Below are 111765 nucleotides of genomic sequence, written 5' to 3'. Positions count from 1 at the left end.
ACCTTGTGTGTTTGTGTACAGAACTCATCCACCCTTTATTAACCTCCCTACACAGGAGTTTCTCTTACCCAATTGCCTATTGATTCCCCTTCATTTTCTCAGACAGGTCACGGGCTTCTCAGGGAATTGCTTTGCTCAATGTTCCATTTGAATTGTTTTCTTTATTCAAACGTTATAATCATCTGCTTTTAAACACTGTGATTAAATGCTGCAGCAGACTGTAGTGGCTGGCGAGTTTCCCATTACTGGTGTAGTTATAACAATGTCCCAACAAAGATTCCACCCCAGGCTCAGTCAGCTGGCTGGAGGGATGGAGAAACTCATTTTGATTACTTGTATTAAATCCAAGTAGACATTTGCAGTATTAAGACAAGATGTCCAGATGAAGCGTGCACAGCCATTTAATGAGTTTTTTTTCTCCTCTATTTTATGTATTAGTCATTAGTAAGGCTTACATTAACACTGCAATGAAGTTACTGTGAAATTCCCCTAGTCGCCACACTCCAGCACCTGTTGAGGTCAACGCAGCTAACCAGCACGTCTCTCAGACTGTGGGAGGAAACCGGAGCACCCGGAGGAAACCCACGCAGACACAAGGAGAATGTGCAACCTCCGCACAGACAGTGACCCAAGCTGGGAATCGAACCCTGGTCCTTGGCATTGTGAGGCAGCAGTGCTAACCACTGTGCCACCGTGCCACCCCTTCTCAAAAGGCACTGAGGAATCTCAGTTATTGCTGCCCTGCAACACCTTGAGTGGTAAGGTTCTGATATCAGATTCAGTATTATGTCAAGCAAGTGGAAGCCAAACATTTCTCCATTCAAAAGATTTACTCGGATGCTACTGGAACTTGATGGTTTCAGTTATAAGGAGAGGCTGGATAGACTGGGACTATTTTCCCTTGGAATGAAGGAGACTTAAGGGAGATCTTATAGAAGACTATAAAATAGTGAGGGGCATAGATCAGCTAGATAGTCAATATCTTTTCCCAAAGGTAGGGGAGTCTAAAACTAGAAGGCATAGGTTTAAGGAGAAAGGGGAGAGATATAAAAGGGTCCAGAGGGGCAATTATTTCACTCAGAAAGTGATGAGTGTCTGGAACGAGCTGCCAGAGGTAGTAGTAGAGGCAGGTGCAATTTTGCCTTTTGAAAAGCATTTAGATAGTTACATGGGTAAAATGGGAGTAGAGGGATATGGGCAATTGGGACTATCTTACTGGTTTAAAAGAGGGACAGCATGGGCAAGTTGGGCTGAAGGGCCTGTTTCTATGCAGTAAGCCTTTGTGACTCTATGTTAAGGAAAATTGGAAAATAAGTCACTTGGAGGCAATCTTTGCTGCTGGGGGGAATTGTGCATTTGAACCATCACTTCAGCCACTAAAGATCATCACTGAAAAATATTGATAAAATTCAGAGCGAGATCGTGGCAAAGTGGTAATGTTACTAGATTAGTAATCCACAGGTTAATCCTGCACTGGCAGCTGATACAATTTTAATTCAATTAATAATCTGGAATTGAAAAACTAATCCCAATAATGGTGACATGAATCTATCATCAACTGGTGAAAAAACTCATCAAGTTCACCAAAATGGAAGGAAATCTGCCATGAGGGTGGCATAGTGGTTGGCACTGCTGTCTCACAACGCCAGGGACCTGGGTTCAATTCCAACCTTAGGTCATTGTGTGGAGTTTGCAAGTTCTCCCCATGGCTGCGCATTTTCCCTCCAGGTGCTCCAGTTTCCTCCCATACTCCAAAGGTGTGTGGATTGGCCATGCTAAATTGTCCCTTGTGTCCAAACCTTGTGTAGGTTTGGTGGATTGGCCATGCTAAATTGTCCCTTGCGTCCAAACCTTGTGTAGGTTTGGTGGATTGGCCATGGTAAATGCACAAGGTTACAGGAGGTGGGCCTGGGTAAGAGGCTCTTTCGGAGAGTCAGTGCAGACTTGACGGGCCAAATGGCCTCTCCCTACACTGTAGATCTTAATGATCCTTACCTGGTCTGGCCTACATGTGACTCCAGAGCCATGGCAATGTGGCAGACTCTTAACTGCCCTCTGAAATAGCTTAGCAAGACACTCAGTTCAAAGGAAACGAGGGATGGGCAACAAATGCCAGTCGCGTTCATGAAAGAATAAAGAAAAAATGTAATTTTTAAAAGTTTCTTGCATTACCCTTCTCCTCCTGAAGATGGTGCCTTATTCTGGAGTACAACTCCTTCAGTGTCAGCAGCTTTCCAAATCCTCATTCTGAAGTGATTAGCCTTTGAAGGTGAGTTGGTGCAGACTCGATGGGCCGAAGGGTCTCTTCTGCACTGTATGATTCTATACAGTGAGTGTTTGCTGCACTATCTGAGGTGGAGATTTCTCTGTGAGCCCAATCCTACATTGACGATACGTGTAAGCTGTCCATCCTGATTTACTGGGCAGTGATATGGAACAGGAATCTTCATTTGATGATTTTGCCACTCCCTGGTTGGGTGATTGAGGACAATTATCATGTTACACATTGATGGAGATAGAGACTCTTCCCGCTCAGAAAGGACAGTAGGACTAGGGGGCACAGCCTCAAGATGAAGGGGGGGTGGTTTAGAACGGAGTTGAGGAGGAACTTCTTCACTCAAAGGGTGGTGAATCTCTGGAATTCTCTGCCCGTTGAGGTGGTGGAGGCTACCTCGCTAAATATTTTTAAGACGCGGGTTGATGGGTTTTTGATAAGCGAGGGGATTAAGGGTTATGGGGAGAGGGCGGGAAAGTGGAACAGAGCCACGACAGATCAGCCATGATCTTATTGAATGGCGGGGCAGGCTCGAAGGGCTAGATGGCCTACTCCTGCTCCTATTTCTAATGTTCTTATGTTCTAACTGAAGTTTGCCCTGATATGTGATTTCTGGAATTCTCTTCCTAAAACTCTTCACCACTCTACTTCTCTCATCTCCATCTCTGGAACTTACTTCATTTCTGCCTTAGTATCTCTTTAAGTATCATAGAATAGAATCCCCACGGTGCCATTTGGCCCGTTGAGTCTGCACCAACCACAATTCCACCCAGGCCCTACTCCTGTAACCCCACACACTTACTCTGCTAATCCCCTGACATTAGGGTCAACTTAGCATAGCCAATCAACCTAATCCACACACCTTTGGACTGTGGGACTCTGCCATGCTAAACTGACCCGAGTGCCAGGGGATTAACAGGATAAATATGTCGAGTTATGGGAACAGGGCCTGGGCGGGATTGTGCTTGGTGCAGACTTGACGGGCTGAATGGCCTCCTTCTGCACTGTAGGAACTCTATGTTCTATGAAACCAGAGCATGCAGAGGAAACCCACGCAGACACGGGGAGAACATGCAGACTCCACATGGACAGTGACCAAAGCCGGGAATTGAACCAGGACCCCTGGCGCTGTGAGGCAGCAGTGCCCGTACCACCATGCTGCCCGTATCAAATTGTATTGGATAGAGTTCCTGTGAAAGGGCTTGGGATATTTGTCTGCTATACAAACGTAAGCTTTTGTTGTGTGGTTCAATACCATTCCACTGCGTATATTTACCCAGGGTATATAATTACTTCCTGATATATAAAAAGGGTAGGATTGGGTACTGAACATTCCTGAATACAGAAAATAAATAAAAGGAGATGGGATGGCTGTATCAATTAAGGAGAATAGCACTGGAAAGAGAGGATGTCCTGCACAAGTCAAGGACTGAATCTGTATCGTTAGAGCTTAAGAAACAATACAGGCATCATTACACCACTGGGTGTATCAATAGGTCACCAACTAGTGGGAAATATAGAAGGTAACAAGCTTCCAAGGAAATTACAGAGAAGTCCAAACACTATAGAGTAGTTATAATGGTGATCTTAACATCCTAATATAAACTGGGATAATAATAATGTAAATAGGGTAGCAGAGTGGTCAGCACTGTTGCCTCATAGTGCCAGGGACCCATGTTCAATTCCAGCCTTGGGTGACTGCATAAGAAGCTCTTTTGGAGAGTTGGTACAGATTCGATGGCCCAACTTGGTCTTCTCTGTAGGGATTCTATGGCTCTAAAGTGTATATTAACTAAGGAAAGCCAGCACAGATGTGTTAAAATGACTGTCTTTAAGACAGAGATAGATAGGTTCTTGATTAATAAGGAGATTGGGGTTGTGGGGAAGAAGTCAGGAGAATGGGAATGAGAAAAATATCAGCCATGATTGAATGGTGGAGCAGACTCGATGGGCCGAGTGGCCTAATTCTGCTTCTCTGTCTTATGATCTTAAAGGCAAATGGTGCTGAACCAACTTGAAGAGAATTTTGATGAGGTAACAGAAAGAGTTTATGAGTGCTTTGTAGTCGATATGATGCATATGGATTTTCAAAAGAGGTTTGATAAAGTTTTGTATAATGGACTTGTCAACAAAATCAAAGTCTATAGAATAAAAGGGATAGCAGCAAGATGAATATGAAATTGGTTGAGTGATAGGAAATAGAGAATAGGGATAAATGGTTGTTGTTTGGAGTGGAGAATGGTACACAGTAGGGTCCCCTATTTGTTGACCAGGATCACTGCTTTTCTTGCTCTACGTTTAGGTGTAGATGATGCTGTAGCGGTAATGTACCAGTAATCCAGGGAACCAAACTAATGTTCTGGGATAAGACAGAAGCAGGGAAGTTGCTTCCGCTGGTGGGTGAAACCAGGACTAGGGAGCATGGCCTCAAAATAAGGGGGAGCAGATTTAGCACTGAGTTGAGGAGGAACTTCTTCGCCCAATCTGTGGAATTCCCTACCCAGTGAAGCAGTTGAGGTTACCTCATTGAATGTTTTTAAACCAAACATAGATGGATTTTTGAACATAAAGGAATTAAGGGTTATGGTGAGCGGGCAGATAAGTGGAGCTGAGTCCACAAAAAGATTAGCCATGATCTTATTGTAAGAAACCTCACAACACCAAGTTAAAGTCCAACAAGTTTATTTGGAATCATGAGCTTTTGGAGCGCTATTCCTTCATTAGGTGAGATCCACATCATGATCTTATTGAATAGCGGAGCAGGCTTGAGGGGCCAGATGGCCTACTCCTGCTCCTAATTCCTATGTTCTTATGATATGTTCTTAGTCAAATCCCAACATGGCAGCTGATGAAATTTGAATTCAATTAATAAATTGGGAATATAAAACTAGCCTCAGTAATGGTGACCGTGAAATTATCACTGATAGTGGTTAAAAACCCCATTTGGTTCACGAATGTCCTTTGGGAAAGGAAATCTGCCGTCCTTACCTGGTCTGGCCTACATGTGACTCCAGAGCCACCGCGGTGTGGTTGACTCTCAACTGCCCTATTACATGGACTAGTTCGCCACTCAGAAGGCAATTAGGGATGGGCAAGAATTGTTGGTCTTGCCAGTGACACCCACTCACATCCCATGAAAGAATGAAGGGAAAAAAGAATTTGGTGAGGGCACAATTTCAAAATTTGCTGATGATACCAAATTTGGCAGTGAACCGGGAGGAAGATGGACATTGATAAGGCATGGGCAGATTGGTGGAATGGCCATACTAGTGGCAGATGAAATTTAATAGACAGACATTCTAATTGATACTTTTTGGTAAGAAGAACGAGGGGAGGCAACATAAAATAATGGATACAATTATAAACAGGGTGCAGGGACAGAGGGTCATGGGGATATAAATGCAGAAGGGGAGTTGGAAGGGTCGCAGGCCACTGGATACAGATTTAAGCCGAATGGCAAAAGAACCAATGGGCAGAACAGCGGTTAGCACTGCTACTGCACAGCGCCAGGGTCCTGAGTTCAATTCCCAGCTTGGGTCACTGTCTGTGAAAAGTTTGCACATTCTCCCCATATCTGTGTGGGTTTCCTCCGGGTGCTCCTGTTTCCTGCCTCAGTCCAAAAGACGTGCTGGTTAGGTTGATTGGCCATGCAAAATTCACCCTCACGGGGATTAGCAGAGTAAATACATGGGGTGACGGGGATAGAGCCTGAGTGGGATTGTTGGTGCAGGCTTGATGGAACGAATGGCGTCCTTCCGCGCTGTAGGGATTTTCGGATTCTTCCCGGATTCTAGAATTCTATAAGGAAAAACATTTTTATTCAACGAGAGGCTTGAATGCACTGCCTGAGAACCTGGTGCAAGCAGATTCAATCATGACCTTCCAAAATGTATTGGATAATTATCTGAGGAGAATGTGGGCAGCACGGTGCTGGTTAGGTGGATTGGCCATGCTAAATTCTCCCTCAATGTCAGGAGAACTAGCAGGATAAATATGTGGGTTACGGAGATAGGGCCTGGGTGGGATTGTTGTCAGTGCAGACTTGATGGGCTGAATGGCCTCCTTCTGCATTGTAGGATTTCTATGATTTCTATGAAAATAATGTCAGGGCTATGGGGAAAAGGCAAGTGATTGGCGGGGGTGCTTGTTGAGATGCTCTGTTGGCAGAAGGCTAACTCAGACGTGATGGGCTGAATGGCCTATTGTGCTGTAGCCATTCTAGGGTTCTGGGTACATAGGCACAGCAGTTTGCTTTGTAAGTGCTCTGCTGTTGCAGTTGAAATTTTCAACTCTCAAAAGATTTTCAAAAGCATCATGAAAGATTGACAGACGCCCAAGTTCCGTCACCACTCCACCCCCTCAACACTCTTGCATAACAAAAATCTTACCCGAGTTCAGTTTTGAAATTTTTGATTTTAACCCTCAGCCGCAAAGGCATTTTTGAGGGAGAGAATTCCATATATCCTGATATACCGGACCTCAGATGATTCAGGGGTTCAGGTGAGGGTTAAAGGTCAGATTGGAGTTAGAGGTGGCGTTGTAAAGTAACTCCTCGCATGGCAGGCAGTTAGAGTGGGAGAGATTCCTGGTCAGTCATGGGATGGAGAGAATCCATAGCTCCCAGGTTACAACATGGAAAACTGTATGTTGTGACAGCAACTCAGACACTCTGGGCAGGATTTTCCAGCTGTACTCACCCCAACGTTGGAAAATCCCACCTGGAGTCAATGGACCTTTGTGTATGTAGTCCATGTCCTGCCTGCTAAGATTTCCCTGGTGGGTGGGATGGGAAAATATCACCCTCTGAATGAACTGAATCACACAACACCATGCCCTGACAAGAGAAATCCAGACTGGAAACATTCGGTCTATCTTCTCTCCACAGAAGCTGTCAGACCCGCTGAGAATTTTCCAGCATTTTCTGTTTTTGTTTCAGATTCCAGCATCTGCAGTAATTTGCTTCTGTCTTGTTATTTGGCTGGTGTGAGGGATGATTATTTAAATTAAAGCCCACCTTTTGTAAACAATGATTTGAACTGGTGCAAAATTTAAAACTTCTTAAATAAAGAATGGGCCTCTAACATTGGCAATGGTTTTACATTTCAATCCACCTGGTTGCTGCTTCCTATCTGATGCATCTAACCAGATATCCTCTTTCCCTCTCCACCTGTTACCTAGGGTGACACGGTAGCACAGTGGTTAGCATTGCTGCCTCACAGCTCCAGGGACCTGGGTTCGGTTCCCAGCTTGGGTCACAGTCTGTGTGGAGTTTGCATGTTTTTCCTGTGTCTGCGTGGGTTTCCTCCCACAGTCCAAAGATGTGTTGTTAGGTGCGTTGGCCATACTAAATTGCCCCTTAGTCTTAGGGTAAACACATGGGGTTATGGGACAGTAAGTAGTCTCACAACACCAGGTTAAAGTCCAACAGGTTTATTTGGTAGCACTAGCTTTTGGAGCACTGCCCCTTCATCAGTGATGATGCTCTGAAAGCTCGTGCTACCAAATAAACCTGTTGGACTTTAACCTGGTGTTCAAAGACTACTTATTGTGCCCACCCCTGTCCAAAGCCAGCATCTCCATATCTTGGGGCTATGGGGACAGGGCCTGGGTGGAATTGTGGTGGGTGCAACCATCGATGGGCCGAATAGCCCTGTAGGATTCTATCTTTTTGCACCTTCAGCATTTTCATAGCCTCCTCCCCGTTTTATTTTTTTGGGGGGGAAGTGGTTGTGGAGAAGGAGTGCAAGTTTTGTTTATTTTTAATTGTGGCAGAGATGCAGGTGGAGTAACCAGAGTCACTCACCTCCCTCTGTCCCCTGTTTCCTGGGGTCGGGACAAGAAAGAAAGAGAGAGACACACACACACACACAGGAGAGGCGGGGATGTCGCCACAGTGACTCAAGCATTGCTGTCCAGATTGTGTTCCCTCCCCATTTTCTGCCCGTCCCTCTCAGTGACGCAGCAGCTGAGTCGGAGGGAGAGTGGTTCAGTTCCTATCAGAGGGGGAAGCAGCAGCAACAGCAACAAAAAACGTGGAGTCAGACAGACGAGAGACAATAACATCGCCACCCCATCGATCCTAGGGACTTCCCATCGCTGTGCGGTCGGTGAGTCTGTGTGGGATACATTTTGTATCAATGTAGCCAGAATGGAATATTGAGGAGTGGATACATTGAATTGGATACATGTCCCCCCCCCTCCCCATTCATTGCAAATGTATCCATTTCCCCCCGTAGCAATCAAGAGACTAGTTGAATGGAAATACTTAGGCTTTTAATTTAAAGGCAAACCCTTGCACAGAAAGATGCTTTTGGCCCAGGATAGATGGAGCAATTTGTAGGGAGGGAGAGACGAGGCAAAGACAGCAACAGCTCCATCCAGGATCGCACCGACACACACTGTGTATTTTGCTCTCTCTGTGTGTTGCTGGGGGAGGACGGGGGTTTTGTCCAGAGGAAATGGATGGGGAGGGGGGGTTAGCATCTCAATGACTGAGTGGCTGATGAATTTCCCCCCTCCTTCAGTTGCACTCGTCCGCTTCTCAGTCGGAAATTAACAGCAGACGGGAGGGAGGAAATGGACACGCCAGCCCGGGGTAGAAAGCTGTAAGGAGGGCGGCTGGGCTCCAGAGCCTGCCCTGCAATGTTGTGCAGGCAGATCTTGGATGTGATTCAATCTTGTGTTGTAGCAGAGGCACGGCATAATGTTATTCTCCCCTCTCTCTCTCTCCTTCCACCTTTATCACAGTAGCTGAGATTACCAAGGACACTGACACCTAGTGTGTGCACAGTGACACTCTCCTGTCCTGTGATCACGCAGCTTCCTAAACTCCCGACCAGCTTCAAGGAGCTGTAAATTCTAGCCTCCTTACAGTAATAATTAGATCTGTACCAGAGTCCATCTCAGCACCTTGACCTTCTTCGGAGGACTCGCTGCTGAAGGATACAGTTGTCTTTGAGATGGTTAACAAGTTCCCCCCCGCTGTCTCGGGAGTGGTTGAGTATTTTTGCTCGTGAATGAGGAGCCGGTTGATGCTCTCGACAAATGTTGGAGAGGCGGGGGCTCTGTGACACAACAGTTGGTCAAGATAGCAGTGATAAAATAGAACCATGAGCACTTGGAGTGTCCTACAACATCTCGGCTGATGTTATTCCATGATCAGAGGAGGTTTACTAGGCTGATACCAGAGTTGAGGGGGTTGAGCTATGAGGAGAGGCTGAATAAACTAGGCTTGTACTCGTTAGAGTTTAGAAGAATGAGGGGAGATCTCATTGAGACGTATAAGATGATGAATGGGATGGATAGGATAGAGGTGGAGAGACTCTTCCCGCTCAAAAAAGACAGTAGGACTAGGGGGCACAGCCTTAAGATAAAGGGGGGGCGGTTTAGAACGGAGTTGAGGAGGAACTTCTTCACTCAAAGGGTGGTGAATCTCTGGAATTCTCTGCCCGTTGAAGTGGTGGAGGCTGCCTCGCTAAATATTTTTAAGACGTGGGTTGATGGGTTTTTGATAAGAAAGGGGATTAAGGGTTATGGGGAGAGGGCGGGAAAGTGGAACTGAGCCACGACAGATCAGCCATGATCTTATTGAATGGCGGGGCAGGCTCGAAGGGCTAGATGGCCTACTCCTGCTCCTATTATGTTCTTATGTTCTTATCAGGAATCAAGGTGGCACAATGGTTGGCACTGCCACCTCAGCACCAGGGACCCAGGTTCAATTCCCAACTTGGGTCACTGTCTGTGTGGACTCTGCATGTTCTTCCCGTTTCTGCATGGGTTTCCTCCAGTTGCACTGGTTTCCTCCCTCAGTTGAAAGATGTGCAGGTTAGGTGGATTGACCATTCTAAATTGCCCCTTAGTTAGTGTCTCAAGATATACAGGGTATTGCTGGGATAAATACATTGGGTTACGGGGATAGGGCCTGGGTGAGATACCCTGTCAGAGAGTCTGTGCAGACTTGATGGGCTGACTAGCCTCCTTCTGCAGTACATTTTTTGGGAGCAGATAAGTAACTACTTTTTCAATCTTGTGGTTTGCTCACTGACTTATAGAATCTTACAGTGCAGAAGGAGGCAATTTGACTCATCAAGTCTGTACCAACCACAAACCTACCCAAGCCCTAACCCTATAAGCCCATGCATTTACCCCAGCTAGTCCCCTTGACGCTGAGGGGCAATTTAGCAGGGTCAATCCACCTAACCCACATGTCTTTGGACTATGTGAGGAAATTGAAGCTTCCGGAGGAAACTCACACAGACACGGTGCAAATTCCACACAGATAGTGACCCGAGGTTGGAATCGAACCTGGGTTCCTGGCGCTGTGGGGCAGTAGTGCTAACCACTGTGCCACTATGTTGCCCTGTGTTGGCTCTTGGCCAGTCTATATCTTGATTTTAAAACTCTCATCCTTGTTTTGAAATCTTCCCACCCCTGCCCTCTCTCCTCCAGCCCCACAACGCCCCCCCCCCCCCCCCCCCCCCCCCAAGACTATCAATGCTTTGCTCATTCTGGTCTCTCGAGCATCCCTGATTTTTAATCCCTCTACTTCCAGAGCCCTAAGCTCTGGAATTCCTTCTCTTCACCTCCCTGCTATGCTGTCCTCCTGTAAAGCTCTCCTTAAACCCTCTCTTTGATCGAGTGTTTAGTACCTTAACCTAATATCTCCTCCCTGTGGCCCAGTGTTATTTGTTTTCTAACACCCCGAAAGGTGTAGTGTTGCGCCAAGGGTGCTATATGAACATAAGTTGTTGTTGTGATCAGGAGGCATTAACAGGGTGGGTGGGAGTGAACAGTAAGTACGATCTCCGGTTTATTGTATCATGTGACAAGTCGGTGATAGAGGAATTTTATTTAGTTATTCATAAAGGTATAATTAGATAAACGTCTAGGCATCACTTAATTACATACGCATCCGTGTTTTGTTCTTTGCCTCGGTGCTGCTGTTAACATTGTGTAGGGGCAGTCATCTTCAGCAGATTATGGGTCGCAAGGCAGAAATTTTTCTCCGGTTGGCAGCTACGAAAATAGCAGCGCACGTCTAAGAACACTCTCCCAGTCAACGTTGTTTACTTGATTTTTGCTTCGATGAAATGCAGTCTCGAGGCCAGGCTCAATGAGAGCGATGCATTATAAATTCAGTATCAATTCACGATAATGCTTCATACATTTTTAAAACCACACAAAAAACTCTTCCTCCCCCGCTCCCAGCCAGGGAGTAGCTCATGTTTCAGTTGTACCAAGTCTGGTTGCGCAATGATACAATGGATAGCACTGCTGCCTCACAGCACCAGGGACCCGGGTTCAATTCCAGCCTCAGGTCACTGTGTGGTGTTTGCACGTCCTCCGGGTGCTCTGGTTTCCTCTCGCAGCCTGAAGATGTACAGGTTAAGTGGATTGGCCGTGCTAAATTGCCCCTTAGCATAGGTTTGAGGGTTAGTTGGGTAAATGTGTGGGGTTATGGGATAAACCAGATTAAGAGTCAGTGCAGACTCAATGGGCCAAATGGCCTCTTTCTGCATTGTAGGGATTCTATGATGCTAATGAGTGCAGTCTCTCGTAACAAATTTCTATGATTTTATAATTTTTAAAGTCCTTTTTCATAGAATTCCTACAGTGCAGAAGGAGACCATTTGATCCATCAAGTCTGCACCAACAACAACCCCATCCAGGCCCTATCCCTGTAACACCTGATATTTAGACTGACGCTGAAGGGCAATTTAGCTTGGTCAATCAACCTAACCCACACATCTTTGGAGTGTGGGAGGAAACCGGACCACCCGGAGGTAACCCACAGAGACACAGGAAGAACGTGCAAACTCCACACCGTCACCTGAGGCTGGAATTGAACCTGGCTCCCTGGCGCTATGAGGCAGCAGTGCGAACCATGCTGCCCGTGGCAGAAACTGATAAAAAACACTAACATGGGCTGCTCCTGTAGGTGGGATACAGAAAAGGAGCTGAGAGCCATGGGCTGTGAGGGCCACTCCTGGAGAATTTGGCCCATAACAGGATTAGATGGACAGAATTTGTCCGTGGCCTATGCTCTTGTCAATGAGTGAATGGGCTGAGAAGAACAAAGAAAATTACAGCACTGGATCAGGCCCTTCAGCCCTCCAAGCCTGTACCGACCATGCTGCCTGACTGAACTAAAACCCCCAATCCTTCCGGGGATCACATTCCTCTATTCCCATCCTATTCATGTATTTGTCAAGATGCTCCTTAAAACTCACTATTGTATCTGCTTCCACTACCACCCCCAGCAGCGAGTTCCAGGCACCCACCACCCTCTATGTAAAAAAAAAACTCACTGTAAGAAGTCTCACAACACCATAGTAAACTATCAAATAAACCTGTTGGACTTTAACCTGGTGTTGTGAGACCACTCTGTTTCTTGATTTCCCTTGCCTTCTCAAAAGCTAACCCTGTGACCAGCCTTTTGGTCACCTGTCCAATTGTCTCCCTAATGTGTCTTTCTGTGAAATTTAGCTTGAAAGCAGTGTTGTGAAGTTTTACTTTACCATGGCGATCACAGTCTGGAGGAGGCCATTTGGCCCTTTGAGCCTGCTCCGCCATTCATCATGATCATGGCCGATTGTCCAACTCAGTCACCTAATCCTGTTTTCTCCCGATAACTTTTGATCCCATTCACCTCAAGTGCTATATCTAGCCGTCTTTTTGAATACATTCAATGTTTTGGCATCAACTACTTTCTGTGGTAATGAATTCCACAGGTTCATCACTCTTTGGGTGAAAAAAACGTCTCCTCATCTCCATCCTAAATGGTCTACCCTGAATCTTCAGACTGGGGCCCCTGGTTCTGGACTCCCCCATCATCAGGAATATCCTTCCTGCATCTACCCTGTCTAGTCCTGTTAGAATTTTTTACGTCTTAGATCCCCCCTCATTTGTTTGAACTCCAGTGAAAACAATCCTAACCTAGTCAACCTCTCCTCATACATCAGTCCCACCATCCCCGGAATCAGCCTGGTAAAACTTTGGTGCACTCCCTCGAGAGCAAAAACATCCTTCCTCAGAAAAGGAGACCAAAACTGCACACTGCTGTGATCAGAATTGAAACGCTGCGCCGTGGCAACCATCCACCCGATTACCAGAACACAGGTTTGGGCTTTAAACCTCAGTATGTATAGTCATTGCAGCTTTCAGATCCTTAGCTTATAGTGATCTTATTACCATAAGCTATCTTATGTCACAAACCTGATGACTGTCATAACTTTCCCCTCTCCCTGTATGTGCATCTTCTGCGTGGAGTGTCGCACACAAAGGGGCAGTCATCTCAAAGAATGCCATTGATGCAAACTTTAAGTTATGTTTATTTATTAGTCACAAGTAAGGCTTACATTAACACTGCAATGATGTCACTGCAAAATTCCTCTCGTCGCCACACTCCGGTTCAATGCACCTAAACCAGCATGTCTTTCAGACAGTGGGAGGAACGCGGAGCATCCAGAGGAAACCCATACAGACACAGGGAGAATGTGCAGACTGCACACAAACAGTGGCCCAAGCTGGGAATTGAACCTGGGTCCCTGGCACTGTGGGGCAGCGGTGCTAACCAGTGTGCCACCGTGCTCCCCAAAAAGTTTACACTGAACCAACAAGGAATTGAACCTGGAATCTTGTGATCTGTAGTCAGACGCATTGTTTGTTGCGCCACTAGCCCACGTTTAGGTACAAGGAACAACTCAATGGTAAATACGTCACCCTATTTATACAAAATAATAGTCAATGGCCATGTGCTGCTTTCATCTAAGTTTAGAAACCTAGGAACTGGAATCAGCCATCCAGCCCCACGAGCATGTTCTTTGACTCAGTGAGATCATGGTTGACCCATGACCTAACTCCACATTCCTGCCTTTGCCCCTTATCCCAGAATAACTCTGGTTAACAAAAATCTTTCAATCGATCTCCTTTTTAAAAGTAAAATTGACCTAGCACTAGTCCAAAGATATGCAGGTTAGGTGAATTCATCATGCTAAATTGTCCCTTTGATGTGGAGATTGGGTTGGATTTGGGGGGTAAATACATGGGATTGCAAGGATAGGGCCTGGGTAAGATGCCCTCTTGAAGAGTCAGTGCAGATTTGATGGAACGAATGGCCTCCTCCTGTACTCTTGGGATTTTATGATCAGTTGCCATTTGCAGAAGAGAGTTCCCAACGTGTACCAACCTTCCCGCATTTCTAACTTCATTCCTGAATGATCTGGATATAATTTTTAGATTATGACCCCTAGTCCTAAACTCCCCAACCAGCAGAAATCACGTTTCTCTATTTATCCTATCGATTTCCCTCAGTACGTTGAAAACGTGGGTCCAATCACTCCTTCACCTTCTCGAAAGTGTTGGAGGTTTACAAGCAGTTGTCAGTCTGGGAAGACATTCCCAGGAAGAGAAATATCCTCCAGTTGGCCCTCAGATGTACCCAAGAACAATTAGTTTTAATTAGCTAAAACATGTCCCTGCAGCAGAGAATTGTTGAAGCACCGAAGGAGGCCTTTTGGCCCGCTGTGTCTGTGCTGGCCCTCTGAAGGAGTAATCCACCTGTTGAAATTCTCCTGTCGCCCTGCAGAATTTTCCTTTGCAGATGATGATCTAATTGATTTGATGAAAGTGTCAGTTGACCCCTGTTCCCCAGCACCCTCAGGCAGTGTCTTCCAGATCTTAGCCATTCACTGTGTAAGAAGTTAATCTTGTGCTGCCATCGCTTCCTTTGTCAATCGTCTTAAATCAGTGTCCTCTGGGTCTTTGACCTTCCATCAGTGGGGCCATTTTCTTTCCACCTACTGTGTCGAAACCCCTCTTGATATTGAATACCTCCATCAAATCTCCTCTTAACCTTCCCTTCACCAAGGGAAAGAGACGCAACTTCTCCAAACTTTCGATAATTTGGCCTCATATGGATGTGAAGGAATCAACTTAACAAAATAATACATGATGCATTACAATAATCCTCTCCGCACAACACGGAATGATCTCTGATTTGCCACCAAGGACCTAGCAAATATATTAAAAGAAGAATATTGGCCATCCACTGTCTGGCCTAGTTTTGTAGCTGTCACTTTGTGGACAGCTGGCCAGCCGCTGAGAATGATGAGATATTCCTGCTCCGCTCAACCCGACTACAAAATAACCACGTTTGATTTGTTAGTGCTTCTAGTTTAAGGCTTTGGCCCTCACTGCCTCTGAAGGAAGCTACATGGATTGGCACGGTGGCACAGTGGTTAGCACTGCTGCCTCACAGCGCCAGGGACCCGGGTTCGATTCCCAGCTTGGGTCATTGTCTGTGCGCAGTCTGCACATTCTTCTCGTGTCTGCGTGGGTTTCCTCCCACAGTCCAAAGATGTGCAGGTTAGATTGAATGGCCGTGCTAAATTGACCCTAGTATCAGGGGGATTAACAGGGTAAATATGTGAGGTTACGGGAATAGGGCCTGGGTGGGATTGTGATAGGTGCAGACTTGATGGGCTGAATGGCTTCTTTCTGCACTGCAGAGATTCTGTGATGTTTATCTCCACCTTTCCTTTTAGAATTGCACAGAAACAGGCCAACAGGTCCCTGCTGGTGTTCGTGCTCCACACAAGTCTCCTTTCATTTTGCTCCATCTTATTCTATCATCAGATCCTTAAATTTTTTTGTCTTTCTTGTTGATATCTAGCTTTCCCTGAAATGCATCTGTGCTAATTATCTGATGGTGTGGATGATGCAGCGCTCTGAAAGCTTGTGCCCTGTGCTACCAAATAAACCTGTTGGTCTTTAACCTGGTGTTGTGAGACTTCTTACTAATTATCTGAGCCACTGCTGGTGGTATCAAGGTCCCATTCTCACTACTCTGTCTAAAGGAGTCTCTCCTGAATTCTCTATTGGATTTTTTACCATCTCTATGTTTCTGGCCTTTTGGACTCACAAACAAGGAGAAGCTTTTTCGCTATGTTGACCATACTGAAACCCTTCATGGTTTTAAACACCTTCCTTAACCTAAAGTTAAAAGGAGATGTGAGAGGCAGCTTTTTTTACACCGAGGGTAGCAAGTGCCTGGAATGCGCTGCCAGAGGAGGTGGTAGAGGTGGATATAAGAACAATGTTTAAGAGGCATCTTGACAGAGACATGAACAGGTCGAGAATAGAGGAGTACGGACTGCATAGAGGCAAAAGTCTTTGGTTTAGAAAGGTGTCAGTACAGGCTTGTAGGGCTGAAAGATCTGTTCCTGTGCTGTACTGTTCTTTGTTCTTCTGTATGTTTTGAACCAAGCCATTGACCCCTATCCTCCTCTAACACAGTGTTTCGTTTAATTATTCTCTTGTGACATTGGGACATTTTACAAAATTAAGGGCGCTTTATAAATGCAAGTCTTACATTTAGTCAGGGAATCTACGTTGCACCCCAGCCATATTTTTTAATATTCAGTCATGAGTCATGGACATCGCTGGCTGGCCAATATTTATTGCCCATCCCTAGTTGCCTTTGAGAAGGTAGCGGTGAGCCAGCTTCTTGAATCGCTGCAGTCCACGTGCTGTGGGTTGACCCGTTAGGGAGAGAATTCCAGGATTTTGATCCAGTGACAGTGAAGGAACAGCGATATATTTCCATGTCAGGATGGTGAGTGGCTTGGAGGGGAACTTGCAGGTGGTGGTGTTCCCATGTATCTGCTGCCCTTGTCCTTCTAGATGGAAGTGGTCGTGGGTTTGGGTGGTGCAGTCTAAGGATCTTTGGTGATTTGCTGCAGCGCATCTTGTAGATAGTACACACTGCTGCTACTGAGTGTTGTTGGTGGAGGGATTGAATGTGTGGTGCCAATCAAGTGGGCTGCTTTATCTTGGATGGTGTCGAGCTTCTTGAGTGTTGTTGGAGCTGCATCCATCCAGACTAGTGGGGAGTATTCCATCACACTCCTGAATTGTGTCTTGTAGATGATGGATAGGCTCTGGGGGTGAAATCATGATCATTTCTTCCTGGATTGGCCTTGCCCTGGCTGTGAGCTACCCTCTTGGACCTTACAGGCCTTACCTGCCTCCCTTCGCTAACTTTGATGTTTAATAGCGGGACCCTTGATATTTAGGTAATTCCCCAGGAACTAACTGACTCAAAGCGACCACTGATATTTGGAAGCTTGATATTTTCTGATTGGATACAAGCCGACTGATGGAGAGAGCTATCGAATCTCAGGCATTTCTGAAGCATTGACACTTCTGTATGTGATGATAGAAGGTGAGAATTTCTATTTGAACGGTATTGTAAAGATGGGAGGGAGGCAGCTTGTTAACAGCACACACCCCAGGGAGCAAGTTATAAAAATGAGAAAGGAACTGTCACTGACAATGAGTTAAAATAACGTCAGGCTGAATGGTTCCCTTCTGTATTAACATCAGTTGTATGTGTATATATATCAGCTGGTTGCCGTCTCCTTTTGTGAACATATACACAGACTGTATTATCGACTCAGGTCACTGACTCCCTCCTTCGGAATACCCAATTTTATATATGACATCATTGTGTTCTGCACCTTGTCCAAAACAGTAAGAAGCCTCACAACACCAGGTTAAAGTACAACGGGTTTATTTGGTAGTACGAGCTTTTGGAGCATTGTTCCTTCATCAGGTGCGTGATGAAGACTCACCTGATGAAGCAGCAGCACACTGAAAGCTCATGATACCAAATAAACCTGTTGGACTTTAACCTGGTGTTGTCAGACTTCTTACTGTGCCCACCCCAGTCCAATGCCGGCATCTCCACATCTTATCCAGAAGAGCAGCGAGGGAGATAGTCTTATAAACTTGCTTAATTTCACATTATGCCTGGAAACGCATTGTGTCCTAGCTTTGAACATGTAATGCTCTTTTTTTCATTCATTTGTGGGACATGGGCATCACTGGCTGGCCAGCATTTATTGCCCATCTCTAGTTGCCCCAGGGCAGTTGAGAGTCAACCACATTGCTGTGGCTCTGGAGTCACATGAAGGCCAGACCGGGGTAAGGACAGCAGATTTCCTTCCCTAAGGGACAACAGTGAACAGACGAGTTTTTCCGACAATCAACAATGGTTTCATGGTCATCAGTAGATTCTTAATTCCAGATATTTTTTATTGAATTCGGGTTCCACCATCTGCTGTGGTGGGATTCAAACTTGGGTCCCTAGAACATTAGCTGAGCTTCTGGATTAATAGTCCAGCGACAACACCACTAGGCTCGCACCTTCCCTTAAACATCAACAGAGGGATATTGAGTGTGTGAGAGAGAGAGATGGAGAAATTAATTAGGTATGAAACTTTGTGTGTTCTGACAAGTGGAAGGGGGACATGTCAAAATATGGAGTGTTATTAACCTTCAGAGAGAGAGAGGTGGAAAGAATTCCCTCCCTAACGGCATTGACAATCAGAGGGGTAGGGAAAGATGGCAATAAGTTTAATTTCTATAGTATCTTTCAGTACCTCAGAACATCCTAAAGAGCTTTGTGACCAACAGCATAGTTTTGACATGTCATCACCTCTGATTCCCCTTTGCTGAATAAGGCTTGCTGGTTATTCTGCAGGGTCCCTTAAGATAATTCCATGGCCCCGCACGCTTGTACCTTAAAGGGTACATTGGTTGTCCGTGGCCTGTTTTTCACCGCGCCTTGGATTGTTGGGCAGCCATAGAAACCAGAAGCAGGAGAAGGCCATTCAACCCTTTGTGCCTGCTCTGCCCTTCGTTGTGATCATGGCTGATCATCCGACTCAATAGCCTGATTCCTGCCACACACCGCTCCCCCCCCCCCCCGCCCACATATCCCTTAGAATCATATAATCCCTGTTGTGCAGAAGGAGGCCATTTGGCCCAACAAGCCTGAGCAGCAACAGTCCCACCCAGACCCTATCCCCATAGCCCCAAATATTTACCCTAGCTAGTCCCTTTGACGCTGAGTGTCAATTTAACAGGGCCAATCCACCTAATCCGCACATCCTTGGACTGTGGGAGGAAACTGGTGTACCCAAAGGAAACCCACACAGATGGGGGAACCTTTCATAAGAACATAAGAAATAGGAGCAGGAGTCGGCCATCTAGCCCTTCGAGCCTGCCCCACCATTCAATAAGATCATGGCTGATCTGTCATGGCTCAGTTCCACATTCCCGCCCTCTCCCCATAACTCTTAATCCCCTCGCTTATCAAAAACCCATCAACCCGCGTCTTAAAAATATTTAGCGAGGCAGCCTCCACCACTTCAACGGGCAGAGAATTCCAGAGATTCACCACCCTTTGAGTGAAGAAGTTCCTCCTCAACTCCGTTCTAAACCGCCCCCCCCCCCCCCCTTTATCTTGAGGCTGTGCCCCCTAGTCTTACTGTCCTTTCTGAGCGGGAAGAGTCTCTCCACCTCTATCCTATCCATCCCATTCATCATCTTATACGTCTCAATGAGATCTCCCCTCATTCTTCTAAACTCTAACGAGTACAAGCCTAGTTTATTCAGCCTCTCCTCATAGCTCAACCCCCTCAACTCCGGTATCAGCCTAGTAAACCTCCTCTGCACTCCCTCCAAGGCCAAAATATCCTTGCGTAAGTGCGGCGACCATAGAATCCCAACAGTGCGGAAGGAGGCCATTTGGCCAATTGAGCCTGCACTGATGACAATCCCACCCAGGTCCTGTCCTATCCCTGTAACCCCACATATTTACCCTGCTAGTCCCTCTTAGGGGCAATTTCTCATGGCCAATCAACCTAATCAGCACATCTTTGGACTGTGGGAGGTAACTGGAGCACCTGGAGGAAACCCACACAGACGTGGGGAGAACATGCAAACTCCACACAGACAGTGACCCAAGCTGGGAATTGAACCTAGATCCCTGGTGTTGAGAGGCAGCAGTGCTAACCACTGTGCCACCATGCCCGCCCCTTTATACGTAATACCTTTTTGATTGCTGTCATGGAATAGTTTTTTTTGGAAGGGATTACCCATTGATGTCACCAATCCTTTTGCCCAGAGAAATGTGTTCTTAATAGTGAAACATCGTTTGACCTTGTATGAATTAATTGCATAAAGGATAGATGTGTGGTTAATCCCGGATCACCTTGTGTACCAAACAACTGGAATCAAAATAAATAAAAGGTGTGGATCTATGTGATTGCAGGTTATTTTATCTAGTGAGTAAATGTAAAAGAAGGAGGATTTAATAAGTTTGTTCCAAAACATTTCAGAATGCAAATGACACCCAGTAGACCCTCTGTAATTCTGAACTTCAGCCCTAGAGTAGGTTTTAAGGATGTATGTAATAAAGATCCCAAATCACAGAATCATCATCGAATCATTGAATCCTACAGTGCAGAAGGAAGTCATTCAGCCTATTGAGTCTGCCACAATCCCAATCCCAATAACCCCATTAATTTCCCCTATCTAGTCCCCCTGACACTAAGGGGCAATTTAGCAGGGCCAATCCGCCGAACCAACGTGCCTTTTGGACTGGCAGGAAACCGGAGCACCTGGAGGAAACCCATGCAGATACAGGGAGAATGTGCAGACTCTGCACAGACAGTGACCCAAAGCCGGAATTGAACCTGAATCCCTGGTGCTGTGAGGCAGCAGTGCCACTGTATCGGCAAATGTTTCCCCGATGTAAAAGTGACCATATTTTTATACGTTGATGTGAAATTTCCGTCTCACAGAAACTGTTGTGAAAAATTGAATGAGTCAGGCCTTCTGTGGGTGAAGACTGTTGAAGGGAATGTGGGGAAGTATTTTATCAAAGAATTCCAGTTTGTTCTCATTTAAAAAACATCATGTCTTTTCAGTGGCATTCTGCTGGGATCAGGGTTTTAGTAATTTGCAACTGGAATAACCAATTACAAAATCTAATCCTCAATTTGTAATATATGGAAATGACTTGGAAGAAAGTGTAGCTGGTCTGATTAGCAAGCTTGTTGATAATACTAAGATTCCTGGAGGTGCGGATAGTCAGAGAATACAGCAGGATATAGATAGACTGGAGAATTGGGTGGAGAAATGGCAGATGGAATTTAATCCGGGCAAATGCGAGGTGATGCATTTTGGTAGATCCAATTTAGGTGGGAGCTACAAAATAAATGGCAGAACCATCAGGAGTACAGACACTGGGTGTGCAGGTCCATGGATCCTTAAAAGTGGTAGTACAGGTGGAAAAGGTGGTGAAGAAAGCATATGGCATGCTTGCCTTTATTGGATGGGCATCAAGTATAAAAGTTGGCAACTTATGTTACAGTTGTATAAAATGTTGGTCAGGCTACATTTGGAATACTGAGTCTAATTCTGATGACCACACTGCCAGGAGGCTTTGGAGAGAGTACAGAAAAGGTTTACCAGAATGTTGCCTGATATGGAGGGTATTAACTATGAGGAGAGATTGAATAAACTGGGATTGTTCTCCTTGAAAAGACAGAGGCTGCGGGGCTGATAGAAGTTTATAAAATTATATGGGGCATGGATATGGGGAACAGTTGGAAGCTTTTTCCCAGAGCAGAAATGACAATCACAGGGGGGCACTAGTTCAAGGTAAGGGGTTCAGTGGAGGTGTGCAGAGGAAGGTTTTTTACACAGAGGGTGGTGGGGGCCTGGAATGCACTGCCAAGTGAGGTGGTTGAGGCAGACACATTAGTGATATTTAAGACTTATCTGGATAGACACATGAACAGATGGGGAAGGGAGGGTTACAGGTGGTCGGTCTAGATAGGACAACATGGTCGGCACAGGCTTGGAGGGCCGAAGGGCCTGTTCCTGTGCTGTACTGTTCCTTGTTCTTTGTTTATTTTGTTGCCGAATTCAGTCCTTCACTTGGAAGGAAATGGATGGAAAAATTTAGTGTCAGAGTGATGATGTTCTCACGTCTCTGTAGGGGATGGATTTTGTAAGGTTTGTTCTGCTGGGAACAGGTGCGTGTTTATCCAACAGTGAATGGAGAACATTTCCGTTTACCACAGGAACAAACGAGAGTTGCCGTGCCCCGATGGTGTTAGATACCAAGAACATCTACCAGTCTTCAGAGTACTAGCCTTGGTCCCTGGATTACTAGTCCAGTGACCTTACCACAGCACCACTATCTCTTGTTTCATGACCCTCATGTGCTTCTAAACCAAATAAATATCTTTGACATGTAGTCACTGTTGTAATGTAGGAAAGAGGGCAGCCAATTTACGCACAGCAAGTTCCCACAAATAGTAGCATTGAGATAATACTCCAGTGTGGCACTGTGGCACAGTGTTTAGCAGTGCAGTCTCACAGTGCCAGGGACCCCGGTTCATTTCCCAGTTTGGAGTGTAGAGTTTGCGCATTCTCTTCGCATCTGCGTGGGTTTCCTCCCACAGTCCAAAGATGAGCGGGTTAGGTGCGTTGGCCATGCTAAATTGCTCCTTAGTGTCGGGGGACTAACTAGGGTAAATGTGTGGGGTTATGGGCTGGGATTGTGATCGGTGCAGACTCAATGGGCCGAATGGCCACCTCCTGCACTGTAGAGACTCTATGAGAATGACCAGATAATTTACTCCGTTGATCTTGGGAAAGACTCAGTTCATCTCAAGTCCCTGATGTTTTGAGTCCTTTATAATAACAGATTTGTGATCGCAATCAGAAACCATTACTGGGCCTCTTGGGCTGGGGATCCAACATGGGGATAATCCTCCCCATTTCAGGCATTGAAAGCATACGGCTAGTGGGTGCACCTCGCAATGCCCGCTCTTTGTGCCATCCTTTACTTCACACAATATTGGCATTTTGAAACCTTGCTGAATCTTGTGCATTTGCTGCTGATGACCTGTGATACACTATGCACCATCTGAACTAATTACTGCCCTTAACACAGTAAAACATTCCCAGCTCCTTCGCAAGGACAATTATCAAAACCACTTTCACAGCATTCTACGTATGGAGATATTAGGACAGCTGACCAGAGTATCGTATTTAATGGAGAGAAGAGTTGAGATGAGGTGGAGAGGTTCGGGGAAGGAATTCCAGAGTTTAGGGCTTGAGTAACAGAAGGCCTGGCCACCAATTCTGGAACAATGATAATTGTTATACCAAGAACTTCTACCAGTTTCCAGAGTAATAGCCTTGGTCCCTGGATTACTAGTCCAGTGACCTTACCACAGCACCACCATCTCTCATTTCATGGTCCTCATGCTTCTAAACCAAATAAATACTTTGAAGTGTAGTTACTGTTGTAATGTAGGAAAGAGGCAGCCAATTTACGCACAGCAAGCTCCCACAATAACAATTGTCAGTGGTCAAGAGGCCAGGGTTGGTTGAGGGCAGGGGCCTCGGAAGGTTGTAGGGATGGAGAAGCTTTCATAGATGGGAAGATATGGAAGGAGTTGAATCTGGGGAGACTTACATTTCCCATATTAAATGATAAAGAACAACACAGCACAGGAATAGGCTCTTTGGCCCACCAAGCCTGTGGCGATACACTGCTCCTATCCCTCGGATCTCCTCCCATTGTCAGTTTATCAAGATACACCTTGAACGTTGCTAATGTGCCTGCTTCCACCACCTCCACTGGCAGCAGGTTCCAGGCACCCATCACCCTCTGTGTGAAAAACTTTCCCCCCTCTCATCTTAAACCTGCGCCCTCTTGTGGTTGACCTTTCCACCCTGGGGAAAAAAGCCTCTGACTATCCACCCTATCTACGCCTGTCATCATTTTGTAGACTTCCTCAGCCTCTGCCTTTTCCAGTGAAAACAATCTGAGTTTATCCAACCTCTCCTCGTATCTGAAAACCCTCCAGACCAGGCAACATCCTGGTAAACCTTCTTTGCACCCTCTCCGAAGCATCTACGTTCTTCTGGTAGTTCTTCTGGCAACCAGAACTGCGTGCAATGATGCATGAGGCAGACAAAGCATGTGTTTGTGTGTATTTTCTATAATTTACTTTTCCTGGAACATGAAGCCAGGGGCTTATAGCTTGAGGGATGCCGCTCCATATCAAGCATGGCTGTCCAGGATCTTCTCTGTAGGAATGGTTTGCAGGTTGACGATCATCCTGTTTGGCTGTGTTATTAACACACCTTCAGCTGCATCAAGTCCTGGGGTGGAACTTGAACCCAGTGCTTCTGGCTCAAAGGCAACTAACACTCTGCCACCAGACCTCCCTGAAATGAGTGTTTGACAGTTGTTGTCAGAATCCACTGTGCCTGAGAGAGATTCTCTGAGTGTCGGAGATTCGGAAGCGTTTAGTTTCACAATACAGGAGTGTTGTGTTGACATCCACTGGCACATTTATTCCAGGGGAGCGTTGATGAAGGAACAAAGCCATAAATTGTACTTCCTGTAATGACTCTCGAAAGCACCGCAGTGATAATTCTAGTCAAGAGCAAGTTGTAGTGTTGTGTTGAAAGCAAATTATTGCGGATGTTGGAATCTGAAACCAAAACAGAAAATGCTGGAAAATCTCAGCAGGTCTGAGAGCGTCTGTGGAGAGAGAATAGAGCCAATGTTCTATGGCTGGATGACCCTTTGTTATCTGGCCAATAACTTGGATATCGTAATGAAATGTGAATTTTAATGTAAATTTTCTGATGACAACTTGGAGAGTGTTAGGGAACAGAAAGAAAGATTAAAGAATAATTTGGACCTAATTGGACAGACAGACTGCAGATACGGAGTGGCACTGTGGTTAGCGCTGCTGCCTCACAGTGCCAGGGACCCGGGTTCGATTCCCAGCTCGGATCACTTACTGTGTGTGGAGTCTGTACATTCTCCCTGTGTCAGCGTGGGTTTCCTCCGAGTGCTCCGATTTCCTGCCACAGTCCAAAAGATGTGCTGGTTAGGGTGCGTTGGCCATGCTAAATTCTCCCTCAGTGTACCCGAACAGGCGCCAGAGTGTGGCGACTAGGGGATTTTCACAGTAACTTCACTGCCGTGTTAATGTAAGCCTAGGTGTGACACATATAATAAATAAACTTTAACTTTATACAGCACTGCTGAAAATAGTTTTGTGGTGAGTAGCGTGGATTTGCATGTATAAGGTGTCAGCTAGAGGAGAATAAAGAATAAAACCATCTGTTGACGAGTTTAGATGGTGTGGGGGTGGGGTTGCTGATGTGGAGTATAAATATTCTCGTACACTACTTGGGCCGAATGGTTTTGCGCTGTACACTCTACGGAAGCATCTTAACTATTATAATGAATGGGTTTGACTTGACGGAGAGGGACTGAGAGTAACTAATCATTTCCAGTACCTGGCCACCGTCCCAAAGCAATATTTAAAAATAAAAGCGGAAAGCGTGGATGTATACAACCAGACGACAGAACAGTGCCCCCAAAGAGCTTTCAAGTGGATTGCTCAGTCTTTCCTTTGGTATTTTGTTTTCCATTCCAGACAACAAAATTAATCCCGAGTGTCAAGGGATTGTGTTATGAGGGAGGATTAGAAAGAGTTATCCTCTCTCATGTTTGGAAAGGACGTACCTTATTGATGTGTGTGGATAAAATAATCTGGAATACCCCAACAACAGCTTGTGTTTATATCGCACTTTTAATTCATTTACGAGATTTGCACTTGCTGACGAGGCCAGCATGTGTTGCCTGTCCAAGCTGCCCTCGAGAAGGTGGTGGTGAGCTGCCTTCTTGAATCGCTGCAGTCCGTGTAGGGTAGGTACATCCAAAGTGCAGTTAGGGAGAGAGTTCCAGGATTTTGACCCAGTGACAATGATGGAACAGCGATTTTATTTTCCAAGTCAGGTTGGTGAGTGGCTTGTAGGGGATCTTCCCAGTGGTGTTGATCCCATGTGTCTGCTGCCTTTGTCCTTCTAGTTGGCAGTGCTCATGGATTTGGAAGATGCTGCCTAAGGAACCTTGGTGAGTTCCTGCGGTGCATCTTGTAGGTAAGGTCATAAGACATAGGAGCAGAAGTAGGCCGTTTGGCCCATCGAGTCTGCTCTGCCATTCAATTAGATCATGACTGATCTGATATCTCCACTTTCCCCCCCCATCCCCAAAACCCTTGATTCCTTTACTGATTAAAAATCAGTCTATCTCAGCCTTGAACATGCTTGACGACACAGCCTCTACAGCCTTCTGCGGTAACGAGTTCCACAGATTCACTACCCTCAGAGAAGAAATTTCTCCTCATCTTAAATGGGCAACCCCTTCCTCAGAGATTATGCCCTCTAGACTTTCCCACAAGGGAGAAAACTTTTCAGCATCTCCCCTGTCAAGCCCCCTGAGAATCTGATATGTCTCAATAAGGTCACCTTTCTCCGGTGAGTACATGTCCTGCCCACTCAACTCTTCCTCATAAGAAAATCCTTGTGAACCTTCTTTGGACTGCCTCCTATACCAGTATATTTTTTCTTTGTTAAAGGGACCTAAACAGTCCACAGTATTCTAGGTGTGGTCTAACTAGTGTCTTGTATAATTTTAGCAAGACTCCAATTTTTATACTCCATTCCCTTTGAAATAAAGGCCGACATCCCATCTGCCTTCCCAAGTACCTGCTGAACTTTTATGCCAGTTTATGCACGAGGACCCCCAAATTACTCCGCATCCTTTCTCTGTTTAAATAATATTCAGCTCCTTTATTCTTCCTACCAAAGTGTATAAGTTCACATTTTCCTACAATACATTCCATTTGCCAAGTTTTTTGCCCTCTCACCTAACCTGTTCATAACCCTCTCATAGAATTCCTACAGTGCAGAAGGAGGTCATTTAGCCTATTGAGTTCGCACCAATGACAATCCCACCCAGGCCCCATCTCCATAACCTCATGCTGTTACCCTAGCTAGTCCCCCGACACTTAAGGGCAATTTAGCATGGCCAATCTGCCTAATTCACACATCTTTGGAGGAAACCAGAGCACCCGGAGGAAACCCACACAGATGCGGAGAATGTGCCAGACAGTGACCCAAGCCAGGAATCGAACCTAGGTTCCTGGTGCTGTGAAGCAGTAGTGCTAACCACTGTGCCAACGTGCCACCCTGTATGGACTCTTTGTATCATCCTGACCACTTATCTTCCCACTTATTTTTGTGTCACAATCCACAATCCCACCCAGGCCCCATCCCTGTAACCCCACATGTTTCATCTGCTGGTCCCCCTGACACTAAGGGGCAATTTAGCATGGCCAACGCACCCAACCTGCACATCTTTGGACTGAAGGAGGAAACCGGAGCACCCGGAGGAAACCCACGTAGACATGAGGAGAACGTGCAAACTCCACATAAACAGTGACCCAAGCTGGGAATGAAGGCCGGGTCCCTGGCAGTGTGAGGCAGCAGCGCTAACAACTGTGCCCAAGTCACTGGGACGAATGGCCTCCTTCTGCACTGTGTGATTAACGCAGGCAAATCGCCCAAGCTGCTAATTAGGAGAAACTTCCTCATTCAGCGAGAGTTAGAATGTGGATAATAAAAGCAAAGCACTGCAGATTGTGGACAGTTTCTGGATAAAAGCAAATTGCTTGTGGTTGCTGGAATCTGGAACCAAAAGAGAAAACACTGGAAAATCTCAGCAGGTCTGGCAGCTCCTGTAAGGAGAGAAAAGAGCTGACGTTTCGAGTCCAGATGACCCTTTTAGGGGGTGGACATTTTCTGTTTTCTTTTAGTTAGATTGTGGAGGTTGCTCTCTTGGGGAGTATTCAAGGTGAACAGTGCAGATGTTTTACAGGGAAACCAGATAGGTACAGAAGCGAGAAAGGAATGAAATGATGAGTTAAGAGGAGGCTCATGTGGAGCAGAGGCCTGTGCGCCAAATGGCCTCTTTCCTTTACGCTCACCGGATCTGGCAGCATCCTCTGTGGAGAGATACGAACAGATTTAATGTTTCAAGTGGGTGACCTTTCAAGAAATGATGAAAGGTCATTGGCCTGAGGAACTCTGTTTTTTCTCTCTCTGCCTCCACAGATGCTCTCTCACCTGCTGAAGCATTTTCCAGCGATTATTTCTCTCCCTTAATCTCTGCTCTGCTTCTGACACACAATTTATCCAGTTCCTGCCGAGTCTTAGCCCAACAGCAGCAAATTATGTTTGGTAAGTGACAGGTTTTTATGTGTCAAACTTGTTTGCATACTTCGTGGCTTGAGTTGAGCATTTGCCAAAATTAAACCTCCTGCCTTGTGGCTGTCTCAGACTGAAGTTTTATTCAACGTACAGGTCCTCCGGCCAACTGAAGCTCCCAACTCTACATACAGTAGGATAAACCAACAGTCTGCTTGCTTCCTCTGGCAGCACAGAGCTATGTAAGACGGTTGGTACCAAATCAGATTAGTTTGCAGTGTAAACAACATGCAGCTTAGGGGCTGGGTCCTGAATCAAAATAGATTACACCACAAGCTGTGTGTGGATGTCCAGATGGTTCAGTGCTGTGTGGTGACATGCTGCCTGTGTCCCTTTGCTCACTGACTTACATCGGCTCTTGGTCCGTAACATCTCAATCTTTAAATTCCGATCCTTATGGGCTGGCACGGTGGCCCAGTGGTTAGCACTGCTGCCTTGCAGCATCAGGGACCCAGGTTCGATTCCGACCCCGGGTCACTGTCTGTGTGGAGCGTCTGTGTGGGTTTCCTCCCGGTGCTCCAGTTTCCTGCCACAGTCCAAAAATGTGTGGGTTAGGTGGACTGGCCATGATAAATTGCTCCTTAGTGTCAGGGGGATTAGGACTGTAAAGGATTGTTGTCAGTGCAGGCTTGATGGGCCAAACGGCCTTCTCCTGCACTATAGAATCTATGATTATGATCCCTTCCACAAGTGTTCTCTCCCTCTAGCACCTACCGACAGTGGCACAGAGTGCATCATCCACAAAATGCACCGCAGCAATTCACAAGGCTCCTTGGGCGGCATCTTCCCAACGCACTATCATTACTTTCTAGATTGGAAGGACAAGGGCAGCAGATACGTGGCAACACCACATCCGGAAGTTCCCCTCCAAGTCACTCATCATCCTGACTTGGAAATATATCGGCCGTTCCTTCACTGTCACTGGGTCAAAATCCTGGAGCTCCCTTCCTAATAGTGCTGTGGATGTGCCTGCACCTCAGGGACTGCAACGATTCAAGAAGGCAGCCCACCACCATCTTCTCAAGGGCAACTAAGGATGGGCAACGAATGTTGGCCAAAACAGCGATGCCCACATTCCCATAAATGAATTTTTAACAAAAGATCAAATCCCTCCCTCCCAATCTCTGTAATTTCCCTCAGCCTCACAGCTTTTGAGATGTTTATACCTCCCCAGTTCTGTTCACTTTAGCATTCCTGACTATGTTCACTGCGTCATTAGCCATACTCCCAGCTGCCTAGGCTGATAGCTTTGCAATTTCCTCCTGGAACTTCTCTACCCCTCTGTCTTTTTTTTAATGAGACATTCCTTCACACCAACCTCTTTGACCAAACTTCAGCTGATATCTAACATCGGCAAAATGTTGTGGATGATGGACATTGAAACAGAGAATGCGGGAAAATCTCAGCAGGTCTGACAGGGAGAGAAAACAGTCAACATTCCAAGTCCATTTGGTTCTTTATCAGAATTAAAGAGAAGGAAAATCTAGCATAATATCTAACTTGCAGTCTGTTCCAGCTACAACACAATATCAAACACGATTCCACCACAAAATACATTTCCCCCATAACAATCCCCCTGGGACCATTCCCTCCGAGATAGCCTTGTCCACTGCACCCAACTGCCCATCCCCTTCCCACTGCACCCTCCCTTGCAATTGCGGACGGTACCACACTTTCCCTTTTACCCCCTCCATCCTCACCATCCAAGGCTCCAAACACTCCTTTTGGGTTAAGCAACACTTCACTTGCACCTCCTGCAGTTTGGTTTCATTATATTCCCTGCTCGCAATGCTGCCCGCTCTAGGCTGGGAGGCCAGATGCAGACTGGCAGACTGCTTCGCTCAGTCCGCAAGCATTGCCGCCAACCTTCCCGTCGCTTGCCATTTCCATTCAGCACCTCGCTCTAGTGCCCACGTGTCCATCCTTGGCTGCAATGCTCCAGTGAAACCCAACTCAAGCTGTAGGAACAGCACCGCATCTTCCGATTAGTCATATCACAGCCGGTGGGACTCAACATTGAGTTCAACAACTTTAAACAGTGACCTTTCTCCTCCATCATAACCTTTTATTATACCTCATACACTCTTTCCCCATCTCCCAACCTCTGCACCTGATCATCTGTCTCTTGTTCTTAAAACTGCTGCACTTTTATTGCAATCACTTTTAACCACAGTGTGATATCTAACAGATTTTCCCTCTCTCTGCTCTGTCAAAGAACCAAATTCGAAATGTTAACTCTATTTTCCCCTCCCTGCAGAGGCTGCCAGACCTGCTGGCTCTTTCCAGCATTCTCCGTTTGGCACGGCTAATACCTCCTGAGATCATTTAGGAGTGGCAAGTTGGCACAGTGGTTAGCACTGCTGCCTCACAGTGCCAGGGACCCAGGACGCGGGCCGTGGGTGACTGTCTGTGCGGAGTTTGCACATTCTCCTCATGTCTGTGCGGGTTTCCTCCTGCTATCCAAAGATTTAATTATTTATTACTGTCACAAGTAGGCTGACAGTGAAAGAGGCCATTTGGCCCAAGTTTGCCTGTGACAGTACTTTGTTTATTCATTAGCATCACAAATGGATTAACATCACATTAACACTGCAATGAAGTTACTGTGAAAACCCCCTAGTCGCCAAACTCCAGCATCTGTTCGGGTGCATTGAGGGCGAATTTAGCACGGCCAATGCACCTAACCAGCAGATCTTTCAGACTGTGGGAGGAAACCCACGCAGACATGGGGAGAGCGTGCAGCCTTCACACAGACAGTGACCCAAGACGGGAATTGAACCCGAATCCCTGGCGATGTGAGACAGCAGTGTCAACCGTTATGCCACTGTGCTGCTCGTGTGGGTTAGGTTGAGTGGCCATGGCAAATTGCCCCTTAGTGTCAGGGAGATTAGCGGGGTAAATACGTGGAGTTACGGGGGGGGGGGAAGGGCCTGGGTGGGATTGCTGTCGGTGCAGACTCAATGGGCCGAACGGCGTCCTTTTGCACTGTAGAGATTCTGTGAGCGGAAGTAACGCTTGCCGACTGAGCGAAAAGTGTTCCATAAAGCGGTCACCCGTTTCTGTTTTAAATGGATGGACACCCAGTTGTGTCTGAAGGGAATTAGAACTTCCTCAACATCTTTAATCGGCAGTTACGGCTGAGACCCGATGATGGAAACGACGCTTTAGGTTGGAACCGTCCCAGGCGGCTGTTTGCTGTTACAGGTGAACCACCTGTAAACCTGGCTACAAGCTGACAGCTGCAGCTCCCGACAGCAGGTTCCAAAAGAGGATTGATTTCAACCGGGAATATAAATGGAAAATGCTGGAAGCCCCGCAGCTGTGCCGAGAAAGAGAGGAAAATAAAACACCATTTCAGGGCTTTGACCTTCTGTCAGAACCGGGAGAAGCTGGAGATTTGATGATTTATAAACCAGCACAAAGATCAGGAAGCTAAATAAAGTTTGAACTCTCTTCGGATAAATAGTCGATTACACATTAAAACTAAACCCCCAGGAACCCACCGCAGCATCGCGGAATCAAAGTTTTACAGGATAAGAGAAAACTGTTCTGTCGCGTCTTTCTCTAAGAGCTTAAGAAACAGGGCGAGGCCATCCAGCCCTTCGAGCCTGCTCTGCCGTTTAAAAGATGAAGGTAAAGTTGCCTTAGTCCCACATGACACTGGGCTTTGCGGGGGAGAGCTGACTGGTGTGATTTAACCTGAGCGGCACCACATCTCAGGCGAGGGGCAAGGTTGACATGGTCGGGCCTTCGTGAATAACCTCAGCCTGTACAGGAATTGAACCTGTGCTGTTGGCATCGTTCTGCATCACTAAGCAACCAATTGAGCTAACCGCCATTTAATAAAATCTAACACTCACGGATCATAGAGTCCCTACAGTGCAGAAAGAGACCATTTGGCCCATCAAACCTGCACTGACAACAATCCCATCCAGGCCCTATTCCTGTTACCCCGTGTATTTACCCTGACACTAAGGGGCAGTTTACAAAATCCAGTTGGAACGTGTCCTCGGACCTTTGCATCTTTTTGAAGTGAATTCAATTAAAATACAAGGGCTGCAAGACAATGTTTTCTCCTGAATAAAGAAAGTAGAACAGGCGACTAGTTGGATAGTTCTTCCAAAGAGCCAGGGGTTACAACAGGGTAAACATTGGGAGGAGTCGCAGGTAAGGGGGGTACTCCTACCCTCGCCCATAATTCCCTTAAAAGCCTCCCAATCTCAGGCTTAAAACTGTTGAAGGACTCAATTTCCACAGCTTCCTGAGAGGGAATAATTCCAATCATTCATCACCACTCTTTGAAAGAAGAAATTCTTCCTCAAGTCTGTCTTAAATCAGTACCCCTCTTACCTGCGAGTCCTCTCAACGTTTATCCTGTTCTAACCCCTGGCTCTTTGGAAGAACTATCCAAATAGTCGCCTTTTCTACTTTCTTTATTCAGTAGAAAACATTGTCTTGCAGCCATTGAATTTTAATTGGATTCACTTCAAAAGGTCTGAGGACACGTACCAACTGAGTCAAGCACAGCTTCTTCCCTGCTGCCATCAGAATGGACCTACCTCGCATTAAGTTGATCTTTCTCCGCACCCTAGCTGTGACTGTAACACTACATTCTGCACCCTCTCCTTTCCTTCTCGATGAACAGTATGCTTTGTCTCTACAGCGCACCAGAAACAATACTTTTCACTGTGTACTAACTAATACATGTGAAAATAATAACTCAAATCTTTGTGATAACATGTTGCAGGCTCGCACCGCAGATTCCCCTTCCCCTCTGAATGCACTCGCTCCATAACTTTGCATTTATCTAGCGTCTTTTGGTGGGAAAATACCCTGCAGGGGGTGGGAGGGAAGGGGGAAGCTTGTTATACTTCTGGTTGGGGGGAGAGCAAAGTGTGTAATGGGGCAAGGTAAGGAATGATTAACTGACCAGGCTAGACACAAGGAGAGAAACTGAAAGGAATGACGGTGAGCAAGGGAGAAGAAATAAGTGAAAATTTTTGATTTTAAATTGGCCCTTGGAGTTGGCCCACAGAGCTTTAGTGACCCATTGGGGCTTGGGGTAGGTTATCCTTTGGAAAAGTCTTCTGGAGATACCATACAGCATTGTGAAATCCTAACCAAAAGGACAGCACGGAATAATTAAAAAGTTAAAGTTAATTTATTGGTCACAAATAGGCTTACATTAACACTGCAATGAAGTTACTGTGAAAATCCCCTAGTCGCCATTCTCCGGCACCTGTTCAGGTCGATGCACCTAACCAGCACCGTGGGAGGAAACTGGAGGACTCGGAGGAAACCCATGCTGAGACGGGGAGAACATGCAGACTCCGCACAGACAGTGACCCAAGCCAGGAATTAAACCCGGGTCCCCGGCGCTGTGAGGCAGAGGGCTGCTGGAAAGTGAGTGCACTTGGGCCTCAAATGGGGACAGGCTTGGGTCGGATTTTGATATCTGCTCTGTTTGAGTAGCTGTCAGATTATTCACTAGCCGGCCCTTGCACCTCAACATTAATCTGGGGAATCGGATCCGAGTTTGATACTAGTTCTTTGAGAGAGAATGAGAAACATCTTCATTTTGGGTGGGGGGGTGGGGGGGGGAGGTGCTGGCAGGTGAGAAGGGGGCTGGTGAAGGGTGTTAGAGGGGAGGAGTTGTGCTGGGTGGGGTGGGGAGGCGTTGGGTAACGTGTGGAGTTGGCGAACATAAAAAGAAACCAAGAGGCTTGTCCTGATTTATTCCAGCAAATCTCCCGAGCCTCTTATCTGTCTTCGCTCTGTAATTACATTATAAATACCGTATCACCCAAATGGATTAGATCACATTCTGCGCATAATTTAGTTTGGACGAGGCATGCATTGGTGAACAGATTGACATGGTTTTTGTAGAGAGTTGATGGTTTTATGACATAATGTGGTTTGGAATTTTTTTTTAAAAAGGTGAGACTTCAATAATCCAAATCCTTGGTTTTCAACCTTGTTGTTGGAACATTGTTTTTCTTCCTCCTTGATTTTAACCTTCCTGTTTCTTTTTGGTCAAACCTGTTGCAGTGTCCCGTCTTAAAGACGGGTCTTGTGTCCTTTTCCGATTCCTTGATGCGCTTGCCTTATATCATGCGTGTACGTGTCCACGTGCACGCTTTGGGTTTCACTCTCGCGTCCTCTGGAGTTGGTGATTGACTGGAATCTGGCACTTAGCCCAGACTCTCCCATTGAGATTATGTTCAGGGCTGCAGTGACCCTTTTATCTGAAATTAAATAAATGGGTTAGTGCCAATCTTTTAACGGCACGGTATTGTAATCTCTAGAATTGTGTTGCCGACGTCGGCAGTGGCAACTGGGGCCAAGTCAGAACTGGAAACCTGAACCGTTCCGAATGAAGGTCGAGACGGATAGGTGTGAGGGGGAATGTTTTGGCGGGGGGGGAGGCTTGGTGGATGAAAGTCCAGATCTGGTAGAGGAGCTAAAAGATCACTGAGTACAAGTAGATCAATGATTAAGAGTTGTGCTGCAGGAAAGCAGGACCATAAAAAGCAAATCAATCACCAGCCATTGTTGCTAGATTGATTGTTTAACATTTGTTTATTTATTAGTGTCACAACAAGAAGGTCCACAGGGCAATTTTTTCACCCACAGGGTGGTGCGTGTCTGGAACGAGGCAGCACTAGAGGCGGGTACAACTTTGTCTTTTAAAAAGCATTTAGACAGATACATGGGTAAGATGGGTATAGAGGGATATGGGCCAAACGGGGGCAATTGGGACTCGCTTTATGGTTTTAAAAAAAACTGGGCAGCATGGACAAGTTGGGCCGAAGGGCCTGTTTCTATGCTGTAAACCTCTGTGCTTCTATAAGTATGCTTACATTAACACTGCAATGAAGTTACTGTGAAAATCCCCTAGTCGCCACACTCCGGCGCCTGTTCGGTTCACTGAGGGAGAATTTAGCTTGGCCATTGCACCTAACCACAACGTCTTTTGGACTGTGGGAGGAAACTGGAGCACCCTGAGGCAACCCACGGGGAGAATGTGCAAACTCCACACAGACAGTGACCCAAGCCAGGAACTGAACCCGGATCCTGGCGCTATGAGGCAGCAGTGCTAACCACTGTGCCCACTGACTTTTTAAAAAGTAGGGAAATTATGTTTATTGAACCTTGGTTAGACCATTCCTACAATACTGTGTGCAGTGCTGGTTGCGTACTGGGCCAGATTGTGGCAATGGCACTAATCCAGAGGCCCAGGACACCCTCCTGGAGATGTGCTTTCAAATCCTACCCTGGCAGCTGGTGGAATTTAAATCCAGTTAATAAAATCTGAAATGTAAAGCTCAGCTTAGTAGTAGTGACCAGTGATTCTCATTTTAAAACAAAAACCCACCTGGGTTCCCTTTGGGGAAGGAAATCTGCCATTCTTACCTGGACCCTTTTGTATCTCTCCCTTCTCTCCTTAAACCTATGCTTTCCAGTATTAGACTCTCCTACCTTTGGGAAAAGATATTGACTATCTAGCTGGCCTGTGTTCCTCATTATAAGATCATCCCTAAGTCTCCTAAGCTCCAGAGAAAAACGTCCCAATCTATCTCCTTATAACTCAATCCATCAAGTCCCGGTAGCATCCTAGTAAATGTGACAAAGTGGCCTTAGTACATAAGAACATAAGAAATAGGAGCAGGAGTAGGCCATCTGGCCCTTCGAGCCTGCCCCGCCATTCAATAAGATCATGGCTGTAAATTGCCGTTTAGTGTCAGGGAGATTAGCAAGGTAAATGTGACAATAATAAATCAAACCAAATCAATCAATGGAGCACTTTTGACTGTGTTCAATGTTGTAGAAAAACACAGCAGCGAATTTGGACACAGTAAGATCCCAGAAACTGGTGCAGGACCAGGTGGAACTGCTTTTGTTCCTCGCTGATGTTTTTGGATTAAGTAGTGAGCAGAACACGTGGACAATCCGCTGCTGTTCTTTCAGCCGAGAGGAGAGAAAGTGCTCATCTTGCTGGCCAAAGCTAAACTTGGACGGAGCTCTTGAAGCAGGGGCACCGGTGAGCTAACCAGCTGTCATGAGCAGATGCCGTACGGGCTTTAGACTTGACTCAAAGTCTGGCGTTCAATTTCTCTTGTGTGCAATTTCAGCAACTCCTTAATCCTGCTTACACGTTGCTTCAACAAAAAATACAAATATCGGCTGCGGGTCCTTAGAACTCCCCATCTGTTCCCGATGATTAAGTGGATCCTCCGACATGTCTCTTTGTTCTAAATCTCTGGGTCACAACAGATTATTGAATGCGCGCTAATGATTTTAATTGGGAGCCGGTATAACGTGCTATTTTTCAGTTTCCCCAAAGCTGACCTGACCACCTTGAATTGATTGGATCCTGTGGTGAAGAGTGTGGGGGAATGGAGATAGGGCGGGCGGGGGGGGGGAGGTGGGTGTGGGGGGAGAAGGTCTGGCTGGGATACTCTCTCTTAGAGAGACAGTACAGATTCAACGGGCCAAGTGGCCTCCTCTACGCTGTTGGGATACTTATGATTTACGAATGTTCTTGTTTGGCGTTTTGGGACGTTTAACAGTTTAAAGTGCTGTGCTAACACAAGTTGTTATTTTCCAAAGACACATCCAAGTAGCAATAATGTTATTTGTGCCGGATGATCAGTTTTACGGAAATTTATGTGCAACTTGTCCAGTGAGAGAAAGGTTTAAATTCTAAAAATTCCTGTGATGCAGCATAGGTTTGCACAAATGTTAGTTCAAAATTACTTCACAAGAATCGATTTCTGTTAATTCAATGTTTGATCCAATATTTCAAATTAAGCCATTTAACTAGAATAGCACTGGAGGCTTCTTAAGAGATTCCAGTTGCCCAGAATGTAGTAGATTACCTAGTGATGCTTTCTGGTTGCTGTGTGATTTCACCTGGTTATATAAGAACATAAGAACTAGCAGCAGGAGTAGACCATCTGGCCCCTTGAGCCTGCTCCACCATTCGATAAGATCATGGCCGATCTTTTTGTGGACTCAGCTCCACTTACCCACCTGCTCACCATAGCCCTTAATTCCTTTACTGTTCAAAAATTTCTCCCTCCTTGCCTTAAAAACTTTCAATAAGGTAGCCTCAACTGCTTTACTGGGCAGGGAATTCCACAGATTCATAACCCTTTGTTTGAAGAAGTTCCTCCTCAACTCAGTCCTAAATCTGCTCCCCCTTATCTTGAGCCCAGGCCCCCTAGTTCTAGTTTCACCTGCCAGTGGAAAGCTTCTACCTTATCTATTCCCTTCATAATCTTGTATGTTTCTATAAGATCTCCCCTCATTCTTCTGAATTTTGAGTACAGTCCCAATCTACTCAGCCTCTCATCGTAAGCCAACCCTCTCAACTCCAGAATCAACCTAGTGAATCTCCTCTGCACCCCCTTCAGTGTCAGTATATCCTTTCTCAAGTAAGGAGGCCAAAACTGTACACAGTACCCCAGGTGTGGCCTCACCAGTTCCAGTAATCCTCTGTACACAATGTGCTTATTTTGTGTTCCTTTTTCTAATTGTGTAGATTCTGAAAGCTATGGAGGAACTCCAGGATGTTCAACTGACTGAGATTAAGCCACTGCTAACAGATGGGGTAAGGAACTGGCCCTTCTGAGCCTATTTTATGTCACTAACAATCCATAGGCCTAGACTAAAGATCCATGTCTTAAAATTAAGGTGGTTAGCACTGCTGCCTCTCAGCACCTAGGTTCAATTCCAGCTTTGGATCAATGTGCAGAGTCTGCACATTCTCCTCGTGTCTGCGTGGGTTTCCTCTGAATGCTCCGGTTTCTTTCCACAGTCCAAAGATTTGCAGGTTAGGTGCATTGGCCATGCTACATTTTCCCTTTGTGTCCCCAAGATGTGTAGGTTAGGGTTACGAGCGGGGCAATGCAGGGGATAGGGCCAGGGGAATGCAGGGGATAGGGCCAGGGGAAGATGCTGTGTTGGAGAATCGGTGCAGACCCAGTGGGCTGAATGACCTCCTTCTGCACTTTTAGGTATTCTAATAAAAAATCCCATCCTGACAGTTTGGGAATTTAACTTTGGTTTTAAAAAAAGAAGTTTAAAAATCATGAAATAAAAAAGCTGGTATTAGCAAATGTGACGGTGAAGCTGTGAGAAAATCTTGGCTTTTCTTCATGGAGAGAAGCCCGTTCCCCCACACTAACATGCTGGACTTGTAACACCACCACCACCACCACCACCAACTAGGGATGCCCGTAGTCATGCCTTTTATTCTTCCATGTGATGTGGGTGTTTTTATTGCCTTTGAGAAAGTGCCACCTTGAACTCTGCTGTAGCCCATGCAGTGTAGGTAGACCCACAATGCCTATGACACCCATAGAGAATCCCTACAGTGCAGAAAGAGGCCAATCGGCCCATCGCTTCTGCACCGACAACATAAGAAATAGGAGCAGGAGTAGGCCATCTAGCCCCTCGAGCCTGTCCTGCCGCTCAGTAAGATCATGGCTGATCTGATAGTGGTTCAGTTCCACTTAGCCGCCTGCTCCCCATAACCCTTAATTCCCTTATTGGGCAAAAATCTAACTGTCTGTGACTTAAACATATTTAACGGGGTAGCCGCCACTGCTTCAATGGGCAGAGAATTTCAAAGATTCACTACCCTCTGGGAGAAGAAATTCCTCCTCAACTCTGTTCTAAATTGACTCCCCTGTATTTTGAGGCTATGCCCCCTAGTTCTTGTTTCCTTCTTAAGTGGAAATAATCTCACTGCTTCTACCCTGTCTAGCCCCTTCATTATCTTATATGACTCTGTAGGATCTCCCCTCAGCCTTCTAAACTCCAATGAGTACAGGCCCAGTCTACACAATCTGTCCTCGTAAGCTAACCCCTCATCTCCAGAATCAACCTGGTGAGCCTTCTTTGCACCCCCCTCCAAAGCTAATATATCCTTTCTTAAATAAGGGGACCAAAATTGCATTCAGTACTCTAGCTGTGGCCTCACCAGTATCTTGTACATTTGCAGCAAGACCTCCCTGCTTTTATATTCTATCCCCCTCGCTATAAAGGCCAACATTCCATTTGCCTTCTCGATCACCTGCTGCACCTGCAGACTGGGTTTTTGTGATTCATGCACAAGGACCCCCAGGTCCCTCTGCACAGTAGCATGTTGTAATTTTTCACCATTTAAATAATAGTCCATTTTACTCTTATGCCTTCTAAAATGGCTAACCTCACACTTGCCAACGTTGTACTCCATCTGCCAGATCCTTGCCCACTCACTTAGCCTATCCAAATCTCTCTGCAGACTTTCTGTGTCCTCCACGCAATTTGCTTTCCCACTCATCTTTGTGTCATCCGCAAGCTTTGTTACCTGCACTCAGTCCCCTCCTCCAGATCGTCTATGTATATGGTAAACAGTCCCTCCCAGGCCCTATTCCCATAACCCCTTGTACTTACCCTGACTATAAGGGGCAATTTAGCATGGCCAATCGACCTAACCTGCACATCACTGAGAGTGAATGTTTCAAGAAAGTTCGGAGCTCAGTACGTGGTCAGTGTGATTAATGCCGTCCTATCTTGTTTCTGCCATCCAGACTGTTGGACAGATGATTGTTTATTGAAAAATCGTCATGGTGACAGGGACTGAATTGTGATGGTGATGCAAGTGAAAAAAAAGTCATAGAGATTTACAGCAGAGAAACAGGCCCTTCAGCCCAACTTGTCCATTCTGACCAGGTTTCCTTAACTGAACTAGTCCCATTTGCCTGCGTTTGGTCCATATCCCTCTAAACCCTTCCCATCCATGAACCTGTCTTTTAAATGTCATTATTGTTCCCATCTCTACCCTAATTTATAACATTAAAAAAATTGTACAAATATAAATATTTCAGTATACAAATAATTACAATACTGTATGTTGAAAAATGCAGTTCTGTAATTTACAGAATAAAAAATGAAAGGTCTAATGTTGGATTCATTAACTTGTCAACCATTTACATTCTATTTATGAGCTTTTTAAAGTGGGGCATTGCACTGTTTCATCATCATAGAATCCCTACAGTGCAGAAAGAGGCCACTCAGCCCATCGAGTCTGCACCAACCACAATCCCACCCAGGCCCTATCCCCATAACCCCATGCATTTACTTTAGCTAGTCCCCATGACACTAGGGGTAATTTAACATTGCCAATCCACACGTCTTTGGACTGTGGGAGGAAACCGGAGCACCTGGAGGAAACCCACGCAGACACAGGGAGAATGTGCAAACTCCACACAGACAGGGACCCAGATTGAGAATCGTACCCCCCGCCCCAGGTTCCTGGCACTGTGAGGCAGCGGTGTTAATCACTGTGCCACCATGCCATTCCTGTATGCTTGGTGAATTCCACTCAGCATGGTATATATTGGCACTTTGCAGGGTTTCATATTTTAAGCTCCTGTATCACACACTATCCTATCCTACACTTCGGTTTTGTTCTACACTGTTAAATCCAGCAGTTTAACTCATAGTCCCCACACTGTCTCAAAATTTATCTCACACTACCCTAGGAACATGGCTTCACATGGTCTATTTGTTCCAGTTCATATCTGTGGACTTGTGTCTGTTAAGTAACAGCTACACACAGGTTAATAACTTCCATGCATCATGCCAAGTTATTTAAGAATGATGTTGTTGAACTGACTCATATTGATGGGAAGCTCTCTGGTTTAAATCCTATTCCGTGCTGAGCTTATTGATCTTGGTCAGGGTAATTATCGGAAGGATTATATTTGGCCTTGGTGACCTGGAACCAGGAAATGTTACCAACCTTGCTCATTCAGCAAGCCAACATTGCCAGCAAATGGGCATTGAGTGACCAAGCATTGGGCTTGTTGCCAGTTGTTGGCCAGTCCGCTCGTTGCATGCACTGTCTAGCCTGGTGTACGAAGAAGGTGCCAAGTGACTGCCAATGAGTCACCATCGTTGCAAGAACAGGGGAGGATTCCCTCCAAACCCTGTGCTACTGGTTAAAATACAAAGACCATAAGAGCAGAATTAGGCCATTCGGCCCATCAAGTCAGTTCTTCCATTCAATCATGGCTAATATGATTCTTATCACCATTCTCCATTGGTTTTCATTCTAACATTGGTTAGGTGCACTGACCCAAACAGGCACCGCACTGTGGCGACTTGGGGGAATTTCACAGTAATTTCACTGCAGTGTTAATGTAAGCCTTACTTGTAACTAACAAATAAACTTTAGACTTTTCTGCCTTCTTCCTGGAACCCTTGATCCTCTTATTGATCAAGAACCTATCTATCTCTGTCTTCAAGACACTCAATGACCTGGCCTCCACAGCTCTCTTTGGCAATGAGTGATATTGAGAAAATAAGTGGGGTGTAAAACATGTACGTCTGATTGTGTGAAGATTACACACACTGGATGGATTCTTGTGCAAATGACAGGGTCTTGAATCCTCACCCCACCACCCCCCACCAGCAAGCCTCTCTAAGGGATGGTCCACTACCTCTAGTTCTAGTTGAGCAGGCCAGAGGCAAGCCTTCCATTGGGGTCAGGGACCCCAGGAGTGGAAGTCTCATCTTCCACTGTGAGCAGCTGACATTCGGAGACTGGCAGCTCTATTGAGTGACAGCCCCACTGGGGAGGCTGCTAGGGGGTGGGGAGGGGGGAATGGCATGGAGTGAGTTAATACCAGAGATAGCAAGATGAGGGCAAGTAGGCATTAATTGCTCACTAAGGGCTGACACTCAGTAGCAGCAGTGTGTACTATCTGCAAGATGCGCTGTAGCAATTCACCAAAGACACTTTGATGGCATGGGCGTTACGGTGGCACCGTGGTTAGCATTGCTACCTCACAGCACCAGAGACCATGGTTCGATTCCCAGCTTGGGTCGCTGCCTGTGTGGGGTCTGCACATTCTCCCCATGTCGGCGTGGGTTTCCTTTGGGTGCTCCGGTTTCCTCCCACAGTCCAAAAATGTGCACCTTAGATGGATTAGCCATACTAAATTGCCCCTTTAATATCAGGGGGACTAGCTAGGGTAAATGTATGGGGTTCTGCGGATGGGACCTGGGTGGGATTGTGGTTGGTGCAGACTCGATGGGACGAATGGCCTCCTTCTACACTATAGGAGTCTATGATTCCTAGTTTATTTTCAATGAAAACCTTCCAAACCCATGACCACTTCCATCTAGAAGGACAAAGGCTGTGGGTAAATGGGAACACCACCACCTGTAAGTTCCCCTCTAAGCCACTCACCATCATGTATCGCTCTTCCTTCATTGTTACTTGGTGAAAATCTTGGAATTTTCCCTTCCTAATAGCATTGTGGGTCAACCTGCAGCACGTGGACTTCGGTGACTCAAGAAGGCAGCCCACCACCACCTTCTCAAGGGCAACTAGGGATGGGCAATAAATGCTGGCCAGCCAGCGATGCCTATGTCCCACGAATGAGAAAAAAGAAATGTGGTGACAGGGTGGGAAGGCTGCCGGTGGGCCTCCTGACCACAGACTTAATCGGGAAGTGGCAAAGTCCCCACTGGCCACCCTCCCACCAGATTAAACACCACCAAACCCCCCACTGGGGAGGGTACAATTCCATACACTATTGACTGGTAACTACATAGGTGAGAATGGTTGAACAGGTTTGAGGTGCTGGGGAGTAGGTACAGGGGAGATGTCAGGGGTAAGTTTTTCACTCAGAGGGTGGTGAGTGAGTGGAATCGGCTGCCGTCGGTGGTGGTGGAGGTGAACTCGCTGGGGTCTTTTAAGAGACTTCTGGATGAGTGTATGGGATTTAGTGGGATCGAGGGTTATAGATAGGCCTGGTAGGTAGGGATATTGATCAGTGCAACTTGTGGGCCGAAGGGCCTGTTTGTGCTGTAGTGTTCTATGTGCATTTTGATATGAATGCATTACCAGAAAGGGTGGCAAAAGGAGATTCCATTGCAAGTTTCCAAAGGCGATTGGGCATGTACGTGAAGAGATCTGATTTGCAGATTATAGGGGAAAAATGTAAGCTCTGGGACTGAATTGGGCAGAGTTGGCACAGGCACGATGGGCTGAATGGCCTCCTTCCGCGCTGTGTGATTCAAAGCACGTTAAGCTTTCAGTGTAACCACGTTGTGCTTGGAATTACTGCCCTCCTTTCAGGACGCAGGTTTGAATTGCTTCTTTTTATGATGCAGTGTATAATGGGTTTTCTGTTGCAGATAGCGAGCTAACGAGAACAGGGTTCTCAGGGTCACGCTTCTGACATTTTCCAGAAAGAACAGCAAATTGCTCTCCACGCTTTCGCTGCCTTCTGTGTTAGGGAGCCATGAAATAGTTTTAGTGGCACTTCCCTCGTTTCTTGAGTGCTGTTGAGAATGTAGTGAGAAATGAACCACAATCTGTTGTCTGTTGCAAAAAAGCATGCGAGGAAGGTTCCTGCACCGGCGAAGGAAGAGTATGATATACTGGATTGGTAACAGGCGGAGCAGGATCTGGGCAGGCTCATTCTTCATGCGTTTATTTAAGCTGGCATCTTAATCTCGCGGGCGTTCTCTTGATTATGCTCTATTTAGCCTGCCGTCTTACCTAACACTCCGGCAATCCAATTTCCAGTGCATTTCGCAGCATGCTTGTTGATGGACCTGTCCGTAAATCTCCTGGAAGAGGCTTAAACGTCATTTCTCTCTGTGAAAACTGGTCTATAAAATTTTCCACACGTGTTTTTCCTCCGGTTGGCCACACTGGCGGCACAGTGGTTAGCACTGCTGCCTCACAGCACCAGGGAGCTATGTTCCATTCCCGGATTGGGTGACTGTCTGCGCATTCTCCCCGAGTCTGCGTGGGTTTCCACCGGCTGCTCCGATTTCCTCCCACGGTCCGAAAGACGTGCTGGTTAGGTGCGTTGGCCATGATAAATTCTCCCTCAGTGTACCCGAACAGGTGCTGGAGTGTGGCGACTAGGGGGTTTTCCCAGTAACTTCACTGCAGTGTTAATGTAAGCTTCCTTGTGACACTACCAAATAAACTTACACCATTTGGAACTGCGCTTCTCACTGAATGTTCATCTTTGCAAGGAAAATACAAGAACATAAATAGGAGCAAGGTTCACCCCTGGGATCCTGCTGTGTTATTCTGATCTTGGACTTCGATTCCACTTTCCCACTTGATGCCCATACCCCTCTATTCTTTTAGAGCTGTTAAGGCCCTCTTATGTGACAGTTTTGCTGTTGGTTTGTGTATTTGAGTTTAATTCCTGTTCCTGCTTTTTTTTTTAAATATAGTTTTAGAGCTGTTTGTTAAAATTACGGCACAGACCCATTTAAAACTCCAGTGTTGTAGGAGTTGGCCCTTCCGTTAGCTCTGTGATCTTTCCTTCCAACACAGAATAATTGTCAACCTCCCTTCCTCTGATGCACTTTATATTCCAGTAATTTTGTCTTAATTCCTCCTCCTCTTCCGCCTACTGTAATGACCTGCCATAATTTGGCGCCTTTCTTTCCTCAAGTTACAGATGAGCTCATCTCCACTAATCTGAGGATAATGCGATTGTCTTGTCAACTTGCAGGTCCTACTTTTCTTTTCTAGTGGTATTGCTCCTTTCCCTCCTGCTATTTTATATCTCTTACAAATACATTGAACTGTGTTCTTCTCATCTGCTCTGGCTAAGGTTGGGTATACCACATTGCGCCCACGATTGTTAAGTGCCTTGTTTGCTATGCATCGTCAGTGATGGAGAAACCCAGCACATCCGTGCAAGACACAAGGCTGAAGCATTTGCAACAACCTTCAGCCAGAGGTGCCGAGTGGATGATCCATCGCGACCTCTTCCAAAGATCCCCAGCGTCAGTCTTCAGCCAATTCGATTCCCTCCACTTGATATCGAGAAATGGCTGAAGGCATTGGATGCTGCAAACTGGATACTGTGGGTGTTGAAAATATACCGGCAATAGTCCTGAAGACTTGTGCTACAGAACTTGCCACACTCCTAGCCAAACTGTTCCAGCACAGCTACATCTGCCTGGCAATGTGGAAATTTTTAAAAAATTTATTCTTGGGACATCGGCGTCGCTGGCTAGGCTGGCATTTATTGCCCATCCCTAGTTGCTCTGGAGAAGGTGGTGGTGAGCTGCCTTCTTGAGCCGCTGCAGTCTGTGTGCTGTGGGTTGACCCACAATGCTGTTAGGGAGGGAATTCCAGGATTTTGACCCAGTGACTGCGAAGGAAAAACAATACATTTCAGGATGGTGAGTGGCTTGGAGGGGAACTTGCAGTTGGTGGTGTTCCCATGTATCTGCTGCCTTTGTCCTTCTAGATGGAAGTGTTTGTGAGTTTGGAAGGTGCTGTCTAAGGATCTTTGGTGAATTGCTGCAGTGCAATTGTACACACTGCTGTTACTGAGCATTGGTGATGGAGGGAATGCATGTTCATGGATGTGGTTCCAATCAAGCGAGCTGCTTTGTGTTGGACGGTACCGAGCTTCTTGAATGTTGTAGACCACCCTAGCAGTCTACTCTCGATCATCAGTGAAGTGATGGAAGGAGCTAAGGACAACTAGGGATTGACAGTAAATGATGGCCTTGCCAGTGGCTCACAACCCAAGAGTAATTTTATCTTTTAAAACCTCCAACAGGAGTACAGTTTGTCAGCATTGCTGTAATCATGAGTGTTTATTTTGACACAGTGTTTTCTCCTCTGATCAGTCCAGTTCCAGTGGGAGCTAGTTCTTCTCAAGCCAAGGCTTTACGGGTAACCTGAGGCAACAGTGTTCATAAAGTTAAATTCCAGAGAGGCGGAATAGCCTCTTTATGTGCAATGGGACATAACGTGATCCCTCTATGCTGAGGAAGAGCTCTTTAGCTATTCCCATTTCCAGGCCCTTTCCCTTTAACCTGGCGATTGTTTTCCTTCAAGAGCTTATCCAATTCCCTTTGAAAACCATGGTTGTGACTTTCTCCACTGCTCTGTGGCAGATCCTAAAAAAAAAACTCTCCCTACCTTGAGGATATGAGAGAAAGATACTGCGAGGAACAATCCATTTTGGAGCGCAACAGAGCTCGCACAGAGGAAAAGCCTGACTAAAGTTGGGACTTTTGCCATCAATGTGACATGTACCCTAGAGTAGGTTCTATTCCAAACATACATTATCAAGGGGAATGCTTGTTACAAATATCTCACCAATTTTGAAAGATAATGGAGAATAAACAGGTCTGCTTCAGTAGAAATAATAACATAATGTAATAAGGAGTTGGCCATTTGACTGTTTTGAACCTGCCGTACAGTTCGACAAGATCATGTCTGATCTTCTACCTTGATTCCACGTTCCATAAGACATCTGACTCTTACCCAATTTCCTAAATTCCTTCAGTACCCAGAAATCTATACTCAACAATGTACTCCATTCACCTGATGAAGGAGCAGCACTCCGAAAGCTCGTGATACCAAATAAATTTATTGAACTTTAACCTGATGTTTTGAGACTTCTTACTGTGCCCACCCCAGTCCAATGCTGGCAAATTCCACACAGCCAGTGACCCAAGCTGGGAATCAAACCCGTGTCCCTGGTGCTGTGAGGCAACAGTGCTCACCACTGTGCTACTGTGCCATGCCGAATGAGACTAGCAGCTCATTCTGAGATTCTGACCCCGTGTGTTTGAGCTTCCCCAGCCAGAAACAGTCTCTCAGCATCTATCTTGTCAAACTCCTTAAGAATGTTATATGTCTCTCAATGAGATCACCTCATGTTTGTCTAAATTCTCAGGAATGTAGGCTTGGTCAACTCCTCATAACAATCCCCTGATTCCAGCAACCAGCCTAGCGTACCTTTGTTGTGCCCTCTGTAGGGGATGTATCCATATACAAGGGGCTGAATTATGTGGGGCGCCCATGGCCAACCTCTCTCCAGCACCACCACCCCTCTCTGCATCATCTAAAGTACCAGGTCTGGGGATTGATTGCAGCAGGAGGAGCCCAACGTGTAACAACCAATGGCTGTTAATCGGCTGGAGGTGGGGATTTCTGTCCCTTGGAGACGGAGAGTCCTGCCGCCCAATCAAAGCTCGGTCACTCCTGATGTACCAGTAGTGCCACTGGGAGAGCAGTGGCCACTGCCAGTACTGTACTCGGAGCCTGCAATGGGTCAGAACTTTCTATGTGCTTTAGAGGGGTGAGCAAGGGTTTGGGGGCTGGGTTTCAAGAGGCAATAAATAGGGAGAGATCAACCTATGGGGGAGTTAACAACTGGAGGTTGGAGTGATTAATTGGATCCAATTAAGGAGAGAGCATTCCGTTCACTACCAACCCTTGCAGGGAAACCTGCCAGTTTGGCTGCTTGCATGAGCAGTGATGGACTGAGACCTTTAAGTGACCTTTAATTGTTCACTTACGGGCCTCAATTGGCTTTTGACGGACAGACTGCACAACACTACCTCTGCCACTGGTACAGATTCACTGGGGGGCCAAGACTGTGCGGGTAGGTAGCAGGCATGCGGCCTGCTAGAGTTAAGGTTTCCCCTCTCCACTACTTCAACCTGGAGGGGAAAGCATTAAATCCAGCCCAAGGAGACCAGAACTACACTCCAGCATAACCAAGGGCCCCCCACACCCCGGACATTCTCTCTTCCTCCGACAGGAAAAGATGCAAAAGTCTGAGGTCACATACCAACTGACTCAAGAACAGCTTCTTCCCTGCTGCTGTTAGACTTTCAAATGGACCTACCTCGCACTTAGGTGATCTTTCTCTACACTGTAGCTATGACTGTAACACTACGTTCTGCACTCTCTCGTTTCCTTCTCTATGAACGGTATGCTTTGTCTGTATAGCTTGCAAGGAACAATATTTTTCACAGTACACTAATACATGTGTGCAGTGGGCGGCACAGTGGTTAGCAATGCTGCCTCACAGCACCAGGGACCTGGGTTCAATTCCCAGGTCACTGTCTGTGTGGAATCTGCATGTTCTCCCCGTGTCTGTGTGGGTTTCTTCCAGGTACTCCAGTTTCTTCCCACAGTCTAAAGATGTGTGGATTAGGTGCATTGGCTGTAGTAAATTGCCCGTTGGTGTCAGGTTGGGTGAATGCATGGGATTATGGGGATAGGGCCTGGGTGGGATTGTAGTTGGTGCAGACTCGATGGGCCAAATGGCCTCCTGCACTGTCGCATTCTATGATTCTATGTGACAATAATAAATCAGAGTGAGTGTGGCCTTGCCATTATCCTGTATACAGACAGCCCTTAACTTTACAGTGCTCAGGTTACAACAAACAGCACTTACAATGTTTAAATACTGACACCCCATTTTGACTTTACACTATCAGTTTGGGCTTTCTGACACCGGGCCAGCATGTTTATACGTGCATGTTCATGTTCAGTGCTATCCATCTGTGTGACAGGACAGCTTGAACCATTTTAATTAGGTTCGAAAAGAGTATTTTATTCTGTTCAGATTTTTGGCAGAACCATCAGGATTTGAATGCATTTATATACACGTATGTTGCATTTAATATTCTCTAAGTTGCAGAGGTTCAGGATGGACAGGCAGCTGACAGTGATAGAATGGCTTCGCATTATATCCCCACACTAACTGAGGAAGTTGTGCTGAGGCGTGCAGGCATTGCCTCAGCTACTTGTCAGGGAAAGAGTGAGAGCATTTGACACTGCCAGAGTACCCCATGAGTGATTTCCGACCTTGGATCAGCAAGCTAGCCCCCATTTAAAAGCTCTAAGTTTAATGTTTATTTATTACTGTCACAAGTAGGCTTACATTAATACTGCAATGAAGTTACTGTGAAAATCTCTGAGTCGCCACACTCTGGCGCCTATTCGGGTACACTGAGGGAGAATTTAGCACAGCCAGTGCACAGAACCAGCACGTCCTTTGGACTGTGGGAGGAAACCCAAGCACCCAGAGGAAACCCACGCAGACACAGGGAGAACGTGCATACTCCACACAGACAGTGACCCAAGCCGGGAATCGAACCCAGGCCCCTGATGCCGCGAGGCAGCTGTGCTAACCACTGTGCCACGATGCCACCCCAATACGCAGGGACTTGCTAGAAGCGATAGGTATTTTACTCGAACTACAAAAGGTCGTGAATGTAGCCCAATCCATCACACAAACCAGCCTCCTATCCATTGACTCTGTCTACACTTCCCGCTGCCTTGGGAAAGCAGCAGCATAATTAAGGACCCCACACACCCTGGACATTCTTCCACTTTCTTCCTTAGGAAAAAAGATACAAAAGCCTGAGGTCATGTACCAACCGACTCAAGGACAGCTTCTTCCCTGCTGCTGTCAGACTTTTGATTGGACCTACCTTGCATTAAGTTGATCTTTCTCTGCACCCTAGCCGTGACTGTAACACTACATCCTACACTCTGTCGTTTCCTTCTCAATGAATGGTACACTTTGTATAGCGCGCAAGAAACAATACTTTTCGCGGTATGTTAATACGTGTGACAATAATAAATCAAATCAAATCAAAATTCAATCAGTAAACGAAAGGAAAACAATAACCCGGGAGCTTAGCGAGTCAGTTGTTTCCTGTTGCTTTCTCCATGGCAACGTCCTGCCCAATCAGTCCACTTGCAATACTCCTTCTGGAGTATCGGTTGTTTGAAATTTGGCATTCTTGTATTTGTCCCAACGAGAGAAAGATGGAAAGCTTTGGCAACACGTCTTGCTTTTCGGTGAAGAGAAAGGTGTCAGAAGTACACAACACCTCTGGTAAAAGCTGGAGCTAGGAGCATAGAGCAGCTCCCTCCCTCCAATGTTCCTGTGGGAATATAGAATCATAGAATCCCTATAGTGCAGAAGGAGGCTATTTGGCCCATCAAGTCTGGGCTGACAACAATCCCACCTAGGCTCTATCCCTGTAACCTCACATATTTGTCCTGCTAATTCCTCTAACCTACACATCCCGGGACAATAAGGGGCAATTTAGCATGGCCAATGTATCTAACCAGCATGTCGTTCGGACTGTGGGAGGAAACTGGAGCACCCGGAGAAAACCCACACAGACACGGGGAGAATGTGCAGACTCCGCACAGACAGTGACCCAAGCCAGGAATTGAACCCGGGTCCCTGGCGCTGTGAGGCAAAAGTGCTAACCACTGTGCCACCGCGCCACCCCCTTTTTTTTAAAAGAAAAATCAGTTCCGATTGCAATGTATTGAATCATGATCGGTTCCTGAAAACCATGTTGTCCTAAGTCTGAGGACTAAATGTCTCCGTCCCCACCATTACCCCTTGTCTCTCTGGGCTGCCGATTTTTATCTTTTATTGAGAGTGAGAGAGAGATGAGTGTGAAGAGTGTGGGGCTCGATCGGGAACCCACGCTGCTGTGAAAGCCTGCCTGTCGCGGTGTATCACTGTCTCCTCTTGGGCAGCCCTGAATTAACCCCCCGTGACATTTCCACAGCCCTCGTCCCCAGGCCAAGCAACAGCCCCGTGAACAATTGCTCCCCCACAGAGAGATCTTCATGCCGTGCATCAAGATGCACAATGAGCCCATCTGCACCATCCTTCGTCTCTGCGAGAGAATGTCCGAAAACAAAGACTCGGAGACGAATCTGGCATCACAGAGTAGGCATCAGTGCTGCTCTGTGGGTGTTTGCAGATTTCTTTGAGTGCTGGATATTTAGCAAGCTTCAGAAATAGAACTGCCAGCGATATGACCAGTCCAACGTTACGCATGTTTTCGATAGCTCAAATCAGCATCCTTGCTGCTCACTTTATTCTTCAGTATCATTACTGAATCAGTTGGCAGCACGTCTTGAGCAGAATTTTACTGGCACGTCCACCCCAGGTTCGTACGATCCCGCCTGAGGCCAACGGAGGATGCCAGTAAAAGTCCAGCCCTTGTCTCTGAGCGAGAAAGCCGTGAACTCAAACCCCAGTCCAGAGGTTTAAGCGCATGATCTATGCTGACAAATCGGTGCAGTGTTGAGGGAGTTTCACACAACTGGAAAGGTAACTTTCAGATGAAGGTGTTTGCCCTTTTAGGTAGAGATAAACAATTCCACCACGTTTATCAAAAATAAAAAAAATATTAATTTATCATTAGAAACAGATTGTGAGGTCAGTTATCTCATTTGCTGTTTGTGGGATTTTGCTCTGAGCAAATGTGTGTAATTTAAGAATTAGTTCCCACATTACACATCTCAAAAGTTTATAGAATCCTGCAGCGCAGAAGGAGGTCATTCAGCCCTTCAAGTCTGCACTGACCACAGTTCCACCTGGGCCCTATCCCCACATCACCATGCACGTACCCTAGCTAGTTCCCCTGACACTTAGAAGCAATTTAGCATGGCCAATCCACCTAACCCACACATCTTTGGAGTGAGGGGGAAAACCCAGGTGGACATGGGGAGAATGTGCAAACGCCACAAAGACAGTGACCCAAACTGGGAATTTAACCCAGGTCCCTGGTGTTGTGAGACAGCAGTAAAAAGTCTGACAACACCAGGTTTTAGTCCAACCTATTTATTTGATAATATACTCGCAAGCTTTCGGGGTTGTGAGACAGCAGTGCTAACCACTGTGCCACCAGTTTTTCATCAACTGCAAAGCTCTTCAGTGTGTTCCGTGGCTATGAAAGGCTCTTTGTGAATACAAACAATTGTCTTTTTCTTCCATCCTTATTCCCTAGCTTACTTCTGTCTATGCTACAGTATTTTCTTCTGATATTACTTCTGAAAATGTATTTTTTTAAAATCTCCCTCTGGGTGGAGAGGTGCCTCGTCTCAACCCAACAGAGCACAATAACTCCTCACTTAACACTGTGGTCGCATTCCTGAAAGCCACAGGTGAGAGGGGAGAGATACAAAAGGGTCCAATGGGGCATTTTTTCCACACAGAGGGTGGTGAGTGTCCAGAAGGAGCTGCCAGACGTAGTAGTAGAGGCGGGTACAATTTTGTTTTTTAAAAAGCATTTAGACAGTAATATGGGAAAGATGGGTAAAGAGGGATATGGGCCAATCTTGGACAATTGGGACTAACTTAATGGTTAAAAAAAAGGGCGGGACAGACTTGTTGGGCCAAGGGGCCTGTTTCCATGCTGTAAACCTCTATGTAGTGACTTTTAAGTGAAATCTGGGGTGGCATTGGCGCCATGGTATTGTCGCTGGACTAGTAATCCATAGACCCAGCAGAATCCTCTGAGGATCTGGGTTCGAGTCTCACCAAGGCAGATGGTGGAATTTGAATTTATTTTAAAAAAGTGACTAGCATTGTCGATCATCACTAAAAACCCATCTGATTCTCTAATGTCCTTTAGAGAAGGATTGTTGCTGTCTTTACTACAGATCCACAGCAACGTGGTAGACTCTCTGAAATGGACTAGCAAGCCACTCCAAGGGCAATTTGGGATGGGTAATAAATATTGGCCCAGCCATCGAAACAGGTGTCACATGAATGAATAAAAAAAACTTGGGAGAAGCACTGATTGTGGAAAGGGTGCAGAATGTACTCTGGGAGGGGGACTTCAATGTACATCACCAAGTGGGCACAGTCAGAAGTCTTACAGCGCCAGTTTAAAGTCCAACAGGTTTATTTGGAATCACAAGCTTTCGGAGTGACTCACCTGATGAAGGAGCAGTGCTCCAAAAGCTCATGATTCCAAATAATCCTGTTGGATTTTGGTGCTGTGAGACTTCTTACTGTACCTACCCCAGTCCAACGCTGGTATCCCCACATCATCACCAGGTGTGGCTCAGTAGAACCACCACAGACAAAGCTGGCCAGGTCCTAAAGGACATAGATTTGGACTGCGGCAGATGGTGAGGGAACCAACAAGAGGAAAAAGTACCTCATCCTTATCAGGTTGTAATTACAACCATGCTGTAATTCGAAACACCATAAATTGGAACTGAAATTTCGTGGGAACAATGGTGTAGATGGAAAATTAGCTCCTGAACCAAGGCTGGAAATCACTCATGGGAGTGCCTAGCGGTATTGAATGCTCCTACCTCCTGCACCTGTCCATGACCATGGGAGTGACCATTGCACAGTCCTTGTGGAGATGAAGTCCCGTCTTCACATTGAGGATTGTTTCGTAGCCTATGCACCCTCACTGGGCAGTCTTGCACCTGACTGGGGAGTCACTGGGGTGAGATACCAGAGAACATCTAATATGGAAAAGGAGCAGGAGGGAAAATTGTCAGAAAAATAAAACAGCAAGGAGGAAAGCACAAATAATGGAAAATGAAAATTTAATCCAGTTAATCCTTTCTACTTAAAGTCCAAGTCCATTTCACTTGAGGTTTCTTTCCTGCTCGATGATTGAATTCAAAATAGTCGCCAAAGAAAATGACCTTTTCCCTTGACTGTAATTCAGTGTGTCAGGTTTGAGATTATAACACGTGGAGCCATTGGTAGAGTGTGGCTGTTAGTGTGAATATTGTTGGGTTAATGCCTCCGCCATCCCATTGTCTCTCGCATGCATAAGCATCTGAACTGAGAGTGAGTTGGTAATTGGAGGAGTTACTGATTGCTTCCCTTTTCCATTCTTCTTCTGCAGAATTCCGCGAGGAACTTCCAGGATTTCGACTGTCAGGTACGTCATGTCTGTATCCTCCGACAACTTTCCCGCAGGAGCGTGCGAATGTCCGAAGGTCTTTTTGTTTTTGGCGCGGGATTTTATCCCATCGCTAGAAGGATGTATCGGTGTGTGCATTCCACCTTGCCAGTTGCAGGGGTGGAAAGAATGGAGAGCAGGAAGGAGTGCCCACCATTCAGAAGGGACGGCTGTATGCAACTCACAATGTTTGAGTGTGAAGCTGAGCCTTATAGATCAGGAACCTTTACCTGCCCCTTCCCCAACCTCACCTCCCCTCCCCCACCTGGTTGAAGAGCAGCAGAGAACATTAGTCACCCACACATGTCACCTCCACTCTTTCACCAATGACGTTTTGATTCAGAGCACGGAGAAATGGGTGCGGGGGTTGTGAACTGTGCGTTGCGTTTACATCGCTACCCCATGTGTCAGCCATAGCTCAGTTGGTAGTACTAATTCACACCTGAATTAGACAGATGTTGGTTTGAGTCACGCTGTAGAGACTCGAGCTCAAAATCTGGGCTGTGTAGGGGAAAGGGTTTGCGACAGTATTTGAGGTACCATCTTTTGGATGAGATGTCAAACTGAGGCCCTCTCTGCCTTTTCAATTGGATATCAAAACTACCATAACACCACTCACAGAAGAACAGGGGAGCTCTCACTAGTGCTTTGTCTGATATTTATCCTTCCACCAACATAGCTAGCACAGTGGTTAGCACTGCTGCCTCACAATGCCAGGGACCCGGGTTCGATTCCAGGCTTGGGTCACTGTCTGTGTGGAGTCTGCATGTCCTCCCCATGTCTGTGTGGGTTTCCTTCCAGAGTCTGAAAGACATGTTGGTCAGGTGCATTGGCCGTGCTAAATTCTCCCTCAGTGTACCCAAACAGGGGCTGACTAGGGGATTTTCAGAGTAACTTCATTGCAGTGTTAATGTAAGCCTACTTTCTAGAGTCATAAAATCCCTTAGGGCAGAAAGAGGCCATTTGGCCCATCGAGTTTGCACTGACAACAATCCCACTCAGGCCCTAACCCTGTAACCCCACGTATTTACCCCACTACTCCATCTAATCTACACATCCCTGGTCACTAAGGGGCAATTTAGCATGGCCAATGCACCTAACTCGCACATCTTTGGACTTGCCTCTAATAAAAAAAATTGTTTTTTAAATTGCTAAGATAAAAACAGATTATAGAATCCCTCCAGCGCAGAATGAGGCCATGCTGCCCCTGGAGTCTGCGCCAATTCTGTGAATATCTTACCCAGGCCCCCTCACCTGCCCTATCCCTGCGTATTTTTATCAAGGCTAATCCATCTAACCTACACACTTCAGGACACCAAGGGGGCAGTTGATGTCATCAGTGTTTGTCCTGTTTTGTTTTACATTTCAATAATTCCAAAGTACTTCATGGTGTGTAAATCTGAGGCAACGTTCTGTAAACATGGCTTTTATTGTAAAGTGAGTACAAATTCAATTGTGTAAATGGGGAGGGGGAGGCAGCCGGGGTCAGCAGGGTACAGTGTGTGTAATCTGCATTCATTTACTAATCCTGAGGTCTGATGCGCTGAGAGAGAACGGGCTGACGTCCAGGTGGTGCCATCATTATATTGTGCAGATTTTCTGCTAATCCTGGAGTGAGTGGCTTTAACACCACAGCGAACAGCTGGTGTGATGGTTCGACAAAGAGCAATCTTCCTGAGACATCCCACGCTGTTTAATATGAGGAGAGAATTTTTAAAAATCAGATCAGTACGTGTATCGTATTTGAGAGGTTTTGTCAAATTGTGCGATGGCTGCAGTGAAAGTCAGTGCAGGTCACGAGTTTGCTTCTGTTAGATTTCTTCATACCCTTTCCAGCATCCTCCACCGCCTCCTGCCACCCCCCCACACCGCCTCCTCCCCCCCCCCCACACCGCCTCCTCCCCCCCCACACCGCCTCCTCCCCCCCCACACCGCCTCCTCCCCCCCCACACCGCCTCCTCCCCCCCCACACCGCCTCCTCCCCCCCCACACCGCCTCCTCCCCCCCCACACCGCCTCCTCCCCCCCCACACCGCCTCCTCCCCCCCCACACCGCCTCCTCCCCCCCCACACCGCCTCCTCCCCCCCCCACACCGCCTCCTCCCCCCCCCACACCGCCTCCTCCCCCCCCCACACCGCCTCCTCCCCCCCCACACCGCCTCCTCCCCCCCCACACCGCCTCCTCCCCCCCCACACCGCCTCCTCCCCCCCCACACCGCCTCCTCCCCCCCCACACCGCCTCCTCCCCCCCCACACCGCCTCCTCCCCCCCCACACCGCCTCCTCCCCCCCCACACCGCCTCCTCCCCCCCCACACCGCCTCCTCCCCCCCCACACCGCCTCCTCCCCCCCCACACCGCCTCCTCCCCCCCCACACCGCCTCCTCCCCCCCCACACCGCCTCCTCCCCCCCCACACCGCCTCCTCCCCCCCACACCGCCTCCTCCCCCCCCACACCGCCTCCTCCCCCCCCACACACTCGCTCCCCTCCCCACATCACCAGTGAACAATGAAACCAAAAAATTGAGAAAACACTAAACACTCACCGGAGTGGGGGGAGTGGGGGGCGTGGTGGAACAGAGGGTGTGGGGGGTTGGCCGGGGTGTTACACTGGTTTCCTGAACTCAATTTTAACTAAATGCAGTCGAGTTAAAATCTGTTGATGCAGCCTGGATTTGTTGTGTCACCTTTGCTGTTGTTGCTCTCCTAACTGCAGGGCGACCCCGTGGTTCTGATCCGCAATCTGCCCCGAGTGTTTTGTTTTGCCGGGAGGCGGCGAGTGTTGGGCAATTTGGTTGTGGTGTCATTGTCCGTTCCCCGTGTCACCGGCCTGTGTTGGGTAAGGATTATGGTCGGCCTTCCTGCCCTGATGGGCTGCCGGCTCCAAGAGCCCAAATTCCACAGTCTGAAGGAGAAAAGGGTGATGCCGCAGTGATGACCATTCTCAGTCTCTTGGCTGTGCCATTCTTCGCCCCCCCAATCTTACAAAGTAGGACAGAAATCACCAAAAAAGGAGACCATGTAGGGTCATGTCCCTAGGATAGTGTGAGATATGAACTCTAAATTTTGAGACAAGTGTGGGGACTATGAGCTTAAATTGCTGGATTGAAGAACAGTGTAGGATAGAACTGAATTGTAGGATAGTGTGCGATACAGGAGCCGAAAACATGAAACCACACAAAGCTGAGTGGAATTCTCCAAGTATACAGGGGCGGCACGGTGGTTAGCGCCGCTGCCTCACAGCTCCAGGGACCCGGGTTCGATTCCGAGCTTGAGTCACTGTCTGTGCGGAGTCTGCACATTCTCTCCGGGCGCTCCGGCTTCCTCCCACGGTCCAAAAGCCTTGCTGGTTAGGTGCTAAATTCTCCCTCAGTGTACCCGAACAGGCGCTGGAGTGTGGAGGGGATTTTCACAGTAACTTCATTGCAGTGTTAATGTAAGACGGAGATAAAAGCAAAATAGTGCGGATGCTAGAATCTGAAGCAAAAACAGAAAATGCTGGAAAGGCTCAGCAGGTCTGATAGCTTCTCTCGGGAGAGAAAAGAGTTGACATTTTGAGTCTAGAGGGCTTCTGACAAAGAGTCAGCTAGACTTGAAACGTTGGCTCTTTCTCTCCCCACAGCTGCTGTCAGACGCACTGAGATATCCCAGCATTTTCTGCTTTTGCGAATGTAAGCCTACTTGTGACTCCAATAGATAAACTTAAACATTAAACATGCGCTTCTCACAGTTGAATACACGACTGCCTCATTCTTTAAGCAGACCTTGGCATTAATCTGTACATCTCAACAACTCGCCTGCGCTGCAGTCGAAAAACCCCGTGCTATTGGAATGGGGGAATAGGAAGCCAATGTCTTTAACAGTAATGTAATAACCAGTTAATGCCTCACACAGTCATCATTTCAGCAAGTGTTTATCTGTGCTGTAAATGGGGCAGAGCTTTTAATGTAATTTCTTCAGTAATTCACCATTAATGGGCGGTATTTTGGGATTGTAATGCAGAAGCTATTTCAATGATAACAGCTTTGATATTGTGCCAGATTTTATGTTGCCTCTGTATGTGTTTTGTTTTGAGCTAGTCTTTGCGCGTTAGCAAGGGACTGCTATCTTTCAGATGAGTTGTCAAAGATGCCCTGGCACGAAGTTGAACAGAGGGTTTAGAGAAAGCCGTGTGTTTATATAGCGCATTTCATGAGGTGAGGACATTCCAAAGCATTTCACAATCGGTGTAGTCGCTGCTGCAATGTGGAACGAGCAGGCGGGATCTCGCTGTATCCGAGCCAACATTCCTCCCTCAGCCAATGCCAGCACAAACTGATTGACTGGTCAGTTAACTAGTTTGCTGTTTGTGTGCAAAGTGGCTGATACATTGTCTATAAAACAGCAGAGATGGTATTTCAAAAGTGATGAAATGGAGGTGTGTGTGTGTGTGGGGAGGGGGTGGGTGTGTGTTTCTGTAAGGGGTGTGTGTGTGTGTGTGTGTGGGTGTGTGGGGAGGGGGCAGAGATATGTGTGTGTGTGTGTGTGTGTGTGTGTGTGTGTGTGTGTAGAGAGGGGAGGGATGTGTGTGTGTATGTGTGGGGTGAGGGTGCGTGTGTGTGGTGAATGTATGCACACGTAAATCCACATTGGCTCTGGAATTACAAAATGTGATCTATTTTGCACAACTTTCTCTGTACCGAGAGCAAGAGACTGCTCGGAACGCAGTCACGTGTCCATACGCTTGGGCAATGCAATCCTCAGAGTTGCTTGTAATCCAGGTATCGCAGATTGAACGGACAAGGCTTGTTTGTAACACTCGTTCACACTCTGACCACTAACCCCTCTTGGCAGCAGTGAGTTGGGGTGTTGAACCACACCCAAAGGTGAGGTGGAACGGGGGCAGGGACTGGATCTGCCAGCAGTGGTTCAGTGGGTAACATTCTCGCCTCTGGGCGGCAAGGTCGTGAGTACAAGCCTCACGCCAGGACTTCCACACAAACATTACAGCTGGAATTAGTGTGCAGTGCTGAGGGGGTGCCGCACTGTCTTTTGGGCAAGAACATTAAACGTCTGCCCTTTCAGGTGGATGCCATGGTGTTATTCCAAAGAGGCGCAGGGGATTATCCCAGTGTCCTGGCCAAGACTTTTTTTAGTCTCAGCAGACGTATCTGCTCATGATCTTGGTGTTTGTGGGATCTTGCTGTGCACAAATTGGCTGCTGCGTTTCTCACATTATAACAGTGACTACACTTAAGAAGTCCCTCATTGGCTGTAAAGCACTTTGGGATATTGAGGGAGGGTGGGGGAGGTTTGATGGGGGGGGGGAGGCATTACATAAATGCAATTTTTTTCAGTGTCTCTCTGAACACATTGATGTGATTGATGGGGGAGGGTGCTGCAGATGTCCACCAGCCTTGTGGAACCCTCTCCCGTTAGAATTTCAGTTTGTGATTAATCCAGACCTCATTTCAATGTGTTGGAGATACGATAATGATTGGTTTACAATGTAATGGGGGGGATGGTTCAGTGCTCAATGCAGCACCTAACATCTAACAGCACAACTGGTGTAAATCCATCCTTACCCTCACTTTACCGAGAGCTACATTATAGTTTCATTGCCCGGAAGCATTGACCCATGGTCACCATGTACCTCAACAAAACTAACCTGCATTTATATAGAGCCTTTAATTGATTATCAACAAAATTTGACAATGAGCCAGATAAAGACATATGAAATAGGGCAGACCCTGTCTACACTTCCTGCTGCCTTAGAAAGCAGCCAGCGTAATCAAGGACCATGGACATACCCTCTTCTGCCTTTTTTCACCAGGAAAACGATACAAAAGTCTGAGGTCATGTTCCAACCAGATCAAGAACAGTTTCTTCCCTGCTGCCACCAGACTTTTGAATGGATCCATCTCGCACTAAGTTGATCTTTCTCTACACCCTATCTATGACTGTAACACTACATTCTGCACTCTCTCCTTTCCTTCTCTGTGAACGGTATGCTTTGTCTGTAAAGCACGCAAGAAACAATACTTTTCGCTGTGTGCTAATACATGTGACAATAATAAATTAAACCCAATCAAAGATGACCAAATCTTTGGTCAAGGAGGTAGGTTTTAAGGAAACTATTAAAGGCAAAGAAAGAGATTTAGGGAGGCTAACGTCCTGGAGATGTGGGTTCAAATCCCACAATGGCAGCTGGTGGAATTTGAATTCAGTTAATGAAACTGGAGCTGAGGGTTGATCTCAATAATGGTGGCCATGAAACTATCATTGCTTGTCGGAAAAAGCCATCTGATTCACTAATGTCCTTTAGGGAAGGAAATCTACTGTCCTTACCTGGTCTGGCCGACATGTGACTCAGCAGTATGGTTGACTCTTAATTGTCCTCTGAAATGGCCCAGCGAGACACTCAGTTCAAGGGCAAATTAAGGTTGGGCAGCGAATGCTGGCCTTGCTAGTGACGCCCACATCCCATGAAAGAATTAAAAAAAACAGACAAGCAGCAAGAGTTTTCAGTGCAGGTGGCACTGTCGGTCCAGTTTGAGGCAGTTTCCCTTCGCTGTTACTGTGTCACTACGCAGTGTTTTTCCACCCAGCTGTCGTGTTTGACCTTCATTAATCCACTTAGTGTAACCAGGGCGAGGTTTAGCTGCAGCAGTGAGCTCATAAAGAGCTAATCAGTCTCTGAGTCAGCGATGGCCAACTCTACTCAACAGAAAAAAAAAAGTCACTTCAGTGAAATTGTTGGGCTTTTGCAATGGTGCACTAGCTTAGTGCACTTTGATTTCTCACCCCTTTTTTTGATTAACAGTGATAGTAGGGACTGAGGGCCACAGGGGCCATTATCACCAGATTTGGGACTCAGTTGGCAGTACTCTTGCTTTGAAGGCACAAGGTTCGAGTCCCCCTCAAAGCACTAAAATCCAGGCTGATACTCTTGTGGCGCTGAGGACGTGCCTCACTCTTTGAGGTTGCATCTTTTGGGTGAGATGTTAATCCTGAGATCCCATCTGATTGTTTGGGCAGATGTAAAAGATTCTTCAATCTTACTGACCTTGAACCTTGCTAAGAGAAGAGATGTGTTGTTGAAGCTTTTGATCTTGCACTTGACAAATGCAAGATTGCCAAATTTTAGACAATCACAACAATTTATACCACGGGAGGAAAGAGTGTTGATTAGCTGGTGTTATATATTTAACTGGTTGCAGATTGCTTTAAGAGCTGATCACATGATTTGATGGTGATGTCATTAGAGTGTTGCACAAGCTGCTGCTTTTAGTTTCAGTACAGGCAACATTTGTCAATAAACCTGTTGCGTTTTACTTTGAATCTACACGTGCAAACCACATCTTTTCTTTTTGTTGAATTCCACAACATAGTTAGGACATTACAGTTGACTCTGGTTGACCCATTGCTCTGGAGATTGCAATGGGGAACTGTAGGCTCCCCAAGCTCCTGGATAAGGTGCCAGGTTTGAAACAAGAAACTTCAGTAACATATCTCTCCTTTCAGCAATACCAAGAACATTCCTGCAGACATTCTTCCAATTTTCCCCAGATCTGACATTGATCTGCTCTACCGTCACCTCCCTCATGGCGAGAGCCACCCCCCATTTGATGGCAACCAACCCTGTTATTGTTGGCCATCTCCTGTGTGATTTCTAGCAATCTAATTCGGAGCAGCAGCAGCAAAGATGAACAGGTCAGCTTAGTCTCGGAAGAACCTGGAGAGAACGTGGAGGAGATTTTACTTGGATGGGACGTGGGGAGATGGGACTTCAGTTACTGTGAGCACCTGGAGTTAGAGAAGGTTAAGGAGAGAGTTGACAGATGTTCAAAATCGTGAAGGTCTTTGACAAGAGTAAGCAGAAACATTTTTCCAGTGGTAGGGTGGCCGGTAACCAGCTGACACTGATTTGAGGTAAAGAACTAGAAGCAAATGATCAGGAATGCACTGCCATTGAGAGAGCTTGAAGCAGATTCAGCTTCAACTTTCGAAAGGATAAATACTTGAAAAGGAAAATTCTGTACGGATATAATATGGAAAACAAGAATAGGAGTGGGATTAATTGGTTAGCTCCTTCAAAGTAGGGGACACAGTGGTTAGCACTGCTGCCTCACAGTGCCAGGGACCTGGGTTCGATTCCCAGCGTGGGTCATTGTCTGCGCAGAGTCTGCATGTTCTCCCCATGTCTGCATGGGTTTCCTTGGATGCTCCGGTTTCCTCCCACAGTCCAGAAGATGTGCTGGTGAGGTGCATTGGCCATGCTAAATTCTCCTTCAGTGTACCTGAACGGGCACTGGAGTGTGGCAACTAGGGGATTTTCACAGTAATTTCATTGTGGTGTTAATGTAAGCCTGCTTGTGACCCTAACTTTTTTTTTCATTTGTTGTGCTTGGGCATCGCTGGCTGGCCCAGCATTTGTTACCCAGCCCTAGTTGCCCTTGGAGGGCAGTTGGTAGTCAACCACATTGCTGTAGCTCTGGAGTTGCGTGATGGCCAGACCAGGTAGCGATGGCACATTTCCTTCCCGAAAGGACAATAGTAAACCAGATGGGTTTTTCCGACAATTGACAACAGTTTCATGGTCATCAGTGGATTCTTAATTCCAGATTCTTTTTTCCTGAATTCAAGTTTCACCACTTAGCTTAGGGGATAAAACAAAAGGGCGGTATGGGTAAGTTGGGCCGAAGGGCCTGTTTCCATGCTGTAAACCTCTATGACCTCCCCGGGCGGGATTCGAACCTGGGTCCCCAGGACACCAGCTGAGTTTCTGGATCAATAGTCTAGTGATGATACCACTAGGCCATCGTCTCCCCTAGTAAATGAACAAAGTGCTGTCACAGGCAAGCTTGGGTCAAATGGCCTTTCTCTTCGCATCATTCTCAGCTGATTCTTGGCAGAGATTGTTCTGTGGTTTCGGGGCTTCAGAAAGAAAAAGCAAAGGATGACTTTGTGTTCTTCTCCGTCTACAGGAACATGACATTGAAACGGAGCAAGGTGTGCTGCACGTTACCATGCGGGGCACCCCCAAGGGGAACAGACCCGTCATCTTGACCTACCACGACATAGGCCTCAACCGTAAGTCCTTGCCTTTTAAATGTTTCCTCTGGAGGGTCTGCGGGCGTCATTCTCTGGTCAGTCTGAGAGTGGGGGGGGGGGGTGAGTAGACTGTTCTCAGATTGTGCGGTAACCTGGGCTAAAGTCTTTGCAGTTTATTGCTTTGGCCCGAGCTGAAGTAGCTGACCTTCCCTTTACAACGTGGTGGAAGTCAGGAACTCGCTCCTGGGAAAGTGCCAGCAACACAGGGATCAAAAAAAGAAGGCAAATGGGTATAGCCAATCCCTACCAGAGGATTTGACTATAGGGGGTGATGATGCTTTATTGCAATTATACAGAGCCTTGGAGAGACCGCATCTGGAGTATTGCGTGCAGTATTGGTCTCCTTATCTGAGGAACAATATACTTCTCATAGAGAGAGTGCAACAAAGATCCACAAAGCTAATTCCTGGGATAGGGGGATTATCCAATGAGGAAAGGTTAAATAGGTTGAGCCTTTATTTCTTGGAGCCCAAAGAATGGGAGGTGATCTCATTCAGTGTTTTTTTTATTCAATTCTTTCACGAGATGTGGGGTGGCACGGTAGCACAGTTGCTGCTTCACAACACCAGGGACCAGGGTTCGATTCCTGGCTTGGGTGTGCGGAGTCTGCACATTCTCCCTGTGTCTGCGTGGGTTTCCTCCGGGTGCTCCAGTTTCCTCCCACAGTCCGAAAGACGTGCTGGTTAGGTGCATTGACCCAAACTGGTGTCGGACTGTGACGACTAGGAGATCTTCACAGTAACTTAATTACAATGTTAATGTAAACTTTACTTGTGACTAATAAATAAACTTTAACTTTAATGCCCACCCCTAATTGCCCTTCGAACTGAGTGGCTTGCTCGGCCATTTCAGAGGGTTTTTTTTTAATATGTTAACCACATTTCTGTGGATCTGGAATCCCATCTAGGCCAGGCTGGATAAGGACAACAGATTTCCTTCTCATTATTGACCCAGATGGGTTTTATGACAATTGACAATGGTTTCATGAAACAAAAGCAGGAAATGCTGGAAAATCTCAGCAGGTGTGACAGCCATCTGCGGAGAGAGAATAGAGCCAAGGTTTCCAGCCTGGGTGACCCTTTGTCAGAGCAGGTTGCATGGTTGCCATTATGTTAAATTCAGATTTCACCATTTGTGGTGAGATTCGAATCCAGATCCCCAGAGCATTTCTCTGGGTTAATAGTCCAGCGACAACGCCATTACGCCACCACCTTTGTTCGAACATCCAAAATTCTCATAGGGTTCAAGAGGGTAGATGTGGGAATAATGTTTCCACTGGCTGTGGGGAGAGGGAGGTGGTTAGAACCAGAGGGCACAGCCTCAGAATAGGGGGAAAGTTATGAGATACAATGGGGTTTCAGGAATGGAGACGGGTTCGGAAGAAATAAAATCAGGTGGACCAGAAGGGAAAATGCTGGAAAATCTCAGCAGGTCTGGCAGCATCTGTAATGTGAAAAGAGCTGATGTTTCAAGTCCAGATGACCCCGAGTCAAAGCTTGACGAAGGGTCATCTGGACTCGAAACGTCAGCTCTTTTCTCTCCTTACAGATGCTGCCAGACCTGCCGAGATTTTCCAGCATTTTCTCTCTTGGTTTCAGATTCCAGTATCCGCAGTAATTTGCCTTTATTAAAGTTAGGGGGAGGTTTGTGTGAAGCCTAAACACTGTTATTGACCAGTGGGTCAGTGGGCGATTTCTGTGTTGGAAGTTCCGTGCCAGAGAGTGAAAATTATGTCACGCGTGTTGCTGTTGGTTTCTCGCACCCTGTCCCCATTGACCCTTCTGTCATTTTCCCCACAGACAAATCTTGCTTCAACACGTTGTTTAACTATGAGGACATGCAGGAAATCACGCACCACTTTGCCGTGTGCCACGTGGACGCCCCTGGACACCAAGAAGGGGCTCCACCTTTCCCTACCGGGTGAGAGGTTTCTGCACCTTGTATAGCGTTTTATCACATGACTTGTCTTCAGGATCGATCGTTAGCACCGTGAGGCAGCAGTGCTAACCACTGTGGCACCGTGCTGCCCGCTAATTTATAGGAAATATAAAGGAATATTCACAACCACCCCCTGCCCTCCCCCTACTCCACCTCTGTTTTTCCAGGCTGTAGTGATACCGGGGTGGGCACAGTAAGAAGTTTCACAACACCAGGTTAAAGTCCAACACGTTTATTTGGAATCACGAGCTTTTGGAGCGTTGCCCCTTCATCAGGTGAGCGGAGAAGTGGTTCACAAACATGGCATATATGGACAGAGACACAATGGCTAGAATTCCAACCATTATCCTGCGATTGTGGGTAATATCTGTCTATGCCCTGTTTGTGAACCCACCTCTCCACTCACCTGATGAAGGAGCAGCGCTCCGAAAGCTTGTGCTGCCAAATAAACCTGTCGGACTTTAACCTGGTGTTGTGAGACTTCTTACTGTGCCCACCCCAGTCCAATGCCAGCATCTCCATATCAGAGGAATCAAGGGAATGGGTCAACTGCTGAGACAAGCCAATCCGGAACTGTCCTGGTGCAGTATAATTATACCACCCATTTACCCATCTGCTAGGTAGGACAAATAGTTTTGGTATTGCTAAAGTCACCTTTGGGATTGTTACTCAGAGCTTAATTCTTGGGAAGCTGTTGTAGAAATGTGTAGGATGCTGGGCTGCAGAAAATCTACAGGCAGGGAGAGTAATGAGTCTGATTTGATTTATTATTGCCACGTGTAATAACATATAGTGAAAAGTATTGTTTCTTGCGTGCTGTACAAAGCATACCGTTCATAGAGAAAGAAAGGAAACAGTGCAGAATGTAGTGTTACGGTCATAGCTAGAGTGTAGAGAAAGATTAACTTCATGCAAGGTAAATCCATTCAAAAGTCTGATGGCTCAGGGAAGAAGCTATTCTTGAGTTGGTTGGTACGTGACCTCGGACTTTTGTCTCTTTTTCCTGATGGAAGAAGGTGGAAGGGGATGTGTCCGGGGTGCATGGTGTCCTTAACTACGCTGGCTGCTTTGCCGAGGCAGCAGGAAGTGTAGACAGAGTCAATGGATGGGAGACTGGTTTGTGTGATGGATTGGGCAACATTCATGATCTTTTATAGTTCCTTGCGGTTTTGAGCAGAGCAGGAGCCCATACCAAGCTGTGAAATAGCCAGAAAGGATGCTTTCTATGGAACATTTGCTGACTTGTCTTTTGTGTCTTTTGGTTTTGCAGCTACCAGTACCCAACCATGGATGAGCTGGCTGATATGCTGCCTACAGTCTTAACCCATTTAAAGTGAGTTGGCTTCATGTACGGGCTTGGAGTAAATCTCAGTTTTCTCCTCTCTCTCTCTCTCTCTCTCCCTCTCCCTCCCTCCCTCCCTCCCTCCCTCCCCCTCCCTCCCTCCCTCCCTCCCCCTCTCTTAGCCTAGCAATTACATAATCACCCACTGTATTTACCTCGATGAGCGACTGTATGTAATGATTTTTATCCGATTGTTTTGCAGTGTACAGAATGTGATTGGAATCGGAGTTGGGGCTGGGGCTTATATCCTAACCAAGTTTGCAGTGAGTATTCAGATATATCATTGAATCATAAAATCCCTACAGTGCAGAAGGAGGCCATTCAGCCCATTGAGTCTGCACCAAACACATCTACCACCTATCCCTGTAACCCCATATATTTACTCTGCTAATCCCCCTGACACTAAGGGGCAATTTAGCATGGTCAGTGCACCTAACCCGCACATCTTTGGACTGTGGGAAGAAACTGGAGCACCTGGAGGAAACCCACGCAGACACGGGGCGGACATGCAAACTCCACTCAGACAGTGACCCGAGGCCGGGAATCGAACCTGGATCCCCAGTGTTGAGAGGCAGCAGTGCTAATCGATTTGCCACCGTGAGGTCTTAGGCAGAGCAGGAGGCACACCAAGCTGTGACATATCTGGAAAGGATGCACTGAATTTCTCTTGATTGGGCAAACAGTTTCTGTCTGGTTTCCACAATTTTTGGTGGCACTTTTATGCTAACATTTAACATTGAAAATGGTTGTGTAAAGGGGATCCTTTCTGTAAACAGTTGGGGTAACGAGGCAATTTCAGGCTCTGGCCAGCAGGTGGCACTTGAAAGAGTTACTAAAATGTCTTGAATTGTTCACCATATTGTATCTATGTTTAAAAAAATCATGTAGGGACCGCCCCCATAATGTTGTTCTAAATTTGCTAATCTTTTCGTCTTCCTTTTAACTAACAGTGTTTACATTCTTTTTGGTCATTGATCCAAATGAGAGGATTGCCTTTATGTTCAGTGACACTTATTAGGGTACCAGATCAGAAACCCTGAGGTATGTTCTGAAGCCAGACTAGACCCCCAACAATTTCTATTTTGGCATTAGCGTGAGGATAAGATGTTTCAATCCAGGTGCAATTCTACTGACAAACTAGGAAGTTTTGATCAGTACAAACTTTATTTAACAACACAGCTTAATTATAACAAATGAACTAGCTTAACAATTAACAGTTAAACAATAGTTCAACATGCCAAGATGCAGTTTTTCCCTGCTAACCTATCTCTGAGTTCCAATTTGGCAATATTCCTCTTATAGGCTCAAAAGTTGCACAGTGCATAGCAACTGCTGCCTCACAGTGCCAGGGACCCAGGTTTGATTCCCAGCTTAGATCACTGTCTGTGTGGGTTTTTCATGTTCTCCCCGTGTCTGCGTGGGTTTTCTCCCGTAGTCCGAAGATGTGCGGGTCGGATGGATTGGCCATGCTAAATCGCCCCTTTGTGTCAAAGGAATTAGAAGGGTAAATACTTGGGGTTGTGGGGATAGGGCCTGGTTGGGATTGGGGGACATCTGTGGAGAGAGAGTAGAGCCAATGCTTTGAGTCTCTATGACCCTTTGTCAGAGCTGAAGACAAGGAAATTAGGATAAGATTTATACTGTAGGTGACGGGGGTGGCAGGTGCAGCGGGGGGGCAAAGCTGTTTCACCATGATCCTGACCCTGCTTCACGCTCCCTGTCTGCTTCACAGTAACCTGGACGTGTGACACACTCCTCCTAATGTTGATTACATGCTAAATTTGAGGAGGAACACCCCTGCTATTCTTTATAATTATACTATGGGATCATTATTCCCACCTATATTGAGAAACAGGGTATTAAATTAATATCTCACCTGGGAGATAGCATTTCCAAGAATGTTGCCCTCCCTCAGTGGTGGACTGTGGTGTTTGGGTAGCATTTGTCACTGGAATGGGCCTTAAACTCACAACAGAGCCGCAGCTCATCCATGGGACACAGCACAGTGTCCAATCACATTCTGAGCTCAAACTTCTGCCTGTTCTGTTCTGTTTTGTGCAGCTGGATCATCAGAATCTGGTGGAGGGACTTGTCCTGATCAACATTGACCCGTGTGCTAAAGGCTGGATGGACTGGGCAGCATCAAAGGTACCTCGTACCCTTAAATCATTTGTTCTGTGAAGAAACAACTTGCCAATTTTTACCTTCCTTTCCTGAAGACATTCAGAATGAGAGTCCTCACTGGGTATGATCTCCCCACCCCCACACTACCCGCCACACTAATTGCTGGGGAGTGATTTCCCACCCACCCCCCCCGACATTAATTGATGGGGTCTGATTTCCCCCCAGTGCTAATTACTGGGGTATGATTCTTCCTGACATTAATTGCTGGGATTTAATTCCAACCCCCCCAACCCCCCAATTACATTCCAGTAACTTCAATTCCTCAGCCCTTGTAATGTGTATTGGCGTGTTGTTGAGCTGTGTTCTTTGGCAGCACAGTGACTCAGATGGGAGGGGCACTGCCCCGTCTGATACGGGATGTCTGGTTCACTAATGTCTTTAGGGAAGGAAATCTGCCTTCCCTACCTGGTCTGGCCCACACGTGACTCCAGAGCCACAACTGTCCTCTGAACAAGGGCAACTAGGGACAGCCAATAAATGCTGGCCAGCCGGCGATGTCCATGTCCCATAAATGATTAAAAAAAACTGGGACAAATATTTGGTACCTGGCGATAGTCGAGTCTTCTGGTGCCTCTGGTTTTCGGTGGTGCTGCAGTTTTATTCTTGAGGACTTAATCGACTTCTTATTCTCTTGCAGCTTTCCGGATGGACAACCAACCTGGATGACATTGTGCTGGCTCACCACTTCAGCAGCGTGAGTTGAAGCTATTTACTTGCTGTGCGATTTTGGGATCTTGCTCCTGAGACTGACCTCTTGCTCCTTCCACTCAATTTCCGCTGAATTGCTAACCACCCAATTCCCTTCACTATCCCTTCACTAGCTGGTGTTGTGAATGACTCTTCCTCCTCAAATATTGCCCACTTTCGAATCTGCTGTCATCCACCTACCCTTCTCCTCAAAATGCCACCCCCTTGACCTCTTCGCCCTCCCAAACACAGCCCCATCTCCGACCTCCCTGTTCTCTTCAGAATCCCTGAACATGCAGTGACCCGAACGGGCGCCTGAGTGTGGCGACGAGGGGATTTTGACAGTAACTTCATTGCAGTGTTAATGTAAGCCTTATTTGTGACTGATAAATAAGCTATAAAAACATTGCCACCTTCCAAGTGCGTGTCCATCTTTCCCTGGAACCGCACACTTGAATTTCAGCAGTCGGGTTTCTGCCCCAGCTCTTGCCAAAGTCACAAATGACTGTGCCTCATCATTCTTGGCCTGTCTTCAGCCATTGACACGGTTGTATGCACTATCCTTCATCATCGCCTCTCCAGTGTTGTCCAGTTGGATAGGACTGCACTCACCTGATTCCATTCTTATCAATCCAGTCACTGCCAGAGAATTACCTGCGTTGGTTTCTCTTCCTGCTCCCACATCATTACCGCTGGGGTCCCTCAAGGATCGGTTCCTGCCCCCTTCCTATTTGTCATCCACAGGATGTCTCAAAAAATGTTGCATTAATTTCCAAATGGACAGTCAAGGGCATTCAGCCTCTGATCTTCGGGTAAGCACTCTCCAAGGCGGCCTTCAAGACACACGACAACACAAAATCACCATGCAGAGACTGATAGCCAAGTTCCGCACACATGAGGACGGGATCTTGGGTTCATGTCACATTGTCTGTAACCCCCGTGACTTGCCTGGTCTTGCAAAATCTCACTAACTGTCCTGGTTGGAGACAATTCTCATCTCTTTAACCTGGGCTTAACCCTCTCTCCACTCACACTGTTTGTACCTGTAAAGACTTGATTACCTGTTAAGGCTCACATTCCAACCATTACCTTGTAATTGAGTCTGTGTCTATATATGCCCTGTTTGTGAACTCAATTCTTCATTCACCTGATGAAGGAGCAGCGTTCCGCAAGCTTGTGCTACCAAATAAATCTGTTGGACTTTAACCAGGTGTTGTGAGACTACTTACAAATGGACACTGACCACAACCAGCTGTTTGTCACCAACACCCCTCCTAACCCTTCCACTGTCTTCACACTTTCAGACTGCTTTGATTTGATGTGATTTTTGATTAGATTTATTATTGTTACATGTATTAACATACAGTGAAAAGTATTGTTTCTTGTGTGCTATGTACGCAAAGCATATTGTTCATAGAGAAGGAAAAGAGAGAATACAGAATGTAGTGTTACAGTCATAGCTAGGGTACAGAGAAAGATCAGCTTAATGCGAGGTAGGTCCATTCAAAAGTCTGACAGCAGCAGGGAAGAAGCTGTCCTTGAATCAGTTGGTACGTGACCTCAGACTTTTGTATCTGTTTTCCAATGGAAGAAGGTGGAAGAGAGAATGTCCGGGGTGCGTCGGGTCCTTAATTATGCTGGCTGCTTTTCCAAGGCAGGAAGTGTAGGCAGAGTCAATGGATGGGAGGCTGGTTTTTGTGATGGATGGGGCTTTATTCACAATCCTCTTTATAGTCTTGAGCAGAGCAGGAGCTGTACCAAACTGTGATAGAACCAGAAAGAATGCTTTCTATGGGGCATCTGTAAAAGTTGGTGAGAGTTATAGTTGACATGCCAAATTTCCTTAGTCTTCTGAGAAAGTAGAGACATCAGTGGACTTTTTTAACTATAGTGTCAGCATGGGGGGACCAGGACAGGTTGTTGGTGATCTGAACACCTAAAAACTTGAAGCTCTCGACCATTTCTACTTGGTCCCCATTAATGTAGACAGGAGCATGTCCTCCACTATATCCAACATCCATTGCTAAATGAGCAGAAATGTTGTCCAATTAAGCATTGTGAAGACTGATGCTGTTCTTTTAAGCCCCCAGGATAAATTCAGTTCTCCAGCAACTAACTCCTCTCCCTCTCCTAGCAACTGACGAGATTACACTAAACTGTTCGCAGCTTTGGCATCATTTTTGTCCCTGAGGCGAACTTCCAACCAGATATCTCCGCTATCATGAAGACTGTTTATATTCACTTCTGCGACATCGCATGACTGCATCCACACTTCAGCTTATCTATTACTGAAACCCTCATTCACGTTTTTGCTACTCATAGGCTTAGCTATTCCCATTCTAATCTCTGTCAACATGAGGTCCCATGTGAGCAAGGACACTCTGCTCCCATGTCCTTGTTCATACCAAACCCAGTTCACCCATCACCCCCGTATTTACTGACTTACATTTGCAACAAGTTGAGTAACATTTGAATTTTAATATTCTCGTCCTTGTTTTCAAACCCCTCTGTGACCTTACCGTGTAGTTTCTTCCAGCGTCCTAACCTTCTGAGATATCTGCTGTTCCCGAATAGCTTCCTTCTGCACTGTAATGAATAATGATAATAATAAGGAAATGATGAAGATGATAGGTGAGGGAAAGGCAGTGGATACATGGACTTCCGTAAAGTCTTTGATAACGTACCTCATGGTAGACTGGTATGAAAGGTGAAGTCACACAGGATCAGAAGAGAGCTGGCGAGATGGATACGGAACTGGCTTGGCCATAGAAGACAGAGGGTAGCAGTAGAGGGGTGCTTTCCTGAATGGAAGGCTGTGACTGGCGATGTTCCACAAGCTTCAGTTCTGGGACCTTTGTTGTTTGTAGTAGGTACAAATGATTTGGAGAAAGTTGTAGCTGGTCTGATTAGTAAGTTTGCAGACCACGCAAAAATTGGTGGAGTTATGAAGGGTGAAGAGGATTGTCAGAGGATAAGCAAGATATAGACCGGTTGGAGACTTGGGCGGGGAAATGACAGATGGAGTTTAATCCGAACAAATGTGAGGTGATGCATTTTAGAAGGTCCAATACATGTAGGAATTATACAGTAAATGGTAGAATCCTTAGATGTATTGACAGGCAGAGAGGTCTGGGCTTACAGGTCCACCAATCACTGAAAGTGGAAAAAAGTAGTCAAGAAGGCCTGTGGCATGCTTGCCTTCATCGGTCGGGGCATTGAGTTTAAAAGTTGGCAGGTTACACTGCAGCTGTACAGAACCTTAGTTAGGCCTCATTTGGAATATTGTGTACAATTCTGGTCACCACACTACCAGAGGGATGTGGATGCTTTGGAGAGTGTACAGGAGAGGTTTACCAGGATGTTGCCTGGTCTGGAGGGTATTAGCCATGAGGAGAGGTTGGAGAAATTCAGTTTGTTCTCACTGGAACAACGGAGGTTGAGTGGTGACCTGACAGACAAGATTGAGTGGCATGGAACGGAGTGGATAGCCAGATGCTCTTTCCCAGGGTAGAAAAGTCAAGTACCAGGGGACATAGGTTTAAGGTGTGTGGAGAAAAGTTTAGAGGAGATGTGCGAGGCAATTTTTTTTTTACACAGAGGGTGGTAAATGTCTGGAGAGCGCTGCCCGGGGAGGTGGTAGGAGCAGGTACAATAAACGGCATTTAAGGGGCAATGAAACAAATACATGAATAGGACGGGAATGGAAGGATACAGACTCTGTAAGTGAATACAATTTTAGATTAGTTAGGGCATCATGATCGGCACAGGCTTGGAGGGCCGAAGGGTCTGTTACTGTGCTGTGCTTTTCTTTATCTTTGTGGTGATTGTACGATTCAAGTTCAGGTCTAACCAGTGACTTAGAGAGCTCCAGCAATACCATGCTTTTGTAAGTTGAATGATTGCAATTTGTTTTGGTCCAGTTCCTCATGGGAGTGAGTCATGCTGGAAAACTGCTTGCAGTAGGGTTAGTGGGGAGCGCGCTCAGTATTGTCTGCTCTGGTTTAATGTCAAGTAGTGACGTTGGCAGAAATCCAGCCTGCGATTTCTGTGCCTCTTGCTGTTTTCTGCTTCTGAAGCGCAGTATGAGATTTGCAACGATTTTACCTGTGTCCTGCTGAATGTTGAGAAAGACGTGAAGTTCTCTGCAGAGGGCTGAAATTGATGGCTGTAACCTGGCCCACTGATCCGGAGTTAACCTTAATGAGGAGTGGCTAAAGACCCTCTAGGAAAGTATTTGTTTCAACTAGATTTTGGTGCCGCTGTCATGTTAGTGGACTCAAGGTCACTTTGGTTGAGGTGCTTGCGAGAGCGCAGGCTCGAGTGCCGTTTACACCGAACTACCATCAGGGATTTGTGCACTGACACGGCAGCAGAAAAATTCCTCTGGATGCTGGAAATCTGAAATGAAAACAGTCAGCAGTTCAGGCTGTATCTGGGGAGAGAGAAACTGGGAACCGCGGTGTTTCTATGGTTGACTGGCAGCTCTCGAGGGTGGACCTCCACCTAGTGAGGGGCAGAAGTCCCTCTCTGCGCTTGTTCATAGAACCCCTACAGTGCAGAAGGAGGCCATTCAGCCCATCGAGTCTGCACCGACCACAATCCCACCCAGGCTCTATTCCCGTAATCCCACACATTTACCCTAGCTAATCCCCCTGTCACTCGGGTCAGTTTAGCATCCACCTAATCCACACTTCTTTGGGAGGAAACCGGACCACCCGGAGAAAAGCCACGCAGACACGGGGAGAATGTGCAAACTCCACACAGACAGTGACCCGAGGCCAAAATCGAACGCAGGTCCCTGACACTCTGAGGTAGCAGTGCTAACCACTGTGCCACCGTGTCAACCATTTAAGGGCACGGGCAGTGTTATCGCTGTGAGTGGCCTTTTAATTTTTTATAATTCAGTTTGGAACCAATTTTTATAATAGTTGGAGCATGCATGTGTGGGAGGGGGTGAGTCGGGGGGGGTGCGGGGGGGAGGGTGGGGGATGGTTTGATGGTGAGAAAACGCCCCTACAAAAATTCAGCTCATCTTCTCGGAAATGGTGACCATGAAGGGATTGGTGTTGGCCTAATGCTATTATCAATAGACCATGGATTCGGAAACTCAGCTAATGTTCTGGGAATCCGGGTTCGAATCCTGCCACGGCAGATGATGGAATCTGAATTCAATAAAAAATATCTGGAATTAAGAATCTACTGATGACCATGACAATATGTTGTTGATTGACAATCAACCATTGTTGATTATCAGAAAAACCCATCTGGTTCACTGGTGCCCTTTAGGGAAGGAAATCTGCCATCCTTATCTGGTCTGGCCTACATGTGACTCCAGAGCCACAGCAATGTGGTTGACTCTTAACTGCCCTCAGGCAACCTGGGGGGGCAATAAATGCTGGCCAGCCAGCGACGCCCACGTCCCACAAGTGAATATAAAAACTATCATCGATTGTTGCCAAAACCAATTGGGTTCGTAAATGTTCTCTAGGGAAGGGCACTTAGGAATGGGCAGCAAAGTGGTTATGACTTTAAACAGCTAAATGGCACAGTGGTTAACACTGCTGCCTCAGGGAGCCAGGTTTGATTCCAGTTTGGGTCACTGTCTGTGTGGAGTTTGCACATTCTCCCCGTGTCTGCATGGGATTCCTCCGGATGCTGCAGTTTCCTCCCACAGTCCAAAGATGTGTGGGTTAGGCAGATAGTCGTGATGTGGAGATGCCGGCGTTGGACTGGGGTAAACACACTGTTTACACACTGGGGCAAACCCCGAAAGCTTGTGAGTTTACTATCAAATAAATTGGTTGGACTTTAACCTGGTGTTGTGAGACTTCTTACTGTGTTAGGCAGATGGTGTCAGGGCGACTAGCTAGGGTAAATGCATGGAGTTATGGGGATAGGGCCGGGGTGGGATTGTGGTCGGTGCAGACTCGATGAGCCAAATGTCCTCCTTCTGCACAGTAGGGATTCAATGATTCTATGTTGTTGTTAAGTGACAGATCACCCAGAGGCATTTAAAGAATTAACAGTAACTCTGTCACTAACTCCAATGACAAAAGCAAATGATATGCCTGCGTTTTACATTATAGCTCAGTCTTTTGTCTCTGATTTGAAACCTGAGGCTAGATTGCAGACAGGAGAATTGATAATTTGGTCTGAGTATCTATAAATTAGTCTATTAAAATTTCTAGAAATGGCCCCATGATTGTGTGGGCTGTGCAGATTTGTTGCTGTTGATTTCCTGTAGCTCTCTGCAGTTCAGTACTCTCTCTGCAACTGCGTTAGGTAAAAGAGTCAGAATGTACCTTTCGGATGATTGACCAGGTTGCTGATGAGAATACTGACAAATAACCCTTTCGAACAGACTCTCCCAGGAGCGAGAGCTGCAGTGATCTTCGCTCCTGGGTGCTGCTGCTGTTGTTGTTGTTCTGGTTTTCTTTATATAATTTCGTCAGTCTGGTGGTGTGAGCATTTCACTGGACGAAAGCCTGAAATGAAATTGGAAAATGCTGGAAGCACAGCAGGCAGTGGAGAGAGAAACACAATTAGTGCCTCTGGTCTGTGATCTTTCATTAGAACAATTGTGGTGACAAGCCATTGATTGGAAACATTTTAACTCTGTTCCTTGCGAACTGCTGCTGGCCTGGTACATGTTTCCAGCATTTTCTATCTTGTTTTTAGATTTCCAGCATCCGTGGTATTTTGTTTTCGTTTGAACAGACAGCCTTGTAAATCATAGGGAAGACTAGTGTAGGAACTAATTTTTTTAATTTCGTGGGGCATTGCTGGCTGGATCAGCATTTATTGACCATCCCCAGTCGCCCGAGGGCAGTTGAGAGTCACCCACATTGCTGTGGCTCTGGAGTCACATGTAGGTCAGACCAGGTAAGGACAGCATATTTCCTTCTCTAAAGGACATTAGTGAACCAGATGGGTTTTTCCGACAATCGACAATGGTCATCAGTAGATTCTTAATTCCAGATTTTTTTTTCCCTGAATTCAAATTCCACCATCTGCTGTGGCGGGATTCGAACCCAAGTCCCCAGAACGTTAGCTGAGTTTCTGGGTTAGTAGTCTAGTGATAATGCCACTAGGCTATAGCCTCTCCCTTGATAATAACAGTACACGCGTGGTGTTGGCAGTTTGGAGTGTACAGTGTTGGTGAGGGATGGGTGAAAGGAAAATTGCAGCAAATGTTTGGGGTGGCACAGTGGTTAGCACTGTTGCCTCACGGCGCCAGGGACCCGGGTTCAATTCCAGCCTCAGGTCATTGCCTGAGTTTGCACATTCTCTCTGTGTCTGGGTGGGTTTCCTCCCACAGTCCAAAATGTGCTGGTTCAGCTGATTGGCCATGCTAGTGTTAGGGGACTGGCAGGCTAAGTATGTGGGGTGATGGATATAGGGCCTGGGTGGGATTGTGGTCATTGCAGATTTGATGGGCCGAATGGCCTCCTGCACTGTAGGATTCGAAGATTTTATGAAATGTTCATGCTATAATGAATTAGTTGCAGTACCACGTCCATCAGTTAACTTACTATTCCACCAACTCACTGCTGCTTTAGATGCTTTGGGACTCGCATCCTGTCTCTGTGTCTGTTGCTTTGATTCCATATGAAGTACTGAGTGAATATTAAACTCACAAGTATGTAGTGCCTTTTTTATAATCTTGAGACTTGCAAAAGCACTTGCGAAACACCCAGATAAATACTTTCATTTAGTCCTTTATTGCAAAGGGGTTGGAGTGTAAAGATAGGGAGGTTGTGTTACAATTGGGGTTTTGGTGAGGCCACGCCTGGAACACTGTACGGTTTTGGTCCCCTCTCCTAAAAGAGGATATGGTAACATTATCCTTTGGAGTTTTATCAGGCTAATTCCAGGGATAAATCACAGAATCCCTACAATGCAGAAGGAGACCATTCGGCCCATCAAGCCTGCATCGACCAACAATTCCCATAAACCCCACGTATTGACCCTGCTAATCCCCCTGATGCTAAGGGGCAATTTAGCATGGCCAGTCAACCTAACCCGCACATCTTTGGACTGTGGGAAGAAACTGGAGCGCCCGGAGGAAATTCATGCAGACACAGGGAGAGAATGTGCAAACTCCACACAGACAGTGATGCAATGCCAGAATTGAACCCAGGTCCCTAGTGCTGTGAGGCAACAGTTCTAATCACTGTGTCGCTATGCCTCCCTGGGTGAGAGGGTTGTCCCATCAAGAGAGACTAAATAGTCTGGGTCTGTATTGCTTGGAGTTTAGAAGAGTGAGGGGTGACCTTATTCAAGCCTATCGGATTCTGAGGGGGCGTGACAGGGTAAATGGTGAGATGTTTTCACTAGTGGAAGAGTCATGAACGAGGGGACAGAGCTACAAGATAAAGGAACGAAGATTTAAAACTGAGCTGTGTAGAATCTACTTCTCGCAAGAGGGTGGTGAAACTCTGGAATTCTCTGCCCCAAAGGGTGGTGGAGGCTGGATCAACTGAAATATTTAAAGTGGAGATGGAGAAATATTTGATAGATCGAGGAATAGAGGGCAAAGGGGAAGTGGCAGAGAAAAGGAGCTGAGGTCAACATAGGGAAGGCAATGGGTCTCGTGGTATTATCACCAGACAGTAAATCCAGAAACTCGGCTAAAGTTCTGGAGACCCGGGTTAAAATCCCACCACAGCAGAGGGTGGATGTGAATTCAGTGAAAAATATCTGGAATTAAGAATCTATTGATGACCATGAAACCATTGTCGATTGTCGAAAAAATCCATTTGATTCACTAATGTCCCTTTAGGGAAGGAAATCAGCCATCCTTACCTGGTCTGGCTTACGTGCGACTCCAGAGCCACACAGCAATGTGGTTGACTCTCAACTGCCCTTTGAACAAGGGCAACTAGGGGGTGGGCAATAAATGCTGGCCAGGCAGTGACATCCATGCCCCACGGATCAATAGGAAGAATATCAGCCGCGATTGTATTGAATGGCGGGGCAGGCGTGAAGGAACTGTGGCTCATTCCTGCTTCTATTTCTTGTGTTCAAAGTGTAGTGACTGTTGTGTTATGGGAAACCTGGTAGCCAAACATCGCACAGCAAGATCCCACAAAAGCCAATGTCATGACCATTTTATTGATGTTGAGTGAGAAATAAATATAGACCAGGAGACTGTCCAGGAAAATGGATTGTGCATCTTGGAGATCATTGATTGGCATGGTTTCATTTTCCAAACATTAACCGACTTTCTGTGTTTTCTCCCACTCCCTAAACTACTGCCCCCTTTAGGAGGAGCTGGAAACAAACTTGGAGCTGATCCAGACCTACCGGCTCCACATCGCTCAGGATATCAACCAAGAAAACCTGCACCTCTTTGTCAACTCCTACAACAGGTAGAGAGAGGCGGCTTTACGATGGGACGTTCAGTCTGCTCTCTGTGGGGTCTGGAGCCACGCTCCGGTTTCTGAACAAGTGCATGAAAATATTTACACTGTGGTCACCCGCAACCGATTGCAGGCGTCAGTGTTAACCCTCGCTATGCTGAATAACCAGTTCCCTTTCAGAGAGGACAGTACTTTAGGCAGATTTTTCCTGGTGTCACAGACAGCTGGTGAGCCAAGCAGATCCGACAGATCCAGGGCATTCGCTCGATTTTTTTGCAGAGGAAAGGACAGTGGTGTGGAAGCTGTTCCTCTCTCTGGGCTATGGAATCATAGAATCCTACAGTGCAGAAAAGGGCCATTCAGCCCATCCTATCTGCACTGACCACAATCCCACCCAGGCCCTATCCCCATAACCCCATGCATTTACTCTTGCTAGTCCCCCGACATCAAGGGACAATTTAGCACGGCCAATCTATTTCATCAGCGTATCTTTCAGACTGTGGGAGGAAACCGGAGCACCCGGAGGAAACCCACGCAGACATGGGGAGAATGTGCAAACTCCACACGGACACAGTAAGAAGTCTCACAACACCAGGTTAAAGTCCAATAGATTTATTTGGCAGCACGGGCTTTCGGAGCGCTGCTCCTTCATCAGGTGAGTGGAGAGTTGGGTTCACAAATAGCCATTTACCACTCATATATGTTCTGAAAGCTCGTGCCACCAAATAAATCTGTTGAACATTAACCTGGTGTTGTGAGACTCCTTACTGTGTCCACCCCAGTCCAACGCCGGCATCTCCATATCATGTCCACGCAGACAGTCATCCAAGCTGGGAACTGAACACTAGCCCCTGGCACTGTGAGGTAGCAGTGCTGTGCCACCCTGACCTATGACCCCACCTGGGAGAACTAAATGCTGGCCGGAAACACCCAGAGACTGATGGTGCAGGGGGGGTCTCCCCCTGAGTAATGGTGACGTTCTCGCCTGTTCTACTCAATTGCTGAGGCATTGTCCGCAACCCCATGTTTTTATTCACAATGTAATGATGGAGTTGGGAGAGGGGCTTCAGAACATTGCTCCACAGAGCCACTGCAGCTATACGGTGACATCGAACGGGGAAATGTTGACCTAGCAGTTTACAAAGGTAATGGTCTAGTGGTGTTACTGCGAGACTGTTACTCCGAAAACTAAGCTAGTGATCAGGGGACCTGGATTCGAATCCCGCCACGGCAGGTGATGGCATTTCAATTATATTTTTAAAAAATTTGGAATCAAGAAGCTACTAATGACCGTTGTCAGTTGTCGGAAAAACCCATGTGGTTCACTAATGGCCTTTAGGGAAGGAAATCTGCTGCCCTTACCTGGTCTGGCCTACATGTGACAGCAATGTGTTAGACTCTTAACTGCCCTTAGTTGGGTCAGTCACTACAAAGTCAAGGGCAACTAGGGATAGTTGGTAGGGTGACACAATGTGCCCCAGGGTCACAGGTTTGATTCCTGGCTTGGGTCACTGTCTGTGTGGAGTTTGCACATTCTCCCCGTGTCTGCGTGGGCTTCCTCCGAGTGCTCCGGTTTCCTCCCACAGTCCAAAGGTGTGCAGGTTAGGTGGATTGGCCATGCTAAATTGTCCCTTAGTGTTAGTGAGATTAGCAGACTAAATATAAGGGGTCATGGAGATAGGGCTTGGGTGGGACTGTTATTGGTGCAGGCTCGATGGGCTGCACTGTTTAAAGTTTAAATTATTTATTGTTATTTAAAGCTGCAATGAAGTGACTCTGAAAATCCCCAAGTTGCCGCACTCCGGCGCCTGTTCGGGTACGCTGAAGGAGAATTTAACACGGCCAATGCACCTAACCAGCATGTCTTTCGGGAGGAAACTGGAGCACTTGGAGGAAACCCACGCAGACACGGGGAGAACATACAGACTCCACACTGACAGTGACCTAAGCTGGCAATTGAACCCAGGTCCCTGGGTGCTGTGAGGCAGCAGTGCTAACCACTGTGCTGCCCTGGAGGGATTCTATAATAAATACTGACCAGCCAGTAATGCCTATGTCCCACGAATGAATAAAAAAAAATTAAAACAGACAGCGTGACCAAACACTGTGACGAGAGGAAATAGGGTTTGTGAGCAGGAATGTAAGTCCATGTGAATTTCTGGATCAAAGTGTTGACTTGTGTAACAACTTACACGCATCTTTATTTTTCCTTTTACAGCCGTAGAGATCTGGAGATTGAACGACCCATTATTGGCGTCAATGAAGCGACTGTTAAAACCCTGCAGTGAGTAATTGTTTCAATTAAAGTTACTGGTTTGAGGGGGAGGCACTTATTGTGCACATATACAGAGAGACTTACTGCCGCTGGGTTACAGAGTTCTGAGGTGCCCATTTGTAATGTCTCACTTTGTGAGTAAACCTTAACAGGATAAAGATTGACTTCATAAACAATTAGCAGATGAGTGGCAGTGAAAGCTCCTGTTCCGGCTTGTGAGAAAGCCTGTTTACCTTGCGTTGTACTTTCAAAGAATGTAGTCAATTTCTAAGATAATCCAGAATGCTTGCTGAGTTTAAAACATGGCCAAGTTGGCTTTGAAGCTTAGAGTTAGTTACAGAGGCAGAAATATCTTCAAATGAAGTCTTTCAACCGAAGACAAAAGATCCCACTCCTTCGTAATGATGATCTGATCAGCCTGGATTTACGAATAGGAAATCCTGTTTGACGAACTCGATGAAGCTTTTTGAAGATGTCACTGACAACATTAGTAATGCAGAGTCGATGGATATCACTGTACCAACTACCCCTAGTTGCCTTTGACTTTGTAGTTGGATTTTAAAGAAGCTTTTGATAAAGTTCCCCGCAGGAGGTTATTAAGCAAATCTGAAATATATCTGGGATAAGAGGCAATGCACTGTTGTGGATTGAGGATTGGCCAACAGGCAAAAAAATATAGCCTGTTTGGGCAGGGATAGATGGGTCATTCTTACATTGATAGGCCATGGCTGGTGGGGTGCTGTGAGGACCAGTACTCGGGGCCCCAGCTGTTCACGACACCTATCAATGACTTGGATGCGGGGATCAAATGTAATATTTCCAAGTTCACGGGTGACACAGAGCTAGGCAGGAATGTTGTGAGGAAGATATAAAGTGGCGACAGAAGGACTTAGACAGATTTAGTGAATGGGCAAGAACATGGCAGATGGAATATAATGTGGAAAAATGTGAGCGAATCCATTTTGGTGGAAGAAGCAGATGTGCAGATTGTTTCTCAACTGGTGAAAAATTAGTAAGTGCAGATGTACAAAGGAATCTGGCTACCAAGGGCTCGCCTGCAGGCTAGCTATTACAAAGATTAATGAAATGTCAGCCTTTATCGCAAGAGGGTTTGAGTATAGGAGTAATGAAGACTTGCTTCAATTGTATACCAGCTTGGTTAGGCCTCACCTGGAGTACCATGTGCAATTTTGGTCCCCTTACCTCAGAGAGGATATTACTGTCACAGGGGGAGTGCAACAGAGTTTCACCTGACTTGTTCCAGGGATGGTGGCACTGTCTTATGAAGGGAGATTGGGCAAACTGGGCCTGCAGTCTCCCGAGTTTCAAAGAACGAGAGGTGATCTCATTGGAACCTACAAAACATTTGAAGGGTAGATACAGGGAAGATGCGTCCATTGGTTGGCAAGGCTAAAGCCATGGGCACAATTTCAAAATAAGGGGGACGGAGACGAGAAGAAATTTCTTTACGCAGAGGTTTTTGAACCATTGGAATTCTCGACTCTGGAGGGCTGTGGAAGCGTGGGTGGAATTTTCCCATCGTAGCGGGCGGAACACGGACTTTGGGCAGGATTTTCTGGTCTTGGATTGAGTGTAGCCAGAGTGTGGCTGGAAAATCCCACCCACTGTGTATGTTTGAAACAAAGATTGATAGAGTTCCGATTAACAATAAAGGGTTATAGGGAAAGGGGGTGTAAAAGACTTTCAAATGTTCAGTTAACGATTGTATTAAATGGTGGTACAGTCACGAAGGACTGAATGGCCTCCTCCTGTTCCTATGTATCCATAGTGTCCTTTGTCTGACGTTTCAGAGACATTATTGGAATATAAATTATTATTGTTTGTGGGGGGTGGGGAAGCGAGATCTGTAGCATTAGCAGCATTTCTCAATCTCCCCTTTAAGGAGCATCTATAGCAATACAAGTCATTATGAAACAGAGCTGATAGATTCACGGGCTAACAGCTGTACTTAGGAAAGAAATTCCATAGATCAGATTGCAATGCGAAGCGACAGCAGTGTGTGCATTGTTTTCTGTTTGCCAAGGATTGCTGCTTCATGTTTATGTGATAACACTCTGCTGCATTCACATCTTTGGCAGCACCACAGATTTCCAAACTGCATGATCTGAGGCTAACATTTTCCAGGTTTCTGCTTGATTCTCACATTTCTTAAAGCTTTGTTTCCCCCAGGTGCTCCCACACTCCACGGATGTGCAGGCTAGGGTGGATTGGCCATGCTCAATTGCCCCTTAGTGTCCAAAGGTGTGTAAATTAGGGGGATTGGCCATATTCAGTTGCCCCATAATGTCCAAAAATGCGTAAATTAGGGGGATCCGCCATGCTCAGTTACCCCTTTTGTGTCCCAAGATGTGTGGTTAGGTGGACTGGACATGCTGAACTGTCCCTTAGTGTCCAAAGGTGTGTAAGTTAGGGAGATTGGCCATGCTAAATTGCCCCTTAGTATCCCAAGATGTGTAGGTTAGGTGGGGATTGGTGGGGTAAATGCATTTATGGGGATAGGGCCTGGGTAAGATGCTCTGTCAGAGAGCCGGTGCAGACTTGTTGGGGTTGAGTGGCCTTCTGCACAGTTGGGATTCTGTTCTATAATACTTTGTTATAAATTGTTACTGAACGCACCATTTGACTCTTCCTTCTCACTTTGGAAAATTCCCAGAGCCCTAATGAAGGCTCTGTGTGATTCCTGGTATTTCGTGCTAACCTCTTCGGCCGCAATTCCATTTTGAATGTTGAAGTGGAGAGAGATGCTGTGTTGGCTGCTGCGTTCAGACCCTGTGTTAGGATGGAGCGTGTGGAGTGAGCCTGAACCTTCCTTTCTGTTTTCTCTCAGGTGTCCTGCTTTGCTGGTTGTTGGAGATACCTCTCCCGCGGTGGAGGCAGTGGTAGGTGAAATCAGCCGCTCGTTTGATAATTTCCCCTTCTGCTGGTCTGACATGTGTAACTGATCAATAAACAGAAAGGTTCTGCTTACTTCTTGCCTTTCACTCCCTGTTCAGGAAACTGGCTGGGTGAGGGAGTGTGTGCGCGCGTTGTCGCACTGGTATCTTACTCTGATTCGTTTCGTTACATTAAACGGCAGCGTGTCTCACCTGCGCAGCCCTACCAAAGCAGGGTCAGGAATTTACCGAGACACCATGCTACACAATCCATTATGTGTGATTGGGTACATCAAGTTTCACAATTCCACTGAGTGTGGTGGACTACACACCACTCTTGTTTTTGTTACGCCTGGTATTAAGTTCTCTTGAAACTGGACAAGCTGCAAATCCAAATCCACTCCAGCAAAGGGTCTATTATGGCGTGCAGTTCAAGCTCTGGAGGAGTCAGCAATCCAGTTACCAACAAGGGCAGAACTAGAGGGCACAGCCTCAAAATAAGGGGGGGGGGGGGGGCGGGGGTGCAGTTTAGAACAGAGTTGAGGAGGAACTTCTTCACTCAAAGGGTGGTGAACCTCTGGAATTCTCTGCCCGTTGAAGTGGTGGAGGCTACCTCGTTGACATATTTAAGTCACGGGTAGATTTCTGGTAGATAAGGGGATTAAGGGTTATGGGGAGAAAGCGGGAAAGTGGAACTGATCCACCTCAGATCAGCCATGATCTTATTGAATGGCGGGGCAGGCTCGAAGGGCTAGATGGCCTAGTCCTGCTCCTATTTCTTATGTTCTTGTGTATTTTGTATGGGCTGCAGATATCTTGGGCAAAGGGGGTACAGCATTCCCTCCTGAGACGTAATTGTAATGCCTTAATGCAGCTGCGGTTCAACTAATGCTGATGTGATCATGCTTTTCGATTTGACTCTAGGTGGAGTGCAATTCCAGGCTAAACCCAACCAACACAACTCTGTTGAAGGTGAGATTTTCTTTGCAAGCCCTGCATTGTTTCCACTCTCGGTCTTTGGTATCTTAAAGCATAGTGCAAATGTCAAAGAATCCAGATAATTAAAAGGCATCTTTCCCTGTAATAACATGTCCATTGCAATGGCCTGGTGGTATTATTGCTGGGCTGTTAGAAACTCAGCTCACGTTCTGGGTACCCGGGTTCGAATCCTGCCGCAGTAGATGGTGAAATTTGAATTCCATTAAAAAAAATCTGGAATTAAAAAATAACCGTGAAACTATTCTCGGAAAAATCCATCTGGTTCACTAATGCCCTTTAAGGAAGGAAATCTGCCGTCCTTACCCAGTCTGGCCTACGTGCACCTGATGAAGGAGTGGTGCTCCAAAACTCATGATGCCAAATAAATCTGTTGGATTTTAACCTGCTGTTGTGAGACTTCTTACTGTACGTGCGAAGTGGTTGGCTCTCAACTGCCCTCTGAACAAGGGCAACCAGAGATGGGCAATAAATGCTGGCCAGCCGGCGACACCCATGTCCTATGATTGAATAAAAAGAACAGCAGTAAATTTTGTTTGTAAACTCCATTGTTGATTGATTACTATTCAACACATTCTCCCATTTAAATTGATTTAATGGACAACCTTGACTTGGTGACAGGAAAAATGTCAATGAGGAAGCAACTGGGGACATTTGGACCAAGCTTTGCTCCCTGAGGAATTAGAATCATAGAATCCCTACAGTGCAGAAGGAGGCCATTTGGCCCATCGAGTTTTGCACTGACCACAATCCCACCCGGGCCCTATTCCCATGACCTCCCGTATTTATCTTGCTAATTCCCCTGACACTAAGGGTCAATTTATCATGGCCAGTCAGCCTAACTCACACATCTTTGGACTGTGGAAGGAAATCGGAGCACCCAGAGGAAACCCACGCAGGGATGTCCTGCAGTGATTGGTTTCCAACAAGCTCAGCAAGCTTCCTAGATAAGATTCCAGGCATTGGGAAGTTTTCCCATTGCCCTGAGCCTTGCAAGCACTCCTTACCGGCAAAGTCAATTGGATGCTTGCCCAGATTGATCCTCAGAATAGGCGAAACTTGTCAGTTTATCTCTGGTTAAATCCTGTTGGGAAGATTGTCCCCGGTTGAATTGTCAAACAACTGGAACATCCTTGATCATTAAGAAAGGGAGTGGTGATATACAGCTGCCAACACAGATTGTTCAGGGGCCTGTCATGTACTGACTCTGATCTGCTGGAAGCTTTGCAGTCAAGTTGTCCCTTGTGCAGTAACGCATCTTCTCTTCCACTTTGTTGGCAGATGGCAGATTGTGGGGGGCTTCCACAGGTAGTTCAGGTAAGTAGAGTTGGCTCCGGCTCTCCCTTAGGGAGTACGGGGCTACACTTGTTCACTCTTTGCGGAAACCTGATTCTAAGTGCTTGGAATGAATGTTCCTCGATGCAGCCTCCTTTTAGATTAACCTTTATTTTTAGCTGCAACTTCCTTCAATATTCTAGTATTCCGACAGCTTGCACGTCTTCTCAGCATTTACATCTCAGTGTTTGAGAGTAAGACATTTGGAGATGTTAAATGTGAGTCAGCGCAGTCTATGTTTTGTGTGTGTGCCATCCTGTGTTGAAACCAGTGTTTCATCTCTCAATAGTCTGGTTATTTCTATTTCAATTCTTCTCTGACTTGTTGACTGACAATGGAGTCCAGTTGAACCTTATCTGTGTGATTGTTGGAATGCAGTTACACCTATGATTTGATTTATTATTGTCGCATGTGTTAGTATACAGTGAAAAGTATTGTTTCTTGCATACTATACAGAGAAAGCATACTGTTCATAAAGAAGGAAAGGAGAGAGTGCAGAAAGTCATAGCTAGGGTGTAGAGAAAGATCAACTTAATGCAAGGTAGGTCCATTCAAAAGCCTGACGGCAGCAGGGAAGAAGCTGTTCTTGAGTCGGTCGGCACGTGACCTCAGACTTTTTCTCGACATAAGAAGTGGAAGAGAGAATGTCCGGGATGCGTGGGGTCCTTAATTACGCTGGCTGCTTTTCCGAGGCAGCAGGAAGTGTAGACAGTCAGTGGATGAGAGGCTGTTTGAGTGATGGATTGGGCTACATTCATGATCCTCTGTAGTTTCTTGCAGTCTTGGGTAGAGCAGGATCCATACCAAGCTGTAATACAACCAGAAAGAATGCTTTCTATGGTGCATCTGTAAAAGTCGGTGAGCATTGTAGCTGACATGCCAAACTTCCTGAGTGTCCCAAGAAAGTAGACTGATATTATGCTCATGCAACTGATTTTTCGATGGATAATTAGATGGGTTTTAGCCATCTGGCTAACATTATAAAAGTTACATCTTGCGCAGAGTGATGCATGGTGGGTCCCTTTTCGAGGCAATGTTATCACGTTGAGTTCTGCCCTCTCGTCTACACCTCCTAGTAGTTAGTCTCAGAGTGGTGGAGGTCTAAAGTCTCATTGAGGAATGATGTGTGAAGCACCATGACCTGAACGAGGGAGTTAGGAACCAGATTAGTTCATGAATAAATAGTCAAACAAGGCTCAAATAGAATAGAAAACTTGAAGAAAGAAAATTACAACACAGGAACAGGCCCTTCGGCCCTCCAAGCCTGCGCCGACCATGCTGCCCAACTGAACTAAAACTGCCTACTCTTCCGGGGACCTCTATTCCAATCCTATTCATCTATTTGACAAGATGCCCCTTTTAGTAGGACAAGCATTGTAACTAGAAAAAGTTTCACTCTCCTTATCGAAAACTTTTAATAGGAACGTAGGGTCAGAAGTAGGCAAGCTTGCTCCGCCATTCAGTCAGATCATCAATCCACCTCCCCTTCCTACTTGTTGGTCAGTCATTTGTGTTTGATTTGGAAGGTTGTGTGTAGAATTTTGTCCATTTGACATTCCCACAGTGAAGACCTTTCGATCTTATTCCGAGCAGTTGACCAGGGACCTTCCTCTGCTCAGGGCTGTGAGCAAGGATGCTGAAGGTAGACGCACCTTCCAAGTTGCCTTCCTTCCCTATGAGGAGGTGCCTGCTTGCGACAGGGTACTTCCTCAGTCACGTAACTAGGATGTAAATTCATGAGTGCAAACTCATCTCTTCCACCAACTAACACATCAATGTCAGCTGCATGCGCCAAGTTGGGCAACTCCCTGGAAGATACTACACAAGCTCTCAGGCACAATCCCCCTTAAGTTATTTTGCAAGGAAAAGCAATACTGTGCCATCAATGTAATACATTGCCTATACACTGCGGGAGGAGTGCAAGTGTTTAAGTGCACGGGCCCTTTAAATATTTTGGCACAGCCACACTTGCAGAGTAACTTAAAGGGGCAGGCTTACCTGAGAGCTGTTGGCTCTGTAAGCGTATGATTCAAAAGGAACATTAGATACCATGTGCACAATGCTAAATATTTGGAAAGGAAATTGCCCCTCAGGCCTTATTAAACTAACGGCCTCTCATTTTCCTTACCGGTTCAGAGGAGGTTCACCGGGGATGAAAGGGTTGACGTATGAGGAGCGATTTAAGCAGTTTGGACTTGTACTCGCTGGAGTTTAGAAGGATGAGAGGGGAATCTGATTGAGGTATATAAAATTCTAAAAGGAATCGGAAGAATGGATGTGGGCAAATACTTCCGCTTATGGGGCAATCTGGAACAAGAGGGCATAGGTATGGGCTGAGGCAGTAGATTTAAAATGGAGATGAGGAGGAACTATTTCTCACAGAGGGTGGTGAATTTGTGGAACTCACTGCCCCATAGCGCGGTGGAGTCTGAATCATTGAATGGTTTCAAGAAGGGGATAGATACATTTCTAATAAAAAAAAACAGGATAAAGGAATATGGGGAACAGGTGGGAAGGTGGATTTGAGACCAGGGAGAGATCAGCAGATTGAATGGCGGAGCAGGCTCGAAGGGCTGAATTTGCCTATTTCTGCTCCTAATCCCTATGTTTCTATCTTTCTAGACGGTGCTCCTTGCCTCTATCTGGACTGTGGTCTTCCCACACATAATGCCTGACTCAGATGGGGAGGGGGGGGAATCGACATTTTACTATTGGCCCCCAGTACATAGAACCATAGTAACTTGTGGTGCAGGAAGAGGTCATTTGGCCCCATCCTGTCAATACTAGCTCATTGCACGTTGATGCAATGACAGTGTCTTGTTTACGTTTTATTTCAAGTGTGTTGGCAAAAATAAGTACGTTGATTAATGACAGTCTGTGTTTCCACCCTAGCCTGGCAAGCTGACTGAAGCCTTCAAGTACTTTGTGCAGGGAATGGGTTACAGTAAGTATCATCTCTTGAATCTTGGTTATTTCGTGCTGTGATGTTCAGGGTCTTGTTTTCCATGCCTGTATTTAGCTGCTGACTGTCCAATGATGGAAAAAGCTGTTTTTCATCCTTCTTGCCCCACAACAGTGCTTAACTTAACGTAAGAGTTTCCGACTAGATGGATCTCAGAAACCATTAGAGTGGTAAAGGGACAACCCTTTAGAGCCGAGATGAGGAGGAATTTCTTCAGCCAGAGGGCGGTGAATCTGTGGAATTCATTGCCATAAAGTGCTGTGGAAACCGGGTCATTGAGTGTCTTTTAAGACAGAGATAGGTAGGTTCTTGATTGGTAGGGGGATCAAAGTTGGGGAGAATGGGAAACTTATCAGCCATGGTTGAATGGTGGAGCAGACTCGATGGGCCGAATGGCCTAATTCTGCTCCTACATGTTATGGTTTCTCTTTCACGGAATTGGAGAGCTGTTTTGCTTGGCCAAAGCAGAGAGCCTTTCTCGCTGGATTGCTTTGTGTTAAGCAGCAGGCTACCACAGTGGAAGGCGGAGACTCCTAATGGGACTCTGTATGCAGGTTCCAGTTGGAATCTGCTGCAGTGTTTCCATAGAAACTTGGCCACATGTACATACAGGATGACAAGGCTAGACTCACCCCCACAAGTATTTTTAATGGAACCATCTTTGCGCATTGTTGGCGTGACATGATTTATTAAATTAATTAAATGAAAGCCTTACTTGCCTGCAAGTGATAGATTATCTGTGTATAACAAATTCGCTGTTAAAGAACTTCAGCGATCAATTGTTTGGAATTAGAAAATGTTTTACAGAATCAGACAGTTCGGCTCAACAGGTCGAGACAGTGTTTATGCTCCACAAAAACCCCACCCATTCCTCTTCATCTGGCGCCGTCACATAATCCTCTACAGTATTGCTGTCTCCCTCATGTATTTACCCATCTTCCTCTTAAACTCAGCAGATACGGGCAGCGCAGTGGTTCGCACTGCTGCCTCACAGCACTAGAGACTTGGGTTCGATTCCCGACTTGGGTCACTTGTCTGTGTGGAGTTTGCACGTTCTCCCCATGTCTGCGTGGGTTTCCTCCGGGTGCTCTGGTTTCCTCCCACAGTCTGAAAGGTGTGCTGCGTAGGTGTATTGGCCATGCTAAATTCTCCCTCAGTGTATCCGAACAGGCACCGGAGTGTGGCGACTAGGGGATATTCACTGTAACTTAATTTTAGTGTTAACGTAAACCTCCTTGTGACACTAATAAATAAATAAAGGCATCTTTGCTTCACCCACTTGTGGTAGCAAGTTCAGCATTCTGAGTAAAGACATTTCTCCTGAATTCATCACTGGATTTATTACTGACTTAGCCCCTAATGTTGCTCTTCCCCCACACATCATCTCTTTGTCTACCCTATTAATCCTTCCAAATTTTGAAGACCCTCTCTCCCCCGCCATTAGGTTTCTGTTTGTTTTGTATCTTCACACACACTTTTCCCTTTGGGGGATAATGGGTAAGCGTTGGAAGGATCAGCAGACTGATTACCGCCCTTCGAAGCGCGCCACGAATCCTCCTCCTGTGGCCAACTCGTCCCCGAGTGGGAAATGAACCTGGAGTTCTGGCGCCTCCTCAGGCAAACTGTCTACTTCCGTTATGTGACTCCCATCCCCACCCAGGCTTCCCTCTTCAGGAGAAAAGAGCCCCAGCCTGTTCAACCTTCCCTATAATAGTCCTTTCAATTCTGCCCTTGTAAAAGTCTTTTCGTCACTCTCTCCAGTGCTTTCTCATCCATCGTGATTGGTGAATGTCATGGGACGCACACTCATAATTTCCTGAGGTACAATATTTGGCATGTCAAAGAACATTGCAGCACAGGAACAGGCCCTTCGGCCCTCCAAGCCTGCACCGACCATACTGCCCGACTGAACTAAAACCCTCTACCCTTACAGGGACCATATCCCTCTATACCCATCCTATTCATGTATATGGCAAGATGCCCCTTTAAACTTACTATCATATCTGCTTCTGCTACCTCCCCTGGCAGCGAGTTCCAAGCACCCACCACCCTCTGTGTTAAAAAAAAACTTGCCTCGTACATTTCCTTTAAACCTTGCACCTCACACCTTAAACCTGTGCACCTAGTAATTGACTGTTATATCCTGGGGAAAAAGCTTCTGACTATCCACCCTGTCCATGCCCCTCATAATTTTATAGACTTCTATCAGGTCGCCCCCTCAACCTCCGTCGCTCCAGTGAGAACAAACCAAGTTTCTCCAACTGCTCCTCATAGCTAATGCCCTCCATACCAGGCAACATCTTTTCTGCACCCTCTCCAAAGCCCCCACATCCTTCTGGTGGTGTGGTGACCAGAATCAAACCCTATGTGCGGCCTAACTAAGGTTCTATAAAGCTGCAACATGACTTGCCAATTTTTAAACTCAATGCCCCAGCCGATGAAGGCAAGCATAATTGAAATAACCTTCATTATTCTCCCAGCACCACAAACTGTCCCTCCACCAATTTATGCTTGAATTTTGCCTATACAAATTCCTGGTTAGCCATATCTTGGAGGTTCTGTGAGCAGCTTTAGGCACATTGTGCAGGGAAAGAGTACCGCGTAGGTCTATCGGTGTGATAATCTGGATCTCGAGGGTTGAACTACGAGCAACTAAAGTTCTATTCCCTGGGATTTACAAACATCCAGGGTGTTACTGATCAAAGTTTTTGAGACATTAGTAGGAAGCCAGTAGGGTAGATAGAAGTGTTGAATCTAGAAGAAGAGGACATGCCTTTAAAAATTAGAATCAGGATTGAAATTAGGCAAAAAGCAAATTACTGCGGATGCTGGAATCTGAAACCAGAAGAGAAAATGCTGGAAAATCTTAGCAGGTCTGGCAGCATCTGTAAGGAGAGAAAAGAGCTGATGTTTCCAGTCCAGATGACCCTTTGTCAAAGCTAAAAGGCACAAAGTGGGAAATATTTATGCTGTGGGGTGGGGGAATGAAAGATGAGTCATTGCCACAAAAAAAGGGAAAGGCTGCTAATGGCAGTCCATAGAGAGAATAGAAGGTGTGAATGGCCAAATGGCAAAGAAGGTGGATTCAGAGGGTAAGCTGCGACAGATGAAGATGTGGGGGGAGGGAGGGTGAGGAAGGGAGGTAAAATTGAGGAAAGGGAGGCAAGAGGGAGAAAAGGTGAGGAAAGGGGGGATAAAGTAGGGGGGTGAAATTAGGAAACTTGTTTATTGCACAAAGGCCATTGATGAGCTATCAGTTGTTTGCAAAAAGTCTTTCAACCTTAAATTTTAAATTAACCAAAGCATTTGAGGGGTAGAGAGCAAAGTTATGTCACAGATTGGCCATGATCTCATTGATTGTTGCATTGGAGCAGGCTTGAGGGGCTGAATGGTCTCCTCCTCTTCCTATATCCCTCATTGCAACTCCAATTAAGTTTCTGTTCATTCTCTCCTCCTGTCTGTTCACTCAAGTGTTTCTACTTAGAATGGAAATGTCCACAATTCTGAATGGAGAAGATATCCGCAATAATGGAGGGATATTGTTAAGCGGAACCGGTGTTGTAAACTGGGCGACACGGTGGCACAGTGGTGAGCACCGCTGCCTCACAGCTCCAGAGACCTGGGTTCGATTCCCAGCTTGGGTCACTGTCTGTGTGGAGTTTGCATGTTCTCCCTGTGTCTGCGTGGGTTTCCTCCGGGTGGTCCGGTTTCCTCCCACAATCTAAAGATGTGCTGGTCAGATGCATTGGTCATGGTAAATTGCTCCTTAAGTGTCCCGGGATAAATGGGGTAGAGGATTAGCAGGGTGGACATGTGGGGTTACGGGGATAGGACCTGGGTGGGATTGTTGTTTGGTGCAGACTCGATGGGCCGAATAACCTCCTTCTGCACTGTAGGGATTCTATGAAACTTCGTTGGACCGCCTTTCTTTAACCCAGGAGTCCTGAAAGTTGCAGCAATTTCTCTTGGAGGGGAAACTTCTTAAATAGAAGGGGAAACGCACTGGAAAAACTCAGTGGGTCTGGCAGCATCTCTGGAGGGAGAAACCCAGTTAACATTTCGAGTCTAATCTCGGAGCTGAGGATGGGTAGGAAAGTGTTAGGGCCCTTCCAAAGTCTGAAGCATCAACTTCCATTTGGTGTTTGTGTAGCGGGGGAGAATCCAGCCCCAGCAGCGTAAGTATTGCCTTAAAGCACAGGTCACTCACGCTCCTCACCCATGCAGGGTTATAACTCACCAAGGTGAGCTGGTGAACTAACTGTCCCATTACTGTCTTGTTTGCAGTGTTTCACAGCCATTGTAAGTATCTGGAGGAACGGCTGGAATGTCTGCATGCTCTCGGGATTGGGGCTTCTGTCTTAATGGGGAAATAGCCCTTGGGTTTCCTTTTGAGAGGAAGGCAAAAACATTCTGGGATCAATCAAATCAAAAGCCTTGAGGATCTGCATTTTTTAAATAGGGTCCCAGCTGCCGAGAGCCCTTTGAACATCTCATTTGAGGCTAGCTATCTCATTCTGATTTCACTGATTGGTAACTGCAGCCACTCCATCCTGCAGAACATTGCCAAAGCTTGAATACAGTTTGTGTCCTGGGTCCTGACAAACACATTCCCTTCTTCATCCTGGCCACGTCGCATAACCTCACCTGTCAAATCTCTAAGAGGCTATCTGAATGTTACTTCTACTTTTTAATTCTCCGGGATAAAATCTTTCATCAACTTTCGGCCCAAAGATGTGCAGGTGAGGTGGATTAGCCGCGGTAAACACGAGGGGTTACTGGGGTAGGGCAGAAGGGAGGGCCCGTGTACGATGCTCTTTCAGGAACTCAGTGCAGACCCACTTTGCCCACAGTTTAACACCCTTTGGAGCTGCACTTTTATCAGCACTAGTTCTTCTGATTCTGGTTCACGTTCCTGCTGACGGGCTGCTCCTCCTGCATCAACGTTAATTTTTTCTGAAGCACGTACAAGTGTCTTGCTCCGCGCCCCCCCCCCCCCCCACCCCATCACACCATCCCCTGCCCTCCTTGAGAAAACGTTCACCTGCATGGCATGGTGGGAAACTCATCCTGCCCAAGCCTCATCCAAACCCTGCATCAGGATGTCCACCAGAACTGGGAGTTCCACAAGTGACCTGGGCCCCAGGATAGAAACAGAGAAGATTGGAGGAGGTCAATCCATTTGGCCCTTTGAGCCTGCTCCGCCATTCGTCACGATCGTGGCTGGTCGCCCAACTCAACAGCCTAATCCTGCTTTCTCCCCATAACCTTTGATCCCATTCACCGCCCCCCTCCCCGTGCTATATCTTGAAAATATTCAACGTTTTGGCATCAACTTCTTCCTGCGGCAATGAATTCCACAGGTTCACCACTCTGAGAATGATAGAGGTTTACAGCATGGAAACAGGCCATTTGGCCCAACTTGTCCATGCCGCCCCTTTTTTTTAAACCCCTAAGCTAATCCCAATTGCCCGCATTTGGCCCATTTCCCTCTATACCCATCATACCCATGTAATTGTCGAAACACTTTATAAAAGACAAAATTGTACCCGCGTCCACTACTACCTCTGGCAGCTTGTTCCAGATACTCACCGTCCTCTGTGTGAAAAAATTGCCTCTCTGGGCCTTTTTCTATCTCTTTCCTCTTAAACCTATGCCCTCTAGTTTTAGATTTCCCTACCTTTGGGAAAAGATATTGACTATCCAGCTGATCTATGCCTCTCGTTATTTTATAGACCTCTATTGATCACCCCTCAGCCTCCTACACTCCACTCCATTTGGGTGAAGAAATGTCTCCTCATCTCCCTCCTAAATGGTCTACCTTGAGTCCTCAGACTGTGACCCCAGGTTCTCTCCCACCATTGGGAACATCCTCCCTGCATCTACCCTGTCTAGTCCTGTTAGAATTTTATAAATCTCTGAGATCCCTTCCTTATTCATCTGAACTCCAGTGAAAACAATCCTAGTCAATCTGTCTTCATACATCAGTCACGCCATCCCCATCTGGGATGGACGTCCTGTCCAGCTTCTGGTGGCTATCTGGTGACCCCCCCACCACCCCCAACCTTGTTGGTACTTAAGACACTAGGGAGGGGCCGAGGCCAGGTTTGGCTGTGATGCTTCTTGCGGTGATATATTTTCCCAGAGCTTCACATCCAGGGAGGAAAATAATCATTCGAAAGGCAGCTGGGATTAGTGGCCCCAAGTAATCCAGCAACGAGTTGTCACGGAGGGGATGGAGATTAGACCATTGAGATGGGATTACCGTCCTCTTTGAGCCAAATCCCTCCAACAATCCAAATTTGGAATCTGATTTATTTGTGTCCCCGAACCGATGTAGCAGACATCAGTTTGTTTGGTAGCTTCCCTCATTGCCAGATGTTGCAATCCAGACCTGCCTGTAACTAATGCAGAGAAGCAGATTCTAATGCTGGAGCCTTTCTGATACCAGAGAGAAACTCCCCAATGGAAACCCCAAGGCTTTTCCCCCTTTTTTTTGACATTGTATGTTCGTAGCACACTGGCCTCTGATTTAAAAAAAATTAGTAGCAGCACCTGGAGACAGAGCCTTATGTAATGCCTGATGTTGATGGTCTGATATGGTTACTGGAGTTGCAATATGCCGCATGTTACCCAGGGTGCGCGGATCACCTTTCTTTCCCCACACCCCAGCCTCCAACACTCCTGCCACGTCCCTCGTTCTGCCTGACGGATACAGGCCCAGCGAACCAAGAGCAAAGTGTAAACTGCGGCACTCATAGCGGGCTGGTTGCATTTCCCATTTGTTATCTCTGTCTGTCTGTGACTTTCCTTGGACGGTTACTGTAAAGGCTTTGAGGAGTCAGTGGGGAAGGGGTGGGAGGGGTGTAGGCACCAACCCCATCCCCACCCCCATCTGAGGTTCCCACATCCCTGCTTACCACTCACAAATGGCTCTCTTTTAGGCAGGTGTGGTTGCCGGAGACCTGGAGCCTGGATGATCTTGCTCCATTCTGCCTCTGGGGGCTCCAGCAGCATTCGAAACGCTACTGGGAAATGTGCCAAAGCATTTTGCCAAATTCTACAAGCTAAAATTCTCACTGAAGTGTTAGGTGTTGGCTATTGAAAAGCTAATTATGCCCCTGTAACAATGACTGCACAGGACGGAAATATGGTCCTTGTAACAGGAGCAACCTTATTTCCATTTCATCCCAACCTGGTTCCATTCACCCCTTCGGGGGTTATTTAAGTCCATGGATGGCACGGTGGCAGAGTGGATAGCACTGGGGCTTCACACCGCCAGGGATCCAGGTTCGATTCCCAGCTTGGGTTTCTCCGGAGTCTGCACGTTCTCCCCGTGTCTGAGTGGGTTTCCTCCGGGTGCTCCGGTTTCCTCCCAAAGACGCGCTGGTTGGGTGCATTGGCCGTGCTGAATTCTCCCTCAGCGTACCTGAACAGGCATCAGACTAGGGGATTTACACAATAACTTCATTGCCGTGTCAATGTAAGTCTACTTGTGATGCTAATAAATAGAACTTTTTTTTTAAAAATCCTTTACGGTGGTGGGGAGGTACAGACAGACAGAAATAATTCACTGGTGTTTGCACGTTTTAAATGGGAGCGAGATGTCCTCCTCCGGGCTGTACTGCGCTGTGCCTCTCGCCCAGCCCGAGCCTTTCCTGCGGCTGCCAGGGACTATTTCATCCGATCGTTGGAGGTTCGGAGTGGACAGCATTCCAGCCCCGTGACAGATGGGTGGGTGACGCAGCGGGGTTATTTTAAACGTGTTTGATTCTGTTCGCCTGCTCCTTCACTGACAACCCCCCACCCCTCCAGTTTGAGTCGGCGAGTTTTCCACGGCACGAGTTACCCACTCACCCCTCACTCCCCACCCTGCTATTCCGAGTTGTAACTGATTGCGTTGAAGACGTGCCTGTGTGTGAGGCTGGGGTGGAGTCCTCAACCTACTTGTGCCTCTGCTCTGATCACTGATGGCTGGCTCAGGCTGAGTGATTGACAATGTGGATGCAGTTTTATTGAAAACCAGTCACTTTGTTCAGTGTTACTAGAATCACAGGAACACGGGCTCAATATCCGGCTTGGGTCACTGTCTGTGTGGGCTTTGCACATTCTCCCAGTGTCTGCTTGGGTTTTGTGCGGGTGCTCAGGCTCGAAGGGCTAGATGGCCTACTCCTGCTCCTATTTCTTATTTCCTCCCACAGTCCAAAGATTGTGCGGGTTAGGTTGATTGGCCGTGCGTCCGGGGGATTAGCAGGGTAAATATGTGGGATTACGGGGATAGGGTCTGGGTGGGATTGTGTTCAGTGCAGACTCGATGGGCCGAGTGGTCCCCTTCTGCACCGTAGGGATTCTGTGATTCTACAGGTGAGAATTTTGAACCTCTCCGTTCGTGTGGAGGTTATTGAAAGATTCCCGCAGGAGTCTATGATTCTATTCTGTGATATAACGCTGCTGGTTGTGGGCGTGCAGCTGCGAGGGGTGCGGTTTAGCTTCCTGTTGGTGGCGAGTTCTACTGTCCATCCCCGTTTGCCACCCCAGAACCGGGTCTGCCGGATTCGAGCTCCTCACGTTGGGAGGGTTTGCGGCAAAGCTGTGAAATTGTAACCATTGCTCATCAGTGTCTAATGGGAGGTGACGGGGGACAATTGTGAAATAATCAACCCTCAAAAATACCTTGTCATGTACGTCAGTCTCTGACTGTACCCTGCAGTCAACAGGTGTGACCTTCAGTTGTCACTGACTTTGAGAAAGAAATAAGGCCATTTAAAATTAAAGAAGCATTTAAACAATAACAAGTAGATTGTAAACACAATAGGGTGTCATCTTCCTGCAAGGCTTTGCAACGCAGGGGGGCTCCAATCTTTAAAAGCCCTAATTCATCACAGTAAATCTACTGTGACCCAACAAGGGCTTTTCTTTCCTTCATTCCTCACACCAGCGTTCCTTAAAGTTTGATTTTTCCAGCTCTCTCCCAACCCCCATTCCCCAGTGTCTTCCTTCCCCCATCCCAAAACACCTATACACTTTCCCTCCCTCTCCCCAGACCAACCTTCTCCCATCTCCCTCTCTCTCCCTTTCCCCCAAATCCCAAATCTTCTGCCCCAGATCCCAACTCTCCTCCAGTCCCTCCAGATCCCAACTCTCCTCCAGTCCCTCCAGATCCCAACTCTCCTCCGGCCCCCCCCCCCCCCAGATCCCAACTCTCCTCCGGCTCCCCCAGATCTTCTCCGGTCGCCCAATTCGCCCAGTTTCCTACTGTCCCCCAATTCCCAGTCATGGGATATAAGTATCATTGTTTCCTGATGGCAATGTTGGAAAGGAACCAGCCCGTGTAATATTACACCCATAAAACCAAAAGGTTCAAGATTCAGTTGCCGGTTTATATCCGGTTGATTGATGACATGACACGGTGGCACAGTGGTTAGCACTGCTACCTCACAGCGCCAGGGACCTGGGTTGAATTCCCAGCTTGGGTGACTGTAGAGTCTGCACCTTCTCCCCGTGTCTGCGTGTGTTTCCTCCCAGTCATAAAGGTGTGCAGGTTAAGTGCATTAGCTATGCTAAATTGACTCCCTAGTGTCCAAGCTGTGTGGGTTAGGTGGATTGGCCGTGCTAAATTGGCCCTTAGTGCCCAAGATGTGCAGGTTAGGTGGATTCCCCTAAATTGACTCTTAGTTTCCAAGATGTGCAGGTTAGGTAGTCATGGTAAATGCATGGGGTTATAGAGATGGGGTGGGGAGTGGGCGTGGGTAAGATGCTCTTTTAGAGAGTGGCTGCAGACTTGATGGGCCAAATGGTCTCCTTCTGCACTGTAGGGATTCTATGGACAGCTGATCAGAAGCGCAATTGTTCTCCAGATTAGAGAGGAAAATACAGCTTTCGTTCCAGGTCATTATCAGTGTTATTACTTAAAATGTGCATGTGTGAAGCAGACTGGATCAGTTGTAATGCCTACTGTGGATGGATGGATAGATGGTTTGCTGGGTCTTACTGCCTGCTTGCATATGAAGAAAGGATGCTTTAGCAATTTGGTGAGTGTCCATCAGCGACCACTGAACTGCAGGTGAAAGAGGTGACGTTTTCAAAAGAGGAAGTGGGGAAATTGGGGGCGGATGAAGAGAAAAGACACTGTAGCTCTTGCGTTTGCATCTTCTCTATATTCGTATACTCCATTCTCATGTACCTTCACATGTTAATGATGGTAAACTCTGTGCCCTGTGGCATCGCACTGCTGGAAAGGCAGACATGGATGTGAGTACCGTATGGGGAACTGAACAGTGTACATTTACATATATGTAAAAACCCTCGGACTGATAACTCTGCTACACCTGCTGTTCCTCCAAAGGCAAAATGTTGCTTGGAGGATAGAAATCTGAAGTATCAGAACAGAAAATAAGGCGGCACGGTGGCAGAGTGGTTAGCACTGCTACCTCACAGCTCCAGGGACGCAGGTTCGATTCCCGGCTTGAGTCACTGTCTGTGCAGAGTCTGCACGTTCTCCCCGTGTCTGCGTGGGTTCCTCCGGGTGCTCCGGTTTCCTCCCACAGTCCAAAAGACCATGGCCAGTTGCACCCATAAAACCAGAAGGTTCAAGATTCAATTGCCAGTTTATATCTGGTTGGTGGATGACACATCACGGTGGCCCAAAAGAGGTGGTTAGGTGCACTGGCCATGCTAAATTCACCCTGAGTGTACCCGAAGAGCGGCGACTAGGGGATTTTCACAGTAATTTCACACCCGTGTTAATGTAAGCCTACTTGTGACATTAATAAATAAACTTTCATCTAAACTTTAATCTTTTAAAATTCCGGGAATATTGGCAGGCACGATGGGCCGAAGGGTCTCGTTCTGTGCAATAAAATTCTATATTCAGTGGATTCTGTGGACAGAGAAATAACAAAGTTAACCTTTCTGTGCTTTCATCAGAACCATTCACCGCCTGCTATTCTTAACATCCTGCACATATTTGCGCTACCTCATGAAATAAAATACTAGAATCTGTGCTGTTCTGAATCCCTCCAGAGGTGGTGCAGTGACCTCTCTGCCTATTATGACAAACAGGCCTACTGTTCTGTCACCTGAGATTTGCTGGCGTGTACACATTGTATCTAAGCTCGGGTCTTTAGATTCGAACCACTCGAGTTTTACCTGTATTTTGTTATGTATGATATCATTTGAACCATGTGTTGCACTCTCTGATTTCCTTATTCTCTAATATAATGACGCGGGAGTATGTAAGCATGAAGCCAAGTGGCAAATAACCTGGTTTTAGCTTCCAGTAAAACCCCACCCCTCTCCTCCCCATTGTGCATTTTCTTCTCCAGCTGAGAACACCCTCACACCACCCCCCCCACCATCTCCTCGCCAGGTTCACACAGCGCACCCCCCGTCTTTGCATTGCGGTAATTGAAACAAATGCTGATGGGCCCACAGCCTTTCAGCCAAGAAAAAAAACTGGTGACCTTAGCAACGCAATGTCCAACAGCTGAGTCAACTCTTAACTGCTGACCTATCTCTTCAGGCAGTGTTCCTCTTATAGGCTGAAACCCCTCTCAAAAATTAGTCAGCGAAACACAAGCGTACTCACCTCGAAACGAAAACAGAAAATGCCGGAAAACCTCAGCAGGTCCAGCAGCGTCTGAGGAAAGAGAACCGGGCCAACGTTTCGAGTCTGGCTGACCCTTTGTCAGAGGATTGAAGAGTTGCCCACGTGAAAGGATATGCACTATAGAGGGGTAGCAAACTCCCGGGGTTCCAAGAACGTGTACGCCTCCTGCTTGCAGTATTATTTCCTGGCCAGTAACACCACCCTGCCCGCCCCCCCACCATAGCCAAACAAAATGCTACCCCCTCCCCCCCCAACCATGTGTGTTACAGCCTTTGCAACATACTCCCAGCTGTCTGCTGTTGTGTACTGTCTGTAATGTGCATTGTATAACCAATAATAACCTGGTTCTTTTCCTGTGTGTCGCCCTCGCCTGCTTACAGTCCCTTCCGTCCAGCTCAGCCACCTGCACAGTGAAACAGGTAGCTCTATGTGCTTTTAATGTTCCCCTCGTGCTTTAGTGTTCCCATAGTTCATCACTCTCTCCTTTTGTATTAATGCTTACATATGGTCCTATCCTATGGTTCTTTGGGTCAGTTAGTGACAAGGTTATTCAGAGTGGGCACAAATTGATATGCTTACGCAGTCCACACTGCTTAATTCAGAGTTGGTTAACTGATGGTTTAATTCCAAGTTTTGGGCATTATTGCTTTGCCGCATTCAAAGGGTGGGATTTTCCAGCCTCGCTCGCCCCGAAACCGGAAAATCCTGCCCGTGGTCCGCACCCCTCGCCCGTCCGATCCCAGGGCGGGAGGGGTGGTAAAATTCCCCCCAAAGTGTCAGATGCAAATTGTTAGATGGTTATATTTTAACACAACCAATGACTTTGAATCATATGGAGTGTCTCAAATGTTTGCAAGCCACTTGGTCAAAGTTTTGGCTCAGTTACTGGTAAGTATTCGTGACTGGGTTTTCCTTTCCGTGGCTTTTTCCTTTGCATTTTGAAGACAGTTTTGAGTTTATCTCAAAAAAATACCTCTGGCAAACCTATTCCGGAACGCACGTTCCCAGACCCAGGATAAACACCAATCAGGACAATCCCAAATCAGCCGGTTCCCACACCGATGTATATATTCGAGAACCCTTTAATGGATAAAAGTAAAATCCAGAGTCACTTGGAAAATGCAAGGGAAAAGGAATGGACTTTGGACCAAAGAAACGAGGGATTAGGAGAGCAACCAAAGACTTTCCAAAGAGGTGGGTGAGGCAGAGTGATACAGGGAGGGACATCCCTGAACTTTTGAGTCTTGATGGCCTGGAGCCTTGTAGAATATAGAACACAACAGGTGGATGGGCCTCTCCTGAATGAAGAACTAGAAACCGGTGGTAGGTATAAGAGCTTCCATGGTGATTCGGGGAGTACCAAACTCAATTTTTGGTAAGTCAGCAATCTTTAAAGAAAAATTCTGCCACAATGTCCTTGCCACACTCTGCTGAGGAGCACTGGGTGAAGAAAGGAGAGTGTGGTAACATGAACGGGAAGCAAATAGATTGATTGTGGATAAACTACCTTAAAATCTGAAATTCGTAGGCTTCCCAGTTTCGAGCCAGACTGACTGAGGTGAATTCTTTCCATTGCCATGTTGAGTTGGTTTATTTGGGCGTGGCGCTTTTTGCATGGCACTTTTCTCTTTTTCACTGCGATAACATTGTGACACGCTCCCTGGTTTTGTACGTGTGGTTGCGCGTTTCTACCGGGTATCTTGGGAACCTCTGCTCTTTCTTCCAACCTCAACCCAGGATGCTTCCTGCACATGAATGAATTTGGGGTTAGCATGTTCAAACAGACCATATTTTCCAGGCGTTTCTCTGGTGACCTGCACTGCCTCGTTGGGCTGTGGGTTCGAGGTAACCTCGATTGACTTTGAGGGTAAAATGTTCTAGTTAATCACTGGCGAGCAAGCAAGTGTTAGCCTTGACTCAATGTTGGCACTTTCCAGGGATCTGGGTTCCATTCCAGCCGTGGACGACTCTGGAGTTTGCACATTCTCCCTGTATTTCCTCCTGGTGCACCGGTTTCCTCCTACGGTCTGAAAGATGTGCAGGTTAGCTGGGTTGACTATGCTAAATTGTCCGTTAGTGTCCCAAGATGTGTAGGTTAGTGGGAAGGAGCCATGGTAGTTGTGTGGAGTTATGGGGAGAGGGTGAGAAGAGAGCCTGGGTAAGATACTCTGTCAGGGAATGGGTGCAAATTCAGTGGGCTAAATAGTGCCCTGTAGGGATTCTATGATCCCGTTCAGAGTTAGAAGATTCTGATGAGATGCTGAACTGAAGACTCATCTTCTGTTTGTGTAGATATAAAAGACACCATAACACCAATGAAAGAAGAGTAAAGAAATCCTCCCAGTGCCCTGGTGTATTTATCACCCAGTCATCACTAAAACCAAGTATCTCGCAATGTTTCTCACAGAAATTTGTGGGACTTGCTGTATGCATATTGGCTGTTGCATTTGTGCATCTGCAGCGACTACACTTCAAAAGTGATTAATTGGCTTTCGAGAATTTTGGAACATGAGCAAGGTGTGAAATGTGCTACGTAAAGGCACGTCCTTTCTGTCTATCAGGGCTATAATGCTTAACTGAGGAAGCCTCTGTTGGAAGTTCCTCTTCTAACTCTTGTCGGCAATCAAGGAAGGCCCCCAGAGTTGAGCCTTAATTATACCAAAGGTCTGTTGATGTTTCTTGACCAGGCCGTGTATTACCAGGAAAGCTCCTTTGTTTCTCTTTAGTGCGCCCCTCTACGAAAGGGACGGGCAAGGCAGTCTTCAGGCTTTTGCCAGTCAGCAGCTGGCAGTTGCCCACTTGTGAGTGACTTTTGCCCACCCCCCCCTCCCTGTTTGCATGTCACCTTGCATCATATTGAAACTCTGAGTAATGCGAATGCAACATATACTTGCGATTATATAGCACCTTTAGCTTAGTTAAAAAGTCCCCTGTCACTTAACTGAAGTGTGACCAAACCGTGTTTCTCACGAGACCATGTGATGAGATGTTAGGGCTGCTGAAAGAAGTTGTTTTAGTGAGAGGGTGAGAAGGGGGCAGTACAGTATAGGGAAGGAATCCCTGAGATTGGGATCTAGGCGGTTGAAGGTCTGGTGGAAGACCAGTGAAAATTGAGGATGTACAAGGAGCCAAAAGAAGCGGAGGGGTCTTGGAGAGAGGCAGGGCTGGAGGAGATTACAGGGAAAAGGGCAGCACAGTGGCACAGTGGTTAGCACTGCTGCCTCTCAACACCAGGGATTGGGATTCGATTCTGTCCTCGGGTCACTGTCTGTGTGGGGTTTGCACATTCTCCCTGTGTCTATGTGGGTTTCTTCCCATAGTCCAAAGATGTGCGAGTTAGGTGGATTGGCTGTGTTAAATTGACCTTAGTGTCAGGGGGATTAACAGGGTGTGGGGTCGCAGAACGAGAGCTGGGTGGAATTGTTGTTCGTGCAGACTTGATGGGCAGAATGGCCTCCTTCTGCACTGTACGGGTTCTGAGTCCGTGGATGGATTTGAAAACAAGCGTGAGAATTTTGAGATGGACTGGAGCCAATGTGGGTCAGCATTAGAATGGTCAACATCTAGGATTAACACGGACATGGTCAAGAGTTTCAGCAACATATGAACAAAGAACAGCACAGAAAACTGGCCCTTTGGCCCTACAAGCCCATGCTGCCCATTCTAACACTCAGTGAGTGCCTTATTCAATGAGTTGAGACAGGATTGAGGGAGGGGCGATGTTATAGAGTTTGAAGTCCTAAACAGTCATGAGGTATTCCCTTTCCTCTGCTAAGCTTCCATGAAGACTGGGTTGACGATGTAGTTTTGGTTTTATTCCTATTCCTGTAAGTTAAAGGGACGATCCTTTAAAACAGAGACGAGGAGGAATTTCTTCAGCCAGAGGGTGGTGAATCTGTGGAACTCTTTGCCCCAGAGGACTTTGGAGGTCAGGTCATTGAGTGTCTTTAAGACAGAGATAGATAGCTTCTTGATTAATAAGAGGATCAGGGGATATGTGGAAAAGGCAGGAGAATGGGGATGAGAAGATACCAGCCATGATTGAATGGCAGAACAGACTCAATGGGCCGAGTGGTCTAATTCTGTTCCTAGCCTTACGGTCTAAGTTTTGAGGGAAATGATAGGTAATGTGTGCACCAGTGAGAGGGAGGAGTCTGCTGCCCCAGATACTCACTGGGGGCTTGGTCAAGAGTGGTGTTTGAGAGAACGTAAGAGGGGGGGAGGTAGATCAACAGGGAGTGGAGAAATGGGCAACATGCAAAGGAGAGGCCTGTGTTTCAGACAGGGCTGACTGGTAACTCTGTGAAACCTTCAGGCCCTTCACTGTAACACAAATCTTGGAGTGATTGGGAGCCCATCACCTGCCCTGGTGCTAAAACACGGCACCATTTTGCGTTTGTCCACAATTCAGAGAATCGGCTGGCAAAGTGCACAAGAGACCTTTTTCATTTTGTGCCCTCTTTTGTGCCAAGCATGAGGTAAAATATGGTCTGTTACCCAACCCTGACTTTCATTGCAAGGTTGACATGCTTTGTTGATGCATCATGGGAACAGCAGCAGACTGCGGGGCAGAGCGCGTCCGATGATGCAGTGGGGCTTTCCGTGTGCCGTAGACTTGAGATCTCAGCTCCGAAATTCCGTGCCGACCTTGCAAGTTTACTAGTGGAAGTTTCCTGGAGAAACCATGCTACACCGAGATGGAGGAAAATTATATGCGTACATTTTGGTTTTTTTTAAACTCAAAAAGGGAGGTTCCACTTTGGGGCTGTTCGATCGAGGGTCTGTTCCCCATTAATTGCCTCAAGACCAAAGGATTTTGGGTAAAAACATTGCAGAATTGTAACAGCATTAAAATAGCAAAGGTTGGAAAGGTCTATCAGCACGGATAGAGGTGAATCCTCCTCTGTGGAATTCTTCATCCTTTCTGTTGCTATGGAAATTTAGTAGCAATATGTATACTTGTAGCATCTTTAAACATAGTAAAACATGTCAATGTGTTTCACGGGTGCTTAATCGGGTTGACACCCAGCCAAAGGAGGTGACGGCAGGGCTGGTATCCAAATGTTTGGCCAATTAAGTAGGTTTCCAGCAGCATTTAAAAGGTCGGAGGAGGGTAGATTTGCAAAGGGACCTCCAAAGCTTAGGGTCTAGGTGGTTGAAGGTTGAAGTGGGGGGTGTGCAGTGGAGAGGTCGGAGGAGGTTATAGAGGTGGCAGCACAGTGGTTAGCACTACTGCCTCACAGCACCAGGGACCCAGGTCCCATTCCGGCCTTGGGTGACTGTGCACGTTCTCCCCTGTGTGGGTTTGCTCCGGTTTCCTTCCACACTCCAAAGATGTGCGGATTCGGTGGATTGGTCATGCTAAATTGCCCCCGACTGTCCCAAGATGTGTAGGTTAGGTGGATTAACCATGGGAAATGTGTGGGGTTACGGGAATAGGAGAGGGCCTGGGTGAGACGCTCCGTGAGAGAGTTGGGTGCAGACTCGATGGGCTGAATGGCCACTTTTGCAGAGATTGTATAATTCCAGGTGGAAAGTGGAATTAGTCAGCTTTCAGATTGCTGATTAACATTGAGTTTCCCTCAGTGTGGAGGTAGGTAGTGGGTGTAAGGAATGGGCAGAACCTCCCCAAATCCTCGCCCTGGATAAAATCAGCTGCCTCAGTTGAACTGGAGTGTGAGTGTTTGATTATTTTTTTTTGGAGTGTTTTCCGGAGTAGGTTCGAGACGGGAGTGATGGGGGTGGGAGAATGGAGCTTCTCACTAATAGAGCAACTTAGTTTCAGAACAGAGATGTAATTTGACCGACCCATATCTCGAATTTTTTGGCAGCACTTTCCATCGCAGTAAATTGCTTGACCTTTCGGAAGTTCTCCCCAGGAAACACAAATCCAGCAGGCTTGTAAGCAGAAGTGATTTTGTAAATGACTGACGTACGTTTCCCTTGTAATTGCGTGTGTTTTATTTTTGTGTGTGTCTTTTTTTTTTGTGTGTGTGTGTGCGTCTTCCCTTCCGCCGCAGTGCCAGCCGTCAGCATGACCAGGCTAACCCGAGCCCGCACCACCTCCACCTCCAGCGTGGGATCCATAGACGCCGCCCGCAACCAGTCACCCGCCAACAACCAGGCTGACGGCATCGGGAACAGCGAGGCGGTCCCGGGGAGGCCTCAGACCATGGAGGTCTCCTGTTAAAGCAGCAGCTGCGGTCGTTCTATTTATTTATCTTTTTTTCTCTTCCCCGATTTTCAAGAGGTCGTCAACTTGGCTGAGTCGCAGCCTTAATAAGAGAGTGGAGAAACCCCCCCACCACCCCCACGGTAGAAAGCGAGCTTCCTCGTTTAATTGTCTCTGTTTAGTGCATGCCTGACTCGGTGGTCCAAGCTCTCCCACTGTAGACGATGTCTTCATTTCTTTGAAACCTCCATGTTTTACCTAGTGGTACTTGAATGCGCAATGTTACATTCCCCCGTTTCCCCCACCCTCCGTGTGTCAACCAAGTGCAACTCCCGTCTTCCCTGGATTGAGAAGGGCAGTGCCAGAGTTCTCTCCCCCACCCACCCAACCATGGCCGTAATCAAGGGATGAACCAACAGGGTGACTGCAAAATGCTGTCTCAAATAAGAAGAGACTACTCGGCAGGTCAAACAGCATCTGCGAGGCCGCATTAATGTTTCAGATCAATGGTTTTTCCATTCAAGGATCTGAAACATTAACTGCATCTCTCTCTCTCTCTCTGTCTGCATGTCAGTACTGCCAGACCCGCTGGTGTATTTCCAGCACGTTCGTTGTTTTTAGTCCTACGGTATGATAATTCTTCTAGATTTCCAGAAGAAGTCCCCCTCCCCACCTCTGGGCCAGTAGAGTTTGGATTCCAAGACTGGCTTGGGTTCAGAACCTAAGTTGACATTCCATTGCAGGATCCCAAGCGAGTGCTGCACTGTGGGGAGGCACTAATGTCCTACGGCACGGCAGCACAGTGGTTAGCACTGCTGCCTCGCAGCGCCAGGGAGCCGGGTTCAATTCCGGCCTCGGGTGACTGTCTGTGTGAAGTCCGCATGTTCTCCCCGTGTCTGCGTGGGTTTCCTTTGGGTGCTCCGGTTTCCTCCCACAGTCCAAAGATGTGCAACTTAGGTTGATTGGCTAAGGTATATTGCCCCTTAGTGTCGGGGGGACGAGCGAGGGTAAATGCATGGGGTTACGAGGATAGGACCTGGGTGGGAATGTTGTTAGTGCGCATGCACATGAATGTCCTTCTGCACTGTAGGGATTCTAAAGTTCTATAGGTGAGAATTTTGAACCCCTCCGTTCCTGTGGAGGTGATTGGAAGATCTCACGGCAATGTTTGTCCGCCCTGCTGGAGTTCCTGGCGCATCCTGTCTCAGACAATCCCAGCATAGGTCACAAGCTAGCAGGCTAAATTGGATTGCCGTTGGTCGGGGCCTTTCTGGTGTAGAATGGCAACCAGAAAAGTTGCTGACGCACCCATTTACTATTTGTCGTCGCAAGGGCAAACATAGAATCTCCGGTGAGAAAGATCCTTTATAATTTATCCAGCCCTGCCGGTAGGTAGGCTGGGCAGCTATTAGGAATGCGATGCATGGCAAACCATCTTGAAGAGCTGTGTTTTTGAGTTAAGGATGAGCATTGGGTGGTTATTTTGGCGTAACACTCTGTCTAACTGGGAAGAAAAGTCCTGTGATTACGGCCTGGTCACAGTTTGATGTCACGGTGGGAATCCTGTTATTGGGAATAGTTTTGGATGGGTTGGGTTTTCTCATTCAACCTTTGTAAGCCCCACTCTCTCTCCCCACCCTTCCAATTGTGAATGTCTCTTTAAGTACTGAATTCTAATTTATTTGCCCTCTGCTCCCCCCCTGCACCTTGCTTTCTGCGTTGAAGATTTTGAGCTTGGGGTATTTTTTTTGTGTGTGTGTTTTTTTTTTGGTTTTCTCCTTGTCGCTCACAGTAACAGTGAGACAACCGCAAGCAGGTGCAAGTCCGGACCCGCTCCCCACATGATCAGTGTCTGCGTTGATATCCCCTGTAGCTTTTTATTTGTGTTTGTTTCCCTCACGGCTGAAACACTAGCTTGAAAAATGTTCAAAAAAAATAACTTTGAAAAACCTACGGGCGCAGAAGCTAGCCTGGTAAGCTTGTAGTGTCTGAGTGCAGGCTGGTGGTAATAAGTTGCAGACGGTTTGACACTATAGCTGTCCTTCTAAGATCTAGTGGTGAGCAAAATGGTGACTTTGAAATAAAGACGAGTTCTGGCTAGACTTGTGTCCAGGCGTCTTGTGTTATTATGGGCCGTGAATTCACTGGATGCTTTTGTTAAAATATAAATATTTTGCACTCACGTTGGCTGCCATGTTTGCCTGCAAAACTACAACAGAAAAATGCCTCATTGTTTGGGCGCCACACCAATACAAATTTGTTTCTACTGAATATACAGTGGGTACAGGTGGCACAGTGGTTAGCACTGCTGCCTCACAGCGCCAGGGACCTGGGTTCGATTCCTGGCTTGGGTCACTGATTGGGTGGAGTCTGCACATTCTACCCATATCTGCATGGGTTTCCTCTGGGTGCTCCAGTTCCCTCCCATAGTCCGAAAGACTGTGCTAAATTCTCCCTCAGTGAACAAAGAACAAAAACAGCCCGGGAAACAGGCCCTTTGGCCCAACGAGCCCGCGCTGCCATCCCAACACCACCAGTCCCCCTCTCCACTCATGACCCTTGTCTGGTCTACCCGAACAGGTTCCAGAGTGTGGCAACTAGGGGATTTTCACAGTAACTTCACTGCGGTGTTAATGTTGGCCGACTTGTGACACTAATGCATAAACTTTAAAACTTCTCGGGTATCATTCTGGCCTCTTGAGTATCTCCCATTTCAATTGCTCCGTCATTGACAGTGATGTCTTCAGCTGCCTAGGCATATTTCCCCCTGGGTGTAACCCAGCAAGGTGGCGCCTATCTTAATGAGAAGTGAGACTGTGGAATCAGTTTTATGCTGATCTCACAGTGGGTGGCACGGTGGTTAGCACTGCTGCCTCACATGTCCAATAATTCCAGCCTTGGGTCACTGCCAGCGCATGTTTTCTCCGGGTGTGGCAATTTTCTCCCACAGCCCAAAGATGTGCAGGTTAAGTGGGCTGACCATGCTAAATTTCCCATTAGTGTCCCAAGACATATAGGTTAGACTAGCCATGTGTAATGTGAGGGATTACTGATAGGACTGGGGAGACGGCCTGGATAAGACAGTCAAAGAACAAAAACAGCCCGGGAAACAGGCCCTTCGGCCCAACGAGCCCACGCCGCCATTTTAACATTACCAGTCCCCCCCCCTCCAGCGAGCCTGCACCGACCGCAATCCCAATCCCCATAACCCCATGCATTTACCCTAGCTAATTCCCCTGACGCTAAAAGGGCAACTTAACGTTGGCCAATCGATCTAACCCGCACATCTTTGGAGTGTGAGAGGAAACTGGAGCACCCGGTGGAAACCCACACAGACACGGCGAGGATGTACAAACTCCACATAGCGACCCATGTCAGGAATCGAACCCGGGTCCCTGGTGCTGTAAGGCAGCAGTGCTAACCACAGTGTCACCCTCCAACTTTCTCCAACTGGGTGGCTGTCACTTCCGATGGTTCCAGTAAAAGTATTTGGAGGAAGTGCACCCAGTTCTATTCTTGGCAAAGTCCCTCCTCTCCACCAGGCCCCATTCCTCAATGTGTCTTTCCCTGGGCAAAGGCCTTGCAGCCTTCATGTTAGTTAATTAGTCAGTATGGCCAAGAGGTGGCGTTGTCGTGCGCCTGCTTCAACAACAACTTGCAATTACAAAATGCCCCAAGGTTCTTCCCAACAACCAGTCACCAAATACAATTTACACTAAACCATATGAGACCAGCTAATCAAAAACCTTGTCAGAGGGGTACATCTTAAGAAATGTTGAAAGGCAAAGAGATGAAGAGAGGAAACTAAAGTTTATTTATTAGTAACAAAGGTAGGCTTACATTAACACTACAATGAAGTTATTGTGAAAACCCCCGTCCATTTCAGGGCTTCTAGACTACTGAAGACACAACCGCCAATTATGTTTGGAGATGTGCAGGAATCATACAGTACAGAAGGAGGTCACTCAGCCCAGCAAGACTGCACTGACTTTCTGACAGCAATCCCTATTCCTGCTAAACCCCCTCACCTACACGTCTTTGAACACAAAGGGGCGATTTAGCACGGCCAATCCACCAAACCTATACATCTTGGGACTCTTAAGGGGCAATTTAGCATGGCCAATTCACCTAATCTGCGTACCTTTGGACTGTGGGAGGAAACCGGAGCGTCTGGAGGAAACCCACGCAGACATGGGGAGAATGTGCAAATCACCAAAAACGTGAAATCGAACGATCAAATGGATTTGAGCTAAAACCGATTCTGCACCCTTTACCCGAACCAGAAATTCTTCTGTCACTCAAGTCAAGAGGTAATGTTTCCCTGCTAATTGGTCAAGTTCTGCAACTAACAGTTTCATCACTTCCGCAAACTTTTAAGTCCAATGTTTATGATGGACGTTTTTTTTTTCACTATCCCTTTTCTCGGGATTTGGTGTTAGTGAGTAATTAGCGATTTCCCTGGATCCCTCCCTCCCTTAAACCAGGCATTACGGCAGCCGTTTTAGAATTGCGACACGGCCTTTACACGGGCCGTCCCAGGAAAAGGGCTGGGGGGTGTGTCAGAAAACCTGGAAAATGGGTTTGGACCTGGAAACGTCCTGGACTTTGTTGGGAGCCTCCGGACAGAGCCTTGTGTGCATGCAGGCCCCGAACAGGATTCCTGTATCACGCAGGCTGGAGCCAGAAGGAAGCTCTCCTTTCTTGCACACGAAAGACAATCCAGGAGATCGGCAGGTTGGGTCTAGGGTATCACTTACAAGGGGGGGCACAGGTTCAAGGTGAGAGCGGGAAAGTTTAAAGGAGATGCGTAGGGGATGTTTTTCATGCGGAGAGTGGTGGGTGCCTGGAATGTGCTGCCAGAGGAGGTGGTGGAAGCGGGCACGTTAGCAACCTTTAAGAGGCACCTGGAAGGGTATATAAGGGAGACAGACAGACCGTGCAAGGGCAGAAGGTTTTTTTTTTGAGTTTGGTTAGGGCATCGTGATCAGCATGGGCTGGAGGGCCAAAGGGCCTGTTCCTGTGCTGTAGTTTTCTTTGCTCTTAGTTCTTGAAAGTGGACTTTTCATTCTATATGTAATGTGGGCGTCATTGGC

At 46.8% G+C, this 111765-nt stretch overlaps 1 protein-coding gene across 3 annotated transcripts; it reads left to right on the top strand.

The window, feature by feature from the left end:
• The first annotated feature begins 8217 nt into the window (after window positions 1–8217).
• LOC145353823 (protein NDRG3-like) lies at window positions 8218–108772 on the top strand. 3 transcript variants are annotated; one of them, XM_080204665.1, is made up of 17 exons: window positions 8218–8382; window positions 37824–37892; window positions 53774–53809; window positions 62794–62899; window positions 64720–64840; window positions 66129–66191; window positions 66403–66463; window positions 68262–68348; window positions 69022–69078; window positions 78339–78442; window positions 80652–80717; window positions 83557–83608; window positions 84527–84574; window positions 85880–85915; window positions 88826–88877; window positions 100881–100919; window positions 106521–108772. In XM_080204665.1, exons 2-17 carry the CDS (start codon window positions 37836–37838, stop codon window positions 106688–106690), a joined length of 1155 nt encoding a protein of 384 aa, XP_080060791.1. In that variant the 5' UTR covers window positions 8218–8382; window positions 37824–37835; the 3' UTR covers window positions 106691–108772. The 3 variants fall into 3 exon arrangements, with proteins under 3 accessions (XP_080060791.1, XP_080060790.1, XP_080060792.1); XM_080204664.1 differs by lacking the exon at window positions 8218–8382 and adding an exon at window positions 31796–31912; XM_080204666.1 differs by lacking the exons at window positions 8218–8382; window positions 100881–100919 and adding an exon at window positions 31798–31912.
• Window positions 108773–111765: the final 2993 nt, after the last annotated feature.

The sequence above is a fragment of the Carcharhinus amblyrhynchos genome, chromosome 16 (assembly GCF_965287045.1).
Source record: "Carcharhinus amblyrhynchos chromosome 16, sCarAmb.v2.hapA, whole genome shotgun sequence".
Lineage (NCBI taxonomy): Eukaryota > Metazoa > Chordata > Chondrichthyes > Carcharhiniformes > Carcharhinidae > Carcharhinus > Carcharhinus amblyrhynchos.
Note: the sequence above shows the minus strand (reverse complement) of the source record. Positions and strands in the feature narration are given on the sequence as shown.

Coding starts and splice junctions, on each gene's coding strand:
- LOC145353823 (XM_080204664.1), top strand. Junction 53,810..62,793: donor TCCAGGATTTCGACTGTCAG/GTACGTCATGTC, acceptor CTCCGTCTACAG/GAACATGACATTGAAACGGA. Junction 83,609..84,526: donor CTCCCGCGGTGGAGGCAGTG/GTAGGTGAAATC, acceptor ATTTGACTCTAG/GTGGAGTGCAATTCCAGGCT.